We start from the raw sequence: 144,179 nt of genomic DNA, 5'->3' as shown, positions 1-144,179 counted from the left end.
ATCAAAGTGTAAAGCTCAACCCATATAATCATGGTTCTGCCTTCATCCTGATTGCACTTAAATTCATCAGGGTCACACTGAAGAGCTCAGGCTTGTTTAATTCTAAACTCCAATGACAGTCAGAGAAACCCAATTTTAGTTGTGGGTCTGTAAGATTTTTTATTCAAAAGCAATTAAATGGCTTTCTTTGGCCTCCTTAAATTGACAAACTGTAAATAAGGTGTTCTGGAGGGTTGTTTCTCCATAGGAAAGGATACCACCATATTTAAAACATATATAGAATGACTTGTGATTACTGCTACTGTTGCAGTGTGCATTTTGGGTTTTTGAAAGTTCTGTATGTTTTTCTTATCTGTTTACAATGGTTTGTTCCAACACTCCCATCCCCAAACCCCCTGGTAGTCTCTCCCTCATGGTAGACTTGTCAATCACCTTGTAAGATCTGGAAGATTCTGGAGAAAAAGCCCTGGGATTTGGCAAGGTACTGGGGCAACACCTTTCTTCATTGTTTTAAGTTTCCCTGTTCTGGGTCACACCTTCTCTCCTTTTCTATTGGTTCTGGGTTCACCTCTCCTCAGGGACTCCCCTGGGGTACTTAAGGGGAAAGCAGAAGCCCAGAGCCCACTCTTGCACATGGGCAGCTTGCTGGGAAGAATAAAGCCTGGTTAAACCCACATAAGAGTCCACTCTTTCTTCCACGCTGTCAACCACACTCCAGCCTGAGGTTCAGACCCACCAAACCTTCCTTATATAGTGGTCAGAGAGCTAGCTGGCTGGTAAAGCAGCTCAGAAGCCACTATAGCTACTATCTCAGTAGATGATAAACCAATAAATTAATGTAACAGCACATAAAATGAATTCTGGTAGACTTAAGAGTATATAAAATAATTGGAGACTTCACTGCTATTTCCATTTTTAATTGGGTTCTGTGGCACCACATTCTGGCAGCAGGGCTGGAAAGGTAAATTAATCTTTATGCATCATCATCAAACAGTGTAAACATGGCCAAACTTAATTAGGACATAATAGCTTGTTAAGTGTCTGCCCCTCAGAGGTGAGATTGCTCTGGCAAGCAATTACAGACTCTCAGGCAAGGTCTTCTTTTAAAGGCTGGTAGTAGTTTTCTGTGCCTCTGACAACAAACCCCATAGAAAAGCCCTTCCAGAGAGGCATCTTTCCATGGTCCCATGGCCAAGCACAAATCTGCAGTGAAAAATTTATTAAATGTGGCCTGACATTGTACTGCTTTGGCAGTAAAAACTCCTATTTTACTGCAAAAAAACCCCAATGAGAGTCATTGAAATCTCCACCTGGATGGAAGTGCTGGGCCTTCCCAGCTCATCTTCCCACAGCCATGGGCACCCCATCCTGCTGGGCTGAACAATTCATGGAGAGGGGGAACTGGGCTGTAGTAGGTGTATGAAAATAGCAAAAATTTTACTTGACATACTGTCTTTTATACATTTTTGCACATTAAGTAGAGAAATGCAATACAGTCTTTGTTGTGGTTTGAAAGCAAAACGAATGAGAGGCTCCAAGTCAGAGATATGATTTAATAAGAAGAATGGTAAAAAGGTAAAAGTAAAATAAAATAAATGCAATAACATGAAGGATCACTGACAGAGTCAGAATACAACCTGAGCAGGATGGTGGAAGCAGTTCAGGTGAAGTGCTCTTCCTGAAGCAGTGATCCTATAGAAAGGTCTGGCAGCCCTGCTCCTCTGGGAATCCAGTGGGTAAGTGCTCTTGCACTGTCCCACATACCAGCTTATATCCAGGTGAGAATGCTTGGCTCCTCCCCCTGGGCAGAGCATCTCACAATAGCATGAGAAGTGTGAAATGGGTCCTTGATGGCCCATTAACAGAGATAACCCCTGGAGGGAGTTACCTGTGACTCATGGCCCATTAGCAGAAGACACTCCAAAAGTCGTTAGCAGAAGACACCCCAAAGGCGTTAATGGGCCATTAGCAGAAGACACTCCAAAGGCCATTAGCAGAAGAGGCAGGGGGCTTGGGAAAACACTAGCCCACCTGGTTTCAACAGTTCATGAAGATGGTGATAGAATAAATACTTTGTGTACATCCTACACTGCAACTCAGGACAGTCTTGTAGGAATGCATTTCCCACACCAAGCAGGTGTTTCTATATAAGGGAAAATGTTTCAGCTAACCTAAACATATAAGGAAACCAAACTAGAACGTTCTGTGCTCTTTTCATTTGTAGTGGCTCAGTGCCAGCACAGAGGCATTGATCGGGCTTTGGAAGCTGTCCTGGTTTAGGGCAAATTTGGGAGGAAACCTCCGAATGGAGTTCCTCTGGAGAGCAAACTCAAACGGCCCCTCCCCCCCAGCCAGTCCGGGAAAAGAACTTCCTCAGAGAAAAGTGGAAAAAACTGTTTATTTAACAAATAAAATGCCCACAAACATAAAGAATGAATAATATGAAGCAATAAAACCTCTTGCCGCTCCGAAGAGAGATGGCAAAACTGAAAGAAGTCCTTGCCGTGAGTTAGCTCAGCTTTCTCAGTCTCTTATCAGTCCCAGTTCCTTTGGCACTGGAAAATGCCGAGGTCCAGGCCCTGGTGGGCCGCAGGTGAGAGCTCCCCAGTGCTCCTCTGGGTTTTTTCAGTCCAGAGAAGGTTTAAACAGTCCCAAGGAAAAAAAACCCCAACCAACCAAACAAACAAACAAGCAAACAAACAAAAAAACAGTCCAGGAAGATTCTCTGCCTCTGCTAGCTAAACTAACTAAAAGCAAAAAAAAAATTCTCTCTCTGACCGCTGTTCGTACCTCCGGCGAACACAACAGAGTCCAGAGAAAAGAATGTGTAGGACTGAACACTATTTTCTCAAAACAAACTGCACGCTTCTTCTTTCCCTGCTTCGCTCTCAGAACCAGTCTTAAAGGCACAGAACACAACATATAGCACACACAGAACAGACGATTGGGGATACAGGCATCATAACGTCACCCTAGGACAGAAGTGTACCTCAAAGCCTGTTGCCAATTTCATTGGGCAGAGTGCCAAACAGCCCACCTAAACTATTGAGTACTAAAGAAACAGCACAAAGGAACTCAGACTTTTTAGGGTACCTTAGCAAGGTGTCAGAGGCTTCTCAGACACCTGTGCTCGGCTTTTTCTTTTGTTTCTGTAACGTTTATTATTTTTCATTTATTAAACCTTTTACTTTTACAAAACACACCTGAAGAGCAGTCTTGCTATTATTATTAAGCCATTCTGAAAGTGCAGGACACCCTCAGAGACTTGATACATCTTCATGTGTCTCATTCCATTTTGGACACGTGTAAGGCTGTATGACAGTCTATTTTTCGCTTCTATTTCTGATATTTGTTTTTGTTATTAGCAGATTCATTCCTGTATGATTTTCTGAGCCTGTTGTACTGTGACCTCTCTTTCCATGGAAGCAGCTGAACTTACACTTTTATATATAAGTATATATTTATACTTTACTACACATGCTCTTGCTTCTTAAATGGACTAAGTTCACTAATTGAACACAAGGTGATAATTTCTGGTTTAAAACTAGCTGCAAAATGTAGTTCAGAAATCTCAAAAATTTTTGTGAGAAACATTGGCAAACTTATTCTGAAAAGAAAATATGTTTTATTGAACAGTTTCAGTCTGGGTTCAATGTCTGTACAGTGTGGACAGCAGAAAATTCAGGCAAGAAAATATATTGTAGTCTCGGGGGAATATTAGTTGTGTCTGCTTTAAGACTCATTTTGTAGTATGGGTTTGATGTGTCCAGGTCACAATGCACAGTGGCACGAACTGGCCAGATGTGGAGATCTTTTTCACACTGCCAAATGCCAAAAGATGTCTTAATAACTAGAAATCATACTGCAGCATCATCTTGAATGCCTTGATTACTCCAAGGCTCCTTTTGGAGTTCAACATTCTTGATTTTATTTCCTGATAATTGTGTTAAGGGTTTTCTGCTGCTCAATTGCCTCAGAAAGTAGGATACGGTTTTGAGAGCTGGGGAAGGACTGCCCTGCTAGCACAACTCTCCAGGGCAGATAACATTTCTTATTATGGAAATTATCATAGATATTGTATGAAAAGGGGAAAAAATAATTTCAAATCTGTATGAAAGGTCTACTGCAGACCACCACACTGGACCCATCTTGTTAATCAGGATAAAACAGCAGAGAAGACAAAAATGTTGAGTTCCCAGCTTTATTTGGTCACTAACATCCTTGCAGAGCAGTTTTATGTGCTATAATTTCTATTTTAAGTCTTTAATTCACTTTTTAATTCCGTCTTTGCTAATTTATTATGTTTTGCTCTTTGTTTGCACCACCTAAAACTAAACCAGTTTAATCCACGTATTTCTCAGGGTCAAACTGTGCCCCTGCATTTGCTTTTGCATTTCCACTCTTTGGTAATAGCTTTTACAAGCAGACCAGTTTAAATTCTTAATTTTGTCTTATTCCTCTAAATGCACAATGATTCTTCAACTGGAAAGGAAAGAGAGTAGCTCAGAATTATCCATATGTTGAAGTACTGTATTTTCATCATTTAAATGATAAACTTCCCATCAAATATCCACAAATGTACATTCATGACTCCCATCCAATGATCTATTGGCCAGAGGCACATATATTGTTTTCATTTATTTTGGAGTAAAGGTGCTTTCCTGCAGAGTTTGGATAAGCTTGCTGTGCACCAAGCAGATGTTCAATAAAAGAGACTTTACTGAATATGACAGAGAATCTCAGCAAAAGCGGATGAAGGAAGGAAAATTACAGGATGTATGGATTCCTGGTTCATTAAACAATGGGCCATGCTTTTAATCAGAGCTCTTTTAGGGATGGAATAGTAATGAAACAGAAGGACAGGGGATGTCTTGGAAGAAGGTGATGCTAATGTGTTGCTCGTGGTGGAATTAACTTTGGCAAACCCACTGCAAGAGCACACAAAGTCTCCCCATCCTCTGATGGGTTCAGTTCCTCTCATCATGGGAAAAAATTCCTGCAAAAATTCAGTTGCAGGATCTGGGAGAATTACAAGGTCTGGAGGTGGGCATGTGAGGGTTCTTTCCCACCATGTGAAACACCCAATTTTGCTCTCAGAAGGGAAAAGTGATTCTTAAAACACCCAAGCCTTACATCTGTTCAGGCTTTTCCTATTTGGAGAAAGGTGCTATTTAAGGAGGAGTTGAGGAGCACAAAGCCGGCTTGATTCATCGGGAGATCAAAGAGGGAATGCTGCCTTTGAGATAAAGATGGCTCTGCTTTGAAAGGTTTCTCCTTTGTTCAGGGATGTCCACCCAGCACATGGGACAGCTCCTCCTGAGAGACATGCACAAGGAGAAAAGCACCTCCTCTGCCTGCTCCCAGGGAGCTTAACCTCCAATTTTTGGATGTCTCCATCAAAGAGAGAGTTCATGCCTGACCTTCTCCAGCCCCGCCCTGCCTTTGAGCCCAGCGGGGATGGGCCTCCATGTTGCGACAGAGAATTGACTCCATGATGCAATTTTTAAACCTGGAAAAATTTAACACCCCACTGGAAACTTTCTTATTTGCAAGACGTGAATCCCAGTGTTGATTTGCCAAGGAAGAGGAATTGACATTTTCCACCCAGCAATCTGCTCTGCTTGTCCAAGGACAGTTCATAACAAGCTTTCCTCATTCTACCTTCTACTATGGATGTGTCAACATGGTGAAAACTTGAAATATTTAAATATTTTTGTGGGCATTTTAGTAAAGTCTGATGGAATAAAAGGTGGAACAGCTTCTGCAGGTGCACCTCTTCCATCAATGCTCTTCATCCAGATTATTTGATGTTTTCAAAATCATTCCTAATAGTAGTGCAAATGCCTTGGAATGTGGTGTAGGACAATCAGCATGTGACCTGATTTGGCTGCTGAGGCTTTCTCTTGGTGTAATGGAATGGACAGAAAAGGTAAGAAGAGGTTTCTGGAAAAGGGACATTTATCACCGAATTTCATAAACTTTTATTCAGGAAATTCTCAGCTTGGCTTAACTCTCCTACATTCACTTCTTTAGAAGGAATTTCCTTTCTACAACCTCCAAAATGTGTATTTTCATGTAGACATGAGATAATAAAAGGAAAATGAGTAGGATATACGGGGAAAGACAGCAAAAAAATGGCAAAAGAGGATCCGAAGGAAATAAAAGGTCTAAGTGGTAACTGGCATCAGACCTATCTACTTATTAAGAAGTTGTTGAGATGCTGACCTGGATATTTACCAAGCTCTTCCTGGACAGAATTTGCTGGTTACCAGCAAGTTGAGATGAGAAAGTAACTCAGCTGTGAGATTGTGATGGGCTTCTCCAAAATACACATTGAGATTTGTTAATTTGCAACAGGAAAGCAACACTATCACTTTAATAATAAATTGTTTCATAACGTATTATTAAAACCACCAGCCATTCAGAACCAAGGGTCAATAAACAGGAGTTTGCAACATGAAGTAGGATCCTGTGTAGACTTAGTGAGCCATTATTACATGTGAGTATCTGTTACCCCTGCCCTTAGAGGGGCAACACGTTGCGACGTGGGAGCGGACCTTCACAGAGGACGGCAGGCAGCAGCTTGGTGAAACATGGAATGCTCTTTTTATTATCTGACTCCAATAGCTTATATACATTTTGCACAGAGGGCCAAGATTGGCCCAAAGAGGTTACAACCTCCTGACTCCATTGGTCAATATGACCATCAGTCAGGTTCTCTCTCAGAGAACAAGAATGCAAAACATACAGATAAATTCTAAGAATACAATATTGTTTACATGAAGCAGCGTGAGAAGCTGCTGCAAAGACTCAAACACTCGAAAGCAAGAAATGCAGGGACGACATCTCACCCTTTTTACCTTAAAGAAAAAAGGAAAAAAGAAAATGAACTACAGTTCAATTTCTGTTCCCATGGGAGGACCAGTGGTTCCTCCTCTGTTGACCTTCATTTGGTCACGGTTTCTTGCTTTTCACATTGCAGGGTTAGTGAAATTCTGTGGCACCTGTAAGGTGCTGCATGGCATGCAAAGCCTTTGCCAATTGAATTTGCGGGGTTTCACCCTGCATTCCCCGTTTTTGTTTTGAAGAACCAGGCCTCTGTGGCACAACAAAAGGTTCTTCAGCAAATGGAACAAACAACATTGCTAACTCCCTTTACATTGAACAACTCATCTGTGTGCCATGTCGACCACAGAAATTAAATCCGTGACTAAATGAAAAGGCTTCTGGGAAAACTGTGGAAATGCCATGACAGCAGCCCCAATACAACCAAATGGGCTGCCCATCCTCAGGGGCTTCCAAAACTTTGCCCTCAAAATCATCCTTCCAAGCAATACTGGCCTACCTTGTCCTCCCAAATCGTCTGTAAAGACAGTGGGGCCTTGCACTAAATTTCTGAATATCTTTGGGCCGCAAAAAAGAAATCCAAAGGATTCTTGCCACTCGCAACAGCTCATGGCTCCAGAGCATTTGGCAGAAAAACACTGCTTGCAAAGCTCCAATCAAATTCCTCCCATAATACTGAGAGTATGAATTTTACAAAAATCTGCATCCATCAAATTCGCAAGCATTGTTGCCTGCATTTATCAATCGAGCAATGAGCTCATACAAAAATGATTGATTGCCATTTTTGCGGCTGAAATCGAGCAATAATTAGCTCAAACAAAAAAAAATATTTTGATTGTTTGTTTTTTCAAACAATATTTTTGCCGCCTTGTGGCAGATGGGGCAAAAATGACCCATTCCAGAACGTGCAAGGAATTGGACATTCATCAGCCAGGGATACCTGCAGGATACAAATGAATCACAGAAAACAACCATTCAGATTCACAATCGAGGATTGGCTTTTTTGGAGGACTTATAAAAAACCTCCAGTCCCCAGAGTTCTGTTTCGATGCAGAACACAGGAACTTCCCAGGACTGGTTGAAATTTCCAGATGATCCTGGTCCAACAGCTCCCAAACCAAGTCACGAAGGGCGACGAATGGATCTTGAAAGACAGTCCATTCCAGCTGCCAAACAGAAAAGGAGAAAATCGCAATGTCCATTCCACATTGTTCCAGGACAGTCTCTGATCAGAGCAACAGTCCAGTGAAATCCAGGCAGCTCAGTAATTTCAGAGCAACTGCCTTCTCACGACCAACTCTTTGTCCTGTGAACAGAAAACTCAAACACAAATTAAACAATTTTGGTCCCTTCAGGGACACTGACAGGGAGAGGTGGGTGTGGGACCAAACCTTCCCAACAAACCTCCATCGGCTGTGGGGACTGGGAAGACTCTTCTGTCCGAGCACACTTCCTCTTTGCCCCTCACTGCCCTTTTGACAGAGGTTGGCCTTTCACATGGCTTGCCTTGCAAACATCTGCCATGTGATTTGGCCATCCACACCTTCCACAAAGAAACAAAGGAGTGATTCCTCTTTTTTGCACTCTCTTTCTTTGTTTCTTGTTGGCCTTAGCATTAGTCTTGCCGGCCTGAGCATTAGATGAGGCATCATCCACCTCTGATTCCTGTCCCGTGTGTTTCACAGAGACAGGGGTGAGAGCTTTTCTCACCACACCTGCAGAACGAGGGAATCCATCCCTGCCCTGCAGGGGGCGCCGTACTGACCCACGGCCGCCCACAGCATCAGCCTCGGTTGGGACATGATCCGAGACTGAGGGAGATCCGGGACCCCGGGACCCCTTGCAGCGGGGGAACACCCGCTTGTGATTGCGCTGTCCCTTTAAAACTGACAGATCGGCCGCAGCTGCCTCCGCCGCGCTGCTCCTGCTCGGCGCGGGGGGAGATCGCAGCGCTGAGAGGGGCGTGTCCCTCGGTGCTGCTTTCGGACCGGCAGCCACTGCCCACTCCGTGCGGCCCTGACCCGGCACGGGGGGAGACCGCAGCGCTGCAGGAGGTGCGTCCTTCTTGCCAAGCGCTGCCCCCATGGGCGCGGGGGGAGTGCCACGATCGGCATGGGGAGGAGCGGGGGGGCTGGGAGGGTGTCCTGGCCCTGCATTCCCAAGCGGAGCCGCGGCTGCGGCTCCAATGCCGGACGGCTTCGCTGCCGCTTGGCGCGGGGCTGGCCCGCCCTTTCTCATTGGCGGGACTGGCCCCTGCGGGGGGTTCTTTGCCACTCCCCCCCGCGGGGGCTGGGCAGGCTGCATTGCCTGCCCTGGGCCGGCCCCGCCGCTTCTCAGAGCCGTCCCTCCCCTCTCGGGCTGGGCAGGCCCCCACCCCCGCTCCGGCAGGGCACTTGGCTTGTCGCCAAACTGCACGGACCTGTGTGTGCCCTGCAAGTCCCCACCGCGGGGGCACAGGGCCGCCCTGCCCAGCGCCCTGGGACGGCGCAGCCTTGCGCCATCCTGCTGCACGGAATATTTTATGGAAAATCCACAATGCGGGCAGGCCGCAAAAAACACCCCGCCCCCCTGATCCAAGAGCGCTCCCGGCGCTTCCAAGGCCAGGAAAGCACGGGGGGGGAGGGAAGTGGGGGAGGTGATCATTCGCCTCCGCCGCCGTTTTTTCAGCACGGAACTCGGGAGCGCTGATCTCTCCGGTCCCGCGGGGCTTTCACAAGCCCCGAGGTTTTCCACACTCCAGCGCCGATAAGGCATGGGTGCAGAAGGGGTCTGCTCTGCAGAAGACCCCGTGCCCGCCTCAGCTGATGCGCTGAGTGCATGCAGGCTTCCCGCCATGCTGCTGCGAGGAAGGGGGGTCAGCTGTCCCGCCCGTCTCCACGGGGCAGGAACAGGAGGAATGACTCCACCGTCTTCTCTGGCACCCAGCCCAATGAGGCTGGAGCTGTCCTCAGAGCTGGAAAGCTGCAATTTAGGCAGCACCTTCTCCAGCCTGCTCCAGGTGGCTATGAGTTCCAAAAGCTTCACACTGCGATCTGCAAAGAAAATCTGGAGCAGATAGTCGCCCAAAGACTTCCACTCTGCTGTAGAAAAAACTTCTTCAAGGCTGCAAAAAAACCCATGAGTTCTAGCATAATAGAACAATTTCTGGAGAGCATCTCCAGGAAAGGAGATTTCTTCTCTCCTCAGGACCTCAAGTCAAAGGTCCACCATGAGGGTTTCCTCATCTGAGGAGGGTTTAGAGATCATTATCTCTTACCACGATTGCCTCAGGCAGAGCAGGTACAGTCTCTCACTGGGCACAGAGGTCCACAGACTTGCAGTTCTCTCGCAGTCGGAGGTCACCAGTGTGACCTGTTCTCCCACGTCAGGAGTCCGTTCAGACACGGACAGTGTCCAGATGTGCCGTTCAGACACAAAGGGTCAGCAGATGTGACCCAGCTGCAGTCCAGACACGGAGGGGTCACCACTTGTTACCCCTGCCCTTAGAGGGGCAACACGTTGCGACGTTGGAGCGGACCTTCACAGAGGACGGCAGGCAGCAGCTTGGTGAAACATGGAATGCTCTTTTTATTATCTGACTCCAATAGCTTATATACATTTTGTACAGAGGGCCAAGATTGGCCCAAAGAGGTTACAACCTCCTGACTCCATTGGTCAATATGACCATCAGTCAAGTTCTCTCTCAGAGAACAAGAATGCAAAACATAGAGATAAATTCTAAGAATACAATATTGTTTACATGAAGCAGCGTGAGAAGCTGCTGCAAAGACTCAAACACTCGAAAGCAAGAAATGCAGGGACGACAAGTATCTACAACCAAGAGCACCAAGTCCCCACTGATGCTAATAAATTCCCACGTGATGCTGAAGTTTCAAAACACTGAACCCTGGGCAATAGTTTTCACAAGATGGATTGGTATTTTCAGTAATTGCCAGATCCCAAACACATATGAAACGAGCCCTTGATGAGAAAGGTCTGATTACAAATAATCTGCAGAGAGATGAAAGTTCATTTTTAATATCTGTTTTTTTAATTCTGCCTTCAATTTTCAAGATGCTTCAAAAGAAGGCAAAGACTAGAAAACAGTTTGATTTAATACTGTTAGATGTGTGAAATAAAATGCTGGACAATAAGAGATGTAAAACAAGCAATAAGTGCAAATGACTTAAATTAAAGAGCTAATTGAAAATAATGGAATTAAACCCTTTTTTGGTTGTTTTTATTCATCTGGTTTTCAGCACTGTTTGCAACAGCATTTTTTATTTCAATTTTTTTAATCTTCTTTACTTTGAAGAACAAACTTTCTCTGCCATGAAAGACAATGATTTTAATCAGGCTCTGAAATGTCATTCTCTGAGGATATGGATGTTAAATGCCAGCGAGGAAGAGAAGCACCATCAGCACAAACCAGTGGGGCAACCACGAAGCGAAGCAGCATCAGTGTGTGGAGCTCATACAACATCCTGATACCGAGATCCTTCAGCCCCCATCACAGTGATCCTCACCAACATGACCTTGCTTTCATTCTCTCTATATCTAAAGGAATTCTTTTTTTGTAACAGACACTCACAGCTTCAACTGAGCAGATCTCAGACTCCAGTGAGGAACCACGAGGTATTCGCTGGTAAATCTCTGTTTTCAGAACAGATCAGCCAATATGGAGTGAGCTTTTGTTGGTTTTGTTTAAGCAGCTGAAGGGAAATGGAGTTTACATGAGGGTATTTGAGTGTTTTTCTATTCATTAAATCAAAGGAGGGACCCCTCTGCAGTGGGATTGGTGTGACTGCAAACTTTCCTGTGCTGCAGGGAGCTGCTCATGGGTGTTCCTGGTTCTCCTGGGAGAGGAGGTGTCCCAGGAGGAACATGACTGTCCTTATGGCTCCTCACTGTCCCACTTCTCTTACCCTGCCCAGTGCCCTTACAGTGCCAGGTTGACTTTTTGCTCTCCTCTGCCCACTCCCAAGCCTCATCCTCCAGCTGGGTTTGAACTCCAGGGCAGGGATGGCTCAGCAAAGGTGCATTTGCCCAAAGGGCCTGAAGCCTTCAGCGCTTGGAAAAATCCTGCTGAGTAGAATTGAGGCTTTTAAGGGTCTTATCGAACTTAAATGATGATTCTATGATTGCAGAGCACATCTGCAGGGGGATGTTACCTATGGACCTTGAATGAGGCTTGGCTTTGCAAAGCAAAATTAAACCTGTTAAAAGCATTTTGTACAGAAAATTCCCCCATAAACCCATGTCATCAGTGTTCAGAAAGTTTCTCTCTTTTTTTGACTGGAAGCACACAGAAATAACTTCCTTGTGGAGTTCAGAGCTGGGCAACACAGCAGGCTCAGCTGCTCCTTGGCTTTATGTGTTGGTTTAGCACGGACAGTAAAAACCAATTAGTGACTGACTTTCAAGATGGATGGCCGGATTGGCCAATTAAACATAGGTATATGCCTCTGGGTCACACAAGTATAAAATCAGCCCGGGAAGCCCGAGGAGTTTCTCCTCCTTCCAGTGGGCCACCAGGTAACATCGTGGTAAGCAGGGGGGCCTGGCCCAGGCCCCGCTATCCCCTGGGCGGCCGGGCCTCCGGGAGCCACTGCCCGCGGGGGAGCGGCCCGGGCTGGCTGAGCCCCCTTTTCCCCCCAGCTGCCAGTGAGGGAAAGGGGAGGCTACAGCTCGGCAGTGCTGGCCGCGTGCCCAGGGCCACAGCGGAGGGGGTCAGGCCAAAGCGGGGCCCGGTGGCAGCTGGCAGCGAGGGAGGGGAGCCTGCAGCCTCTGATAGCAGCTCTGAGCTGGGCCATGTCGCAATGGGACACAAAATAAAGATGCTTGACTCCAGTCAGAAGGCAGTAGAAATCAGAAGGCTTTATTTACAATTCATCCAGCCCTTTTATAACATGCTTCGCTAAGAAGGCACATTATTGGTCCATAGGGCTGGCACTTCTCCCATTGGCTAAGTAACAGAAATAGCAAACAACACCTGTTGTTATGGGAAAGGAATATTGTTTACACAAGGTTGTTTTGGGAAAAAGAAAACTGTTGAAAAGTTTCCCTTGGGAGGAGCTCAGGCTCAGAAAATATCAGGTCCACAGGGCCACCCTAGATGAGACCAAGGGGTGGGGGCAGGAGGCATCCACCAGTCAGGCTGCTCTGAGATCTCTCAGCCTGAGCTCTCTTCCCCCATCCCCTCGGCTTTTGAAAATCCTAGAGGTTGCTGCCTGCAGAGATCACGTAACCATCTGCAGGCCCAGGCAAGAATGTTAACTCTTTCCTGACACAGATTGAGACTTTTTAAAACTCTAACCCTTCTCAGAAAGAGAGAAAAGGCCAAATTTAAGATATGTAAAAAGACAATATAAAGATATCAAAGTCAGTAAAAAGAGAGTAACCCCTTAAGTAAAAAGGATGACAAGTCCTTAGTCCTAAGCTGAAAATCTCCTATGAGTTGTATTAACAAACTGCAATATGAATATACTAAAATATTCCTTTAAATCGTAAGCAATATTAATTAGGGGGATGATTTATAAATTTTAAGCAAAGGTATCTGTGATTTACTAAGTGAATATTGAGTTAGAAACTGTGATCTAGCGATCCCATAAGATGTTTGAACAGAAAATCATAAAAAGAAGCCCTCTGCACCAGTGAAGAAGTAAGAAGATCTCTCTGTTCCTTAAAATAAAAAAATCCTTTGCTTTTAGAGTTGTGTATCTTTAAAACATGACACCCCAGTATGTGTATAAGTCCACAGCCCATATGTAGTCATAAAAAAACCTACATAATATAGAAATTCTACAACTGCAGAAGTTCCCAGGCAGGCTGCTTTTGTGAAAGTTAGAAGCCACAAGCAGACTTTCTCTTGTAGAAAGTTACCAGAACAAATCAAGAGAGACTTCTCTCTCTCAAAAACAAAATAAAAGACTATTTTATAAGTAGTACTAACCTGAAGTTCTAAATTTTGCCTCTTTATGTTGTTTGTGAAAAAGTTAACATTTTGTAGTAAAAAGGGGTTGTTTTAGAAGTTTCATTTGTTTTTTTTCTTTTTTCCTCTTTTTTATGTGTGTTAATAAATCATTTTGTTTATCTTTAAGCTTAAACCTGCTTTCCTTCTCCTAATCCTATCTCACAAGGAAAAAAGAAAGTAAACACTAAGACCACTACACTAATTTTAACAAACAAAACCAAAAGTAAATATAAAACCACTACACTTTAGAGTTTATTTTTGCTTTACCCCATCCTTCACAGGAGCAAATCATGATTGGAGCAACCTGATCCAGCGGAAGGTGTCCCTGCCCATGGCAGGGACTGGAATGAGATGATATTTTAGCTCCTTCCAACCCAACCCACTCTAGGATTCTGTGATTAACTTTTCTGCCTTTCTCATGGGCAGCTGAATTTTAAGTTTTGCAGAAGAACAAGGGGAAAACCAACTGAGACAACATGAAGACAATTCCCCTGCATGTGAAAATGTTTGGGTTTTTTAATGAAATTATTTCCCCTGTGTACTGCTACACTGCCTCATCATTAGAGAGACAGGAGAAATGTGTGCTTGTGCAATGCTGAGCTCTCATGGTATGCAGGGGCTGCATTAAAAAAAAAACATTCCTGGTGCTAAAAACCAACCTGACACTGCTCCTTAAGTTTGGTGAAATATCCAATCGGTCTCAGTGGGTTTTTCAGGAAAAGGAATAAATAAAATAATAGGAAGAAAAGAAAAATAAAAAAGAAGGGGGGGAATAAAGAAGAGAGAAAACCCACCAACCCTGCTGTGTTCCCATAATAAATGGTCTAAAAATGCCCCACTCATTGATGCAAAATTACAGTTATTTTTTTCCCTCCTTCTACTTCACACAGCTTTATACAATACACACCACGAAAAATACAAGCAAACAACTGACACCTTAGTTGAGAGACCTTCCATTTTACTTTGGCAGTTCACGATAATGGAATTTAATTGTGGAAAAAGCTGAATAATTCTAGCTGAATGTCATTTGGTTCATTCAAATGGGGAATCAGGGACATTTTTAACAAAGGTTTTCAAACTTCTTTTGAAATCAGGAAGCTGCTGTGCACAGATAAGGGGAGAGGTTTGAGGATTCTCTATCAGAAATTTCAAGGTTTTTTCCATCTGCTTTTTCACATTAACTGGTAATTATCCAGAAAGGCACATAATAGTGCAGAAATGACAGAAACTGACAAAGGTTTTCCTAAGATATGTAAATTGTCAGTGATAGGCAAGGTACAACAGAAAGGCTTTCTACAGCACAATTATTTATGCCAGTTTCATTTGCTTTTAGGTAGCACTGATGGTTCTACCCCAGTGCTGCCTTTATCACAGGCACTGCACATTCCCTCACCACCAGCACATAGGGAAGGTGGCAAAAACTGATCTTGGTGGTCTCCTCCAATGCCTCTATTTTCTATTAAATACATGCACAAGGTGCTGCATGTGGAGCTATTTCTGAGTTCGTTATAACCTTCCCATTCATTTCTCATGCTGCAGAAATAAATAAAAAATGTGATCCTTCCCAGTGAAACAGCTCCCACATGGTAGTGGTCTCAGAGCCCACCTTCCTCACAGCAGCTGTTTGAGGGGGGAGGTGTTAGAAGGGACACTCAGCTGTTTGTCTCTGAGGTTCGTTAGCCCTCTGTTAATTGCCTAATTCCAGCAGACAGATTAACTCCTCAGAGATGCTCAGATAAAGCCCCTTCCTCCAGCTCTCTGTGCAGGGCTTCTCTTGATGGGGTTGGAAAGGCAGGTGGTGGGACAACCAGTCCCTCTGCCTTTAAAAATTTGTTCTGGGAATATAGAATCGTGGAATAGTTTGAGTGGGAAGGGTCCTTTTGAAGGTCATCCAGTCCAACTTCCCACAATGAGCAGGGAATGCTGGATTTGGGTACTCTTAGGTTATACTCCTCAAGGGAGGAAAGATCCCCTTTCCCTAATTTGTCCACTCATTCTCAGGAATTATTACCCAGGGCATTACAAATGTGCCATCCCCTTGAGCTGTCCCAGCAGGTCACCAGGCTGGGCTCCAAGTCTTGAACAGGGTTTTACAAGAATATTTTAAGTTTCTGCTGTGCAGGCAGAGGGTTTTGATAAATATCCCTTTGCCAAAGGAAAAGTTGGGCTGGGCTTCTGAGTCCTTCTGGGAACTTAATTATTATTTAAGTAAAGAGTAAGGGGCTGTGCATGGGAGAAATTCCTGCCTGACCTCCCCTGTAGTAATGCACTTCCACACCCAAGCAGGTGATTCTGTTTAAGGAAAAAAGTTTCAGTTTACCTTTGAACATGTAAGGAAGTTAAACTATAATTTTCCATAGCCTTCTCATTGTAATTGGCCCAGAGCCAGCACAAGGGCACTGATTGGACTTTAGAAATGTACCTCAAAGCCTGTTGCCAATTTCATTGGGCAAGGTGCCAAAAAGCCCACCCGGACCATTAAGGAAAAAAGAAACTGCATGGAGGAGCTCAAGGGCTTTTTGGACTGCCTTAGCCAGTGTAAGAGTGTTCTCTGCACTGTGTTTGACTTATATTTCTTGGTTTGATGATGTTTGTTATTTTTGTCATTATTAAAACCTTTTGTTTTACAAAGCATGTCCAGAGAAGTTGTCTTGCTATTATTAAGCCATTTCTCTGCAAGGGCTGGCCCCTCAGAGGTGATGGACCTTCACGGGGTTTATCACATCTGACCCCACGCAAGATTCCATCACTCCCCCTCATTCAGCTCATACCAGAATTGCAGGTTTTAATTAACCTTTCCTGGGAATAGGACTTCTCATTGAAGCATTGATTTAGAAGAATTAAAGACTTTACTTAAAATAAATATTGCTGAGGTAAGGTAGCTAAACTTCCCTTTTGTTAACAGAAGCCAGACTGAAGGAACTAATAAATCATTGAAGGAACTGATAAATCATGGAAGCTGTCAAACTAGGCTTTTGCATCCTGAATAATCAATAGACCCCATGAATACAATACAATCATAAATCAAACAGTCCTGGAAAACAGGATTCAGCTGTCACGTAACACTAAAGGTTAAAAAGTCAAAGAGAGGAAGACCCATCTTCATCATTTTGGGACCCCACCCCGTAAAAAAGACCACCGACCCATTTCAAAGAACAAACTACGCATGCTTAATGGCTTTTTGGGCTAATTACCATACGAAGCGGGGAATGGGATGTACCAGAGTTATGAATATGCATTTGTGTTTTGGGTATTCAATACTCCTGTACATAAAAGACCCCGTGATCATCTATAAATTGCGCGTGTGTATTTGGGAGCTCTCCCGCACGCTGCCCGGCGTCGTAATAAACATACACTTTCTAACTTTAAACTGTTAGAGAGTCTTTGTCTGTCATAGTTGGATATTGGTATTAGATCAATATCCATAGTTTTTTAATAATTCACCATGTAACTTCACGTGTAACAAGAGGTTATAGGATCTTTAATGGATGGAAGGACTTCACCTGCTGTAGTAGCACCAGAGGTGTTATGGTGGGATAATCACTTCCCATCAGCACCTAAGTGATGTTAAAGTACCCTGATGGGAGGAGTTTCCATGTGTTTTATCATTGTTCCCAGAGAGCCCTCCGGCTTGCTCTCGGCTCTGTCATGATATCGTGAAGTTTTAGGCAGGTCCGGGCCCGGGCAGAAGCGTGCTTATATCAGAGAAGGGGCGACTTGCGATCGGTGGTAAAAAGGTGTTTATTCAGGTCAAAAGCCCAGGTGGTTAAAGCTTGAGTGTGTGTCTAAAAGTGAGGGATCAGAGAAAGCTTTTTGGGTCTGTCTTGCTCTTATGAACAGGGGTGGAACTGAATACAAATAAGGGGAGTGACCCAAAAAGAGGGGATGTGACATTACCATTTAGGGTTTGAAGGGGATGGGATGTTACCTGAGGCCTCGGCAGAGCCACCTGGCCTGCCAGAGCCATTAAGTACCAGGGATGTGCACCCAGATAAGATATAATAGATTCTTAACGACTGGAGCCAGGGTTATCAGCATAGATAAGATGCTGGCCTTGGGTATTGATATCTTACAATAGACTGGGCCTGGGCCATCAAAGGGCATACAATGGAAAAGGGGAACCCTTTATGTGACTTAACTACTGTGATCAAGAGAAGCAGGGGATGTGGGGGAGTAGGAATGAAGCCTTACAAAACCTTAATAACAAAATTATACAAAAATTAAAAACCCCAATTCCACACCACTACAGTGTTTGTGGGGGTGTGTTATAAATGCAATGGCAAATATCGGATTAACAAAGAAACAATTTATTAATAACACGATATCAATCACCAATAAAAGAGAAAACCACAAAATAGGAAATTAGCAGCGCCGCGCCGGGTGGATAGGGGTCTGCACGCCAGGGTACAGGACGCCCAAATCCACACCGAACAGTCCTCAGTCCACCGCTTTATAGGATTTTTCTGCCCTTAGGCAGTCCGGGTGTCCAGGGTGGGCCAAATAGTCCAAATTTCTTTTCGATGGCCTTCCCGGATCTTGTCAAGTCCCGTTGATCCATTCCGGGAAGGTCTTTTCTTATGCCAATTGTACCAGTCAGTCTTATGTTGATTTCAGTGTGCATATCGTGCCAGGGAGTTGATGAAATCTGCATCGTCGTCAAGAAGGAATTCTCCTTGCATTGGAGAGGAAGTGATTCTTATCGGGGCTGGCTAGCGTCTTTGTCCAGTCTGATGATCATTGTCCTGTTTCGCAACTGAAGCCGTGCAGGCTGGGGATGCAGATTGCTACCTACTAGACTTTACATTTTATTAACATCATTCTTATTACACATTGGATTATTATTTTATACACGAATTTTTACACCAAATTTATCACCGTCCCCTGCCTAATAATTCATCAAATTAAAAATTTGTATCCTTTATTTATTTTGACCTCAACTCCAATTGAGGTCACATTCTTCCCAGTCCTCTTGTGAGGATTCATCACCTGGTTGAAGTTTTTGTCCCTCTTCAAATCTTCTCAAAGCTGCTGCAGCTCTCCCATTCCCTTTTTCCTCCTCTAGCTTCATTAACTTGGACACTGTTTTCCCTTGTGCGGCTTCTGGGTCTATGGGAAGGGAGGCTATCTGCATCCCTTGGACGACTGAATTAATCAGTCGGATGAAACAGGGGATCAAACATGGGAAGAAAATAATGCCTGCAGTGGAACAGGTTATGAAGAACACTAATTTCTTCCACCATTCCCCTTGCCCGAATAGCTGATCCCACCATGAGTCTTGAAGAATCGAATTCCACTTCTGGACCGGTACATGAGCCACCTTTTTAATTTCTTGGGCTAGTCCTTTGATTGTTTCCCCATAGTCATTGATCTCAATGCAGCATTCTGATTCATTAAATCTGCCGCAAACCCCTCCTTCCTCAGCCAATAGATAATCAAAGGCAAGCCGATTTTGGTATACAAAGGCCCTCATTTGTGAATGTTGTTTGGCCAGGAGTTCTAAGGCATCCGAGGTGTGGTTCGAAACCACCTCTACCACCGCTTGCAGCCGTATCAGCCTATTCAGGAGGTAAATGGGCATCCGATATCCCCAACTACCATCGTTTGCCCAGGTAGCTGGCCCATAATACTTAATGATTCTTTCTGCAGGCCACTCCTCCTCCCCCCACTTTTGGTTGCCTCCAGCTACAGGTAGTTCTCGCCTTATCTCCCTTCTCTTTCGGTTCAGTGTTTCAAAGAGAGGTGCCCCTAACAAATTGCTTTTGGCTCTGGGCAAGGTAAAGAAAAAGGGTCTAATCATGCCTAAGGTGCAGGACCCCTTCCATTTCCTGGGAAGTTCACTGTATGCTTTTTTTCCACAAATCCAATATATTCCATCTGGTGCTTTCCAGCCTACATTTGTTCTACCTGGTTCATCCCAGTATTCTTTCAGGCCTACTAAGGCTTGGAATGGATTAGCCCCGGGACTCTTGTGCCAGCAAAGTTCCATGGTCTCGAACCACTCACAATTCTTTTCTCGAATTTTACTCCAATATCCGGAGAGTGGCTCAGGTCGCCAGATCCTTGATTTATCATTTACCGTTAGAGTGTTTATACATGGAGTATAACCTACCAGATCGGTAAACTCCTTCCCTTCTCGGCTAATACATATAGTGCCGACTATTCTTTTTTCTAGAATCCATCCCTCCGGCCTTTTTATAATTTTTGATATTTTTGAACCTTCCCATTTTAGGAGTTGTTCCGGGGCTAGTCCTTCTCCTTTCCAAGGCCACCTTTCAGCTGCCTTCAATCCCCCACAGATCCAACAATTCGTTAGTTCTAGTTCAGTGGCTATTTCCTGCATTAATTCTATAAAGAGGTTTTGGTTAGGAGCTGGAAATCCCCCATCACCATATTGTTTCTCCAATTGCTCATACTGCTCACTGAGTGATTTCAATCTTTCTTGTTCAATCCTCCTCTTTCTGGCCTCAGCTTCCTGTCTCCTTAGTTCCAAAGTTACCTGCTTCATTTTACTCTCAGGGTCCATCCCCTCCTCGTCCCTTGAAAAACAAAAGATCTGATCAAACTGCAAACACACGCGATTATCACCCTGGGGCAATAGGTCGAAAACAATGGGTTCGGTATTAAAGGAAACTACCTCCTCGTGTTTGAAGTTCTTTCCTTCCCAATGCAATTTTCCGCCCATGTTACATATTTTTAGTTTCGCTTTGTTGTAACACAGGGAATTCACTTTGAAATAGGCGAGGAAGGTAGATTGTCTTTTTCCTCCCACCCAAACAGTTTTGTTACATTGGCCACATGTTTGTACCGGATGCGGAATCTCGAGTTCACGCCTCTGTCTAATGAGTGAGTGAGCAGGGTCCCTGAACTGTCCGTCCTTAGGACTTGCCCCTGAGTGTTGGCACCGGACCCTTCCTTCCAATTTACAAAGATGAAATCGAGTGCCATTGGCCCAACAATCACCTAGCTGGCTTTCCAGGGGACAATCCATTATCGGTCCGGTTTCTGGGGCTGTTAAGCACCATTCACACTTTGCGGGAGGATTCTCCCCCAGGAGCGCCCCCGGAAGGGCCCCCTTGGTCCAGCACACGGCTAGACTCAGGACTATCAGGATTCCCCACCGATATACCCCTCTGCCTTGCCCTTTGCCCGTATGTGAACATACGGCGGGGTAAACCATCTTCTCGGCAGCAAGGGTGTGCTTCAGGGGCCCGTGTAGTCCTGATGGCAAACCTTCTTTTGTAGGTTGCCCACCGGGATAATTTAATTGTGTCCCCTCGGCAAGGTACCTTGATGGTCCTCCGGCACTCAATTGCCAAAGCCTCTGCTTTAGCGTCCAATTTTCCCCTTATTCCCTTTTTGTAAATTTGGTACCACTCAGGAGAATCTAACTCCAAAAGTCCGGCCCGAGTGGCAAGTATTAAGAGACGGCTTGTGTTCTCCTGCTCCTCAGTCAAACAGTTAGTACACAGACCCCTAGGTCGATTCCCTCCCCAACAATGGGTGACCCAAACTTGCTTACAGTACACGCATTCAAAATGAATAAAAGGGAAACATTCGCAGTCTGGGGTGATACAACTTATCTGACTGGTCATTTAGGTTGACGCCGAAGCTTGAGCTTTAGTTCTCCTGGAGGAGTGGTGACCTTCCAATCCGAGGTTTTTGGATCCTCGATCTTTTTCACCCTTGACGAGTGAGTCCAACCCTTTTCTGCAGTTCGGACTGTGGTGTCAGTGGTGAGCAGTACTAGGAATGGTCCTTCCCAATGCGGGGCGAGAGGAAGTTCCTTCCAAGTTCTGATCAGCACTTTGTCTCCCGGCTGAATCTGATGGATTGCAAATCCGAGAGGGGCACTTTGGGGAATGAGTCCACACCTTCGAAGCTCCTGTAAATTTTTGTTTATAGTAATAAGATAAGGTTGTAATTGCACATCCTCGACTCGGGAATGTCCTACCGGCATTCCGTGCTTGTATGGCATCCCATACAACATTTCAAAGGGGGACAGCCCTGTATCGGAGTGCGGCATGGTTCTTACATTCAGCAGAGCAAGGGGGAGGCATTTTACCCAACACATTTTTGTTTCCAGCATGAGTTTTGCCAGTTGCGATTTCAGGGTTTGATTCATTCTCTCCACTTGTCCCGAACTTTGAGGATGCCAGGGGGTGTGATATTGCCATCTGATTCCCAAAGCCTCTGATAATTGTTTTATAATTTTTGAGGTGAAGTGAGTCCCCTGGTCCGAATCTATGCAATCCACGATTCCATATCTAGTGACTATTTCCTCCAATAATACTTTGGAAACCATTTGGGCCGTAGCTTTTGCCCTTGGGTATGCCTCTACCCAATGCGTTAATTTGTCCACTATTACTAATAGGTATTTATATCTCCCGACTTTTGGTAAATCAGTGAAATCCACCTAGATCCTTTCAAACGGCCTATATGAAAGAGGACGGCCTCCCCAGGCCGTTTGTCTGGATCTGGATCAGTTCACCTTCTGGCAAATTGCACACCCCTGTACCTCCTGTTTAGCCAATTCAAAAATCCCCTTGCACTCGATAAACTTCAAGAACTGGTCAGCCAATGCCCGTGTTCCCCAGTGAGTTTGTTCATGCAAGTGTCTCAGGATTCCTCTGGCTGCACTTTTCGGAACCAATTCCCTCCCATTGGGTAATTTCCATTTTCCCATTTCCAAGACCCCTCCTATTTCTTTGAATCCTTCAATGTCCTTCTCTGAGGGGCATATTTGGATCTCAGGGTCCTCTTCCCCGATCACCTCGGGGACGCTCACCGTGAGCAATGCTGCCCTTTTTGCCTCCTGATCAGCCAGGTTATTACCACGGGTTTGGAATTGCAGTCCGGTCTGATGCCCTTTCACATGGACTACTACAATCTCTTTGGGTTCCCTGATTGCCTCCAAGATTTGCCGAATTATTTCCCCATGGATCAGACCTTTTCCCTTCGTATTTATCAAACCTCTTTCTTCCCAAATTTTTCCAAACGTGTGAACCACCCCAAACGCATAACGGGAATCTGTGAACACGGTCCCCCTTTTCCCTTTCAACCTTTTGAGAGCCCTTAGGAGAGCATAAAGCTCGCAAGCCTGGGCCGACCATTCGGGTCTCAGGGGGCCTGATTCCACCACTTTTCCCGTTCCACCATCCACCACTGCATAGCCCGACTTTCTCTTTCCTTCCACTACTCTTGCTGACCCATCCACAAACCATTTCTCTCCCCCCTCCAATTCCTGGTCCTCCAAATTGGGTCTTACTTTTGTCTGGAGTTCCACGATCTCAGCACAATCATGCAACAGTTTCTCGGAGGGGTCTCCAAACATGAACTGAGCAGGGTTCTGTGCAGAGGTGGTTTTTAACTCCAATCCGGGGGAGCTGATCAGAACGGCTTCATATTTCAGGAGCCGAGAGTCAGTCAACCACTTTTCTGCCTTTTGTTGTAGAATATTTCTCACATCGTGAGGGGTGTAAACTACCAAAGAGGCCCCGAAGGTGATTTTCCTCGCCTCCTCTACCAGGAGCGCCACCGCTACTATGGCCTGTAAGCACGTAGGCCATCCCCGACTCACAGGATCTAGGATTTTTGATAGAAAACCTATGGGTTTTCTTTTTCCTGCCCATTCTTGAGTTAGGACTCCCTGTGCTGTTTGCTCACTAACATCTACAAACAACTGGAATTCTTTATTTACGTCTGGGAGGGTTAGTACTGGGGCAGTCATGAGAACCTCTTTCAATTTTTGGAAGTCCAATTCATCCTGATCAGTCCACTTCACTCTATCGGTGTTTAACCTTTCATAAAGAAATTTCACCTTCTCACTGAAACCTTCAATCCATTGCCTGCAGTATCCCAGGAGCCCTAATACTTGGCGTATCTGCCTTTTAGTTTTTGGAGCGGGCAATGCTATGATTCCCGCAACCCTCTCAGGGTCTAATTTCTTTTTCCCCTGAGATAGCCAATGACCCAAATATTTCACCTCAGGCTCAGTGAACTGCAATTTGGTTTTAGAAACTTTCAAACCCTTATCTCCAATGAAATTCAGCAATACCACAGTACATTCCCTCACGCTTTCCTCAGTAGTTCCAGCTATTAGCAGATCGTCTACGTACTGTAACAGTTTTGTCCCTTCCTTCGGGGTGAATTGAGTCAAGAGGTGTTCCAGAGCCTGTCCAAACAGATTAGGGGATTCCACAAATCCTTGGGGAAGCACTGTCCATCTTAATTGTTGTTTTCTGTTGGTATCGGGGTCCTCCCACTGAAAAGCAAAGTAATCTCTGCTTTTCTCATCCAAGGGGCAAGTCCAAAATGCATCCTTCAGGTCAATCACACTATACCACACATCCTCGGGTGTGAGCCGATTCAATAAAGTATACGGATTGGCCACCACCGGAAATCTAGTCCTGGTTCGAGCGTTCACCGCCCTTAAATCCTGAACTAGCCGATAACTTCCATCTGCCTTTTTCACAGCCAGTATAGGGGTGTTATGGGGGGACATGCATGGCTCTCTTGTTCCTCCTTTCAAGAGGTCATCGATTACCTGTTTCAGCCCCTTTCTCCCTTCCAGGGGAATGAGATACTGTTTGACCCATTTGGGTCCTCGGGGTTCTCGATTATGATGTGAATGGGATCTATTTCTAGTTTCCCCACCTCTCCTTTAGAGTGCCATACCTCCGGATTGATGTCTGCCTCGTCCTTCTCAGTGAGCTTAAACATTTTCACCACCAGATCGGAACTTTTTACAACTATGCTAATTCCAAGGGCGATAATCATATCTCTCCCTAGCAAGTTGTAATCAGCTTCCTCCACCAACAACAAGTTTCCCAAACAGACTTTGTTTTCCGACTCAATCTCCACATTCTCTATCACTGGCACTCTAAAAGGGTCCCCTTTTGCACCCACCACCATAACTCTCTCTTCACTGGCTGTACACCCCTTTGATAAATGCTGTAACGTGCTCCTTTCTGCCCCGGTATCCACCAGAAAAACGGTCTCTTGTCGCTGGGGACCTACTTTCAATTTTACCAGGGGCTCATTAGATGTCCTGGTCCCCAAGGTGAAGAGCCCCTGACACCCCTAATCCTCCTGAAAGATCTTTTCATCTCTTATCCTTTTCTTGCAATCCCTCCGAAGGTGTCCTGCCTTCTTGCAATCGTAACATTCCGGCAGTTCCCTTCTTGTGACTGGAGCCGTCTTGCGGGGACCTTGAGGCTTTTGGGGTAAGGTTTTATACTTACCCGATGCCTGCTCCTGTCTTTGGACCTCCTTTACAGCTGCTACCAAAACCTTAGCCTGTACTTTCTGTTTTTCGTCCTCCCTCCTCATGTACACCTTCTGTGCTTCCCTTAGCAACTCTTGCAAGCTCTTATCTTGCCAGCCATCTATCTTTTCCAGCTTTCTCTGGATATCCTCCCAAGATTTTGCCACAAATTGTACACTTCCCCTACAGGGGAATTAGGATCCGTCCCAGAATATCTCTGCAGACTTTGCCTCAATCGCTCAGTCCATTCAGTGGGGGACTCCTCTTTCCCTTGACATTCATTAAAGGCTTTACTGATATTCTGGCCCCTTGGGACGGCATCCCGAATACCTTGGATTATGATATTCCTTAGGTCTATCATGCTCCTTCTCCCGTCCTCTGTCTGAGCATTCCAGCTCGGACTAGAGCTGGGCCATTTTTGATCACCGGGTGTCCCCTGTGGGTCGCACCTGTCCCAGTCTCTAATACCCGCCTGCTTTATCATTTCTCTCTCCTCGTTGTTAAACAGAGACCTTAGGATTGCCATCAGATCCTCATAGGTATAGATACTACTTCCTAAGAACTCATCCAACCTGTCTGCCACACCAAAAGGATCATACAACAATCGTCCCATTTCCTTTTTAAAAGCTCTTACATCTCCTGTGTTGAGGGGAACTTTTACAAACTCGATAACCCCGGGGGCCGTCGGAACTTCCCTTAATGGAAGTAAACTGTGTCCTTCATTTTCGCTCTCTCCCCGTTCATCACCCATCATCCTTGCTTTCAAGCGGGTCCTGCTAGCAGGGGGAGAACTGGTGGCTGTGGGTTGTCTCCCTTTTCCGGGCTGCGGGGGTTGAACCGCCGTCTGTGCGGCAGAGGGGATTCTCTCCTCCGCTCGGACCAACCCTGGTTGCGGCGGAAAGAGTGAGCGAGAGTGCTCCCATGTTTGCGCAGACGGGATCTCAGAGGGGGTTCCCGCAGTCATGGCATCTATCGACGGGGGTGCCGCCGACGGACCCAGGCCGGATGGAAGAGGTAGGAGAGGGGGTGGCAGCAGAGGGACTGCCAGCGGGGACAAGGGATGGGAAGCCTGGCTCCCTACTTGGGATGCTTGTGCCCCCATAAGCTGGTTTTGGGGGTCCAAGGGAGCCGTGGGCACCACTTGATCCGGAGAAGGTGGTGAGTTCGGCCCATTGTAAGGAGGTGGGAGATGGTCTAAAGGGTCCCAGGGCTCGGTCCCAGTTCCGGGCCGCCCTTTCTGTTTCATCGGGAACAATCCTGCTTGGGTGTTCAGCCAGAGCCGAGCGTATTCCCTCTCCTCAGGGTCTGAGGGGTTCTTGTTTTCCACATAGCGATTCAGTTCACTGCATGTCCAACTTTCAAATTATCCTAACACTGGCCACGTAAGGTGGCTCCTCAATTCTTCACCACCCCACACATCCATGCAATAGTACACCATCTTTTCTTTGGACTTCCCTTTTCTCTGAGGGCAATCTCCCCAATGTTCTAACATCCAACCCAGGGGACTATTTCGGGGGATTTTCATAGTTCCCTTTCCCTTACCAGAGGGGAGTTTTTCTGCAGTCTTTTTCTGGGGTTTGCTCTTTCTCTGTCCCATGTTTCACAAGTCTTTCTTACCAAGTCTGCAAATTCTCTCCGAGTTGACTTTCTGCCTGTGCGTTGTGTTTCTGGTTTTTCTCAGGGGACTGGGGCTTTTCCGATTACTCACCCCTCCAGTGAGCTGTGCCGAGGGGTCCCTGATTGGTACTCAATCCTTTCCTGGATTCTATTTGGACCCTTACCTTGGTCCGCTGGCAAAAAGGGTTTACCAATTCCTGAGCTCTACAGGACGTATCCTTCCCCTTTTCGCCCACTCCGTGATCGGTCCCTGTGACTTTCCTAGTCCCAGTTTTGATGAGCGATATGAGAGAGTTTTCACATGAAATCGCTTCCTTTGTGGCCAACCGTTCCCCTCGCGGGAAGACGGAAATGCGACCTTGAAGTCCACACTTGCTTCGTGATCAGATCACGTCTCACACACTCGCCCGATCACCCGCTCAACCAGCAGCACTTACAGCTCCTTTTCCTGCATGGATGTCTTCGTGCACTTAGACGTTTTACGAGCAATGTCAGCCGCGGTTTTTTGAAGGCCCTTTGCCTTCTCGAGCTCTTTTTGCCCCCAGATCCGTCCTCTCCCCTGTCCTTTTTGTGGTTTTCTCGTCCTAAATTTGGTTCGGAGGTTCGGGTGGAGCCGCGGGGTCTCCTCACTCACCAGGCCGCCAAAATCAGCGGGGGTACCCTCCTGGATCATAGGTCCCCGCAGCCTCCTCCAAATCCGAGTCACGGCACCAAATCTGTTATAAATGCAATGGCAAATATCGGATTAACAAAGAAACAATTTATTAATAACACGATATCAATCACCAATAAAAGAGAAAACCACAAAATAGGAAATTAGCAGCGCCGTGCCGGGTGGATAGGGGTCTGCACGCCAGGGTACAGGACGCCCAAATCCACACCGAACAGTCCTCAGTCCACCGCTTTATAGGATTTTTCTGCCCTGAGGCAGTCCGGGTGTCCAGGGTGGGCCAAATAGTCCAAATTTCTTTTCGATGGCCTTCCCGGATCTTGTCAAGTCCCGTTGATCCATTCCGGGAAGGTCTTTTCTTATGCCAATTGTACCAGTCAGTCTTATGTTGATTCCAGTATGCATATTGTGCCAGGGCGTTGATGAAATCTGCATCATCGTCAAGAAGGAATTCTCCTTGCATTGGAGAGGAAGTGATTCTTATCGGGGCTGGCTATCGTCTTTGTCCAGTCTGATGATCATTGTCCTGTTTCGCAACTGAAGCCGTGCAGGCTGGGGAGACGATTTGCTACCTACTAGACTTTACATTTTATTAACATCATTCTTATTATACATTGGATTATTATTTTATACACGAATTTTTACACCAAATTTATCACAGGTGGAATTAATTTCCTTTATGGTAATATTCCCTGAAGTTAATAGGTGCTGATAGAAAGGAAACAAGATGCAACACAACAGATTTGTATAAAAAACCCCAACAAGACTGTATTTGAAAGTCAATGTGCTTTGTTATTAACTCTAAGGACCTTCTCTCGTATCTGACACTTTGTTTTCCCAAATCAGGGAGGTCAGACTCGTGTGAAAGGCTTTGGGAGGGATGGAGAGCAAGGATTTCACCCACTAGAGCCATTGGGCTGCAGCTGGTGCCAGAGGAGTCTGTCCCTGCACAAACCAGCCTGGGGTTACTTGTTTTCCATATTTTATTTGATTTTTTAAAGACAGATTTTCTTCCAGGGGCTTTTATGCCATAAAGATTCAAGAAAAACTTCCAAGAGCTTCTTGGTCAGTGCTGAACCCCAACAGGATGTGCTGGCTCTGGGGGTTTGGATGAAACATCCCAGCAGCTGATTTTTGGGGCCTGCAGCCCCAAAATAGCTCATGTGCTCATGCCCCCTTTTGTCCCCATTCCTGTTAATTCCCAGGACTCCTTCCTTTTCTTGTGCAACCCCTGTTGATGCTGGAGGGGTAAAACCAGCAGCTCTAGCTGCTGACACTGGCCTGTAGCTCCTCTGAATGCTGTGAAAGCCAAAAATGGCATCAAACATGCCTGGGTTTTAGCAGAAGTTGATAAATTATTAATTGCAAGAGGAAACCCCAGCTCATGCTCAGGGAAGACCCCAGGAAAAGATGAGGTAATGGACCAGATCCCAGGCCCAACTGGAAATGGATTTTGGGAATATGCAGGTGAATTAAATGAGGTGTGTGGGCCAGCAGCGTCCTGCTGATATTCACACAGAGCATTTATGATATAAAAAAATTGCCTGAGTGGTAATTACGTCCTTAAACTTTCTGGATTTCCTCTGGTTTTACTTTTTTAGGTTTATTTTTAAAAATAAAGTTTAAATTAGATAAAAAACACCAGGCCTGTGAAGATGGTCCTGGGTGGTTTGTGCACAGCAGAGCTGAGGACTTTGGAGTTGTCATGCACAGACATCAGGTGAGAGCTGGCAAAAGCACTTTGAAAAGACACAAAGGCACTTAAGGACAGAAAGCCTGAGGATGCTCAATAAACAATCACAAGAATGGTGCTGTGAATGTGACTTTGCCATTGTTACACATTTCTGCTCTTGTTTGTAATGACATTTTGGCCACTGTCTAAATACACAGAAATGGCCTGAATGCATCATCTGGGTCATCTGATATTAGTTTGAGGTTTTGGAGTTTTTTTCTGCAGCCTCTTGGTAGACTTTGAAAGAAGAAAAGGAAAAAAAAATTAAACCTATTTCAGAGTAATTGAACTGTGTTTGCATAAACTTATACTAAAGTTATTTTAAATTAAATGAACTTCCTCTGTTTGTAGCTGGAAGGTACTTGTGTGAGATAAAAACTCCATTCTAATAATGCTGAGACTCACAGCGCTTAATTAGCATCACAACTCAAGGCAGAGGGAACAGGAAGGGGGGCAGGGAGTTGGGTCTGTGCTGCTGGGTGGGATTTTGGGAAGGGATGCTCAACTCTCATCCCAGAGCCCACCCAGCACTGCGAGGAATGCCGGGAGGGAAAATCAGTCACACCTAGGAATTGACATAGTTTGTGGCAAAAGCAATTATAATTAACATTATATTAAATATTAAGTCAAGATCATAAAATGTTGATTGGTACTGATTAGCTGCATAATCCATGATTAGAAATCACTGCACCCTTCAAAAGGTGCTGTAGTGCTTTGCCTGTGGTTTCACCGCTAAATTAAGCAAGAGTGATTCAGCTTTTGCCCTGAATTTTGCTCCTACATTTCATTTAGGGCAGAAGCACATTCAGGTAAAGAAAGGCACAGGATCTGTTTCCACTCAGGTTGCTTCCAAACTCCCCATCCTAAGGGCTGCTCCCCACCCCTTCCATGCCCATGGAGAAGTGATGGCTAAATTGCCCTTGACCATCCTCAGCTCTGCTTTGGTTGTGTCTAAAAGATGTAGGGAGAAACTTTGGAACAGCCTGGGGAAGTGCTGGAGTCCCCATCCCTGGAGAGTTTCAAAATCCATGTAGATGTGGCTTTTGGGGACATGGGGTAGTGGTGACCTTGGCAGTGATGGGGGATGGTTGGTCACAATGATCTTAGAAGGTTTTCCCAACCTAAATGATTCCATGACTGTATGGAGTTCTGTATTCTCTGAAAATTCCTTCTGTATTTCCTTACCCCAAACCAGTGACTGTAGAAGGTCGAGCTGAGGCTGTGCCCTCCTGGCTCAAGCCAAGATGAAGCATTAGGCAGCTCCAAGATAATGAGTTATTTTTGGCCCAAACTCAGAATACACTTCAGGACACCTCAGCAAGGAGGGAGCAAAAGGAAATTCTTTATTCTGATTTGATTTTAGAAGACCAAACCCATCTGTGCCTCACTTGTTAATGGGGTGGAAACATGGACCCTTTGGGGAGGTTGGTGGCTCTGGGCTGAGGAGCTGCTGCAAGAGGGTGAATTATTTGCAGTGTCATCAAGACTTGCTGCAGCAGCCCTGCTTTCCCCTAATTTTATGGGTCCATTTATCCTGGATATCCATTTGTAATGGATAATGTCATCATCACACACTGGGAAACGCTCAAGTTTTGTTAAAAGTAAAGAACAAAGTCTCCTAAACCATGAGGTTTTATGTCTTTACTGCAAATTTCAGTCACTGCCTTGGCTGAAGACCCAGCTGTGATTTTCCACAGCAGAGCTGGATAAAAATAATAAAATTTGGTGGATAAAATCCCAAACCCATGGCAACCTCCTTGCAGCCGAGCTGATCCAGAGAAACCCTTGGAGGCTGCGCTGGGCACCCGCTGGCAAACCCAGGGCAACAGAAAGAAAACACGTTGTCATAATTTCCTCTTTTCCGAAGGCACTTTGGAGTCCTAGGGAAGAAATTTTTTCGTTCCCTCTACTGTTATCTTTTGCTCTGATTAGCATTGCCTGGGAATGGAGCTGACGTTCTGGGCAGAGCCCGGCACTCTCAATCAATTAAATCAATGCGGCCGTGACGCTCCAGTGATTTTCCCTAACCAAGGGCTGAGCCTAAAAGGAGGGCACAGAGAATCACAGCGAATGTGATGCTGGGCAGGTGGGGAAAAGCAGGAAAGCTGGGCTGAAATCCCTGTTTCCCTGTGCTGGATATCATGCAATGCAGCCCTGGACTGGGTCAGGGAGGTACTTGCACTCACACACTCGTTCCCACAATATCCTAATTATTCTCCTTATTGTATTAATGACTATATTTTTATTTAAATGAATACATTATATATATATATATATGCATATATATATATATGAGATACATTTTTATTTTAAATTAATGAGATGGCATAGATCATCTTCATCTTTTAAGAGGTACTTTTGGCTAGTCCAGGGAATCCTGTCCTGCCTGAGCTCCTCGAGCAGCCATGTATCCTAAGGAGATCTTTGTCCCACTGCAAAGCATCCAAATCCTAATCACATTCTTGCAACAACCTGAAAACAACAGCAAGCACCAGAAAATGCTCCCAAACCTGGTGTGTTCTTTGGTGAAGTATTGAGAGTGTAGGGGTTACCTCTGAGTGAGCTAAATAAATTCAAAAATTTAAGAAAATTCCCATGCCATGACTATCAAAACCAAGGTATTTCAACTCTTTCAGCATTTCCATTTGAAAAAAAAAAAAAAAAAAAAAAAAAAGGGTAAAAAAATGAAAGCAGAATGTCCTTTCTGTCACCCTTCCCTGGGCAGGAGTGCAGGAGGTGCTGGGCACAGGATGCTGCACTCCCAGTATAAAACTGGATTTGCATCTCCTGCCTGGGATGTGCAGCAAATCCCTCCATCCAGCAGACAGCCTTTTGTCTTCTGGAATACTAAAAACATCTCTTTTTTTGCCTCCAGAACCAATGCATTAACTCTGAGAAGGGGCAGCAGAAGGAAAGCCTGGAGCTGCTGCTCGCCCTGGAGCTGGAACATCCTTTGAGCAACAGCAAAGCAAGAGAAAGCAAAAACACCCCTCTAAGATCGCTGCAAACAGAAGGTCTCTGCAGTCCCTCCTTAAACGCCAAAGATATTTTCATTTAAAAAAATCTACTTAAAGGCACGTTTAATCTTAAAATGGCATTTTCCACTTTAAAAATAAAACACGTGCACACAAAAAAATTTCCACCTTCAAAAACGTCTTGAGTTATTTCTCCTTCAATTTTTTCCAATTAAATTAATTTAAACAGAGTGAAAAATGCTTTATGCCCTAAGAGCCTGAAAACTCTGGTGTCAGCTGAAATGGGCACTTGGACTTTTAGCTTCAGCCCTCGCTGCAGGCACCTCTGCTTTGAAGTGTTTGTGGCACAGGAAGTCTCTCCTCAGAGAACACCAGTATCGGCAATTGAAGGAGAGACGGGGAGACCGACCATGATCAGAATCCAATTTTACTCAGGTTTTCCAAGAACTTATATACCATTTCAGTAAGATTAATAATTTCTACTACAATAATTAGGTTAAAAAGATCATACAAACAACTCATACATTTTTCAACATATCCATGTAGGGGGTTGATTGAATCTTCTTCTCTTGAGCAGATTTCTAATCCCATCTTCTCATGAGCTCAAAGTTCTGTTTGTTCTTTCCAGGGCATCCTAGTCACCAGACTAGATATGCTAATTAAGTCTGTCTTACTCTCGTGAATCCCCACACACCAGTTATTTTACAGATATTTAATGTGTGAAGTGCGCGTGCCTGTGTTTGAATTCAGATAATGGGGGTTTCACAAGGCAGGTAGGAAAACAGGGACAGGATCTTGACTTGCAGAGCAAAACTTAAGGAAAAACCACCTTGAGAGCATCTCTTAAGATGCTTCCAGCCTTCATCATCACCATCCCGAAAATGCAGATGAAATTATCTGACCTTCAGAGGAACCAAAATATATATTTTAGTGCCTTTAGAATTCATTCACTCTCCCAGCACCAGGATTCCCTTTAGAGGAAATAATGCCACCAAAAAAGCCTGGGAACACCAGGAGCAAGAGGCTGAGGATGCTCATCCCCATAGGGCAGCTGGTACAACCCCCTGAGCTTATTTTGGGGACATGATGCAAAAGCCTTGCAATAAATTTGATTAATGGCTGGATTTTGGAGCTAATTATTTAACTCATGTAATGATCTTGCTTGTGATTTGAGAGGCAAAACCTCTGCCTGCATTTCAGGGGGGTTGATACAAAATCTCCACCTCAACACCCAGCAGGACCAATCTTGAGGCTGATTTGTTTAAATTGTTACATTTCCCTTCTTTTTTGGGGGGCAGGAATGCTTAAAGGTTGATGCCTCTGTTTCAGAACAAGCCACATTTATTCGCCGTGCACTGCAATTATTCCAGCTTGTAACCAGTGAGGTTTAATTAATATTAAAATCTTAAATCAGCCAGTTCAGCCAATGTTATTTGAGCACTGATGGTTTGCTGAACATCTTCTCCCATAGACTGTTATATAAATAGAAGAAAATGCAAAAAAAAAAAAAAAAATTCTTACATCTGAAATGGAAAAGCAATTATGTTCTGTGACTTCCCAGAGTTATTTTTGAGAACATGTCATATATCTTTGCAGAATCCCTGTTCTAGGAGAGGCTCTTTCTTCTCGGTGTATGTTGCTTCTCTTAATGTAAACACAAGGAAATATTGGGTAATGGATATGTGGAAAAAATAGATAAGGAATATAGAATAAACCCTCTGGTTTTCAAACAATTGCCCTTCATGCTACTTTATTTTTAATTTTTCTAGATTTCCTGGAGCCATCCTTGACTCAGCCAAGGCCAGGTGAGACTTTTTCCTTCTTTTCAGATCCTGAAGTTTATAAAGCTTTGATCTACTTTTCCATAACAAAATGTTTAGTACCTGCAGGATTATTTTTTTCTTTGGTATTTCTTTTTAACAGTAGTCCCACTTTTTAACCCACTGATTCTTTTCAGTTGAGCCAAGAGTTCATCTGATCCACCTGGAAATATCAGGTTCCAGGAGATAAGAGCATCACCTGCCCTCCTGACAATTCCCAAACTCAATGCAACACAGAATCTTGGCTATATCTCAATAATAGCTGATTTTTTTATTTTTTTTTTTTAATTTTAAGAGGAGGAGAGAATACTTGCAGGAAAAAGAGAAAGATGAAAAGGAAGAGAGAAGATCAGTGAATGTTCAGCACTGGTTTAGAAACAGGCTCTGCCAAGCAGGGGGAATAGAAGCCTTTTCCAATCCATTCTGTTTATGGTTATTAGTATTGATATTGTATCTCTTTTGGCTCCCAAAAGGAAAAGTGGGGAATGAATTAGGAAAATAATACATTTCTGTAAATAATTTTTTTCCAATTCAGATGATTTTTAGGAAATGAGGGGTGAAAAAAAAATCTGCTTCTCAAATGTCAAGGACTTGAAAGACTAAAAATACATCACCGGAATAAATAAATTAACCCAGAAGACAGGACTGATGCTCTGCAGGCATCAGGGATTAAATAAATTCACTAAATTCAAAGTGATACTGCAGATAAGAGCTCTTTGTGCTGCAGCATGTACAGCTTATTGATTCTGGGATTGAGGTGCTGAGCACTCTTGTAAAGGGGGATCTGCCTGATATGGCTTAATTCTACCATAATGCACAGCCCCATGCTCTGAGTGTGGACCCCGCTCCCCTCTCCCCATTTATTTAATTTGTGCCTTCATTTGCTGCACCACCCAGCCTTTCCCCAGCACTGTCTGAGGGACAAGGCGCACTTCAGGAGGTGCAGAGCCAAAGGGGCCGTGAGCATCTTCCACAGGGATGAAATGCCCCAGCACTTCCCTTTTCCATTGGGTTTTGGGGGCGCTGCGAGGACAAGGGATCACCAGCAATGCCTGGATCATGCAGGGACCTTAGGGGAGCAGCTCCAGTGGGGATCCTGCTTCTGCACACTCACATTTTGTTATGGGAGCCACCAAGGAATGTCTCTGACCAAGGTCAAAACATGACCTGGACAGATAAGATGAATTTTTCTGGACAAAAAAAGAAAAAGTGAAAACGTAATAAATCCCAGAGGGGCTGTTCCACACCCAGCTGGAATGAAGTTGGGCAAGTTCCAATTTACCTGTTTTCCATGGCAGAGGGTGTTTTCACCCCCCTGGTCAGATGCTGAACTGTCAAAGTCACATCACACTAATGCAGAAGGACATTTAATTCCTCCTTTGGAAGCTCTCCTGGTGCTCAGCTCAGGTTTCCTCCACAGGTTGCTCCAAAGGGCCAGCAGAGCTCTCCAAACACAGAACTTCATCATTTCCCAAGAAAGAGAAAAACCTCCAGGCCTCTGGAGATGTGAGGATGCATCTGGGCAGGGCAGTGATGCTCTCAGGGTGTGCTGGTCCCCTGGGCTATCCCTCCTTGGATGAGGTGGACCCAAGCACCAGCACTTTCCCAGCCTCAGAGCATCCTTGGGTGTTGACTTTCAGAATCACTGCAGAAAGAGCTCGTCTGGCCAAGGGGAAAGACTTTTATTATTAATTGTTATCTCTTAGGTATGAGGAAAGAGCTCCATGGCATGAAAAAAAGTTGCTGCAGGGACTTTTGGGCAACCTCCCCAAATCCCTGTATCTCCCTCAGGTTTGGCAGATCTCCCAATATCTTTCACCAAAACCAAGCTCTTAATCTCAAGGCACCTTTCCTACTTAAGGCTGCCTCCCGAGCATGATCCACAGGGCCTGTGTTTCAACACCCAGGATTCATTAATATTTCCTGCAGTGCTCAGTAAGTAGCAAATAAAGCCGGAAGTGTCTCAGATGTTGGAAAGAAAAAATGGAATTATTCATTTCTTACTAACATCAAATGCTATTGTGAGAAAAGCATCCTTGAAAAAATCCTTGACTAAAATTCATCAGTGATGTGAAATCGCTGTTTTAATTATGCATTTTGAATGTGTTTATTAGTCCCAGTTCTGATCTGACTTACAGATGTTTAGCAGTGATAAGGGTCTGCTGCAGCCTTTGGAATTACTCATGATTTATAATGACAAAACTTGGATCAGAATTAGGTCCTTGTCACTACTCTATAATATCCTTTCATCAAACTTCACATTCAACAGATGAAAGTGACCATGGTTTCTGCAATTTCCAACTCTACCACTGAGCCAATGAGTTCCTTTTTTTGAAATTTCTCCTACAGAAATGATGACTCACAGCAAATTTTGTCTGTTTGAGTTATACTTGCCACAAGAAACTTGAGAGCAAAGGAATTGGACTCTTTAATCCACCAAAATTATGTGTTTGGCCTTGCGCTATCAATAAACATGGAATTTTAATGAAGAAGTTAATTGTTTTAATTATGCAACTCTACAATCTCATTCTTTCTTATTGTTGTGACTATTAGATATATATCTAATATTGAGAGATTTTCCAGACCCCTAGGAGATCCAGGGATTTGATGAGGTTACCCAAAACTCAATACCAGACAACAACTGGATGTGCTCAATACTGGATATTTAAAATAAAACATCCTTTGTTCAAGAATGATTCAAAGCCATGTGGTTTCTTTCCAAAGAATGATGGAATTTTAAACTATTGCTTGTTCTAGAGCTGATCCAGAAAGATCAAGTCTCCAGGGATGCTTTACTCCCTAAGGCATGAATACATGATTAAGCTAAATGTATTCCATAAATGCCTTGATGACATTAAACTAATTTTTTTAAAGAACAAATGGAGAAAGTTAATAACTATTTCATTCTATAATATAAAATTCACTTCTATATTCACAACTTCAGGGATCCTCAGCTTCACAGAGATCAATAGATCTGATGGATTTCTTGCTGCATTCTCATTCTTCTGCCCTGGTGTCTCTTATGGGATCATAATTTCTGCATGCTTGGATTGTTTTATGGGATCAGTGAAAGGCAAGTGACTGTAAATCTTGACCTCTTCTGCTCCTGTATTATATACTTTTATTCTTTGTGACCATAAGTGTTTATCTCCACATTGAATAGATAATTAAATGACAAAAATTATTCAAAGGGAATTTATAGTGAGAAATTATCCCTTGTAGAACTGATGGGGAACGGGCATAACCCAAGGAGAATCAGGAAAAAAAAATAGTGTAGAATGGCCAAATAAAACACTAACAATTCTGTGTATTTGGGAATGTCATGTATCATCCATTCACTGGGAAAAAACTGTGATTTTTACCTGCACATCCCAATTCTATTTAAACAATATTTCTAATTGTCCTGGGTTGCAGTGTAGGATGTACACAAAGTATTTATTCTATCACCATCTTCATGAACTGTTGAAACCAGGTGGGCTAGTGTTTTCCCAAGCCCCCATCCTTTTCTGCTAATGGCCCATTAACGCCTTTGGGGTGTTTTCTGCTAATGACTTTTGGGGTGTCTCCTGCTAATGGGCCATGAGTCACAGGTAACTCCCTCCAGAGGTTATCTCTGTTAATGGGCCATCAAGGACCCATTTCACACTTCTCATGCTATTGTGAGATGCTCTGCCCAGGGGGAGGAGCCAAGCATTCCCACCTGGATATAAGCTGGGATTTGGGACAGTGCAAGTAGCACTTATCCACTGGATTCCCAGAGGACCAGAGCTACCAGACCTTTCTACAGGATCACTGCTTCAGGAAGAGCACCCCACCTGGACTGCTTCCACCATCCTGCTCAGGTTGTATTCTGACTCTGTCAGTGATCCTTTGTGTTATTGCATTTATTCTATTTTACTTTTACCTTTTTACCTTTCTTCTTATTAAATTATATCTCTGACTTGGAGCCTCACATTCATTTTGCTTTCAAACCACAACACTAATAAGGGAAAACAGTGTGGGTATTGCTTAAGAACTGTAGCCCAAGCCTGTTATTCATGTGGAAGAACTAATCTTTACATGGGGGAATTACAATTTCTCACTCTGTGTATGCCATGAATCTTGTAAAAGAATAATTAGAACTTGTTCCGAAAAGAAAGAAGCACCAGACTTAAATAATATTTTAGGAAGAGCATTAACAAACATTTTTACACTGCCAACAATCTTCAGCGTTTCCTAGCAGAGATTTATATTCCATTATAAATTAACTGCACTGAGTCAGTAATGTGACATAAAGCTCAGGAGATGTGAGTTGAGCACAAACTCTGACATCCATGAGAACGGTGCATTTTGAGAAGTTTGATTTTAAATCTATGCAAATGAGCTCAGCAAGCAAGGACCCAAGAAACTACTTCAAAGCACCACACTCCGGCCAAAAAAGCACAACAAGATCAAATCTTTGTCATTTCTCAAGTGTCTTTACAAACCTCTGCATATTCAGGACAAATTATTTCACCCCCAGTACCTGGATAGTTTGGTGGAGAATCAGGAGGTGATTGCTCTTCATAGGGTCACTGCCACATTAGCCAATCACCTGAGTAACTGCAAGAATTTAAATGTATTTAAATGTTATATAATTTGTCTTTTTGAATCTCACTCTTGTAAGGTGTCCATAGAATACAACAATGTCCCAGCTGAGCTGCCTGACAGGGCCGACCAAAACAAAGCTCAAAAAAATACCAATATTATTGTCCCCACTCCCATTCCTCCAGCTCCCACCATCACTCAGTTTTTGGGTTGAGAAACTTCCCCAAACTGTGTCCAGGGAAAATATTCAATTCATAGTAATTCAGATATTCAGTTCAGAGTAAATTGTTCAAAACAAATTTATAGTGAGAATTTTCCACTTGAAGAACTGATGGGGCACAGACGCAACCAAAAGTGATATTACAATATCATGCTATTGTCCCTCCTCCTTTTCCCTCAACCGGGATCACCTTTCAGTTTCTGGGTTGAGAATCCCCATGTTGGGGCTTAGGTTTGTTCCTTTTTTACTTTAAAGAATTTTTTCCCCATAAGTTACCAAGTAGACTAAGTGTTGGATACTTAAAGAATACTTGACCAAAACAAAGAGAGGGCCAAAAGCTCGGTTGAGGAGATTTTTCTTTACCTGTTGTAACTCCAGAAGGGAAGGGGTAACTGCCTTCTCTGATAACAAGCCAGCTGTTAAAAACCGGGTGGGGTATTGTTTCTGATCTCTGTTCAGTCTTCCACTACCCCCATGGGAATATCTTCTGTTAATGGACCATTAAAGCTCACCAATGGCATGATACATTTCATCATCCTATTGTGAGATGCTCCACCCAGGGAGAAGGAGCCAAACCATTTCCACCTAGATAAAAAGGAGCCACAAGTGTCCCCAGGCACTCCGGTGTTCCCATGGGTTTCCCAAAGGAAGACCGGACCCACCTTGGGACCCTTGGCTCCACAGAATCATCTCTGCTTCCAACAGGACCACATCTGCCACTCCGGGAGGGCTCAATTTTGGACTGTTTTCCAACACCCTGACCAACAGGGTATCAGGTTGTATTTTTGACTGTCAGGGTTTTCTAGGATTTCTTGTTTGTTTGTTTGCTTATTCTTTTGTATTACAACATTTGTATTTTTAATATCCCTAGTAAAGAACTGCTATACCTATTTCCAAAATCTTTGCCTGACAGCCTTTTAATTGTTACCCTTGCCTTTTAGAGGGGCAACACGTTGTGACGTGGGAGCGGACCCTCACAGAGGACAGCAGGCAGCAGCTTGGTGAAACATGGAAAGCTCTTTATTATTTGACTCTAAAGGCTTATATACATTTTGCACAGAGGGCCAAGATTGGCCCAAAGAGGTTACAACCTCCTGACTCCATTGGTCAATATGACCATCAGTCAAGTTCTCTCTCAGAGAACAAGAATGCAAAACATAGAGATAAATTCTAAGAATACTTATTGTTTACATGAAGCAGCGTGAGAAGCTGCTGCAAAGACTCAAACACTTGAAGGCAAGAAATTCAGGGACGACATTTAATTGCAAATTTATAATAATTTGAAAGAGGGAGGGGGGGGCTTACATTCCAAGGGAGACTCCAATCTTCCTTGGCAGATACCTGTCTATCCAAACGAAGACACCTATGGTCCTTCTGAGCTTGACTGTCCGGCTAGCTTTGCTCTTTGGATACCATACAAACGAGTTAATCCTTTGGGTCCAGATTTCAGACAGAGACGTGATCTTGCTTGGAAGAATGGAGCAGACTCACACTTGGTGTTACTTCGGAAGGGGTTTATTCAGGGTGAAGGCCCAGGTGGTCAAAGCGTGAGTGGTTGCGAAAGTTCTGGCTTGCCCTTTATCAACATGGGTGTTACAGATGGAAATTAGGGGGGAGGGGTTTAGGTACAGGGGGGCTGGACTTCGACATGTAGGGGAAAAAGGGGTGTGGATGATACCCGAGGCCTGGCAGAGCCACCTGGTTTGTAGAGCCATCAAGTACCAGGGAGTGTCCACAGATAACATACAATAGGTCTACAATGGCCTAGGTCAAGCTATCAGAGACATACAATAGGGATGGCCCGGGCCTATTATGTGAGTTGATGACAGCCATTAAGGGAAGCAGGGTGGGGGTGGATGAACACTTACAGAAACTTAATACCAAAAATTACAAACATTTTAGAAAACCCAAAATGCACACTGCAACAGACACCTCACAAAACTGCATCCAGGGAAAATATTAAATGCAGAGTAAAGCATTGCTGTAAAGAAATACTAATTAATTCATGCTATGTTTCAAGCCACAGAAATTGGTTTATTCCCTGTTATGGGGATGTCTGTAAAAAATAATTCATGCTAAAAATAAAGTAATATAAAAATGAGAATACAGAAGCCAATTCCGGGAAAGCTGATTTGCATCCGTGAGGGGTGTTGCCCTGAATTTTCTTGCTTTCGAGTCTTTGAATCTTCGCAGCAATATTCTCACGGAGCTTGATGTAAACTATATGTATTTTTAGAATTTATCAATGTGTTTGCATAGTTCTCCTCTGGGAGGAGAACTTGATTGATGGTAACAGTGACCAATGAGGTCCATGAGGTTGCAACTTTTTTGGCCAATCCTTGGCCTTTTGTTAAAAGTGTATATAAGTTGATGGAGTCAAAAAATAAAGAAGCTTTCCATGTCTGACCTGCTGCTACCTGCTGTCCTCTGTGTGGGTGCGAAATAGCACCCACAGAGGGGACGGGCGGCTCCAGCAGAGAGAAAAGAAATCAGCAACAGAAAGGGGAATCGCAACCACAGAGATGGGCCATCAATGGTGATTAATCAAGGATTTGCCAAATCAGATATGCCTTAATGACTGGGCGCACCTGCTCATCAAGACTGATTGAACCAATATTGCCTTCTCAGAAATCTCATCAGTTCTTCAACGTTGCCTGGAAACTTATTCAGGAGGACTGGAGTCTCAAAAGAGGACACATGAATATACAATCTGAGCAAAGGGATGTTACACGAAAATTAAATTCTATTTTTTATTTTTCAAATCCAGCTGTCTCATTTATAACAGATTGGTGACCCCGACCTAATACAATTTTGGGGTTCACGGGCACCCCGCATTGCTCAGGAGATGCCCCGATGATTTCCAGTGGCCTGAAAGTGTGGGAAACCCCGTGGAACTGATTGTATTATGAAAAAATTTAGGCCACAGCCACGAAAAAAGGGACTCGAGTTCGGAACTCAAGTTGAGAACTCAAAGGGAACCCAGGAGAAGGGTCTCCCTGAACTGCAATTAATTTTTTCCACTTGTAACATTCTACATGCACAAAGAGCCCACGCAAGAAAAGGAACTGTAAGTATTGCGTGGTTGAGTGAGTGCGACTGAGCGTGTGTCTGAGATGTGATATTATCACAAAGTGAGAGCAGTCCTCGAGGTCGCAGTTCCACTCTCCTGCGAGGGAAGTGGTCAACCAAAAAGGAAGCGAACGTAACGGATAAAATACTCCTTTCATGTGTTAACCCCAAAACTGGGGAAGGTTCTTGGGGATTGGTCATGAGAAAACTAAAAGGGAAGGACACGTCCTCTGAGTTAGAGAATTGGTAAATCTTTTAGTTCAGGGCTTGGTAAACCCAAGGAACACAGACCAGGCGATCAGGGTACCTCTCCAATCGAAAGCCTGCAGAGCAGTTCACTGCAGGGTGAGTAGTTTGAGGAAACTGATCAACAGGTAAGTGTATTTTGGTGTTGAATAAAGCAATAAAAAGGGTTTTTTGTGTGAAATTGACTTCGAACTATTCAGAAGGATCATTGGTAAGTAAGAATTATAGTTTGAGAGAAATGGGAGAGGAAAATAGTTAGACCCTTAGACCCAGGAAAAGACCCCGGAGAAACAAAAATCAGAAAAAGAGAATGGTGCTCTCGAAATCCCAAGGGAGAGCCCTTTAGGTTGGCTGTTGGAAAATTGGGGAGACTGTCCCAGGAGAAGGAAGCTGCCTAAGGAAAAGATGATATATTAATGTGTGGAAGTGTGGGGAGGTAAGGAAATAAGGGAACATCTGATTTGGCCCACGTTCAGAACATTCGAAATGTGGGCCTGCCGAGCACTGAATAAATTTGTGGATAATAAAAGGCCTGAGGATTGGGAGGAAAGGCAGTATGCAAGAATCTGGGAAGAACCTCGGATAGGGTTATTCCCGGTGAAAACCAAAAAGGGAGTCAATGTCCAGAGTGAAAAATGGGAACCCCTAGACAACCTCCTGCCCCCATACTTGGTATCTGTGCCTGCCCAAGCCCAGGCTCCCCCACCCGCTCCCCCAGACCTTATGTTGCAGCCTGTGCAGGCCCAGGCCCCCCCCCTTGGAGGCTTTGGGACCTTTGCCAGCACAAGTGGCTGCAGCACTTCCACCGCTGGCTATGTCAGAGGTCCCATTGTTGCCATCTCCTCCATCACCACCTCTCATAGACCTCCAGCCCCTTCCAGCGTCTGCCTCACAGCCGCCGCAGGTTCTAGGACCTCCTTACCGCCAGGTAAGTTTCCCAGCCCATCGAAACCCCGCCCCTGCTGGCACCGACCCCAGCACCCCAGTCCACACTGTCTGGAGCACAGCCTCAGTCCACTCATGCTCCCTGTCCTAGGGTGACTATGATGCTTGTATCCCAAATCGTCTGTTCTGTGTGTTCCGTACCTTTAAGACTGGTTCTGGAAGTGAGCAGAGAAAGAAGAAGCATGCAGTTTGTTTTGGAAAACTATTCACTCCTCTGCACTTCTTCGTCCTTGGACTGTGTTCATTTTGGGGACCAGGACACCTAAGGAGCCCTTGATAACATTAAAGATAGGTCCCCAAAAGAAACAAGTTTCATTTTTGGTTGATACCGGTGCAGAGAAATCCACATTGCAGAGGTTACCACCTGAATGCCTTAAAAGTAAGGAAACTATGTTAGTAATCGGCGCAAAAGGTCAGCCATTTAAAGTGCCAGTGATAAAAGATGTGGAAATTGAGTCAGAGACTAAAATTTGCTTGAGAGACATGTTGCTGGTAGAAGAAGCAGACTATAACCTCTTGGGAAGGGATCTGATTGTGGCTCTTGGGATAAACTTGATAGTAAAAGAATCCCAGTTGGTGGTGAGCTTATATAAGTTAACCACCGAAGACGAAGGTAAGATAGATTCTATGGTATGATATGCCCCAGGGGAAGCAGGAAGGTTGGAAATAGAGCCTATACACATTGAAATAGAAAAAAACGGAGGAACCAATTAGAATTAAGCAATATCCTATCTCGATGGAAGGGAGGAGGGGTTTGAAGCCTGTGATAGACGATTTGGTGAAAAGAGGGACTTTGGAACCTTGTATGTCTAGACATAACACCCTTATCCTAGCCATAAGAAAGACAGACAGGAACTACAGTTTGGTGCAGGACCTTCACACTGTGAACGAAAGGACTAGGACCAAATTTCCTGTCGTGGTGAACCCCTATACCCTCCTAAATCGAGTTTCCCCCAAGGACACCTGGTATAGTGTGATAGATTTAAAATATGCCTTTTGGACCTGCCCCCTACCTAAGGAAAGCCGAGATTATTTTGCTTTCCAATTGGAAGACCCTGACATAAACAGAAAACAACAATTTAGGTGGATGCCTCTACCTCAGGGTTTTGTGGACTCACCAAATCTGTTTGGGCAAGCCTTGGAACAAATGTTAAGTCAATTTGTGCCTGTAGAAGGAACTAAATTGTTACAATATGTGGATGATTTGCTAGTGGCAGGTCCAAAGGAGGAAGATGTGAGGACAAGTACAATTGCTTTACTAAATTTCTTGGGAAATGACTAAAAGTCTCAAAATCTAAACTACAGTTCACAGAGCCAGAGGTAAGATATCTGGGACATTGGATAACAAAAGGTAAAAAGAAATTGGACCCTGAAAGGGTGGCGGGTATTATTACATTGCCATCCCCACGGACAAAAAGGGAAATCAGACAATTATTGGGGCTTTTGGGATATTGCAGAATATGGATTGAAGGATATAGTGAAAAGGTAAAATTTCTTTATGAAAAACCTACTATAGATAGGTTGAAATGGACTGAGCAGAATGAAGAATGATTCAAGGAACTTAAAGAGACTTTAATAGCAGCACCAGTGCTAAGTCTCCCAGATGCGAAAAGGCAATTCCAGTTGTTTGTGGATGTCAGTAATCATACTGCTCATGGAGTCCTAAGCCAGGACTGGGCAGGGACTAGGAAGCCTGTGGGATATGTATCAAAGCCTTTGGATCCGGTAAGCAGAGGGTGGCCGACTTGCTTGCAAGCGGTTGTGGCAGTTGCTTTGTTGGTGGAGGAGGCAAAGAAGGCGACCTTCGAAGCTCCATTGATAGTATATACTCCTCACAATGTGAGGGGTATCTTGCAGCAGAAGGCAGATAAGTGGCTTACAGATGCTAGACTTCTTAAATATGAGGCTATACTGATATGCTCACAGGAGTTGGAGTTACGGACAACTTCAGCTCAGAATCTGGCCCAGTTTTTATTTGGTGAAGCACTGGAAGGAATTACTCATAATTGTGCAAAGGTGATGGAATTGCAAACAAAAATAAGGCCTGATTTGGAGGAAGAAGAGCTAGAGGAAGGAGAAAAATGGTTTGTGGATGGCTCAGCAAGGGTGGTGGAAGGGAAAAGAAAATCTAGATATGCAATAGTGAATGGTAAAACAAAAAAGGTAGTGGAATCTGGACCTCTTAGTGCTAGCCAGTCTGCTCAGATGTGTGAGTTGTATGCAATTCTGCGGGCACTCAAGGGACTGAAAGGAAAGAAAGGGACAATTTTTACTGATTCTAAGTATGCTTTTGGTGTGGTTCACACTTTTGGGAAAATTTGGGAAGAGAGGGGCTTGGTTAGTACCCGTGGGAGAGGATTGGTACATGGAGAAATCATAAAACAGATTTTGGAAGCTATCAGGGAACCAGAGGCCATTTCAATTGTGCATGTCAGGAGTCATCAGATCGGGATGCAGTTCAGAACTCGGGGAAATAATCTGGCAGACCAAGAAGCCAAAAATACTGCTTTAATGGTGATAAGTACTCTGGAAATAGAGAGGGGTGAGGTTCAGGAATATCCTCCTCGACCCTCCCCCAAAGAAATAGAAGGGTACGAGAAAATAGGTGGAAAATTAGAGGAAGGCAGATGGAAACTGCCAGATGGGAGACAGTTGTTGTCTAAAGAATACACTCGGAAAATTCTGAAGAGACTCCATCAGCAGAGTCATTGGAGTGTACAGGTTCTCGCGGAACAATTTTTAAGGTTTTTTTGGATGTAAAAGAATTTATGAACTAGCCAAACAAGAAGCACAGGGATGTTTGACTTGCCAAAAGGTGAACTGAGCCAGATCAAGACAAGCACTTTTGGGGGGACGACCATTAGCATATTTTCCATTTGAAAGAGTTCAGATTGATTTCACTGAATTGCTTAAAATAGGGAGATACAAATATTTGTAGGTTTTGGTGGATTGTTACCCCTTCACTTAGAGGGGTAACACGTTGCGACATGGGTGTGGACCCTTACAGAGGACAAGCAGGCAAGAACCAGGGTCAAACATGGAAGGCTTTTTATTTTACTGACTCCATTCTTATATACACTTTTTACAGAGGGCCAGGATTGGCCCAAGATTGGCCCAAGAAGGTTACAACCTCCTGACTCCATTGGTCACTATGACCATCAGTCAAATTCTCTCTCAGAAAACAACTATGCAAAACACATAGATAAATTCTAAAAATACATATTGTTTACATCAAGCAGCTGAGAATGGTGCTGCAAAGGTTCAAACACTTGAAAGCAAGAAAATCAGGGGCGACATTTCACCCTTTTACCATTAAAAAAAAGAAAAAAAGAAAATGAACATAGTTCAATTTCTGTTCCCATGGGAGGACCATCAGAGTGATCACCCGTGTCATTGACATCAGAGTGATCTCTCAGTGGTTCCTCCACTGTTGACCTTCATTCGGTCATGGTTTCTTGCTTTTCACATATTAGGGTTAATAAAATTCTGTGGCACCTGTAAGGTGCTAGATGGCATGCAAAGCCTTTGCCAATTAAATTTGCGGGGTTTCACCCTGCATTCTCCGTTTCTGTTTTTGAAGAACCAGGCGTCTGTGGCACAACACAGGTTCTTCAGCCAATGGAACAAAACAACATTGCTGACTCCCTTCAAAATTGAACAACCCATCTGTGTGCCATGTCAGCCACAGCAACGAAATCCATGACTAAATGAAAAGGTTTCTGGGAAAACTGTGGAAATGCCATGACAGCAGCCCCAATACAACCTAAATGGGTTGCCCATTCTCAGGGGCTTCCAAAACTTGCCCCTCAAAACCATCCTTCCAAGCAACAATGGCCTACCTTGTCCTCCCCAAATTGTCTGTAAAGACAGTGGGTTCTTGCACTAAATTTGAACTATTTTTGGGCGGAAAAAAAAAAAATCCAAAGGATTTTTGCCACTCGCAACAGCTCATGGCTCCAGAGCATTTGGCAGAAAAAACACTGCTTGCAAAGCTCCAATCAAATTCCTCACACAATACTGAGAGTATGAATTTACAAAAATCTGCACCCATCAAATTTGCAAGCATTGTTGCCTGCATTTATCAATTGAGCAATGAGCTCATACAAAATGATTGCCATCTTTTGCGGCTGAAATCGAGCAATTAGCTCAAACAAAAAAAAATTTTTGATTCTTTGTTTTTTCAAACAACATTTTTGCCGCCATGGGGCAGTAATGACCCATTCCAGAACGTGCAAGGAATTGGACATTCATCAGCCAGTGATACCTGCAGGATACAAATGAATCACAGAAAACAACCATTCAGATTCACAATTGAGGATTGGCTTTTTGGAGGACTTATAAAAACCTCCAGTCCCCAGAGTTCTGTTTTGATGCAGAACACAGGAACTTCCCAGGACTGGTTGAAGATTCCAGATGATCCTGGTCCAACAGCTCCCAAACCCAGTCACGAAGGGCGACGAATGGATCTTGAAAGACAGTCCATTCCAGCTGCCAAACAGAAAAGGAGAAAATCGCAATGTCCGTTCCAAATTGTTCCACGACAGTGTCTGATCAGAGCAACAGTCCAGTGAAATCGAGGCAGCTCAGTGACTTCAGAGCAACTGCCTTCTCACCACCGACTCTTTGTCCTGTGGACAGAAACTCAAACACAAATTAAACAATTCTGGTCCCTTCAGGGACTCTGACAGGAAGAGGTGGGTGTGGGACTAAACTTTCCCAACAGACCTCCATTGGCTGTGGGGATTCGGAAGACCCTTGTGTCCGAGCACGCTTCCTCTTTGCACCCCACTGCCCGTTTGACAGAGGCTGGCCTTTCACATGGATTGCCTTACAAACATTCACCATGTGATTTGGCCGTCCACACCTTCCACAAAGAAACAAAGGAGTGATTCCTCTTTTTTACACTCTCTTTCTTTGTTTCTTGCTGGCCTGAGCATTAGTCATTCTGGCCTCTGATTCCTGTCCCGTGTGTTTCATGGAGACAGGGGCGAGAGCTTTTCTAATCGCACCTGCAGAGCTGGAGGACCCATCCCTGCCCTGCAGGGGGCGCCGTGCTGACCCACGGCCGCCCACAGCATCAGCCTCAGTTGGGACATGATCCGAGACTGAGGGGAACCCGGCAGCCCGGGATCCTCTGCAGCAGGGGAACACCTGCTTGTGGCCGGCTGCGCCACACTGTTCCTTTAAAATTAACAGATGGGCAGCAGCTGCCTCCGCCGCGCTGCTTCTGCTTGGTGCGGGGGGGAATCGCAGCACTGGGGGGGGCGTGTTCCTCTTGCCAAGTGCTGCCCCCACAGGCACGGGCGATTCGGAGGGAGTGCCACGATCGGCACCGGGAGGAGGAGGGCTGGGAGGCTGTCCTGGCTCCACATTCCTCAGTGGAGCCATGGCTGCGGGGGCTCCAATGCCGGCAGGTTTCGCTGCCCGGCATGGGGCCGCCCCGCCCCTTCTTGCAGGCGGGACCGGCCGCTGTGGGGGGATCCCTCTTGGTCTGGGGCTGCGCCCCCCCACGCGAACTGGGCAGGGCCCCCCGGCCGCTTTGGAGGGGCACTTGGCTTTTGGCCAAACTGTACGGACCTGTGCATCTCGTGCAAGTTCCCGCCGCGGGGATCCGGGGCTGCCCCACCCGGCGCCCCAGAACGGCGCAGCCTCGCACCGTCCTGCTGCACGGAATATCTTATCGAAATTCCACAGTGCGGACAATCCGCGAAAACCACCCCGCCCCCCCGATCCAAGAGTGCTCTTGGCACTTCCAAGGCCAGGAAAGCACAAGGCGGGGGGGGAAGTGGGGGAGGTGATCTTTCGCCTCCGCTGCCGCTTCTTCTGCGTCTTGGGACTCGGAGGGGCCGAACCCGTGGGGCTTTTACAAGCCCCGAATTTCTGCCGCCGCTTTTGCAGCACAGGACTCGGGGGCCCTGATAGCGCTGGTCCCGTGGGGCTCTGGCTGGCCCCGCATTTTCCCACACTCCATCGCTGATGAGGCGTGGGTGGGGAAGGGGACTGCTCTGCGGAAGAACCCGTGCCCACCTCAGCTGGTGCACTGAGGATGGGCAGGCTTCCCGCCATGCTGCTGCGTTTCCGAGGAAGGAGGGTTGGCTGTCCTGCCCGTCTCCGAGGGGCAGGAACAGGAGGAATGACTCCACCATCTCCCCTGGCACCCAGCCCAATGAGGCTGGAGCCATCCTCAGAGCTGGAAGGCTGCAATTTAGGCAAAACCTTCTCCAGCCTTCTCCAGGTCGCTATCAATTCCAATAGCTTCACACTGCGATCTGCAAAGGAAACCTGGAGCAGATAGTCGCCCAAAGACTTCCACTCTGCTGTAGAAAAATCTTTTTGAAGGCTGCAAAAAAAAACATGAGTTCTAGCATAATAGAACAATTTCTGGAGAGCATCTCCAGGAAAGGAGACTTCTCTCCGGAGGACCTCAAGCCAAAGGTCCACCATGAGGGCCTCATGATCTGAGGAGGGTTTAGAGATCATTATCTCTTACCACAATACCTCAGGCAGAGCAGCTGCAGTCTCTCACTGGGCACAGAGGTCCACCGACGTGCAGTCTCTCACGCTGTCGGAGGTCACCAGTGTGACCTGTTCTCCCACGTCAGGCATCTGTTCAGACACGGACAGTGTCCAGATGTGCCGTTCAGACATGAAGGGTCACCAGATGTGATCCAGACACAAAGGGGTCACCATTTGTTACAGGGGACCCTGTTCTCACATGTTCGGGGTCACCATTTGTTACCCCTGCCCTTAGAGGGGCAACACGTTGCGATGTGGGTGTGGACCCTCACAGAGGACAGCAGGCAGCAGCAGGGTCAAACATGGAAGGCTCTTTATTATCTGACTCAAATTCTATTTATATACATTTTGTATAAAGGGCCAAGATTGGCCCAAGGAGGTTACAACCTCCTGACTCCATTGGTCACTATGACCATCAGTCAAATTCTCCTCTCAGAGAACAACTATGCAAAACATACAGATAAATTCTAAGAATACAATATTGTTTATGTGAAGCAGCGTGAGAAAGCTTCTGCAAAGGTTCAAACACTCAAAAGCAAGAAAGTCAGGGGCGACAGATGGGGCATCCATAGCTTCTTTGGGCAACCTGTTCCAGTACTGCACTTCTAAGTTTGGTCTCTAAAATGCCCAATGGAAAAGAAAACAGTGGAGCACAAGGTAGGAAAAATGAAGGACCACGAGCAAAGTTGTCTCAGCAACTCAAAGAGCTTCCAGAAGCTGCAGCACAGAGCTCACCCAGCCCTCTTGGTGACATTGTAGTGACAATTAACCAACCTCTGACTACTGAAACAAAGGGACAATCAGGCACCAGGCAGGATTTGCCACCCCTTGGGTGTGCTGAAGCTTATTCTGAGATGGCAAATGCTGGGAGGAAAGCAGCACGCTGGCTCTTGGCTCATGTATTCCAGGTGCTTTGGGGAGAAGGCTGGCAGGGAAAACTGCTCAGCTGGGGCTGTGGATGTGCAAAAGCAGCACCAGCAAATGTCAGATGGGCTCCAGCTCTTTCCAGAGTCACCCAGTGGAGGAAGTCCAGAGAAATGGCTCCAATGCTTTGGAAGGGCTCTCAGAAACACCTCCCAGAGTAGTCCATTGGTTATGAGAGCTGGCACAGTCAGATTTGCCCTCTGGAATGTTCAGTAAATAAAAAGCATCTCAGAGGGAAATCCAAAGGGATCCAGTTGAGCCATAACAATCCTCATCCTTTGGTGATGGATTGCCCCAGAGACAGATGGACACACAACCCTCCTCAGGACCATGTCAGAGTGGTCATCCATAAATGTCTGGGAATGCATTTGCACCAGTAGTGTCTCTAGATCCTTTTGGTGGAAAAAGTGGCATCATTTTGCAATGAATAACCACGACTTCTCCCAAAAGTAGGGAGTAGTTGGGCAGAACAAAGCTGCTAGTGAAGTGTTCCCTGCAAGGCCAGGACATCCTACAGTCCTGGTGCTCCGTCTCCCATTCTAACTGCCAGACCACATTCCCACTCTGCAGATTGCCAGCTTTTTCACACTTCTTCAAGGAGAGATCCTTTCTGTAAGGGAGATTAATTAACACTGACCCACAGGCCATGATTAGAAGACAAGAGGCACTTTCTCCTGCATCATCCCTGCACATCCCAATATCCCAAGGAAAGGGATGGCTGGGGACCTAAGGCTGTGTTAAATCCATTGTTCCTACTGCTTAGTGCAATTATGCAAAATATTTTTAGAAGGGATAATGAGAAAATAACCATGGAGGGATGCAACCCAAATCCATCCAGAAGCCAGGGCCAAGCAGGATCCAGAGGTCTGAGATCAGGATAAGCCTCCCCTGAATAAAAGGATCAGTTGAAACACTAAGGAAACTTTGCTGAAAAATACATTGAATCCTTCTGTTATCATTCGAATGGAAAATATAGTAGGAAGTGTCTTCCAGCTGAACTTATTTCCCCGAATGACTGTTAATAACAATGATTGCTGTTCAGATTGAAGCCGTATTAATACAAGCTTCAATTTTAACAGCAGCATCTTTGTCTAATGCCAAGAGGTTTATGTGATGCATAATCAGCTCTTCTAAAAAGTGTCACATTTGAAGCCCCAGCCTTTTAATCAAGTAGTCAAATAAAGTGGAAAAACAATTAAAAAAAAAAAAAGGAAGATAGTTGAGTATTACTTGGCATCCTTTTCTGTGATATTTCTGCCCAATGTGCAGGCTGGACACACTCCTCAGGGACATCTGCTGCCTCCTGGGAGCCTGGACTACAGATGGGAAGAGAAAGCTTCCTGCCCCAGTACAGCCCTTGGATTGTATCCATTATGGGATCACAACAACCCCATGGAAAACTACAGGCTTGGGGCAGTGTGGCTGGGAATCTGTGGAAAAGGCCCAGGGGGTGCTGGTGCCAGCAGCTGGACATGAACCCAAGGGCTCCCAGGTGGGCGAGAGGCCAATGGCACCTGGCTTGGATCAGGAATGGTGTCCAGTGGGATCAGGGCAGTGCTGTCCCCTGTGCTGGCACTGCTGGGGCACCTCCAGTGCTGGGAGCAGCTCTGGGACCCTCGTGACAAGAGGGACATTGAGGGGCTGGAGCAAGTCCAGGGCAGGGAATGGAGCTGAAGTAGGGGCTGGAGCACCAGGAGAGGCTGAGGGAGCTGGGAAAGGGGCTCAGCCTGGAGAAAAGGAGGCTCAGGGGGAACCTTCTGGGTCTGCACAACTCCCTGACAGGAGGGGACAGCTGGGCAGGGCTCAGGCTCTGCTCCCAGGGAGAAGGGACAGGATGAGAGGGAACAGCCTCAAGCTGTGCCAGGATGGGTTCAGGTTAGACATCAGCAGGAATTTCTTCATGGAAAGCATTGTCCATCTGTCACAGGCTGCCCAGGGCAGGGGTAGAATGACCATCTTTGGAAGAATTTAAAAGTTGTGTAGATGTGGCAGCTGGGGACATGGGTCAATGTCAGGACCTTTCTTGTTCAATATTTTCATCAATGTTTTCAGACCCCCAAATTTGGGCTCACTTAAACCATAAACTGAGAGCAAAGACAGTGTCTCATGTGATTTATGCCAGATATGAGGAAGCAGGAGCTGGTGAAGGATCTGCAATTAAACAGTGGTTTTTCAAAGAAAGGTCTGATTTCATTACAAAGTTTTTCACTTGGCACAGCTCAACTGAGCTCCAGCCTGTGGCTGCTTGAGTCATAAAAGAGCTTTTTTCTGAGTTTGAGTCACTGGTATAAATCAAGTATTTCTACTACTGAAGCCAGTTATTCCTCTCAAATACAGAAAATGAAAAAGCCCGAGTGATAATTCAGTGGAATCATTGGTAATAGTAGTGGGGGAAATTAATAAATGACTATTTTAAATTCATTTTCCTGCAGTGCCATCATTTCATCTTTTCAGGTCTCCTTAAGCCAGCCCTCCCATTTTGGATCATGGGGTTTGCCTTTCATCACTCCGTGGGTTTCCAGCTCTATCAAAGCTAACAGCAGAGGCAGGAGCAGCCCAAATGCAAAGCCTGACTGGGGAACTGAGTGGGGCTGATGCTGCTCAGGCTTAACACACCTGCAGGCTTTACTGAAATAAAAGGGTTGCATAGAGGAATAGTAAAAACTGATTTTCAAAAATCTCAGCCTTGCTAGGACTAAGGACTATCTTGCTAAAGCCTGGCTGAGCACAGAATCATGGAATCACAGAATGGTTTGTGTTGGAAGGGGCCTTAAAGACCATAAAGGCCACAGACAGGGACACTTTCCACTGGACCAGGTTGCTCAGAGCTCCCAGGGGTTTAATTCCAGTTGGGAAGAGGGAAATCATTTGCTGCTCCCATCAGAGCCCCATCTCCTGCGGCAGTACTTCATCCCCATCTGCCTCCATTCCAAAGCCACCCTGCCCCAGACATTTCCCCTCACCTGAGAGCAGCAGGAATCCTCCACCAATTTTGTAGGAGCAGGGGCTGGAGAAGGGGACCCCACACACCAGCAGGAGCCCCCCCACAAGCCCGGCGGCCACGGCCAGCAGGATGAACGCCGTCCAAAAACCTCTGTACACTGCAACAGGAGCAAAGTCAGTGAAAGGAGGGGGAAAGAGACTTTCTTCAACCTCAGAAATCTTTTTCTTAATGATGCCATGTTTAACTCCTGCTTTAGCAACAGTAAAAACAACAACCTGTGACACTGCTGTGTCAGGCAGCCAGGGCTTTGCCAGGGTGCCTGGAACAGCCATGGGTTCAGGGGGAATGTCATGCCCTACAGAATGGGACTGGAATGAGGCCAAAGGGTTTGGAAGGTTTGCCAGGGAAGCACACCAAAAAAAGGGGTGGGAGGAAAGGACACCACTCTTAGCTGTGTCGGGGGAGGTTGGAAAACCTTGGCAAGAAAGGAAAGAAAATAGCAAAATTTGGAGAAGTGGGTTCAGACCATAGCTTTGTTCCACTTTAATTAACACTTTGGGAAGGTGCCAGGCTCCCGGTTTAAAATAAAAGCAGTGTTTGCTAGCAGGACTGGAGGGAAAACAGAAGCTCATGAGTTCCCCCATTAATGGCCTTGTTTGACTGCGGGAAAGAGAATGGGGCAGGAGAGCAGCTGCCTCTCCATCCAAGGAATTTGCAGGTTTGGCTATGACTTCATACAACCACCCCAGGCAGAGCTGAGCAAGTTTAGTCCATCACATCCCACCAGATGGAACAGGATGGGATGTAGCCCACTAATTTAAGTCTCCCAGTAGCCAAGTGTCTTGCAAACACTGCCATAAACCTTATCCAAAGGTAGTGGTCTTCCAGCAGAGACCCTCTGATATCCTGCTCCCCACCCTGATTTATCCGATCCCTTGGACCACCACATCTCGCCCTGCCAGTTGCTTTCCAGAAGCTCCAGTTCGATTTAAGCTGAGCACGAGCAAGTGGGTAGTGCTGAAATGATTCACACTTGATAGAAAAATGATACAGAGAAGATGCGTTTTCCTCATTTGAAACCATTTTGTCAGGAGAGCCACTTAGGGAGAGATAAGTATCTTGAACTCTCCAAAACCACAGAACTCATTTTCATGTTTAACCTCCCGTCACCCGTTTCTCTCAGGGAGCCTAAGAGGATGCAGATAAGGCAGAATTATCTCTGGAGTAGGTAATAGCTGGAGGACTCCTCTCCTTGGACAGCCTCCTGTTTTGTCAGCGTTTGCAAATGAGGACAGACTGGTTAGAAAGAAAAGGGTGCTAACGACAGAAGTGGCTGCTCCCTCCGAGGGCTTTGCAGAGGATTGGGACGGGGAGGAGCCCGGTGCTCCCCCTGCCCAAAATATGGGGGTTGAGCCACCCCCACGTCCCCAGAGGTGACGGGGGCAGGCAGAGCTCGCAGCGCCCCGGGGTGCATCCCCCCCTTCCCGGCACCTTCACAGACCCATTAAGGTCGGAAAAGACCTCTGAGAATATCGAGATGGTCCCGGGACTGTCCCAGGAGACACATCTGGCAGGCAGCTGGGGAGGGTTTCACAGCCGGGTGCTGACAGGCAGGAACAGATGTCTCCAGAGCCCTTTATTTAGGATGGAAAAAATAGTGTGTGTATTCATCAGCAGGATCATTCAGGACCTGGACTCTGTGCCCGTCTCTCCGAAGCAGAAACAATCCCACTGCTTATCCCGCGTGTTTACTGCACATCCTGCACCAGCTCCTCCTCCTCCCTCCACAGGTCCCTCGTATTCATTTGACACCACAGAGCATTCCCCGGGGCAGGAATTCTGCACAGCACAGCCAAAGAAACGAGCTGCTTCTCCTCACATGCTCCTACTGACAATTTTTTTTTAATTAATTTCTCATAGAAAAAAAATTAAAACTATAAAAAGGTACTACTAAATGCTAAGGAAAAGGTCAAGATGTTTGTTTGTGCAGAACGTCTGCCCTGCATCCCCAGAGGCAAGGCAGACTGATGCACACTTTAAATAAATCAATTCATTTCACAAAAGATCATTGAATTAATTCTAACTGTTGCCACCAATTTAGCAAATTAAAATTCCTAACAGCAGCTGATTCATTACAGAACTTGGAAAATATAGAGGAACACAAATAAAAAGGGACCCAATTGAAAGGGAGCTCTCCAACTGTGCAGTGTTCAGTGCTTTAAAAATAAGCCAGTCATTTCTGTGGATTTTCTAACAATTTGGTCTTTAACCGATTTTCCAGAGCTTGTTTATTTTGTCTTGCAACAAATCAACACCTGAGCTATCCTGGGAAACCAGATTTTGGGAGAAAGTCAGCACTCAGGCTGAGTTTGGGTCATCTGGCTCCAGCTCTTCCCAATGAGTGAGGAGATGGGAGAGAATGGATTTATCCTCCTGCCTTGCTCATAGGAGTAGGTGCTGAGCACCCCGTGGGAGGGAGCACAGCCCATCCCAGTACGGCCAGGCTAAAGGAGAGAAAATGTGGTAGAACCTCTCAATGTGTGCTTGGGGCAGCAAACCAAGCAGGACTGATTTGTGAAGGAGCTTTCCAAAGGTGTTGGCCATGCTTGACCATGTGAATTTACAACAGGAGAACCACAGCACTGACACACATCCCAGATCTCTGCCTGATCCCTTGGGAAAGGAGCTGCTGGGGGAGAAGGAAAAAAAACTCACCTGTAGTTGTGTCATAGGAGGGATGGGGGAAAGGTCCCACAGCAATGGGGATGGGGAAGAGGTAGCCATGCATGCAGAACTTGGGGTGTGCTTGGCTGGCTGAAAAAGATGAAGAAAAATAATTTAATCCCTGTTTGCTTTTATTTCCTGCAGAATCAGTTACAGTACTGAGATGGTGATGTGCTGTTGTGTAAAACCTGCTGTTGTGGTTTGAAAGCAAAATGAGTGAGAGGCTCCAAGTCAGAGATACAATTTAATAAGAAGAAAGGTAAAAAGGTAAAAAATAAAATAAAAGCAATAATACAAAAGACCACTGACAGAGTCAGAATACAACCTGAGCAGGATGGTGGAAGTAGTCCAGATGAGGTGGTCTTCCTGAAGCAGTGACCCTGTAGAAAGGTCTGGTAGCTCTGGTCCTCTGGGAATCCAGTAGGTAAGGGCTGCTTGCCCTGTCCCAAATCCCTGATTATATCCAGGTGAGAATGCTTGGCTCTCCCCCTGGGTGGAGCATCTCACAATGGGATGATGAGTGTGAAGTGGGTCCTTGATGGCCCATTAAACAGAGATAACTCCTGGAGGGCGTTACCTGTGAGTCATGGGCAAGGCGTTGATGGGCCATTAGCAGAAGACAGCCCTACACTAGAGCACTGCCCCACTTGGTTTCAACAGTTCATGAAGATGGTGATAGAATAAATACTTTGTGTACATCCCACACTACAATCCAGGACACCTGCAAAACCCTCAGGGAAATCAGAAGGCTGAGGAGGAAAAAAAGATAATAAATCTTGGTTAGAGAGAAAAATAAAAATAGAAATAAGAATTGTGAAAGAGGGGAGATATCAAAGGATCTGAGATTGCTTCTTTCACATCTCATCTTCATAACCTGAGTCTGAGGTGGACAAAAATCACAAAAGATGGAACAACTGAAGTCAGTGTCAATATTCTCATTGCTGTTTTTCTCCAGAGAATGTGCCTGACCACCTGGAAGACTCAAAATGTTTGGGTACCAGAACAAGGTACTTCCAAGACCTCCAGCTAGTGAGAAGGAAAACCACAATTAGAATGGAAGTGCCTCATCAATATTAATACCACTGAGGCTTATCATGATTAACAGTCATAGAATTAATGTTAAATGAATTAATTAATGGTTGGCCATTTATTTAAATATGTTCCCCAGCTCAAAAGAGCACTTTATAATAGGTGGACATTAGTTCATGCTAAATTGACTATGGAATACCTATTGAATTAATTATTACATCCACAAGAGCAGTAAATTACTTTGCCATGATCAATCCTATTATAATAAATACATAAAGAAGTAGCAAAAAAATTGCTAGTTATCAGAGTGACTCATTTTACTTGAGGTAAAATTATATTATGTACTTCCATATAATGTAATTCAGTAGCAAATTCCCTGTCTCAAACTTGTCCTTTTTTATCACAACTTTTCCATGTGAAAAACCTCCCATTGTTCAGTTGAACTGTGGTGGGAAGTATTCCTGCAAGATTTTACAGGAAGCAGGTCAGGGGCTGGGGGACAGTGAAGTCATTTGAAATTTTAATCACTGCAGAGTAAATTTAGTGTGGGAACCTGCATTATTTGCAGAGAAGTGCCCTCTGGTGATAATGCTGCTCCACAACCACAGGAACATCTTCCATCATGGCCTTAGTGGGCACAGGGCCAAGGTTTTTGTGGTGTTTAAAGCCTTTGCAGAACCAATTAAAAATCGGGGGGGGGGGGGGAGGGGGGTATCTCAAATCCTACTGTAGAGTTGTGGCCCCCCGCAGGGCTGGTGCCAGGCATCTCCTGGTGTGGTCTCACTCCTTTCCTGTTCCTGGTGGGAGGACCTGGTTCACTGGGCCAACCCTTCACTGCACGAGTGCCACCAGGTTGGCACCAACCAGTGTCACAGAACAGGTTTCACCCTTTCCTTCAATTTGTTTTTGAAGAGTTGAATGTGTTCTCCAAAAAATAAAGGATTTTGCATCCCTCTCTGTTTATTCTGAAGTGTAATTTCGATTATCTTAAAAAGTAAAAGAGGCAAGATCTTTAAATAAAATGGCTTTCCATCGTGCACCACTGGTCCTGAGCACCCAGGGACACCACGAACGTGCAGTTCCAGCCTTCCCAGTGCTGAAATCAGTGGGAGCTGGGAATGCTGAGCACCTGGAAGGCAGAAAACGGGCAGAAGAGCAATGCCAGGAAGGGCATGGGCTCACATTTACAGAACTTTGCTGAACACAAACATCAAGAGGTATTGGAAGGGAGGGGGAGAAAGGAAGGGTTCTCCTTGCTGGTGGAAGCCACCACTTCACATAACTTTGTAGGTGATAAATGAAATAGCCTCAAGAGGTTGCAACATTTCTGTGAACAGCCCTCTGAGAGCAAAATCCAAGTCAAAAAATGAGCACAGAAAGGGCACAAAAAGAGTGAGACAGGTTCACTTTTGACAGAAGATGAGAATGACAAAAATGAAATAAAAACTGCCTCTGCATCCCTGGGAGCACTTCCTGTGAGTGGTGGCATTGTACTCACTGTACCAGAAGGCCCAAATGGTCTCAGGGTGGCCCTTGCCAAAGAACCAGCACCGCCAGAAGAAACCCTCGTGGTGGAAAGTGAGGATCTCCTTCCCAGCCTCTGTTGGAGTTTCAGCCTGGGAAGGAATGAAAGTCCAGGCTGAAAACAGGGAAGATCATGGTACAAAGAGTGTATGCTTTGCTTAGTCAGACATTGATTTAATTTTTATGGGGTTTTCATTTGCTTTTGAGTCAGTTTTGGAGGGATTGGGAAACACAGAGGAGCTGCTGTCCTTGACTTTCTGCTGTGTCACAGCTACAAAATGTTCTGATAACAAATTGTCCTGCAGACCTGCACAAACCATTTTCCGCCTTCTCTGTTGTCCTTAAGCCCCTGCTGGCCAGAGCTGGATGGGAATTTCAGGGAGCTGGGCCTTCTGAGTGTGTTCTACTCCTCAAACACCTTCTTCCAACCCCCAAAACAGACCTGTGAGCACAAGGCTTTGGTCTTTCCAGAAGGGACAACATTGCAAAGTTTAGTCATGGAAGATTTACCAAAGGATTTATTAAAATTATCTCAAAACCAATTTTATCTTCCTCACACAAAGTTTGGCAAAGGAGACAGGACTGTGACAAGATTAGGTTTTATGATGGATGGGGAATGTCCATAGAGGAATCTGCCCTGTGAACCAGAGAAAGGAGATGGGACTCAACAGTGAGGTGCTAGAGGTGCTTATCCTGTCACAGATTAATAGGTTTGGGTGGGAAGGGACCTTAAAGACCATCCAGTGCCACCCCCTGCCATGGGCAGGGACACCTTCCACTAGCCCAGGTTGCTCCAAGCCCTGTCCAACATGGCCTTGGACACTTCCAGGGATCCAGGGGCAGTCACAGCTTCTCTGGGCAACCTGTGCCAGGGCCTCACAGGGAAGAATTTCTCCCCAGTATCCCTCTAGCAGTGGAAAGCCATTGCCCCTCATCTTGTCCCTCCATCCCTTGTCCCAAGTCCCTCTCCAGCTCTCCTGGAGCCCCTTTAGGCACTGGAAGGGGCTCTGAGGTCTCCCCAAAGATCTTCTGCTTCCCTCGCCTCAATGTTTTTATGCATCACATTATAGCAGCTTCCAGAGCTCTGACCTGATTCTCCTTTTACTTTCAGGATAAAATCCTGACTATGACAAGGGGAACATTCAGCCCTGAAACTTCCTCAGCTGGTGGCTCTGATTTGGTGCATCCACAGCACATTTCACTGAGTTTGCCAGATACTCAGCCCATCCTTATCTGTAAGGGACAGTATTTGACAGTTTAAGAAAGGACAGAGAAGGTAAAAACAGAGCCTGTTTTCCACAACCAGTAAGAGAAATAGAAATAATAGAAACGGTGTCTAAAATAGAAATAGAATAGCTCCGAGGGAAGAGTAAGAGCAGTTCCTATTTCTGCCTGGTGCTTTTGAAGTCACTGCCTCAGCATCTTTTAATGGCAAATATCAGGAGATATCTTTTGTCTTTAGAGGGAAATGCTGTCAACAACTAAAACTCTTACATTTTTGCCTTTCTTTCTCTAATGTTCATATCTGCCAGATTACAGAGGTGCCATCTTAATGTTTCCTAGACACAATTTACCCCAGTCAAAATGCTCAATATTATGGAAAAGCTAGGTTGGATTTTAAAGAATTTAAAGTTTTATCTCAGGCTAACATTTTACCTCAGGCTGACCTTTTACATTAACAGGTCACTTTCACTGAGCATAAATATTATCACAGATTTCAAAATTTTAGATCGGAAATTATTTTGATAAGTTCTTTCAAAGCACAAGATTTCAGAGCTCACCTCCCTGGTGCTCAGAGTTCTGTTCCCATGCTTGAAGACCCCACAGGTGTCCATGGCCAGGAGCCAATAATTCGTCCCAAAGGTGATGAGGAAGAGCAACACCCCAGTGCCTCCGAGGATTCCAGCTGCCAGAGCAGCTGCTCCGGCCTTCATGAGGCAGCAGGGGCGAAACCAGCACAACTGGAAAACAGAAAAGGAGGAAAATCCCCAAGTTTCCCTGGTCTCTGGAAGAGTGGGGCCAGAGAAATGCTATTTTTGGATGTGGATAATGATCTCCCTCCCGGCTGGTGTGAGTTTCAGTGGGTGGTGGGGCAGGACTAATAAAAGCAGATGACCTGGCATAAGCAAGCAGCTGTGGCATTAAGGATCATGACAAACAGCTATTGAGGCAGAGCAGGGAGCCATCCAAGGAGACACATGGCTTCTGCTGCCAGAGGAGCAGAGCTGGGAGCCCTCAGGACATGGCTCTGGGTCACGAGTGCAGAATTCCTGGGACACCAGGGAGTTATTCCCATCCCGCCCTGCACACATGAGCAGAGGTGGACTCAAAGGTCTTCCCCACACCGTGGACCCCATGGTGTCCTCAGCCACTGTGGTGACACCTCTCACTGTGTCCCCACAAATGACACTTCTGGAATTTGCATCTCCTTCTTCCTCTGAGCAAAACTCTGATGTGGCTTTTACAGAAAGTAACCCCAGGGATGCAAGAAAAACATTAAAACACTGGGAGATCTTAAATATCCCAGTCCTCTTGGAAGGGTTGCAATCAACACCTTTGCACCAGGCAGGTCCACATGGAGCTGGACAAGGAGCATCCAACCAGGTGCACACACGGACACACCAGTGATGTCCTGCAGTTGTAAATTATGTCCTCCCTCCTGCCATGGAAAAGTGTATTATATGGATCCATACCCTTCCCACTCACTCAGCCTGCTGTGGGAGAAGTGTCTCCCGGGAGCAAGGACCCTCCTGCATGGAATTTCATTGCCATTTGCTTGCTAATGTTTTTGGCTTCTGCTGGAGCATCTGCTGTCGATCACTGCCAGGAATGGGATGCCAGACTAGGAAAATTATAATTTCTGTAGGGCAGTAACTATATTCCTGTGACATGCCAGGAGGCTGGGAGGAGAAATTTAAATTACAGTAAAAAATCAGGTTCTGATTTTCTAACCTTAGCCTTAGTCATGACCTGCTCTAAACAGGGAAGGGTGGGGAGTGGGGGGGGTGATGATGTTGACTTCCCTATCCTATGGGAATTTGTGTTGCAAAATTATTTTCCAAATCAATTTAATATTTAAAGTTACCTGTGAACATATGGGTATCTCAAAGCAACTGCACACTGGTTGGGGAACCTGGAGAGGGTTGGGAAAAATTTTGACAACACTTCTTATTGAGGCATACAGAGTGATGAATGTTCTCAATCTTCCATTGTGCTTCTACAAGCACAACAGAATTTAAATTATAATAATTTATTTTATCCTCTGCATTGTCTTTCTTAAATATTGCAGGGGTAGCTGCTAAATAACACATTAGACCTCTCTCCCTCACTATCCCAGGGGCAGAGTTGCTCCTGGTTTAATCTGACTGTGAGCATGTGAGGAATTCCACAGGATCCAGGATCAAGAGCAATCCCTTCACTGACACAGGGAGAAAGGAGAGCTGGGACAGGGTGCAGACTTACCATCATGCAGGGTCAAAACTCAGCCACAGAGCTGGGATTCTTCAGGAATAAGCACACCCTGTCCATCCCATTGTCCTGCCATTCCACTGGAAACAGTCCCAGCTACTGTGAGGGATTTCCATGTAGGTTCTTGTGAGCAACCCTCCCTAAACCTCCACTCATCCCATTTCTACACAAATTACTCTTTCCCACTTCATCCTAGCATATTCACTTTTTCGATAGTTTTGAACAGCAATAACACACCCATCTCCCAGTCACTGGTGCTTCACTGCTGCTCTTTGTAGTGAACACAAAAAGGTTGATGAAATACAAAGTACAACTTAACTATCATCTAAATAATCAATTAGTGCAATTCCAATCAACCATTTAACTACCACACAATCCTGGCTAAACCTGTCTGAAGTGACAATGACAACTGGTTGCCATGTCTTCTTGTGATCACCTCCTCAAAGCTGGACACGACTGAACAGAGCTTTGGCAATGCTCAGAGGAGCTGGGTGAAAACAAGGATTTGCACACCAGGAGTGAGGATTTTTTTGTAGCTCATACTTCAATTACATAAAATTAAAATGCAAAGTGGGCACTTGTATATTTTTGTTTTAAAAAAAGGATTAATGCACACTGATATTTCTGGGTGTGTTTTGAGCCAGCTGTATTTGGTGTTGCTGTTTTTGTGCTACTGCACATCCCAAGTTAGTGATGTTTGCCATTTGGAAATGTCCCCAAGAATTCTGGGTCCTACTGGCAGAAAAACTCTGTGTGGCTGAGGCAAAATATTGCTGGTGCCCAGTCTTGGCACTTCACAGAATGCCATGTGCCCAGTCAAACATCCTCCAAATTCCGAGGCTGTGGAATAGGAATTGAGTTCTCAAGGTTCAAATGTCTTTCCCTGCACTGAAATCCCACTCCTGACAGGTGTTTCTTTTCAAAGGCAGGTTGGACAGAGATTGGAGCAACCTGGTCCAGTGGAAGGTGTCCTTGCCTGTGGGGATACAGCTAGAGAGCCATGCTGGGAGCACTGCTCAGCTCATGACAGAAATGGACATGTTAGCATTGGTAGGCCGCAAACCTTGGCAACTGAAAGCGTAAGTTTGGGAAAGGAATGTAAGAGACAGCAATGTGCTTGGTACGATACATGCTTAGCACGCAGAACTGAGATAAGACAGTACATATCTGTGTTAGTTAGTACGAGGCATGTATTAAGCAATGCACTTGGCATTATTACTTGTTATATAATGGAAAGGTATATAAACTCAGCTAGGGATATCAATAAACTGGCTTCATGCATGCAACCTACGAACTCCACATCTCTCTGTCAATCATTGTCACTTGCCCATGGCAGGGTTTGGAACTGGATCATCTTTAAGGTCCCTTTCAACCCAAACCATCCTGTGATTCCAGGATGATTCCTTGTCACAACTCCAAGCATCACCTTCAGTATCCAAAAAAATTCCTGGGCAATGAGACCATGTGCTCTCTCCCACAGCCTGCAGAAAGTGGTAATGATGATGTTTTGTCCTTTGCAGCCCGTGTTGGGATCTCTGGAATGCTACACCAAAGCTGGGTGGTGAATTACCCACCCAGCACCACATTCCATGCAAAGGCAGACACAAATACCATTTAACTCCCAAGGAAAACAGCCCTTCCTTTCTTCCCTTGCCTCTCCTGGTGCCAGCAGGGACCTGCCCTCAGCATCCTCTTATCCACAGAGGTCAAATGATAATGCCACCATGGGCAACTCCAGGACTTCAGTGGATGGAAAGGAAACTTGTATCCCGAGCATTTTATTGATTCCTAATTGACCCTGAGGATTTTTTTTTTGTTTGTTTTCCCTTAAGCTTTTAAACCAAAATTGTGACTCTCCATAACATACATATTCTGGCAAGGAGCTGGGACAAGTCAGCTCAGATTTTTCACAGAACTGGGTGTTTTACCTTTTAATTGGTCAAAGACTCCATCAGCACAGTCTGTGTTGTTATTTCCTGTAGTTTGATCCATGCTCACAGAAAATTTTACATTTTACATAGATAGATCAACATATTTTCACTCTTTCATGCGGAAAGCAAAAGATTTCTTGGAATTTAATAAAGAGATGAGTTTCCAGGGCTGCCTTTGGAGATTTCACTGAATCCCTTTGGAGATCTGCAGACCTTTCTTCATTGGAGCTTGGCCTGATGATCTTGAGTGGTGAAATTCTGGAATAGGCTGTTCAGGGCAGGGGTGGAGTCCCAATCCCTGGAGGGATTTAAAAGTTCTATGAATGTAGCACTTGGGAATACAGGTCAGTGGTGGCCTTGGCAGTTCTGGGGGGCTCCATGGTTTTAAAAGGCTTTTCCAAACCAAATTATTCCATGCTTCTATGATTTGCCCTGCTCCAAAAGATGTCCCACGTGGTGTTTCCTTAGGTAGGTGAGTGAATCTCTCTCAAGTCTCTTCTTTTACTCTTTCCTCCCAAAACCTCAGAACAAGAAGACACTAAGGACAGCAAAGCCAACCAGACCACGACAAGAGCACCCCAGCATTGCCAATTTTACCTTGGAAAAGCCACCAAAGTCCCCAACGGTTTCACAAAGAGCAACTCCCCAGTCTGAGCTGTGCTGGAAGGGAGAGCAATAGATATCCATGTTGACATCTTCCCCTTTAATTCTGCATTAAAATGATAATCTCCAGTTCATCTCCATCATGTGCTCCTTTTTCATCTCTCCACGTCTCTTGGAAGAAGCACATAAGCCTGGATGTTGAAAGACCCTTAATGGTTCTGAGGCTGAATCCCCTCCAGGGCTTGATGTGAGGAGAGAAAAAAGCTCAAATTGGCCTCACCTGCTTCTCAAGTGCTGCCATCCCTTTCCAGCATTAAGTCATCATAATATCCTTAAGCAGTCATGAAATAAAATGAACACAAGTGTGATTTTCTGCTCAAAATAAAAATACTAAAGTTCACATGAGGAAATGCTTTTGGAGTTGTGAGCACAGGGGAGATTTTGCCTGATTTTCAAATGCAGCTGACTGATGTCTTTGCAAAGAGTTTTCTGATGTGATTTTTGGGCTTTCGCTTTGCCATCGAGCTACTCCCCCCCTATTAACAACGTTTGCCCATTTTAACCTGAACTTTCCACAGACTCCTGTAAACTTACAGAGGAAGCACAGAGCAAAAACTCTCTGAACTCCTAAAGGAATCAAACTGATGCAATTTATTTCCACAGAACCATGCAATATTCAATGATACACTGAATCCATGTTTTTAACACTTTTTAAAGGACTAAAACCCTGGAAAGAATTAATTAGGCATGCTCTGAAGCCTGAGCACTTAACAGTTTTCCACTCGGTTATAAAATTTTAAGACCACCAACACTGGATACTGGCAAAGATTATGAAAGGTATTCTGGGCTGAAATACAAACTAGTCAGAGGGCTTGGCCACTAAGTGACTGGAAAGTACTTCACAAAAGCTTTAGCTGGGCTATTATATTTTGTAAAGAAATTTTAAGAAAAAATCCACAATATCCAGAAGGTTAAATTTAGGGCAGAGTGACTCATTGGGAAAAAATGTCCTGCTGGGAATATTTTCTCCTCTGCAGATCAAGCAAATTGTTCATGCAGCAGAGAGGTAGTGATGGACCCAACACTCGAAGTGGGGATGGAAGGGAATGATGGGCTGGGATCCATGAAGGATCCCATGCCTGAGCATGGGAATGTGGAGCTGGGCTGGAACAGCCTCTGCAACCACTGCACACCTGGAGCCAGCAACCTCTGGAACTGCCAGAAACTGAGAGACCCTGGCATGGAAACGTCCCTTGTACTGAATTGAGATGAAAATGTACAATTTAAAAAAAATGCAAGGAATTTTTTTTTAACCTTTTTTTCCACATCAGATAAAAATTCCATTCCATTTTCTGGCATCCTTCCAACCACTTCTGTTGCCTACAACAGTATTACAGAGAAATCTACACCCGCCAAAACAGCCACCATTTAATAAGGTCCTTGATAACCCATAATGATATTGCAGAGAACTGATGGGAATCTCAGTTGGAAAAAGCTCCTTAAGTGTCAGATCCCCAGAAAAATGATGGATGCTGTACAAAGATGACAAGGATGGATGCAAGACAAAGATGGTATAGACACCCAGGTATTTTGGACAAAAAAATAACACAGTTCAGATGCAAAAGCATAAAACCAAAATAAAAGAGCAAAAAAACCCAAACCAAACCCAAGCAAGAATTAGCCAATCACAGTTTCTATCCTTGATTAAAAACTCCTTGACAAGCAAATTTATTTTATTTCCTTTTTGCTCTCCCACTATAGAATAAAAATGACTCACCTTAGTAAATCCTCCTATGACTATTTACTGTGCAGAATTTAAGGAGAAATTTTAAACACTGAGGACATAAAACTGCAGGTGAACAGGGACATTCCAACCCCAGAGAGCTGAGGACCTTAAGGTTCAGTATTTTTTTCTCTCCCTTGTCTTAGGGTTTTAATCTGGTTGTTTCCTCACCCGAGATTCAAAGGCTGGTGGTTCATGTGGGCACGAAGGGAGTGATTTTTCCTCTTGACCTCTGAAGGATTTAGGGTCTGTTGTCTGACTCTATGTCTCTGTGTTCTGTGCTGAGTTCAGTGCTCGGTGTTCGGCGCGAGAAGGATGAGGAGTCTCAAGGTCTTGGTTTTCTTGGTTTCTCGAGTTATTTATTAGTTCTTATCTTACAATTCTCTGTGTCCAGCCAAGATGTTCACAGCAGCCTGGACACAATGTGACTCCCCTCCTGTGTCCGGCCAAGATGTTCACAGCAGCTCGGACATGAGGTGACTCCCCCTGTGATGGGAGGTCGCTACCTCTTATACAGATAACTACGTACCCATTGTTTACAATTCTATGCCAATGTCTATCACCTATACTAACAGGGTCATTTCTACTCTGATCCAATCCACTGAAGCTACTTTGTGCCCACGTCACTACAGAAGATGGATGCCAAGGGAGAAGAAGAAGAACCCAGGGCACCGCCCTAAAATCACCATCTTGTCCCTTTGCATCTACATTCTAAAAATCCAAAACTACAAAATCTTCTGCACAGTGATAAACTACACTACTCTCTGTAACACCTTTGTGACTTGCAATTCTTCTCTCTGTTAGATGTTTTTCTCATGGACCAAAATCAAAGACTGTGTCTTCCTGGGCTCTGTGCCAGGCAAACCCCCCTGCACAGACCCCAGACCCTTTTATCGGGTCCCAGGCCTCTCTACCGAGGTCTGTGACTTCCCAGGGCGCCCAGAGGGATGCCCTGGACTCCAACACCTTGTATGCAATGGCTTTCACCAATGAACAACAACACAAATTTTATTTCCTCGTTACAATCACTTTCCTCACTTGTGATCTTGGGATCACTGGCCAAGAATTGAAGGAGCTGCTGTTCCAAGAGGATCTGCCTGGAATGACACCCAGAAACACCACTGAGTGTCCCCAGCTCCTGATGATGTCACCAGCAGCATGTTGAAGATGCAAGGAGAGAATAACTCAGAGATGATCCCATAACACAGCGAGTTTAATTGAAATAGAAACGTAGAACACTTCAACATATTCACAAATGTCTTAGATTGTATCATATATTACAACATACTTGGAGATGGGCTGTTTTCTAAACCAAGTACAGCCAAACTCACATGGCTCCCATGCACGTGGATTAAACTAGGAAACAAACCAAAACTGTAATAAATTAACTGAAGATGACAATAAGTCTATATTAAAATCAATACATATGTACATACATGCATATACACATGCAAAATACACATCTATTGCTAAAAGCTCCAATTTTCCTTTGCAATGAAGTGAATTTCAAGTGATAGAGTGACCCTAAAGTCAACATGAACCACCTCAGCTTCTGCCAAGACACCATAAAGGGTTTTTTTCAGAAGAAAATGAGACCTTGTATCATTGCAAAGCAAATACGCACAAATTTGTGCCTTTAATTTAAAATGAAAGCCCCAATGGACCATGCAGGGGTCTGCTAAGGAAGTATTTCTGCACTCAGGAGGCTGGTTCTGCGAGCCCAAAAATGTCATGGAGGGGAGTCTGTGAACTCCTACAGTTTCTTTTAATGCTGCTTCAGAAAGAGACACTTGTTCAGATTAAACACTCTTGGATCAGAGGAAGGAGAAGAGAAAGAAAAGTGTCAACGCAAAACTAAAACTTGTCCTGTCAGGTTCATTAAGGACAAGAATTCAAAGGCTTGAACTTACCTGCAGTTTCAAAGAATATTACCCAAATCTGGGGCTGTCTTCCTCAGGTCCTATCTCTGGAGTTTACCTGCATCTGCTGTGCAAAGGGCTCACACCTTTCCTGGGAGAAGCAGCCAGGGTTTGGGTCACCCTCTTGGCACTTTCAAACCCCTCTAAACCCACAGCTCCCAGCTGTGGCAGCACAAATCATCCCAAAATATCTTTACAGGATTAATGCAACCAAGCAACCACATCAGAAACCTTTCCCATCTATTTAAGGGCTGTCACCCTAATCTCCTGGTATCACCACTGGGTTTAGAACTTCCTCATTTTAACTTTGAGGTGAATCATTCCTTACATAATTTTTTTAAAAACCGGTAAGAACATATTTGTCCCTTTTAACTCAGCTACAATAATTTTTTATTAGCAAAACTGTGGCTATGGGTGTGGGACAATCCCTCAGGTAAGACACAACCCCTTACTTAACTATGTCATTTAACTTTCGGCTTCATGAGATTAATGTTCATAGCCAGGATCCATCAGTTCCTGAGGAGCAGAAGAAATCTATTGCTGTTTCTGCTCTTTCCTCCATCCCCTAATAAAACCTTCTTTGAGATTATCAAGTTTTTCCCAACCTATAATCCAAATACTCCCTGCTGTTTAGCCTATCCCTAAAAACTAATGAGAAGATCCCATCTCACCTTATTAAAACATCCTTCCTTGCAGTTGTAGGCAGTTTCAGCAATTTTCCCAGACTGAACAGGCTAATTTTTCCTAGAAATTCCTTAGAAATGCACCCTCAGCCATTCCTTGGCACTGCTGATGCTCTGCTGAGCATCTTTTCCCTCAGTTCCCACTAAAAATCCAGCAGTGGGAAATAAGAGCGACTTTCCATGCAAACCACTCTGGATATTTGACCATATCCACGCTGTCCTGTCCAACATGCATCTTATTTATGTTACCTACATGTCGAGCAGCCCTCCCTGAAGGAGCCAGACACCTCATGGGGAGCCAGGGTATCCCTTGTGTTTCTACATCTCCAGACTCAGCTCTTTCCTTACACCCCAGGTCGCACCGCTGGGCTGGGGTGGTGAGATGGCACACGTGGACTTAGATCAGCTCTCCTTCACCTCCCGAACCTTCTCCGTGTTCCCCACTGTGGGAAGAAAAACAGCATGAGAAACACCATGAGAAACACCCTTCTTTGTGGTTCAGCAGGAATGAAGAAACAACGAGGTGGCCATGTGCTCTTTGGGGATGAGCTGTTCCACTCCAGGGATCACTTCCCAGTCATAAAATAGGAGACAAAGATCACTGTTTCCATGGAAGAAAAAGCCAAAAAAGCTAATTTAAACCTGGGTTTACACTTTGAAATACATAAAGTATTTGGATCAACATCATCATTCTTTTGTCAGTCCCCACCTGTAACTTTGCAGAGCAAAAATTCACATTGGTGACTACCTTAAACCAGCTCTGGAAAACTCAGGTGCCCTGCTGGAGCATCTGGAATGTCATGTTGTCACATTATGGGATTTTTTGATGGGGATGAACATGCAACCACAACAGAAGGGTAACAATCTCCTTCTGCTCTGTCACCACTGTGTGTCAGGGGCCATGGTGCTCATGTTTTCCTTGGGGTGGAAAAAAACCCCTAGAAACAATGGGTTTTATCGCTTTTCTGTGCTTACAGTCATGGTTTTCTTCAGGAAGAATACAACTGAAGTATTCCTAGTAAACTGTGGATTAAAACAGCTACATCCCAGGTTGGATGAGGCAACCTGACCTAGTTGGTGATGTCCCTGTTTGTGGCAGAGGGTTTGGATTGGATGGCTTTGAAAGGGTCTGTCATGGTTTGAAAGGAAAACGAGTGAGAGGCTCCAAGTCAGAAATACAATTTAATAAGAAGAAAGGTTAAAAGGTAAAAAATAAAATAAAAGCAATAATACAAAAGACCACTGACAGAGTCAGAATACAACCTGAGCAGGATGGTGGAAGTAGTCCAGATGAGGTGGTCTTCCTGAAGCAGTGACCCTGTAGAAAGGTCTGGTAGCTCTGGTCCTCTGGGAATCCAGTAGGTAAGGGCTGCTTGTACTGTCCCAAATCCCAGATTAAATCCAGGTGGGAATGCTTGGCTCCTCCCCCTGGGTGGAGCATCTCACAATGGGATGATGAGTCGTGAAGTGGGTCCTTGATGGCCCATTAAACAGAGATAACTCCTGGAGGGCGTTACCTATGAGTCATGTGGCAAGGCATTGATGGGCCATTAGCAGAAGACAGCCCAAAGGCAGGGGGCCTGGGAAGAACATTGCCCCACCTGGTTTCAACAGTTCATGAAGATGGTGATAGAATAAATACTTTGTGTACATCCTACACTACAACCTAGGACAAGGCCCAAACCATTCACACCAACCTCAGGTTGGGCTGAGAGGGAGCACCAGGGCTATGAAGGATTTTGACTCTCCTTGCTCACCCATGAGGCTCATTTAAGTATGTCCCACATCCTCCCTGTCACCTGCTGGGCCATTCCACGGGGATGAGGGTGAGCAGGGGAGGGCAGGAAATGACCCCCAGCTCCCTTACTTACCAGCGAAGGAGTAGCAGAGCTTGGCCTCACCCTGCACTGAGCACAAGTCTTTCTGGGACTGAGGGAGAGAAGGATTTTATAAGAAATGGCAGGAAGTATTTGCAGATGCTGATTTGCTACAACATAGAATCATGAGATTGGAAGGGACCTTAAAGATCATCCCATTCCAAACCCTCTGCTGTGGGTAGGGACGCCTCTCACAGGACCAAGTTGCTCCACCCAAACTGGCCTAAAACCCGTCCAGGGATGGGGCATGCATGGCTTCCCTGAACAAAACTGGAAGCTCTTTATGGACTGTCAAGAATTTTGAAACAAAACTGAGCCAGTGTCAGAAGCTTAAAGAATAAAAATTGCACAATACAGTGTCGCCCCTGACTTTCTTGCTTTCAAGTGTTTGAACCTTTACAGCCTGATTCTCACACTGCTTCATGTAAACAATGTGTATTCTTAGAATTTATCTGTATGTTTTGCATAGTTGTTCTCTGAGAGAGAATTTGACTGATGGTCATAGTGACCAATGGAGTCAGGAGGTTGTAACCTCCTTGGGCCAATTTGAGCCCTCTGTAAAAAGTGTATATAAGTAGATTTGAGTCAGATAATAAAGAGCCTTCCATGTTTGACCCTGCTGCTGCCTGCTGTCCTCTGTGAGGGTCCACACCCACGTCGCAAATTGTTACCCCTCAGAGTGCAGGGGTAACATCTGGAGACCACGACTGTCTGAGAACGGGATCCTCCATCATAATGGTGACCCCTTCGTGTCTGGATCACATTTGGTGACCCCTCCGTGTCTGAACGGACCCCTGACGTGGGAGAACAGGTCACACTGGTGACCTCCGACTGAGTGAGAAACTACATGGCGAGTTGACCTCTGTGCCCAGTGAGCGACTGCAGCTGCTCTGCCTGAGGTATCGTGGTAAGAGATAATGATCTCTAAACCCTCCTCAGATCATGAGGCCCTCATGGTGGACCTTTGGCTTGAAGTCCTCTGGAGAGAAGAAGTCTCCTTTCCTGGAGATGCTCTCCAGAAATTGTTCTATTATGCTAGAACACATGGGGTTTTTTGCAGCCTTCAAAAAGATTTTTCTACAGCAGAGTGAGAGTCTCTGGGTGACCATTTGATCCAGGTTTTCTTTGCAGATCGCCGTGTGAAGCTATTGGAACTCATAGCGACCTGGAACAGGCTGGAGAAGGTGCTGCCTAAATTGCAGCCTTCCAGCTCTGAGGATGGCTCCAGCCTCATCGGGCTGGGTGCCAGGGGAGATGGTGGAGTCATTCCTCCTGTTCCTGTCCCGTGGAGATGGGTAGAAAAAACCGACCCCCCTTCCTCGGAAATGCAGCAGCATGGCAGGAAGCCTGCCCATCCTCAGTGCACCTGCTGAGGTGGGCACGGGATCTGCCAAGCAGACCCCTTCTCCACCCACGCCTCATCGGCGATGGAGTGTGGGAGAAATTCAGGGCCATCCAGAGCCCCACTGGACCAGCAGGATTGTCCCCCTCGAGTCCCACGCCACAGAAGCAGCGGTGGAAATTCGGGGCTTGCAAAAGCCCCACAGGACCGGCTCCCCCGAGTCCTGTGCCACAGAAGTGGCGGCGGAGGCAAAAGATCACCTCCCCCACTTCATCCCCTCCGTGCTTTCCTAGCCTTAGAAACGCCAAGAGTGCTCTTGATTCAGGGGGGCGGAGTGGTTTTCGTGGACTGTCCGCATTGTGGAATTTCGATAAGATATTCTGTTCAGCAGGTCCTCGCGGCAGGGACCAGCAACGGACGTGCAGTTCCGTGCATTTTGGTGAGAAGCGAAGTGCCTCACGGAAACTGCGGGGAGCGTGGCCCTGGAGTGAGAAGGATCCCCCCCACACCGGCCGGTCCTGCCCGCGAGAAGGGGCGGGGCGGCCCCGCACCAGGCGGCACGGCTGGCTGGTGCTGGAGTCGCAGCCACGGCTCCGCTGAGGAATGCAGGGCCAGGGCACCCTCCCAGCCCCCCTTCTCCCTGTGCTGATTGTGGCACTTCCCCCTTGATCTTAGCTCCCCCCAAATTGCCCGCACCTGTGGGGGCAGCGCTTGGCAAGCAGGACATGCCTCCTGCAGCACTGCGATTTCCCCCCCCCCCCATGCCAGGTCGGGGTGGCGCGCAGCGGGCAGTGGCTGCCGGTCCGAAAGTGGCCCCGAGGGACACGCCTCCCGCAGTGCTGCGATCTCGGAGCACGGCGGGTGCAGCTGCCACAGATCTGAAGGCGGCTGCCAGCTCTGCGCTGTTCATTTTAAAGGGACGGCACGGCGCAGCCGGTCACAAGCGGGTGTTCCCCCACTGCAAAGGGTCCCGGAGTGCCGGGTCTACTTCAGTCTCGGATGATGTCCCAACCAAGGCAAATGCTGTGGGCGGCCGTGGGTCAGCACGGCGCCCCCTGCAGAGTAGCAGTGGATTCCCCAGCTCTGAAGGTGTGGTGAGACAAGTTCTCACCCCAGTCCCTGTGGAGCAAACGGGACAGGAATCAGAAGTCGATGATGCCTCATCTAATGCTCAGGCCAGCAAGACTAATGCTCAGGGCAGCAAGAAACAAATAAAGAGAGCGCAAAAAAAGGAATCACTCCCTTGTTTCTTTGTGGAAGGTGTGGACGGCCGGGTCACATGGTGAATGTTTGTAAGGCAATCCATGTGAATGGCCAGCCTCTGTCAAACAGGCAGTGGGGTGCCAAGAGGAAGTGTGCTTGGACAGAAGGGTCTTCCCAGTCCCCACAGCCAATGGAGGTGTGTTGGGAAAGTTTAGTCCCACACCCACCTCTTCCTGTCAGAGTCCCTGAAGGAACCAGAATTGTTTAATTTGTGTTTGAGTTTCTATTCACAGGACAAAGAGTCGGTGGTGAGAAGGCAGTTGCTCTGAAGTCACTGAGCTGCCTCAATTTCACTGGATTGTTGGTCTGAAAAAGAGACTGTCCTGGAACGATTTGGAATGGACATTGTGATTTTCTATTTTGCTGTTTGGTGGCTGGAATGGACTGTCTTTCAAGACGCATTCGTCCTCCTTCGTGACTGGGTTTGGGAGCTGTTGGACCAGGATCATCTGGAATCTTCAACCAGTCCTGGGAAGTTCTTGTGTTCTGCATCGAAACAGAACTCTGGGGACTGGAGGTTTTTATAAGTCCTCCAAAAAGCCAATCCTCAATTGTGAATCCGAATGGTTGTTTTCTGTGATTCATTTGTATCCTGCAGGTATCACTGGCTGATGAATGTCCAATTCCTTTCATGTTCTGGAATGGTTCATTTTGCCCCATCTGCCACAAGGTGGGAAAAATATTGTTTGAAAAAACAAAGAATCAATCAAAAAAAACCTTTTTTTTTGTTTGAGCTAATTGCTTGATTTCAGCCGCAAAAGATGGCAATCAATCATTTTTGTATGAGCTCATTGCTCGATTGATAAATGCAGGCAACAATGCTTGCGAATTTGATGGGTGCAGATTTTTGTAAAATTCATACTCTCAGTATTATGGGAGGAATTTGTTTGGAGCTTTGCAAGCAGTGTTTTTCTGCCAAATGCTCTGGAGCCATGAGCTATTGCGAGTGGCAAAAATCCTTTGGATTTTTTTTTTTTTTTTTTTTTTTTTTTTTTTTTGCAGCTCAAAAAATAGTCAGAACTTAGTGCAAGAACCCACTGTCTTTACAGACAATTTGGGGAGGACAAGGTAGGCCATTGTTGCTTGGAAGGATGGTTTTGAGGGGCAAAGTTTTGGAAGCCCCTGAGGATGGGCAGCCCATTTGGGTTGAAAATTGGGGCTGCTGTCATGGCATTTCCACAGTTTTCCCAGAAACCTTTTCATTTAGTCACGGACTTAATTTCTGTGGCCGACATGGCACACAGATGGGTTGTTCAATTTTGAAGGGAGTCAGCAATGTTGTTTGTTCCATTGGCTGAAGAACCTGGGTTGTGCCACAGAGGCCTGGTTCTTCAAAACAAAAACAGAGAATGCGGGGTGAAACCCCGCAAATTTAATTGGCAAAGGCTTTGCATGCCATCTAGCACCTTACAGGTGCCACAGAATTTCACTAACCCTGCAATGTGAACAGCAAGAAACCGTGACCGAATGAAAGTCAGCAGTGGAGGAACCACTGAGAGATCACTCTGATGTTGATGACACTGAGTGTCACTCTGATGGTCCTCCCATGGGAACAGAAATTGAACTATGTTCATTTTCTTTTTTCCTTTTTTCTTTTTTTTAATGATAAAAGGGTGAGATGTCGCCCCTGACTTTCTTGCTTTCGAGTGTTTGAACCTTTGCAGCACCATTCTCACGCTGCTTCATGTAAACAATGTGTATTCTTAGAATTTATCTGTATGTTTTGCATAGTTGTTCTCTGAGAGAGAATTTGACTGATGGTCATAGTGACCAATGGAGTCAGGAGGTTGTAACCTCCTTGGGCCAATCTGGGCCCTCTGTAAAAAGTGTATATAAGTAGATTTGAGTCAGATAATAAAGAGCCTTCCATGTTTGACCATGCTGCTTGCTGTGAGGGTCCACACCCATGTCGCAACGTGTTGCCCCTCTAAGTGCAGGGGTAACAATGCAGCAATTATATTTTGAGTCCTGGAAGAGGTCTGAGCTCCCCAGGAATGGTTCAACCGAGAGGATGGGAAGGAGCAGCCCTGGAGCTGGGAGAATGGGTCAGGGAGTGCAGAAGGCAAAGCTGTCCCCAGGATAAGGATGTTTCTCACCTTGGCTGTTCCCCACATTGGCTGCAGTCCAAGGAGGCAGGTAATGAGCTGGCACTAATGAGCTCCCTGTCCTTTCACTCCAGTGCTAATCTCCACCCTCTAGGACAAAAAAAATAGGAACGAAAAAAATAAAAATCAGGTAGCACAATGCCGCCTGGATTGTTGTGTGCCTCTGTAAACTGGGAATAAGTCTCTCACGCAGCTGTGATTTGGCACCTTGGTCCAGGAACCCAGACTGCCAAAATAGCTCTGGACACATCCCAGCCTCCCAGCTTGGTTTTCTATTTTGTTTCGGTTCGTTCTCCTCCCTCCCCTAACGAGGACTGCTGCCCTCCAACCCTTGTTCTCACTTTTATTGACCATTTTAATAAGAACGCCTTCCCAGCTCCGGCAGCAGTGCCTGGCTCCCTGGAAAGCCATTCCCAGGAGCATTTAACAATTCTCAGAGCATGCTCCATGAAAGGGCTCCGACATAATTACCAAAGGCACTGTGTCATTTACGCACATAGCTCACAGGCAGCTTCAAATAAGCTCCTTCTGGGGGAGTGCGTTCATGTTTTGGCAGGAGAAAAGAGGACCAAGTTGCCTGGTTACAGGTGCAAGGATTTTCTGGGTGCTCTGTGGAAAATAAAAGCTGTCCTGGGTCTCAGAACTCACCCTGCCAGCTCAGGCTTGGCTGGATCCCTGCCCAAAATAAGGCAAGCCCCAAATGCGGCCGGCACTCGGAGCCAGCAATGATGCACAGCTCCAGGAAGCAGCAGCCTTCGGCAGGAATTTTGTCCTTAGGCAGAGGAAGGCAAACTTTCTGCTGGAAATAGAGTCTTGGAGTTAATCCTCTGGGCTGTGGTTCAGAGCTGAAGTCACCTCGATCTCCTGCCAAGGTCCTTCTGCCTGGTGTAAATCATTTAACCTGCTCTGGAGGGAGGAAGATTGTTCTTTTCTTGCTGCTTCTCACAGCTTTTTCCCCGTTTGCTCTTCAAACTCTCCTTAGAGGAGGCTCCAAGAGCCCCCTCTCCATGCTGTAAAAGCACCTGAAGTGCAGGAGACCCCGAAGGAACCTAAAGCCACCCAGGAGAGGTGACTCAGAGTCACAGAATGGTCTGGGGTGGAAGGGACTTCAAAGATCACCCTGCTCCAATCCCAACCCCTCCTGGTTGAAGCCTGGTGTTGTCGTCAGAGCTGTGTCCATCCTGGTGAGTGCACTGCTTTCTCATGTGGAAAGAGATTGATTGTCCAGCAGCCAAGATGAACTTGGCTCCTCCCCAGCCTGATGAAGGCACCAACACGAGGATGTTCTCCCACACATCCCTGATTTTGTTTGGGGGGAAAAGATCAACCAGCCACTAATAAAATATGAGTTTAAATAAGCTACAACAGCTTCATATTTAACAGCAAAGCTCTCAGCAGCTTCACTAAAAAAGAAAAACAGACACTCGCCAAACAGAAAAAAACAGGGTTTCCACTGAACCAAAGGAATTTTTTAATTATTCCCTCAGCTCCTAATACTCAAGGTATCACCAAAGCTTTTTTCCAAGACTGGCAACAGAATTGCAGGAGTTTCACCAGCACCACAGGGGTTTTAGTGGCCCTTTGCTGGAAGTTTGTTTCCCTCCCTGGATATCCAGTTGGGTTTGCAAACACAGTTGTAATGCTTCCATCTCGTGGTGAGATGTAGAATAGAAAAACGTGGGGAGCAACAGCATCCAAGTTTTTCTTGCTGATTCAAAACCTGGAAGGCCAAGCCCTTCCCTATGGGACTACAAAACATGGAATATCTGACAATCGGAAAAATCTCTAACACTACTGACATTTTTCTTTAATAGCTTTTTTTAATCAGGAAAATACCATTTTCTTTTAAATTTGGCATAGAAGAAACATGAGTAGCTGCTTTTTTTCCCAAGAAACTGGTAAGTATTGAGCTGCTTATAATTGGCTAAAATTTACTTTTTAGCGCAGTGTTCCTTCTTTCTGCCGATAAATTCTGCAATCTGTCCTCCTACAGCATGAAGTAACAGCATTCACTCACCCTCCTTAATATTATATAATATTATATATATATAATTAATATGGTGTTAATACTTCAGGGCTCTGTTAGAGCATTATCCCAACACTTTGGGGCATCATTCTATTTCTATTCACAGTAAATTAGGCAGCTATTATTAAAAATTAGCAGAAAAGCTGCTGGTGACACAAAACAGGCCTGGCTTGTCCTTATGGGCACTGAGCATGGTTCTTGGGTTAGAGCCACCCTTACAGGTGTCACTGGGATCAGCTCCCAGTATTTACTATCATTTCCCAGGCTGGACAGGACATCCTGATCTAGTGGAAGGTGTCTCTGCCCATGGCAGGGGGTTGAAACTGGATGATCTTTAAGGTTCCTTCCAACCCAAACTATTCTGGGATTTACATCTGCTTCCCTTTGCCTGGCACAAACCCAAGGTGGTTGCAGTGAAGGGGTGTGAGCAGCACCAAGTAGCTCCAATGACACAACAGTCAGTATTCGGCATCAAATTGGCATTTTTCATAATCCACAGGGCATTTCCCACCCTCAGAGGGCATTTTCCATCATTCCTGAGTCAGTAGAGACATAGAGTGAATCCTACTGCTTTTGCAATTCCCAAAAAACTATTCTGTTCCCCCAAAGCCCAGCTGAAAATACTCAAAGGAACAGGAGAAACAGCTTTCCCAAAACTCCTGAATTTCCCAACAAATGCAGCAGAGAAGGGGAAAGCAGGAGCACAAGGGTTTAACAATCAAATATCCTTAAAGTAGGGAATGTCGTGCTCAAAATCAGCCAGAGTTTGATGTTGCTCTTTTGAAGTTTAATTATACAAAATGTTCTACAGGAACATGCCATGTTCTTGCCTATCTATTCTGAATTGTAAGAACCAATCAGCATGTAAATGATCAAATTAAATGTTTTAAGTTGTTTGCAAGAGCCAGAACACCTTTCTGGGAAGGAAGGGCTGAGCACTAGCAGTGTTTGGTGTGGTGCCGCCATTCTTGGTGGGCTCCTCCATGATTGGCACTTCCACAAGGAAATTGGAGTGGAAAAAAGTCCAGGGCACTCCTGAATTCTTATGCTGTCATGGAAAATTACTATCTAAATAGGGAAGGGTAATTTATTTATTTCTAAAAGGTCATTTTGTTCTCAGTGATGGAGCTTGGCTGCTCAGTTTAGAGATCACAGCTCACACTTGGACAGTGCTCCAGCTCAAGCCATCAAAACCTAAAATTCAGAGAAGTGAGTGAAATTTAGGGATGGCTCAGCAATTACTGCAAGCACCAACCCTGCCAGAGCTCAGAGAGTGTTTGGACAACACTTTCAGGCACAGGGTGGGATTCTTGGGGCTGTTCTGTGCAAGGCAAGGAGTTGGCTCAATAGTCCTCATGGATCCCTTCCAACTCTGGATGTTCTGTGATTCTGCATTGCTGCTGACCTGGGCATTTGGGAGCAAAATAGGACAAGAGTTAAATGTTTTTCCTCTAAAGAGTTACAGAGGATAGGAGGAACTGAAAAGACCAAGCCTGCTCCTCATGCATCATTCCTGGAAACCGTTTGTTTTTTTTTTTTTTCATAGCTAAATGCTGACCCAGCTTCTCTCACCAATTTCCAAAGAGCAAAAGTCTTCCCCAGGCACAGACTTTGTATTAACCCTGTTTCTCCTCTGATTCAGAACATAAACCAACACAGAGCTATGCCAGTAGTAAACTGGAAAAAATTTTGTTTCTCACAGGAATTTGGTAAGCAAAACTTCCCTCTGTTTTACTTCTTTTAAGCCTGCCCAGAACTGTAGATGTGTTTAAAAACAAAAATCTCACCTCGATAATGAATAAGAAAGATCACAAAAATGTCTCTGTCCTTTCAAAAGAGTTGGGGGCAAAAAAACCACTGAGCAATTTCAAATATTTACAGTCCCTCTGGACCACTGACAATGGGGGAGACAAATTCCTGTCTTTGATGAAATCTCCCAGAAAAGAAAACACGGGAAAAACAGACCTCAGAATCTACAGAGTGAAGCCCCGTCAGTAACATTTGTTCAGTAGAGAACTTTCCCAGCACAGGTGGAAGTCTGTGTTCACAAAGCACTGAACAGGGCTGTGCTTGGGATGGCTCCTTGGTTTGCCAGGAGCTGGGTTGGGGAGTTTTTCCCTTGGTATTTTTCCTATTCGTTGGAATGAGATTTGAGATAGAGAAACTTTTTTAATTTGAAGTTAAAGTAACAAGATTTGTCTTTCGAAGGAAACAAACCATCAGCAACAACCAGGCTGTGGGGAAAGCAGCCTATGCGTGGTCCTGCTTGCCTGTGTTCCCTCTTACCTCCTTCCTGGTGCTGCAGGTGCCACTCCCACTCACTTCCACCAGCAGGCTCTTGTGCCGCAGGATCAGGATCTCCTTGGCCTGCTCCATGGGCTCGCTGTCCCCAGGCAGGGTGTGCCTGTTGTACACCGGGCCCTGCAGGGGACACACAGAGGCTGCTGGACACGGGAGCATCCCTGCTCTCCCTCCAGGATCCTCCTGCAGCCATCCCACCCAGCTATGGGCATACACTGATTTAGGAGAGGTGGGGATGGAAAGAGCCACAGAAGGGAGATGGGACTCCAAAGTCTGTTTTTTTATGTGAAGTCACTCAAGAAATCACTGAATAACAATACTGAGTTACACCTGGTAGTGCAGGTGACAGAACGAGTATAATGACTCTGCTCGAAGTGCCTTCACAGCTTCAGCCCCCAATGTTTTGTATTAACCCCACCTTCCCATATAAATCATGCAAACAATGGGAACCATAAATTCTTCTTCAAAAGCCACCACCCAGCCAAGTTGAAATCTCCTGCTAACACCAGTGGGAGCTGGGATAATGCTGTCACTACAAGGCGTTAGGCTGGATTAATGCAGGACTAAGCACAAACTGGAGCTGTGCCTTCATCTTCATCCCTTCACCATGTCCATAGGTTTCTTCCCAGTCTTATCCCATTGCTTCCCTCAGCTCAGCAAAGGGACAGGAGGGGGAGGCTGATCCCTCTGTGCTGAGCTGCCCACACTAGCCCCACTCCTAAGGACTCCGTATTTTGTGTAATCCATAAAACAAAGGCTTAGGTGGATTTTAAGGCTGTCTCCCTACGAACAGTAATTCCAATGCACAGCCCTAGGTGCTGTGTGAAACCCCAGACACAATCCATGATTCTGTAAACAGCAAGTGGGGTTTATGCCCTTTAACCACTGGTACCAGTTCCATGGCAAAAACTGCTGGGTGGATTAAAAAACTCTGCAGATTAATTCCCACTCACACTTCTCTTCTACGGGGAAAAATGTACCATGAGGATAACCCCATCCCTGCTCTGCCCTAGGAGCTGCTGCTGGATCTGCTAACCCAGTGCTTGAAGTTCCACGTGCTCCTCCTTTCTCCTTTTCACTGCAGGGTATCGATGCTGAAAATATTCCATGAAATTATAGGCTGACTGGGTGATCCTTTCAAAAGCTGTCAGGCAGCAAACAGAAATGTGCCACTGACTTGGAAACTGGATCTGGCTCCACACAGTCAACTATTCTCTGCTCACAGAGACATCCTGAGTAATTATGGAAATATTCATAACATCTACTCAGGCTGTTCGGATAACCAAGGGAATTTGTGTTATTGGACACTTAAAATATGGATTGAGGGAAAAGTTATACCGTCCTCCTGATCCGGTACAGGTTTCTTGCCCATATTTCTTGCATATTGTCCAGGACATCAGGATTTGGAGTGTCCTCCAATTTTTGGTCTGTTATGACAGTTCTGTCGCTGCTTCTGCAAAGGAAAGCAGAACATCTTTTTTTAGAAGATGCACAAGAAGTGCATCCTCAAATCTCAGTGTCCCTTTGGGATCCCACCACAGCCAACATGGCCAACAGCTCATCCATGCAGATGGAGCTCACGGCAAAGCAGGAATTTTGCATTTGCATCAGAGCTGGGCTGTCCATATGCTCCCTGATGGATAAAAGAGCCATGGGGAGCTGTGGCAGAGCAGAACCATCTGTGAGGTCTGAAGTGGCCATTCAGAACATTTAACAGAGCAAATCCATCCAAAATTGGGCAGGAGCCTCTTCCTCAGAGCACCATTTCCCTGTAACTCATGGGGATACAGGTGACCCTCCATGTGCCACCATCAGTGCCAGGTGATGCTCATCCAGCCCATCATTTTTAGCCCTCAGCTGCTGAGTTTGAGCTGGTGTTTGCTTACAGGAAGGAGGGGTGGGCTGGGCCATGGCCTAGCTGCCCAGCCTAGGCCAGCTCGATGGCGTGTTTGTGCTCCAGCTTCTCGTAGAGCAGCACAATGCTGGACTTGGACTGGTTGTACTCCCTGAGCAGGATCTTCTGCAGGTATTTGCTGTTGAAATATTCCAGTCTGTTGGAGAACAAAATGAGATGGGTTTAGCCTCTTCCCTGGCTCCCCAGCATGAACAGACCTGAGCAAGGCAGCAGGGTCATAACCCACAACTGCCCCATATTCCATTAAATTCCATTATATCCCATTAAGTCCTCCTCAGAAATCGATGGTCCAAAAGATCAGTCCCTAATTATTTATGCATTACAATACATGAGTCAAAATATTAAAACTTCACTAAATACAATAAAAATTCCCCAAAAGTGCTGGATATATCATGAACTTTTCTAGAAAAGTTCTACAAGCACATGCAGCAGCCACAAATTTAAACACTTTCAGATTCCCTCTTGAGCCATTTCCTCTTCTTTTCTGTTCAAATCATTGAATAATTTAGATTGGAAAAGACCTCTGAGATCATCAATCTCATCAATCTCTCCAAGATCTGCTCACAAGGAACCAGAATGCTTCTCAGCAGCAGTCACTCCCATACCCTCTAGTGGCACTTCCAAGCATGGGCATTCCTGAAAAATCTCTGCCAGCTGCATCTGTCTGGACCACCAAGGAATTAAACCTGGTAGATAGTCTTTTTAGTATATTTTATGGTATTTGTAATTTTTTTTAAAATCCCGATGCATTTTTTAAATTTTAAAATGTACAAACTCACAGAATTTAATGAAAATTGAACACTTTGCTACAAAAATCTGTAGAGATCCTCTGTAATTTCAATCCACAACAAGCAGTGCTGCAAACTCAGCTCTTTAATGTTAACTGTGCACAGCCTGGGACAGGCTGCGTGTCACGGCCATGGCACTTCCAGCAGATTTCTTTGCGCAAGAAGGGAGAAACACAACAGGAGAGGAGAAAGAATCTTTTTAAGGTGATGCACAAGAGGTGTCTGCAAGCAGGGAAGTGCCCTGAAAACCTGGTGTCCCCTTGGACAAGGAAAAACCACCCCTCTGTCACCTCCCTCCTGCCACGAGGATGAACAAGGCCCAGCTGCCCACAGCAGAAACTTTGGGAATAGAAACCAACTTCCTTTTTTTCCTACATGTGTACACAGTTGTATTTTGGCAAATCCTTACTTGTCTTTCCAGTAATATTGTCCCCAGTGTCCAGATATATCTTCAATGCCAGCCAGCAAATGATCCAAGAACTAAAGAGGAGAGAGGATTTCGCTCTACACCGGTTGCATACGTGATGAACCCAGCCAGCAAACAGCAAAAGCCACACACACAACAGGGGATGCTTCCAGCTCAGGATATGGAGCTTAGAAACAAGGAGAGAAGGCACTGGGATAATTCTCCATCCACTCATCCAGTGGTGCTGGAGTACAATGAGTGGTTTGCTTTCAGGTGTGGGCAAGCAGAGAATAAATGCTGAGGGCCATGAATCTGCTCTCTGTGATAGGTACAGGAGGGCTGATGGCTCCCATGTTCTGCCCTCTGGGCCTTGACCTGCAGGAAAGGCTCATTTTGGGGGTTTTGAGGACAATTTGTCTCAGGAAATCAGTATCCTCAGGCTATAAATGTAGGTAACACATAAATGACGCTTTGACTTGAATAATAAATATTGCCTTCTCCCAGACACTTCCCACTAAATGAAATCAGCATATCATACTTTATATAAATACATTATTATTGTTTAAAATTATATTAAAAAATCCCAGCCTGGTTGGGTTTCCCCTCAGAAGTTAAATCCCTGTATTTTCCCAAACTATTTTCCTTCCTAATGGCATCTCTAAACTGGGAGAGGGCTCTGCTCTGCTGCCCTCCACACTCAGGTACTGATGATCCTGGAACTTCCTACACCTCTAAAATTTTAAAACTATCTTTTTGGGGGGTCAAAGATGGAAAAGTTTCAGAGCAGCTGGCTCAGGCCTGCAGCCTGGTGTGGGTTTAATGCCCTCACATAGCTGTTGGCAGCTGTGTGTTCCATAAACACGGCATTGGAAGGAAGCACTGAAAGGTCCTCATCCCTGGGAGTGTCCCAGGCCAGGTTGGATTGGGCTTGGAGCAACTTGGGATAAGGGAAGGTGTCCCTGCCCATGGCAGGGGGTGGAATGAGATGAGTTTTAAGGTCCCTTCCAACCCAAACTACTCTGATTCTCTGGAATTACACTCATACACTCTGATCATCACTCCTGTGAGCAAGAATATCCCAAGTATCCAGATGGCAAAATAAATTTGAGGAAGAAAGCTGCTTCTGCATTCATGATTTCCAACTATCTGCATTTTTACCTTCTCAACTTAATTGGTGCATGGCCGTTTTCAGCTCACATCTCCTAAGAAACACATTTCTGAGATGATTTACCATTCACACCCTAACAAAAGAACAGTCTTCTCTGTTCACAACTGGAAAAAGCTCCTCAGCCTCCTGAGCTGTTGTGTTAACCTCAGACAAAGCCCTGCAGTCCAACCCCATTGTGAGGATGCCAAACAGGTTTTACAAATGTCCTCAGCCCCAATGGCTTTATTGCTTAAGAAGACAATGACAATAATATTCCTGAAGGAGCCATACCCACAGAAACATGGCTGGGATTGAACAATTAGATTCAGAAATATATTAATTTTCCCTTGGATGCAGATGCAAATGCAAAGGCTCAGCTGAGTGGGAGAGCAGCTGATCTCATGGAGCTGAGCCTCTCCCTGAAGTCCTTTATGACTACAAATACCAACATTTGGGTGGTGAGAACAAGGGGAATGAAATCCCACCTTTGGGTTATGGATGTAGAATCACAGAATGCTTTGGGTTGGATGGGACCTTACATCTCATCTCATCTCATTCCAGCCATGGGCAGGGACATCTTCCACTATCCCAGGTGGCTCCAATCCCCATCCAACCTGGCCTTGAATAATTCCAGGGACGGTGCACTTCAGAGGTTCCCTCCAATATAGCATCAACCTTATCCTCCCTTTCCTCATTTTTTTGCAAAAATATCCAAACCAGTGGTGGCGATGGGACTGGAGAACACATGGAATTTCCTAATCCTGAAAGCAACCAAGCTTCTTTCTTTCTTTCTTTTGTTCGTTCGTTCCAGAGACCAGAGAAATTTGAGTTAGGTCAGAGCTTAGTTTTGGGCAAGAAATCATCTTTTTCTCTCATGTTTGTGCACTACCTGATGCTACATCAGCCTGATTGGTGGCTGCTCTTCCAATGCAAAAATAACCCATGGTTAGGAACCTGAATAGGATTTCCAACATGGAAAGGGGCTGACCTACAGAGGATCCGGGTAAAACTGCAGATCTTCAGGGTCCTTGGAGACACACACATTCCAGAAGGTATCAGAAAGCTCTGGCCATGTGTTGATGGATGCTCCACTTACCTGAATGTGGATCTGCTCTCCCATGGTGGGAGCACTCTCCCTTTTCCTCTTGACAGCCAACAGGTCAATGAGGGGACGGATGGTCATTCCCCGCAAAGTGACCACTGACACAAAAAACAGCCTTTCCTCACACCCGATTTTCCTGCACCAGAACAAAAGCCACCAGTGTGGGGCTGAGCCAGAGCGACCTTGTTCTGGTGTTCAAGCAGCCTCTCACCTGCCCTGCTTTCCTGGCAGGATAAAACCTGCAAAGCTTCAACAGGACCAGAAATTGTTCTCCCAGGTGTACCCTAAATGCTTTGTTTGCTCCTGGAAGGAACCTGTCAATGGGAACTCATGGGAAGGCTTCAGGATGGGGGGAGGAAACCTCTACTTGCCTCCTCCAGCCTCTCTGAGACCACAAAAAGTCAACCAATAATTCCAAGGTCAAGCCTGTGGTTTGCTGTTGCTCATGGCCTCCCAGATGGAGAGGAGCTTGAAACAATCCAAGTTCAAATGCCTGAAATGAGCATAATCCTTGAGATTTCTCAGCACAGAGCCTCCGCCAGCAATTGTCTGCTCACTCCTTAAGCAGTGCATCACACACCATTACTCCAGTGATCTTTGATGGCCAACCAGTGCCTAAGTTTCCTAATCAAAGCATCCACCTGGTGGGAAGGGTCAAGGGAAAAGTTTTAATATCCTTTAAGCCTCGTGAGAGAACTAAAATGCTGCTGTGATGTGTTCTTAGTCTGGCTTCTGTATGAAATGACTTTTCTAGGACATGTTTATAGCAAAAATAATGGAGTAGTTGATGTTTATGACTTCTGAATGTCAGAAATGCTGGCACAGAGGAGAGTTGAACACATTGTTAATTGCAGAAACAATTAATGTGTCATTTTAATAGCTAATAGCAATAAAAAATGGGTTGCTATTCAAAATCAATAACACAGAACTCACAAATTCCAAAATAACAGATATTACAAAAATTAAGTAGAGACTGTGCAATTTGGCCTCTTGCCTTCCTGGATAATCAGCTGCAGTTGTTTCCATTTTAAAGCAGCATTTGAGATTGTTATGGGAATCCCATGTGTCATTCCAGGCCACACATCATTTCACAGCACACCTGCATGTCCCCTGTGCTGCTCTTCCACTCACCAGGGATAATTCATCCCAGGGAGTGTCTGATGCTCCATCACAGCTCACACAATGTTTTCCACCTCCAGAAATCCAGTGGGACAGTACAGGCATCAAACAACCTCCCCCCTTCACAATTATTACATTTGCTCAGAATTTCGTGACAGAGGTCAGGGGCCAGTAAGTTGAGCAAGTGAATTTTGAACAGTATTTCATTTTAAAACCACACCAAGAGGCAGAACAATGAGGGGGGTTTGTGACATTCCAGACAAACCCAAAGATCTGAGGCATAGATTTAGAAGAATTAAAGACTGTAGTCAAAATAGATAGTGCTGAGATAATGTAGCTAGGACTTCCCTTTTGCTAACAGAAGCCAGACTGAAAGAACTGATAATCCTTGGAAGGAACCGATCAATCAGAGGAGCTGTCAAACTAGGGCTTCTGCATCCTGAATAATCAATAGACCCCATGAATACAATACAATCATAAATCAAACAGTCCTGGGAAAAACAGGATTTAGCTGTCACAAACACTAAAGGTTAAAAAGTCAGAGCTGAGGAAGACAATCTTACTTCATCATTTTGGGACCCCACCCCATTAAAAAGACCACCGACCCATTTCAAAGAACAAACTACGCATGCTTGGTGGCTTTTTGGGCTAATTACCATACGAAGCGGGGAATGGGAGGTATCAGAGCTATGAATATGCATTTGTAGTTTGTGTATTCAATACTTCTGTAGATAAAAGGCCCTGTGATGATCTGTAAATTGCGCGTGTGTTTCTGGGAGCTATCCCGCACGCTGCCCGGCGTCGTAATAAACATACACTTTCTAACTTTAAACTGTTAGAGAGTCTTTGTCCGTCATAGTTGGATATTGGTATTAGATCAATGTCCATAGTTTTTTAATAAATCATTTTGGCGAGCCAGCCAGGAGAACTGCTCTTTCTGGCCGTGGGGCCGGTGGGGTCTAGGACCCCTCAGGGCGCCCACCCGGAGTTTTCGGGGTGAGGGCTCCTAAGACCTTATCGTCCACCCGGGGAAAGACCGGAACCTCCTGGAACTACGGACAAAAGGTATGTTTAAAAAAATGTATTGAATGAAGGTACCTTTGAATAGAGGCGGCTTATAAGTCATAAGAGACGTCTTATGCAAAGCAGAGGCCTGGGTTTTGGAATCTCCGAGGAGTATTGTTGTTGTGTTGTTGTGTTCCAGGTAGAGCTGGTCACTTGTTGGCTGCATTCCAGGGGAGGAAAGCAGCAGCAGCATAGAGATGCTGTATTGGGGGCGTAGTGGCTCCATGTTTGGTTTGTCCAGGTAAAGCTGGTCACTTGTTGGCTGCATTCCAGGGAGGGAAAGCAGCAGCAGCATAGAGATGCTGGTATTGGGGCGTAGTGGCTCCAATTTTGGTTTGTCCAGGTAAAGCTGGTCACTGTGGGCTGCATTCAAGGGGGAAAGCAGCGGCAGCACAGAGCTATTGATATCGGGAGCGTAGTGGCTCCATCCATGGTTTAAAGGTGCACTTTGGTAAATTCATAATCTGAGAGGCTAGCCTGAATTTTTAAGGTGAACAGGGTCCCGTTTTGAGTTGCGGTCGCGAACGCTGGATGTGTGTGTATTCGTGTCTGTTTGGGTTTTCTTTGTGATTGAGTGACCGTATGTGTGTGAATTGTGAAAGTTTGTGTTGTAAGTGTTTTTGTTTTTAAGTTTGTGTTGTAAGTGTTTTTGTTTTTAAGAGATTTTAAAACCCCCGCCGATCCGCGGAAGGATATCTCTGCTGAAAAGCAGAGGAATTCGGGGGGGGGATGTGCTTGGGCCGTGACTGGAGGGTGTCACAGAGAGCGCTGTAATTTCTGACCGCATAACTGATAGTGTGATTTTAATCAGTGTGCTGTTCAATAGAAAAACATCTGTGGGTGAATAGGCTGTTTGTTGTTTATAAGAAAAAAAAAAAAAAAAAAAAAAGTTTTGGGTGTTTTTTTGTGACATATCACAGTGATCAGGCAGGAATCTGGGTTGTCCCGGTAACCGGCAGGGAGCCGGGATTTGTCGCCTCCGGCTGTATCTTTGAAATTCTGAAAAGCCTGATGTGTTTGTTTTAACTATTGTTTGTTTGTAGAATACAGTTTTAATTGTAAAAAGAGCCAAAACTGCCTGACCGAGAAACCCCCCCGCTTTTTCCTCAGTGCAAAAATTTGTGGAGTGTTTTTGAACCCATTGTTTTGTGAGCCTAAAAAAATTGCTATCCCATAAACAGGTTTTGGTGAAGGGGGACAGTGTATAAGAAGTTGATTGCAAATTTTCTTCAATTGTTAACTTTTTGTTTTAAGCACAAGAATTGGAAAGCTGGTTCAAAGAGTTCCCCTGCCCAGAGATGGAATTTCAGAAACCCTAAAAATTAATAACCAGTAATTTGAATTATGTGTCTGGGTAATCGCGTGGGTTTTTCTTTTAAATAAAAAAAAAATTTTCCTTTTTTATGTAAACACAAATTCTTTCTTCAACAGCTGGTGCTTCGAGCCTTGTTTTAAAGAATACATATTGCTAACTTTTTGTTTTAAGAATAGAAGGAACAAGAATTGAAAAGCTGGTTCAAAAAGTTCCCCTGCCCAGAAACGGAATTTCAGAAACCCTAAAAATTAATAACCAGTAATTTGGATTAAGTGTCTAGGCAATTGTATGGGGTTTTTCTTTTAAGTACCTCTGATGGAGAGTGATTTAGAGATTTGGGAAAAGGGTTGCTAAGAAAATGAAGTTTGTAATCAAGCAGCATTTACCAGATCCCAATTGTTGCTTGATGCCATAACAGAAAAAAAAAAAAAAGAAATAAAATTCTTGATAAGACACCGGGGCAATAAAACCCTAACACCTGTAACCAGTAACTATGTAATAATAAAAGAAGCGGCTGGCCAACCTAAAAAAGGCTTACATTTACAAACCATTGAAGTTTAAATTGGGGAAACAATAGAGAATCCATCGATTTTTATATGCCTAATGCTCCATCTGCACTTTTGGGCAGAAATCTGCTAAAGCAGCTGGAGGCAAAAGTAATATTTAAAAATAGAAAAATTATTTTGGAGGTAAAGAATGTAAAACTGTTAAGTTTAATGAAAAAAAAAAAGAAAAAAAAGAAAAAAAAATAATAATAATAAAAAAAGAAAATAGATTAGGTGTTTCCTGGAGTGTAGGCTCCTGACATGCTGGCAGGGCAAAGAACTGAAGGAGTGTCAGTTTAATTTCAACACTCCTATCGTGCCAGTAAAGAAGCCTGACAAGTCATAACTTAGCTGTTGACAAGATAACTGAAGGCTTGTATTCAGTAGTTGCTAACCCTTATATCTTAACTCATTTACTGTTTTAGATGTGCAGATGCTTTCTTTTGCCTCCCTCTCCATAAAGCCAGCCAGAAAATCTTTTCATTTGAGTCCTTTGAAGTGGTCCTTGCACAGGAGAACCTCAAAGTGGAAGATATTTGGGGAGCAGCTTGCAAACAATTGCTCCAGTATGCAGAAGACCTCCTAATAGCTACCCAGGTCCAGAGAACATGAGTGGACCGGACGGTAAGCCTCCTAAACTTTTTGGGCTTGCAGATCCCAGAAGAAAGCCCAGCTGATGAGGCAAATAGTCATTTACCTGGGTTAAAAAAGCTCCAGCCCTGGGACTTCCAGACGTGAGTACACGGCTCCTAAAGGATGGCCAGAGTGCCTCAGAATTCACTCTAGGCCAGAAGATGCCTGTGCTAGTGTCCCATACAATGTCTGCAGTCCTTGAAGAAAAGGAGGACATTAGATCTCCCCACAGAGATTCCTAACAAGACGATGTTAAGATTGTGGTAACTAACATTGTGAACCCAGCTTCCTTCCTCAGCGGGAGTATAGGAGAACCAGTGATCCACGACCGCCTGGAGACCATCGAAACCACCTACTCCAGTCACCTGGATCTGAAGGACACTCCGGTTGAGAATGCTGAAACCTGGGTTACTGACAGAAGCAGCTACGTTGTCAATGGAAAGAGGCATGCTGGGTATGCAGTTACCATCAGCAGAGAGGTAATAGAGTCTGGACCATTGCCCACCAACACCTCTGCACAGAAGGCTGGACATTTACTCGAGGTATGCCTTTGAGGTAGTCCTTGCACACGGAGTCATTTGGAAAAAAAAATCCTAAAGCTGCTAGATGTTGTGTAGCTACTTGAGAGGATGGCACGGATCGCATCAAAAAGTGAGCTCTAATTAGAAGAATATGCTGGCGGACAGAGAGGCAAAAGACGCAGCTAAAGGTGAGGTACCCGATGAGACAATTGAGGTAGCACTTATCCCAGATGGAAAAAATTTTCAATTAAAGGTAAGCCAGTATATAATATAAAGGGTAAGAAACTTATTAAAGCAGAAAAAGCAAATTATAATCAGGAAGGGTGGGCCATGACAGAGAAAAAGAAGCTTGTAGTACCATCCTATTTGTTATGGCCATTAGTGTAAAGAGAACATGGGAAAACACACTGGGGAATAGACATCTTGTATAATTATTTGAAAGAAAGAATTGTGGCCAGAAAGTTACAAGGTACAGTGATACAGGTAACCCGTCAGTGTAGTCTTTGCCTCCAAACTAATTCCAAAAATACACCAAAGCCTAAAATGGGACAAATTGGGAAAGGCTGTGGACCTGGGCAACAATAACAAATTGATTTTACAGAGCTGCCCAGGAAGGGGGGATACCGTTACCTATTGGTGTTAACTGATACCTTTTCAGGATGGCCAGAAGCCTTGTCTACTAGAACGGCTAAAGCCTGAGAAGTAACCAAAGCACGGTTGCAAAAGTACTGGGGGTAGAGTTCCAGCCACCATATCCCCAGATAAAGGAAATATGTGGCTGGAGCTCAAAACAAAAATTAGACAACCTAGAAATTAAGTCTTTTGCAGAAAAGTTCTTGGAACCACAGTGAGAAGGAGCATTCCAGATGCTTCTTACTACTTTCACTGCAATCAAGATCAAAGAACAGAAGGCCTGGATCCATCACTCCCGAGTGAAGAAAGCTCCAAAAGGAATCTGGAAGATCACACCAGGCGAAGATGAACTAAAAGACCACCGTGAAACTCACTCGGAACCACAAATAGATGGACTAATAGTTATTATAGACACTATGTGGAAAGTTGTAATTATTGCTGTAATAAGCTTAACCATAACAAGGGTCAATGCAATACTGCATAGGTACAATGTGACTGAGATAAACAGGTGCCAAAGAAAAGCTTATGATGCTTACTCTTGTAAGGCTTTAAATAAGATGCTAAGGGTTATGGGAAGGAAATGTCCTCCATTTAGACTCAAAATAGAGGGGTGTGCAATAAAAGAGTACCTGTAATAGAAAGGCTGTGATCCCCAGGTGTCATCTAGAGATCTCTCACTGGGGTGCTAGAAACAGGGTTAGGAGTATTTCACCTATAATCCTGTGACTAGTACAGTGACAGCCTTTGTTTTAACTATACATGCCAATAGTCCCCTAAAGATTAAATCATGAGGGAACTGTATTGTACCCTTCTGAACACCGAATGTGAGCACAAGAAATTGAAAGAAAATAGCAAACTGTTAATCTAGAGCCCTGTACTGCAAGAAGAAACTTCACTGGTGTATACAGGGCAAGGTTGTGTCTGTCCAAAGACAGCATGCTGCATTACCCAATTCAATTTGTGTGTTTGCAATTTTGTTAGAATTAAGGGATGTAATTTTTCCTATCAGGCTCCTGTAAAATACTGCCTGTACCCATAGGAACATCCCAGATTGAAAGAAAACTGTAACACAGAAATCATCAAAGGAGTATTTAAGAGGCTTGAGGAACATTTATCCCATCATTAGTGAGATGTGCCTTTTGGGTGGTCTCCAACAGCAACTGGTATACTAAATGCCTTAGTCCACCCTATAGTTGTGTTGCTTATTTTGGTTAGTATAAGTTTAGTTTTATCTGTTGCGATGCTTGTTTGGAATTGGAGGATGCTACGACGAATAGCAGCCTTAACCTCATTATCAAAAGCGTATGGCTTGGTCTTAAGAGACACTAGCTGTACAGATTGGATTGATGAGGAAGACACTTTTGAGTAAAAGAATTTACTCACTTTAAAAGGAGAAGTGGGGAAAATGAGGCATAGATTTAGAAGAATTAAAGACTGTAGTCAAAATAGATAGTGCTGAGATAATGTAGCTAGGACTTCCCTTTTGCTAACAGAAGCCAGACTGAAAGAACTGATAATCCTTGGAAGGAACCGATCAATCAGAGGAGCTGTCAAACTAGGGCTTCTGCATCCTGAATAATCAATAGACCCCATGAATACAATACAATCATAAATCAAACAGTCCTGGGAAAAACAGGATTTAGCTGTCACAAACACTAAAGGTTAAAAAGTCAGAGCTGAGGAAGACAATCTTACTTCATCATTTTGGGACCCCACCCCATTAAAAAGACCACCGACCCATTTCAAAGAACAAACTACGCATGCTTGGTGGCTTTTTGGGCTAATTACCATACGAAGCGGGGAATGGGAGGTATCAGAGCTATGAATATGCATTTGTAGTTTGTGTATTCAATACTTCTGTAGATAAAAGGCCCTGTGATGATCTGTAAATTGCGCGTGTGTTTCTGGGAGCTATCCCGCACGCTGCCCGGCGTCGTAATAAACATACACTTTCTAACTTTAAACTGTTAGAGAGTCTTTGTCCGTCATAGTTGGATATTGGTATTAGATCAATGTCCATAGTTTTTTAATAAATCAGATCTCCCTGGAGAACTTCCTGGTCTACATGGAACATATCCAGCCTGCTTGGAAGCACTGAGGGCTTGACAACAGCTCAGTCAACTTCCTCAAAATTATTAACCAGGCTTGTTGTGGGAAGAGCCTTATGTAACCGGGTTAGGAAGGTCAAAAGAGGATTTTCCTGGCTTGTGGAATGCACTGATAGAGCCACGGGCGGCCGAGCCTAACTGCTCACGGGGTTGTCATTCCTCTATGGCACGAGGGTTTCCAGCCAGCAGGGGCAGGATTTCCAAGGGAATCATAGGATATGGAAGGTTTGAGCTCTGACAAGATGATTTGCTGGCCCAAACCAGCTTAAAAGGGCCCAAATCACCTCTGCCTTGGTTTCTGACCTATTTTAACACAGATACTCCCCATCAAGTCTATATTGAGATCACTGTGAATGTAAAGAAAACATTTTGCATAAAACAAGAACAAAAATGTCCACTATGCACAGAAGTTGTTTCACGGCCAATATTTCTCTTGCCCTTTCCACACACAGTGACCATGAAAGACGCTGGGATGGTAAAAATAATCTCTCCCCAATAACACATCCATCGATGTGTCTGGCAGCAGCACCACAAACTTGATTTGTAAACCCAGGTTCTTGAAGGTTGTGTTACATTTACCCACCTTTTCTGTGCTGAGCTCCAGCAATATCTTTCTGCCTCAGGTTTTAAGTATTTTTCCTGTTTTTTTCCTCCCCCTGTTCTCGTGGTGGCCCCGGCTCTGCAGGTCCCTGGAGCCCCAGCACAGCCCCTCTGCAGACACAATGTTCCCGTGAATGGCTGAAGGTCAGGGGGTCTCCCCGGTGACATGGGGACCCTGTTTAACTCTCACCCTTTTGCACGGGGATGACATCACCAGCTGAGCTTTGAGGTTGCACAAAAGCCCTTTTCCCAGCCCCGGGTAGGATTTCCCAAAGCCTGGAGCTGCTGCCTTTAAACAACCTTTGTGTGAGGCTCAAGACCGGCTCTGCGTGAGCAGACGTGCCTGGGGACCGAGGCTTTTCAATTTCTCACCCACATTTGCATCTTAAAACTTGTCAAGCTCCACCTAAGCACATCCCTACCCCCAGCCTGGCCCCTGCTCTCTCCTTTCAGGCTGAAGCTGTGCCCACCCCCACTGCCCTGCAGCTCCCAGCTCCGATCCCATTGGCACAAGACATTCTGATCCCTCCTCCACCACTTTTCCAGCTCAGGACGAGGATTTAGGTGGACGTGGGGAAGCAAAACCAACCCCAACCCTCCACATTGTCCAAGTGCTCAACACCCACCTGAGGGGTTCAGTCAGGAAAAGCAGAAGGAATTTGCTCTGAGGGTGATGCCACCATGAGCCACCATCTCCCAAAGGCCCAGAAACTCCTCTGCTCCCTCTGTCCAAGGGCAAGAGGAGGGTGGCTCCTGGTCAGCAGCTCCACATTGACCTCATGTCCTTGACCAGGAGCTCGCAGGGAGTTTTTCTACGTGAGTCTTTCCCAAACCTCCCCATCCCACTCACTTCAGTCCTGTGGAGACCCACTCTACTTTTTGGGATAAACAGCAGGTGGACATTGGCCTTGCTCACTTCAACACCAGACAACCCCAATTTTTCCACCACATCCTCCTTCAAATGTGGCTGTGTTTGCCAGATGAACTAAAAGCTGTATTTTAGAGAAGCCCTTAGAGACTTGCTGGTGGTCAGAGAAGAGCAGGGAGACATCCAAGACCCTCATCCCACAGAAAGCTGCAGGAATGGTTTTACCACTAGATGTCACAGCAATGCTGAGAGCTGCTGCTCCTCCCGAGCCCTGGAACACCACAATTCCTTAAAACTCTGTGTTAGAGCACTAGAATTTACAGCCCCAGCCGTGAGGGAGAGGAACCCTCTTCATTAGACTCCCGGAGGGGACCTAATCCCAAATCTGTGCCCGATACTGGTTTTACCTGTATGAACACAGTGAAGAGGATGACAACAGTTGTTGCTGCAATGAAGAGTTTTTCCTGCAGAAGTCAGGCATCAAGAAAACCAAAGATAAGCAAATGGCCCCTCAGAGCCCCCCATAGCCAATGATGAACTGGTCCTTACTGGTGATGATGTTCATGTGAAATCTGTTCACAAAGAAAGTCAGCACAAGAACCCCTGAAAAGCAGGAAAGTAGATTGAGGCACATCAATCAAACAGAACAATTAGAGAAAACTCATGATCTTACATTTTCCAGTAAAACATCATGGAATTTGTAAACACAAACTACAAGGAACTAGCCAGGACACAAGGGAGTGTATTCCCAATAGGCCACTGGAGAATTTTTCTTCCAGTCTGATCCAACAGGTTGAAATTTGCTTTGTCTAGATAAAACTTAATCCCCAACATATTTCTAATTTGAGGGACTACAAATATTGTCTGGCTACAGTCCTGAAATATTGATTTATTCTAATTGATGTTAACAAATGACTGAATTGCTGAGTGTCCTGGGTTGTAGTGTAGGATGTATTTATTCTATCACCATCTTTATGAACTGTTAAACCAAGTGAGGCAGTGTTCTAGTGTTCCCAAGCCCCCTGCCTTTGGGCTGTCTTCTGCTAATGGCCCATCAACGCCTGGCCCATGACTCACAGGTAACTCCCTCCAGGAGGTATCTCTGTTTAATGGGCCATCAAGGACCCACTTCACAACTCATCATCTCATTGTGAGATGCTCCGCCCATGGGGAGGAGCCAAGCATTCCCACCTGGATTTAATCTGGGATTTGGGACAGTACAAGCAGCCCTTACCTACTGGATTCCCAGAGGACCAGAGCTACCAGACCTTTCTACAGGATCACTGCTTCAGGAAGACCACCTCATCTGGACTGCTTCCACCATCCTGCTCAGGTTGTATTCTGACTCTGCCAGTGGTCCTTTGTGTTACTGCATTTATTTTTATTTTATTTTTACTTTTTAACCTTTCTTCTTATTAAATTGTATTTCTGACTTGGAGCCTCTCACTCGTTTTGCTTTTAAACCACGACACTGAGGTTACAAATTCTTTTGAGGCAAATCATCAGCAACAACTTAGCCACAAATTGCCCTCCTATTTGCCAAAGTATCCAAGCAGTATCTTGGATAAGTAGCTGCATTCCACCTGTGTTAAGGTTATTTCTTTCCCTCAGATTTATGCTGTACAAATTGAAGGCCATGTGAAGTGACACAGCAATTGCTGTGATTTACAGCCATTTGCAAATGCACAGAGAGATGCAGAAAGGTACAAAAAGTCAGGCCTTATATCAGTCGGCTGTGATTTTAATACCAATGGATGTGATAAACATCCTATTTCCCAAAGATTAACCGCCATTTTGAGAACTGATGACACCACCTGTCACTGACTTTTGTTAGGAATTAGCTGGAACCACAGCACTGTTGCTTTTCTAGAGGGTGTTTGTAAAATAAATAAAACCAGTGCATTTATTATATACATATCAAACATCTTCCCACACACTTCCAGCTAAAAATAGCTGAGCTTTGACTGTACATTGGAGGAGTTTGAAAAAAACAAAAAGCTAGGAATGTTTGGAAATAGGGAACTCAGTTAACTGAACCTTGTGACACCTTCCCCATCTCTGAAGCTCTGCAGAACTGGTGCCCAGACCAGCAGATGGAGAGCACTTAGGTGTCAAGGTTCTTTGCAACTTAAAAAATAAATAAAACAAAACCTCCCTCAGATCACATCCACCCCTACTCTACAGCTCAGGCAGTGCTGGTGATTTAAAGGAACAAAATTTACTTGAGCTGATATCCTGGCCTTTGTCTTAATTTAATCCTTCCTCATAAATTATTATTAGCATTCCCTAAACTAATTCAAGGCTAGTTTGCTCCAAGAGATGACATACAATTAATCATTCTGAGCAGAATGTATTTTCTCCTGCAGATACCTTGGGAAAGAACAGGAGGAAATCTCCCCAGGGCTTGGATATCAGCAGAGCCCCAGTGTCGCAATCAGGACATGAAAGAACGACACTCACCCGTCAGGTTGAGAAGTGAGGAGAGAAAGAAGAAGTTTATTATGATTTGGAGTTTAAATAGGGTTTGGAATTTGATCAAGGATTGGGGGATGAGAGGAACACCCCTCTGACCCCAGTGGTCAACTCAGAAGTCCATCAATTTGTCCTTCCCCCTAGAAAGAATGCATGTTTACCATACATGTCTTTGTTTATTTTACAATTCATGAGAAACTCCAGTAGAAATAGGAAAACAATCAGAAGGCTGAAAAATCAGGGCAACACCCCAGTGCTGCCATGCAAGGGCTCTATTTTCCTTTTTAGATGATCTTCCTCATACCAAAGGAATTCCCCAGATTTCCGCAGAATCATTTCTCTAATATTTAAAGCACTGAGAGTGTTCTATGAAGGACTGGGGTACAGTTTACACACCAATCCCTGCATTGCCCACCTAAAAATCCCCAATTCCTGTGAGGAAATGTGGGGCCACTTCCCTTTTCTGGATCAGTGCCTCAAGCACCTCCAGAATCCTAGAATCCAAGAATTGTAAAGATTGGAAAAGCCCTCCAAGATTATCAAGTCCAACCATTCCTCCAGCACTGCCAAGGCCACCACTAACCCATGTCCCCAAGTGCCACACCCACATGTTTTCTGAACACTTCCAGGGCTGTTGTCTCCCCCACTGCCCTGGGCAGGCCATTCCAATGTTTGGCAACCCATTCCATGAAGAATTTTTTCCTACTATCCAATTATTAATTAACTGTTAAATATTTAATTATTATCTATTAATTATTAATTATTCCAGAGCTGCTGGATGGTTCTGAGTAGGCCAAGGTTTGATCTCAACCACCATCTCCAAGGCAGGAGTTTCCCAGTCTGGCTTGGTGCAGCCCCTTCCCAGTTCTCACCCTCCCAGCTCCCTGACAGCTTCCCAGGAAGGTGCTGCAGGACAGGAACACCCTGTTCAGGACCACTCAGACAATTTCCAGCCCTGGTTTGTGTGTTCTTATTTAATTCCAGGGAGATTTTGACTGGAAAATGGTGGCTGCAGCCTGAGCCCTTCCCTAGTAATGTGCTGCATAATTTACGCTGCTCTCAGAAGGGCTGTGCTTACTGAGGATTTTTGGGATGCTTTTGCAGCATTGTTACATTTTTATGACTTGCAATGAAGAATTTTTGAACTAAAAAAAAAAAAAAACAAACTCACTGAGAACTCCTTTTATCTGAGTAAATAATTTAAGAGAAACCACTTAATGGTAATAAAACACTTGAATATACAAAAAACTGACTAATGAGCACATTTCCAAGTATGGTGCACAGTTATTAAAACAAACTTTGGCATGTCCTAACAGCTAATAAACCCCATTCTGCTCTGCCTTGCTAATCATGGCTTAACCTATTTAAACAATTTCTTGAAGTGTCTGTCAAATTCGAGTTCACTGCTTGACTCACTGGTTTGTAAACATAAATCCTGTTGAATGATTTTAAGCTCTTGGATTCTTTACCAAAAATGCATGCTGTTATTTTCACAAATATTGTTAATATATAAAAATACCCATAACTGAGGCACTCTGCACTCATTAGGTGCCAAACACTGTAAGAGAAATGGAGGTCCAGCCTCTCCCAACATGGAATCAGCACAAGATGCAGCTGAGGAGAATGGAAACACAACACATCTATTACTTCTGGTCATTTTCAATGCATGAAAATGGGATCCAAGGGAATTCTGGAACCAGGACTTAGGTTTTCATGGTAATTGTGGCTAAAGAAACTGCAGAGATCAGTTATAAGGAGAGTGTTTTCCTGCCTTGCTCCTCATTATCACCAAGCCTTGGTCTCTTCATTGTTGTGAGGTTGGTCACACACCCTGACAGGTTTTCCAGGGATGCTGTAGACTCTCCATGCATGGAGATAACCAAAAGCCATCTGGACACAGTCTTGCCTGCCTGACCCTGCTTGGGCAGGGTGTTGGACCAGATGATCTCCACAGGCCCCTGCCAACCTCAGTGATTCCCCAATTCTGCCACTCTCAACCCTGATCTGAAATTCTGGAGTAGGAGCATCCTCGCAGTTTAGGTCCCAAATCTTGTCTATTTAGGACAGCTACTGGAATGTTCTTCCAGTTTCCCAGTGAAGGATGCTGCTGTACACAATCTTGTTATGAATTAAATCCCTTAAACTGCCACAATTCATAATATGGGGTCAGAGGATTTTCATGGATCTCTCACCCCAAGGTATATACCTACAGATTCCCTCCTGTTGGGAGAATACCAAGGGACTAAAAAACACTGAAATGGAAGAGGAGATTGTGACAATGAAGGAGGGTAAAGGAAGATCATGGCAAAAAAGAGACATTGATTAAATAGATCTCATGAAAGATTCTATCCAGCACCAGAGAGTGCACAGAGCAGGGAACTACAGCAAAATGCAAGATTTGGAATTGAGTAAGATGGAGGAGCAGGAAGCATTGACTGGGATGTCCCAGTCTAGTCCTTGCATTCTCATCTGAAATAATTGCACTGCAGAGTGAGCAGGAAAGGATGATGGAGAGGCAGAGCACCCTCTCATCTAATGGAATCTTGTTACTAACTCCCATAAACAATAACATAAATTAAAAGTCAAGATCTACAATTTCCCCTACCAAGTGCCCTCCAAATGAGACAGAAAATAACTGTGAAGCAGATGTAGGGCCAGTTCCACTTGTAGTTTTCCCCGATGGTGGAAGCCCCGAGGAAGATGAAGATGAGAGTGTCACTCACACTGCTCCACATCTTCATGAAGTATTTGACTGTGGTGTGGGACTTGAGGGAGATGTTGGCCTCCACGTAACGCTTCATGCCCATGGCACAGGAAATGATGCTGAGGAAGTGAAAAATAAACAATGGAAAAGAAACAATATGATTTTCTCCTTTGAGACAGAAAATCAACACATCAGTTATGAAAAAAGTGGGTTTCATCAATTCTTGGATGTTTCCAGACATTTCACTGAGGGCTGGTTCACTTCCTACATCAGGCCAAGAGTATCGGGACCACTAGGACAATACAATACTTTATAGGTTGCCCAAACTGTCCAAATCTGGATTTTAACAGATGAACAATTCATCACCTGTTGCATTTTATCAAAGCAGAAAGCAACACCTCCAACTTACACCCAGCTCTTCCCATCCCCACACACCGTTTCCAGTTCTTTAACTTTGCCAAACTCTGACCTTGCAATTGCCTGGCAATTTTTTATGGATAATTGGTTCTTCAAGTTCCAGGGAACATGGCATTAGCATAATTCATCAGCTTTTCAAATCAATACATTTTCAGGCCAGCAATCCTAGGAGGTCAAAACAATGAGCACTCAAAGTGCTGAAGTTCCATTTTTTATATTTTGATCTGGACTAAAACATTTTTGTTCTAAATATTGCAGCAGGAATAGAAAAAGGGCTTTAAATTTCCAAGATCTGACTTCCAGTGCTGTTCGGTAAGGCTATCCATATTTTTATTGCACCAAAAACCACTTCCACAGGGAACATCACGATGTTGGATCACAGAAAAGCCAACAGAAAGCAGATCTTTGGCTTGTCCCTGGAATGACCCTGGAATGGGTGTGACCTGGTCACACCTGCTGTGACCAGGACAGGTAAATGACGCAAACAAAGGTGTTGAGAGAGATGGTGGCTCACCCAGAACTATCAACTAAGTGCTGCTCAGAGAACTGCCAGGCAATTACTGCTTTGCACTGAAAATACCCTGTTTAACCCCAGAATTTCACTAATATTTCATATTATTTTGAAGACACAAACATTTGGGTCTGTTTGAATTTAAAACTGGGCTTTAGGGAGAGGATTTGTGGCAAAAGCAGAGGATAGGGAAGGTCAGAATTGGGAAAGTCACAATGTTTTTGCTGAGGAGTGGGATCCTCTGTTATCCAGCAGCAGGAGACCAAGATTCAAGTTCCTTTCTCACCAAATGTTTGAGTTCACATCTTTCATCTCCTAAGAAAATGCACCAGTACATAAAAATATTCTATATACAGGTCTGGTTTGATTTATCCTTTTTAGGTCTGACTTGCTTTGCCAGAAAGAGCAACAGGGACTGAACCACAGACTGAAAAAAATAATAAATTCTTCAGCTTCTGTGTCTGTCTCAAAAAATAATGGGGAATATAGTTACAGTTGAAAACTAAGAAATCCACGTATTTACGGGCAAGTAACTTCCAGAACTGTGGTTTGGGAATGATTATTGGAGAACGGACATGGGATCATAGCAGGGTCACAGAAAGGGAATAAACTTGTCTTGTCCTGGCTAAAGATGGACATTGCCACCAAGGCAAGGGGCAGGGAAAAAAAAAAGAGCATAAGAAAGGAAAAAATCAAACTAAAACCCATTTGCAGAACAGTTTCACAGACTGAGCTGTATTCAGATATTTTTATATTTTTTGGACTATGTAGAATTGATTTTTTTGGCAATCAAACTATTTTTCAAAGAAACAAACTGCCAAAAGCTGCTTCTTATGATACAGTACTCCCTGGCCACAACAGAATGAATTGTTTGAACTCCAGATGTATAAGAGGGGCATTTATAATTTGGCAATTAGAAGGGCACAATGCAGGAATCAGCTGCCTTTGCCATTGTTTTGCTTTAGAAAAAAATGCATTATTCCAAAGAACAGCAAATGGGTTCCATAATGGGTACAGCAGATTGTGATTGATAGGTGACACCATCAGGATTGAATGTTTTCTGCTCCACAACGATTATGCAGCATATTTATTTCACTGTTCTGTCTTGCACTCCTATAAATAGGCTTTTCCTACCTATTCCCAGAGCTGGAATTGTTTTCAGTAACATTCAAATATTGCTCCTATTAACCAGATGAGGAAACAAAATCTGCAAGATGCAGGAATACTTTATATCCAAAGCAACATCATTAGTTTTAAAATATATCTCCCAGATACTTCTGTGCTGAGCTGGGAGCCCACTTCATTATTTTATTTTCTTTTTATCTTCATTCTCATGAGCTGCACAGTTGTTCATACCACAGCCACTGATGCAGGGTAGGTGCATTTTGATGTCTTTGGGGGAATATTAAATGGTTGTGATCCTCAGCACCATCTGACTCTGGGTAGGAGAACCACACTCAATAGATACCAGCCCACAGAATCCAGGAGGGCTGAATCCCTCTGTTTTTCCTCTCTCTCTGCTTTCCAAGGTGAGATTTTGGTGAACATTGGAGTCTTTCTGGCTATTTTTGTCTCAGCATCTGCTCTGACAGTGAGATGTCTGATGAGGTAAGCACAAAGCTTAATTAGTCTCTTAAATCTGAAGGATCCGGCCCAAAATTACTCATTTTATTGAAAGATCCACCCAGTTAAAAGAAAATTAAACTAACTGAATGATCTCTGACAGCTTTGGCTGAAATTGGCCAGCAGATTCCCAATGTTACTGGAAACAGAGGTGTTGGTTGACACCTGAGGCCAGACATGAGCTGTGTCTGAGCTTCTGGAGCCAAGTCAGAATCTCCAAAGCAGAGGTTTCCACTAGAATCCTCTACTCCCAAATAGCAGGAATATTTCAGGCTTCAGTTCCCATCCCATCACTCGCCACTCTGTCATGCCAAGGGCTGCCAGGCAGGACATGCAGATGGGGAAGGGGATGTGAGAACAGATGTGCTACAAACCAAGACCAAACCCTTCCAAGGAGCTGACTAAATCCTCCTTGTAACTCTTCCCATGTTGGTTTTGACTGGGCCATGTGGAAAATAACAAAATAAGCTAAGAAACTTCTGGCTCTGCAAAACCTACCAGACATCTCACTGTTGGAACATCCAGCCTTTCCAAACAAAAACCATGGACCTCAAACAAACATTCCTCAATAACCTACATAAATCCACCATCAGCCATTGATGTGCAATTTGGGAAACAGAGTGACACTTGGAGAGGACTCTGCTCCTTGCCATACACAGATTTCCAAATTTTAAAATGTTTTTGGGAATTTTTCAGTGGATATAGGCAGGAAGTCTTCCCGGAGAGAGGAGCTGCCGGGCCTCACGCCACAATCCCAGAGAGGTGGAACATCTCTGCAGTGAGGTAGGACAGGTGGCTGTACAGGAACACAAAGAGGGGCTCAGTGACACAGATGTCCTTGGTGAAGCGTGTGGTGAAGGTGGCGGTGAACCCAAAACTCAGCCCCACTAAAACTCCTCCCAGCCCAATCACGAAGAATTTTCCAACTCCAGCAAAAACATCTACGCTTTTGATGGTCGACATCTCACAGAAAGAGCGGAAGAGCTTGTAGAGCACCTTGGGGGGGAAAGGAAAGAGGGAAACAGCTGTTAACTGGATGTTCACCAGACATGGTCACGACACCAAATACACTGCTGGGATTTCTGCCAGTGCAGCATCACGTCCTGCCCAGGAGGTCTGGCTCCCAGCAGGGGACTGCTGTGGTCCTCATGGACATTTCTGTCCCCAGACATGGAATCAAAGAGAAACCTGAAAACTTCTAAGTTCACCTGAATGCTGCCCAGGACCCCAGGCCAGAGAATTGGACCAGGAGCCCTCTGCTAGAAGGGGTTGTTGATGCCTTTTCCCTCAAAAAAAAAAAAAAAAAAAAAAAAAAAAAAAAAAAAAAAAATCACAGAATCATTGAGGTTGGAAAACCATCCCAAAATCATCACGTCCAACTGTTAACCCAGCACTGCCATGTTTACCAGTAAACCATGTCCCCAAGTCCCACATCCACATGTTTTTTAAACACTTCCAGGTGTGGTGACTCCACCACTTCCCTGGGCAGCCTTTTCCATGAAGAAATTTTCCATGATAGCCTATCTAAACCTCCCCTGGTGACACTTGAAACCATTTCCTCTCATCCTGTCACTTGTTCCCTGGGAGTAAAGATCAACTCCCACCTGGCTACAACCTCATTTCAAGGAGCTATAGAGGGAAATAAAGTCTTACCTGAGCTTCCTTTTCTGCAGGCTGAGATCTCCCATCCCATCACTTAGCACCATCCTCTGCATGTTAAATACCCCAGTTCAGGCTGGTCTTTACCACGGTCACGGCATCGTTGAGAGCAATTCCCCAAAAACCGGGATGTGCAGCTTCTCGTTGATGTGGATCTCCTCGAAGATGGCCAGCATGGCTATGGGGTCCAAGGCGGCCATGAGGCTGCTGAGCAGGAGGTTGTGCAGCAGGGACACATCCTGCAGCTGGAAGGCTTTCACCTGGCAGATCCCATACAGGGAAAAGCCAATCCCAAACACGTTCCAGATGGTCCCCACCACCAAATGGAGCAGGATGGTGCCAATGTTCTCAAAAAAGGGGCAGCTGGGCATGAAGTAGCTGGTGTCCAGCACGATGGGGGGCAGGAGGTAGAGGAAAAAGATATCACTGTCCATCATTGGTGGTGACCTATTGATGCCCCTGACTTTCTTGCTTTCGAGTGTTTGAACCTTTGCAGCAGCTTTCTCACGCTGCTTCATGTAAACAATATTGTATTCTTAGAATTTATCTGTATGTTTTGCATAGTTGTTCTCTGAGAGAGAATTTGACTGATGGTCATAATGACCAATGGAGTCAGGAGGTTGTAACCTTCTTGGGCCAATCTGGGCCCTTTGTAAAAAGTGTATATAAGTAGAATTGGAGTCAGATAATAAAGAGCCTTCCATGTTTGACCCTGCTGCTGCCTGCTGTCCTCTGTGAGGGTCCACACCCACATCGCAACTTGTTACCCCTCAGAGTGCAGGGGTAACAACCTATCATTTAATCCATAGATGATTCCCCCTGTGTTGAGTCCCACAAATATCAACAAACAGCTTTCAGGAGCAACAAAAGGCAGCTTGTAGAGATGGAACCCTGGAGGGCACAGAGAGATAAAATTGGTGTTATCTCACCAGCCCAAACCCTCAGAAGGTCCCCACACTCCCACTGTCAGCAGGTTACAACTTGGAGTAGCACAAATAAATTCACACAGTGAGGGTGAAGTTGTTCAGAAATTGGTTAGAAAATCTAAAAATTACTGAAAATACCAAACTTTCTCAAATTACTGTCTGTTCAGACCTCATTTTACCATAGCATAAGGTTAGAGAGATATATTGAGGTAATAAACAAAAAGTAATAATCTGCATAAATAAAACAGTATTTGGAACTATTAATTATGTAATCTAGACAGCAGTCCATCTTCAGCACTAACAGAAATAGCAACTTCTAATTTTAAACACAATACAGATTCTATACATTAAAATAAAATTAAAAAAAATTCACAGAAAGCCTTCCAATTAATTATAAAAAGGTCCACTTTTAATAGTATTTATTCATTAGCATTTAAAGCTAAAAAGCTAAAAAATGTCCAATCAAGCTGGTCTTGTGCAATGCCCAAGACTAGAACAACCACCACAAGTACAAGGTGAATTATTAAAAGAAAAATCATTGAAACAAACCTAATTAGAATAAGAATAGTAATTTTTAAAAATCTCTGATCATTATTATGTCTTCATGCATGTGACTAGAATTAGGGTCTCATTATGTAACATGAAATTAATCAGACAAAAAGACCCTTTTCCATCTGAAAAAATCTGATCAAACCCAATCTTAGAGACTTCTCCATTCTGAGGAAAAGAAATACAAGAAAAAATGCTGTAAAATTACTTTTATAGCAGTAATTTAACAGAATTGAAGACAATTCCTGGAGAAAAATATTTATATATAATTTTCACTTTCCTGTGCCCAGTTTTTCAGAGGAAAATATAAAAAGATCAGATACTTTGTATAACTTAAAACTTTCTTAGATGACCTTGCACAGACCATCAATCACAGAAATTTTATTTTAGGCTGTGCAACACCCTGGACATGGATGGAATTATTCCTTTGGCCAGACACAGGGCACTTTTAGAAGAATAAGGAATCTTAATTTTAAAATTAAGATGTCACTGGACCACCTGCACAGAGTGTGGCTGGCAAGGAAATCAAGATAGACACACACCTTGGTATGTCCTGCAGTTAAATCAAATTCCTCCTCCTGGAAACCCAGTATTTTTCCTCCTAACAGCAACAGCACTCCCAGGTGTGAATTTCTAGATGGAAAACCACCATTTCCAACCTAAAATGCAACTTGTTTTCCACCTCTGCAGTGTCTCTGGCACACAGTGTGCAAATTCCAAGGGTTTGGCATGTTACTTCAGGCTCCAAACCAGAGAGGAGGTTTAGCAAAGGCCATCCCTGCCCACACCACCCCCAGAGATTCCCTGTCCCTCCTCATCCTCTCAGGAGGCCTTACCTATTTTGACCAAGGATGCCAGCATGATCCAGAGCGTGATTTCAAAGGGGACCTGGGCATGCTGATAATCCAGAGAGAAGAACATGTGCTCTGAGGAGTCGTTACCCTGGGCTTCCTCGGCAGCCCAGCTGATGTTCTCCAGGATCGTGCCCTCCAGCAGCAGCTCCTGCAGGACTCCCATCCAGGGGGCTTGGAGGATGCAGGAGAGCCAAGACCCAGCCAGGACAGCTGCAGCTCTGTGTCCCTGGCTCTCCATATCCCTGGAAGCCGCAGCTGCTCTCGCTGCGGTGGGTGAGTGGTTGGAAGCGCTGCTGGAGACACCAGCGCTCATGGGGGTGGCTGCAAAGGGAGTAGCAAATGCTCAACCTCAGGCTGGCTTCTCTCCCTGGCCCATCAGTTTCCAGCTGGGAGATCCCACTGTAGAGTGGTGCTTTTTGGTGCCACGTGCCCAAATAGGAGCTCCTCCTGTGGATGCTTCATTGAGGAAATGCCTCATGTGCCCTCAGACCAATGGTACAACTCACATTTTAGTCCCAACTCTTGATGTGTTTTGGCTCCCAGTTCCTCATAAACCTCTCTTGGAGGGATAAAAAAATAACCTTCACTGCTGTTAGAACAGACAGACTTGACAGAATAGGTCCCATAAAAAAAACCCATCCATAAACAGCTCCATCTCATGGGGGCTTCCCTGGATTTCTGCAGTGCCCACACGAAGAACACAACACAAACATTACAGGAAATCAGTTTTCATTTGGAAAAACAAGCAAATCACTCAGTTTGTTGGGCTAAATACAGAGCTGCAGGAATGGAGGGCACTTATGGGGACAAATAAGGCTCTACAACTGCTTAAAGCTTCCTATAAAAAAGATTAACAGGAAAAGTTCTCTTCATCTATCTTGAAAACATCAAAAACTGAGTTGCTCAGAATAGTTGGAAAATGGAAAAATAAAGGTAGTTGCAGCAGTGTATAAAATTTTAATAAAACAGTGGAAAAAATGTATTGGTGTTGCAGTGTGCATTTTGGGTTTTCTAAAGTTCTGTATGGTTTTTGTTATTAAGTTTCTGTAAATAGTTCATCCCTACCATCCCCCTTTCCCAAATCCCTGTATTTTTCCCTTACAATAGGCCTCTCCCAGTCCATTGTAATTCTTCCCTGATAAGACCCATTGACACACCCTAGTGCTTGAGTGCTCTGGCAAAAGCTGGTGACTCAGCCAGGCTTCAGGTTTTCCCACTCCCCTTTCACCCCTAAATGGCCATGCCAATGCCCCCTGTTCCTAAGTCACTCCTCTTCATTTCCAAAGGTAACGCCCCCTGTATTTAAGGGCAGGTAAGCCCTAGAAATCTATACTTGCACCTTGGCCTCGGCCTGAATAAAACCTTCCTGGTCCCCAAGTGTAAGTCCACTCCTTCTTCTAGCTGGGAACGCGTCTCTGTCTGGGATCTGGACTCACAGATAAAACTCGTTTATATGGTTATCTGAAGAGCAGGCTGGCCGGAGAACAGCTCGGAAGAAACCATATATTGGGTCAATTTCCTCCATTGTGAAGCTTCATTTAGGTTGATGACATTTCAAGAAGCACAAATTTAGCCCAAAGAACACTGGTAATTAAAATCTGGGCCCCGGGGCTGTTGCCAGACAGATCAATGGCCTATTTGTTCCCTTCAGCCACCTAAGTGACACCAAAATCGAGTGCCAGTGACAGACTGGTGACCCACTTCTGAGCTGTGGGGGCCCAGGACACAGATCCTGGGCCTCAGCACCATGTGAGCTTCCTGTTCCTCATCCCATTTGTAAAGCAAGAGGAGGATACATTTTGGAAGACAGGAGGGATGTAGTGATACTCTCAAGGAGAGACTTCTTTCTGCTTTACCAGGGTTCATTTGAATTTCATAGAATCAGACAATGGTTTGGGCTGGAAGGGACCTTAAAGCTCATCTCATTCCAACCCCCTATCCATGGAACACCTCCCACTATCCCAGGTTGCTCCAAGCTCCATCCTTTGGACACTTCCAGGGCAGCCACAGCTTCTCTGGAAAACCTGGTCCAGGGCCACACCACCCTCACAGGGAGGAATTTCTTCCTAACATCAAACAAGAAATCACTCATTACTCTGAAGAAGGGAGAACAGTGCTCTTAACAGCAATTAAGAAGTAATTAAGAAATAATTATTTAGCCAGAGGAAGACCAATGGAAGCAGCTCTGAGCCTGGGCTCACATCCCAAGCCATATTTTCCTCTTTCTTTTGAAATATTGGGTGTTAAAGTTATGGGTTTGAGGACTTGTTCCATTTGGCAGCATGGAAAAGGAGTTCTGCCAACCTCCCATTCCCCTCCATTCCCAAATGATCCATTTTGTCTTTTGTTATTCTCGTGGAAAAAAAGCAAAAAAGTTAATGCTCACCTACACTTCCCTTAGGCCAAAAATTTAACATTTGCATCTTGGAGGGGGAAAAAGCCTTTAATTGGGAGTTCAACAGCATCCTGGAAACTGTTTTTGTGTGTAGAATCTATAGTTATTTAATAATGGAACCAGAAAAACGAAAAGAGCTGGGACAGAATTTGAGGAAGGTCAACGGGGAGGATAATTTTAAAATATGCTCAGTTTTTCAAAGAAAGCTAGCTTATAAAATCATTAAGGTTGGAAAAGACCTCTAAGACCACCACGTTCATTATATATTATCTATGAATAAGCCAAAAGCCAAAGACAAAATGTTTTTCCAAAGTTCTATGATGACAGAATTCATGCTGTTATAAATGATTAGAAGCCAATCCAAAATAAAAGAATTTATTTAGCAATCTTCCAAGATCAATTTAAAGTGCCACAATAAAATCAGACAACATTGATCGAATGCCGAGTGGACAGGGTAACAGCAGCAAAGGTGCCATCCAACCTTGCCCATGAATGCTGGGTCTTGGCATACAGCTTTTATACAGTTTTTCTGTCTGGAGGCTAAGTCTATTGAAAGTCCGAATATTCATGTATTTCTTTATTCCCAAGTAAGGTTTTGAAAGGGTTTCCCTGTCAGTATGAAAGACATCCCAAGAATCTTCCCGGACCCTTCCTTTGGGGTGATAATTTGATCATCCTCCGGATCCTCCACCAAGATTGATATCAGGTCTTGAGAAGCTGTGAAGTGGAAGTCCATCCTTGATGAATGGGCCATCTCCAGTCCAGTCCTGTCATTTCTGTTGCAAATTTTGTGGTTTCACAGCTGCACAATGGGTTTTGGAATCTCGGAGACGCCCTCGAGTAGCTTTTAATAGTCCAAGCTTTTAATACAATATTTTATACACGAATTTATACACTACAGCTATCACAATGCTGTTCCTCTGGTAATGGCTACTGATATTATTGATCCACTTTTTCACGTGAGCACCATTTGATCCGATGTTTATGGACAGGCTTTCATTTTTTCCCTAATGTAATGCTCTTTCCTACCTTTTTCATTCTCCAGGCTGGATTTTGATCCCCATAATTGTGCTGATGGGCATCTTGCTCCTGGTGGAATGAGGAAGACTGGGAGAAGAACAGTTATTGTGGGATATGATACCAGTGACCAAAATTCAGGCTCCTGCAATAAAAACATGACATTTCTTCAGGTTTTTCCCTGGGGAACATCTACCTCCTGACCATGACCCCACAAGTACCATGGTGGATTATCCCTGAGGGAGCTCTTGGCTTTCCCTAGGGAAAGCCTTCAGTGCTCTATGCTGATCTCTGGGACAGAGATTTGGGAGCACCCAGGAGATGTATTAGTGGTAGTACCTTTTTTTGTTGTTTTTTGGCCCTTTTTAGAAGTAAACCTTTTTTTTTTTCTTTTTTTTTTCAGTTTACCTTAAAAAGCTCCAAGCCACTCATCCCACTTCCCCTTCTGGGAAGGATTCCACCCGCAGCTATTGTGGGCAGCAGGAACAGGAAACCCTGGAATACTCCAAGCCACCATGTGGGGTCTGTCAGCACATCACAGGCCACAGGGACACTGAAAAGTAACTTGGTGCTGCAGGTTGATTTAATTTTTTTATGGGGTTTTCATTTGCTTTTGAGTCAGTTTTGGAGGGATTGGGAAACACAGAGGAGCTGCTGTCCTTGACTTTCTGCTGTGTCACAGCTACAAAATGTTCTGATAACAAATTGTCCTGCAGACCTGCACAAACCATTTTCCGCCTTCTCTGTTGTCCTTAAGCCCCTGCTGGCCAGAGCTGGATGGGAATTTCAGGGAGCTGGGCCTTCTGAGTGTGTTCTACTCCTCAAACACCTTCTTCCAACCCCCAAAACAGACCTGCGAGCACAAGGCTTTGGTCTTTCCAGAAGGGACAACATTGCAAAGTTTAGTCATGGAAGATTTACTAAAGGATTTATTAAAATTATCTCAAAACCAATTTTATCTTCCTCACACAAAGTTTGGCAAAGGAGACAGGACTGTGACAAGATTAGGTTTTATGATGGATGGGGAATGTCCATAGAGGAATCTGCCCTGTGAACCAGAGAAAGGAGATGGGACTCAACAGTGAGGTGCTAGAGGTGCTTATCCTGTCACAGGTTAATAGGTTTGGGTGGGAAGGGACCTTAAAGACCATCCAGTGCCACCCCCTGCCATGGGCAGGGACACCTTCCACTAGCCCAGGTTGCTCCAAGCCCTGTCCAACATGGCCTTGGACACTTCCAGGGATCCAGGGGCAGTCACAGCTTCTCTGGGCAACCTGTGCCAGGGCCTCCCCACCCTCAGAGCCTGGAATTCCTTCCCAATATCCCATCTCACTCTGCCCTCTAGCATGGGAACCCATTCCCCCTTGTTCTGTCACTCTGGGCCCTCGTCCTTGTCCGTCTCCAGCTCTCTTGGAGTCCCTTCAGGCACTGGAAGGGGCTCTAAGCTCTCTCTGGAGCCTTTTCCAGAACCCCCCCACCTCTCCCAGCCTGGCTCCGTAAGTGTTGATATTCCCAGAGAGTTCCACGGAGCCCAGAGCCCATATTTCAGCTTTACCCAACCAGAGCTACATTTAGGAAAGATGCTGTTCCCACTTACCCTCAAGGAGGAGCAGCAGTGGTGGGCCACAGAAAACCCTTGCGAGTCTCAGCTCTTCTTCTGGGGCTGGTTTTAGTTCCAGGTTCTCAGGGTCCTGCAGTTTCCCTTCTCCAGGGGAAGCTCCTCGCTCACCTTTCTTTCAGAAACACCACCAAATAAAGCCCCAGGAAAAGTGGTGAGATGCCACATTGTTCCCATGGCATTGCAGTTTAAAAGGTTGTAAAAATAGCAACAAACTTTCTCCTCCAAAGAGAGCCCCAAACAAGCATCCTGAGGAAAACAAAGCCTTGATGGACATCGACCACACAAGATTCCCAACACATTTTGTGCAAGTGTTGGGGGTTAGGTTTGCTCCTTTTTTACTCTAAAGAATTTTTTCCCCATAAGTTACTAAGGAGACTGTGTTGAGTACTTAAGGGTACTTGACCAAAACAAAGAGGTGGCCAAAGCTCGGAGGGGGAGATAACGCAAGTTTGGGGGCAGGTAAAGGACAGAGCTGGAGGCAGCTTCAGTCGCTGTTTTTTTCGGCGTTCAGGACAGAGAACGGCTTGAGCTGCTGCTTGCTTCGGGAAGAGTTCACTGTGCCGGAGGGGTCCAGTCCTGGGAGGTCTGCCATCATCTTCTCGCCTGCCCTGGAATTCTGAGTTTCTCCGCCTGCCCTGCTGGAGCTGGGCCAGCCCTGCCCCGCCATCGCGGCTTCTTCGGCGCTGCTCTTTTTGCTACAGTGTGACCCTGCACCCCTCTGCCCTGCCAGGACACCCTGCCATTCCAGTCACCAGCCTGGGACTTTCCACCATTCCAGCTTGGTGCTCTGAGGGTCCTGCAGGGGCACCGAGACCAAACTGCCCTGGGTTTTGTGAAGCAAAGCCCCCAAGGTCCTTGGTACTGTTTTGTTATTAATGCTGTAGTTGTTGTTTTTGTTTGCTTTGTTATACATACGAGTAAAGAACTGCTATTCCTATCCCCAAATCTTTGCCTGAAAGCCTCTAACTGCAAATTTATAATTGGAAAAAAAAAAAAAAAAAAGGGGGGAGGGATGGTTTACATTCTCCATTCCAAGGGAAACTCCAGCTTTCCCTGGCAGATACCTGTCTTCCCAAACCAAGACAGCAAGTTTCGATAATTCAGCTCTGCAAACAAATTTCCCCCCACTTTGCTCCAGTGCATCAAATATTCCTCCAGATTTTTTGCCTTTCCCAAGAGCACAGCCCACAAGTGATATCCACAACTCCTACATGGAACAGGATGGAAAAGGGAAGGTCTTCAACCTCCTGGCATTCACAGCTCCATACTAAAACACTTTAATTTCCCCTCAGAAGGGAGCCAGGATGGTGGATGTGGGAGTGGAAGGTTCATTAGCACCTGGGGACTCATTTACCAAATGACCACTGACCCTCACAAGTGATTTATATTCCCAACAGAGAGAAATTTATATTCCTACAGAGAGAAATTAATTTTGAGAAGTTACTTAAATTGTGGATTAAACCAGTTTAACAAATGTTGGGGGGGAAAGCACATGGACAATATTTTTCCATGGGCAAAACTACATAAAATCAATAACAAAATACAATGTGCCTTACATTAACAATGTGCATTTACCTGCACCTCCATTTGTGCTGTGAAAACACATGTCATTGGGGTGGTCCAAATTACCTATTTTCCTCAAAACACTGTTGTTGTGCTTTTGTTTTCATTCCAGCTAAAATTGTCCACATATTTAATAAAATTAATTTAAAAATTTACTCTGAAACCAGTCCTGAGAAGGAATGGGATGAACACAACTTCCCAGTAACCTCAGGTTTTGCCAAACTCTCATTATTTATGTGTTTTCTCCTCTGCCACTCCATTTCTGTCCCAGGGATGGAGCAGCAGATCCATTAGGGATTCTCCCACTGCAGCAGCTGCTGCTGATCCGTTGACTTTAATCCCTGGGGCTGGGGCTGAGGTGAGCAGCAGAGCGGAGAGGCTCCTCCAATGCATTCCTCTGCACTGGGGAGGACAGAAAACTACTGTAGTCTGGAGCTCAGGTTTAACCTCCAACTTCCTCATTTCCTGAGTAAGAACCTCGTGCAATTAACTTCTTTCCAGACTTTGGCATGAACTATAAATAGATCCCAGGGGGAAGCAAGGGCTGGGGTACGGCAGTACAAATGTCACGGAGCACTTCTTGACACGGATAATTGCAAACCCTTTGGCTACTGCTGCCCACTGGAATTTTTCCCCTCTCACGCTCAGTTAAATTGTTCTCTGCACCTCCACCAAGCAAATCTGGAGACCTTTGCCCACCCTGGACTTCTCTGGAATTTAATGAAGTCATTTGGTCTCTTCCAAAGGACTCCTGGCTTGATTTTGAATGCTGAGCAGGAGATTAATGAGACACACATGGAATTAGGGCAATGCATAGGGAAGCAAATCATCCTTTTCCTCATGCTCCTAGAAAGGAAGGATGAGATTCAGTATTGTTTATATTCCTTGCACCAAGGTCAGTGGGAATTTTGGATGAGGCAATGACCAGTTAGCTCTTGGATGTGTATGAGTCTGATTTTATTAATTTATTTCCTTATCAGAAATTATTGTTCCCTGTCATTTTCATCAGGAGAGAGAAGTCCTTACATTGCCCACTCAGATCACTTTTCCCTCAGGAGCAGCTTCTTCTCAGTCCTGCTGAGATTAAAACAAACAAACAAACAAAAAACCAACCACAAGCAAAAACACCCAACAAAAGACTTTATTAGAAAAAAAATTCTGCAGAGCAGGTAACAGTCCAATTAATCTGTCATTTTACAGTGGTGACATAATGAATAATTTCCAGCTGAAATATTTGCTGAGAAGCAAGAGCAAGGGGAAAAAATGTGTTTGAGAGCTAATCAACAGTATTTCCATACAAAAATCTGTATTTAAATTTCCGAATGAAGATGCAGGAATCTTGTAGTATTTTTTCAAGAATGCTGCAGTCATCTTTGCTTGCTGATTTTGCAGAAAATTAATGTTTTTATGTGTGGATGTGGCACTTGAGGACATGATTTAGTGGTGCTAGGTTGATGGTTGGACTTGATCTTAGTGATCATTTCCAACTTTAACAGTTCTATGATTCTATATATATTATAAAAACATGATTAACCAGTATTTTAGAGAGAAACTGATTTCAAATTCTCCATTAGAAAACAGAAAACAGTGACCTTTACTTCCCCTGCTACCAAAGGGGTTTAAGACTTAAAATATTAATTAGAACAAGTGTAGTGTGCAAATGTTTCCATTTCCCAACCTAATCCTTAGAGTGAGACATTCATACCTGAAACCCATCCCTCTCCTGAGCTTAGCAGCTCAGTCAGGATGTGAATTCCATCCTGCAGCTCCATTTTGCACCCACTGCATTGGAGATTTGGAGGTTTGGGGTGCTGAACTCGGAGCTGTTCCTGCTGGGAGCGTTGCGGGAGCTGAACAAAGCCAACGAGTGCAAAAGGGCTCCTCTGGCTTTGGAGGTTTCTATGTTCTGCTCCTGGGAGATCTGAACACTTATCTGGTCCAGGCTGTTCCTTATCCAGCTGCAGGTGAGGAGGTTTGTTATGGAACCACACCTGGCCAGACTTTCTTCAAAAAACTGTTTGTAGAGCTCTGCCACTTTAGCTTCCATGTATTTGTTGAGTGTGGAGTTGGAAAGGGGCTCCTCACTGAGCACAAGGCTCCTTTCTCCAGCTTCATCTCCAGGCAGAGACATCCCACTGGACTTTTTGGGATGCTCACACAGAGGGGACTGACCCAGGGGAATATCTATGGAGAGCAGGACAGGGCCATCGGGAAGTTCATCACACACATGGTCCAGGACACAGCCCAAGTCACACGCGTGGTCCCCCACATGGTCCCCCCCGATCTGCAGGTCAGGATAGTTCTGGTAAATGCTGTTGCACGGCCAGGATCTGTACAGATCCACCTGGTCTAGGCTTCCTCCTCTCTTGAGGATATGTAAAGCTGGGGATGCAGTTCCTTTAATCAGCATTTCCTGATCTTTTGCAGGCTCCTTTTCTATGGATCCCCATTGGGGGCTGCTCCCAGCTTCCACTTTGCTGCTTCTGGCAGACAGCTCCTCCTGCTTCTCACATCCATCAGCAAAGCCTTTAATTTTTGGGATGTCTACAAGTTTCTGTCTCCAGATTCCCTCTTTAGCCTTTTGGGATGCAGGAGATTTGCAAGGCTTATCTTGATGACAGCTTTCTTTATAGATGAGCTTCGTTAGGATGCCTTCTGCCAGCATGGTGACATGTGTGAGCAGCAGGGATCACCAGAGTTCTATGGAGCCCTGGGACTGAAAGGCAGGCACAATACAACAACTATTATAGAATAATAATAATTATTGTTGTTGTTGTTGTTATTATTACTAATGAACAGTGCACTTCTCACAAAGACAGCGATTTTTCTTTCTCTCTCCAACATATATATTTTAGCAAACATTAAAGTGCATGCTTTTCCTCTTTACCATGTCCACAAAAATAATTCTGAAGATACAGGAAGGGCTTTAATCAGCTGCTTCATCTGTAATATCCCTTCTGCTCCCAGGTCTCTTCTGCATCATGGCTACTTGAGACAGATTCTACGTTATAAGCTGTAAAACTCAGCAAAATCATTTTACTTGTCTGTATCAATACCATCAGTAATCAATCAATGTTTTCCACTACAACACAACAATTTCCAAGAGCTAAAGAGGTGACATAGAAAGGAAATAAAGACTATATTCACATTTAGAGGTATTTCTGACTTGAGCACTCCTGTGAGTTGCCAAGGAGCTTCAAAAGAAACTGAGAGTTCTGCAAACATGATAAAACTGTATTCAAAATGCAGATTGAATGTGTTTAGAGTCCCTCTTAATGATGAACTTAAAAGATATAAACAGTTAATTTGCCTTCCCCAATAGTGGTAATAGTGAAGAGATAACTGTCTCAAAATAATTTACTACACTTAATGATTCCTTATCATCCCTTTCCAATTTACCTACTGTTAAATTCAATGGGAATCTTCACATTAAGAGTCTGACCTGAACCACTGCTCTTATGGAGGAATGGGAAACATGAACATAAAAAATAATTCAGTTTTTCAAATATTGTTTAAATCTCTGCATAATTGAAGTATCCACACACCCAATGTGTACTTGTGCTCAACACTTTTCACCATACCTCTACACCCTGGTATATTTGAAACTTGCTACACTGGGTCACTTTTCAATCTCAGTGCTCCTTCCAGGAGATATTCTAAAACCAGTTATTTGAGAGATGGAAATTTTCACCTTTCCACCAAAATTTACACACTGGCACAGCACAACTGTTCAGTTTATTATTTTTATGGAGTTCTTTATTTTTGTGACACAATTCCCTCCCTGAAGCTGAAAAGAACACTGGCAGGAGACCTGGTTATCTACAGAGTCATTTACATATGCAAAAGGCAGGGCAACACTTAAGGGCTTGATAAACAAATTTCCAAAAAAAGAAGAATCGACAGTCTAAGTCTTGCAAAAGATCCATGAAATTTGGAATGCTCTATACCTTGTAGGACATGGGTAACCAGGTCCTTACCCTGCTCTGTAGGACCTCAGGGTACCCAGCTCCTTACCTGCTGATAATTTTTGGTTTATTGCTTTGAAAGTGTTCATGAAGAGCTAAAATATGGTAATCTTTGAAAAACTGGTCTTCTCCAAATAAATTAAGTGCTTCCTGTGTTCTGGAACAAAGCATAAGGAAAAGAAAAAGGCACAAAAAGCCCAACTTACCAAGCCCAGTCAGGTCTGAGGAGGATTTCCCTGAGCCCAGAGCTCTCCTGCTACAGCTGCTGGGAGGGGGCAGATGGTTACACACTTTCCTCACTGCTGTCTGTGCAGAAAAAGTCTGACGCACTCATGATGCAGTTCCCCGGGGTTTTTAACTCATAAAACAGAAGTGATCCCACTGGGAGACGGCATGGTTTTTGAACACAAAGAGAGGGCTACATCTAAAAGAGGATGTTTGAAAATGAATTGAGATGTTTCTGACCACAGTATGATGCCGAGGAGCTGCTGACAGCCAGAACAGGGCAAGAGGAAGGAGCAGAGGGTCAGGGCTGCACTGGGCAGAGTGAAATCGGAACCGAATTCCACTACACTTCCACAGGCAGGAGCTCGATGCTGCTCATCTGACTTGTGGACTTACATCACTTCCCCTTTGGAAACATGCAGCTAAATTTAGAGTTTTGCGATGTGCCACTGATGGGAAAGAAGTTGGCAACTTCCTTTCACCCGGAGTTTGATGAAATACCCTGTGTCTATGACATGCAAACAGGACAATGTGCCAATCTGAAAGCAGCAGCCAATGGACAGCTCTGCATAATCATGTTGCTCATTGACCAAACTCGCTCTTTAGGGGTTCAAAAATTACCTCTGGCATTTCTAAATTTCCTATTTCTCAGAAGATAAAACCCCCCAATGAAGCAGAAGCTGAATTTCATCTAAGTACAAGACAAAAGACACTATTTAATGACAGGAGAAAGACACAAATTATCATCCAGTGCCACCCCCTGCCATGGGCAGGACACCTTCTACTATCCTAGGTTGCTCCAAGCCTGGTCCAACCTGGCCTTGGACACTTCCAGGGATGGGGAAGCCACAGCTTCCCTGGGCAACCTGTGCCAGGGCATCCCCACCCTCGCAGGGAAGAATTTTTTCCTAATATCCAATCTAACCCTGCCCCACCAGTGGGTAATCATGTTGTGCCTTAGAAATTAGTTTTGGAGTAATTCTGGCCATATAAGTTCAATGAAGTCTGTAAAATTACCTCTTTCCCTCCTTTTCTCCTGTATTTCATGAAAAACTTCAGATTTTATGGAGGCAAAAAGAAAGCTATTTTTACTCCCACCAAATTTATATAAAACTCATTTAATATTTAAATCTGTTCAAAATTACCTGATTTTTTAATCACTTTAGGTGAGCAATTTCTGCACAGAAGGTGTGGCTGGGACTCCAGTAGAGTCACTGCCCACAGTCTTGGTGGGCAGGAACTAGGGAGGATCAAATTCCAAGTAGTTTTAAACCTTGCCAAGCTTGCAGTTAGTGCCAGCTGCATCTGGAATTTTTGTGCAGCTGTTTCAACAAAACCCAGAAGTAACAGAGACAGGAAGAAATCAAGTCAGGTAATTTGTGTGGAGTGATAAAAGCAAATCAACTTCTGTTTCATACCTGTTATAAACGATGTAGCCAAATTAATAATTAATAGTGGGTTTTATTGCGATATAAAAATAGGTTTCAGAAAGCCACAATCAAAAGAGACAGCATCAATCCCGGGATCAGTGCTGGGTGAACCTAGATTCGAACTCTATCGCTCTGAACCCCCTCTGTTCACAAATTCTGCTTCTGCAGGGTTCCTTTTATACAGTTTTTTGACAAAGGCAGGGTTTTTTTCATTCTTTCTGTCTTGCGCGCTTAGCATATTCATGTAGCTTCTTTTCTTTCTGCTGGTTTGGCGAAACAGTTTTCTGGGAAGGGATGAATGCTTGATTCATTTTATGAGAATCTGGTACTGGGATGCACGCCCTTGACGATGCAGATTGTCTTATCGTAGATATATATCAGGTGCTCATCACCGGAGGTTGTTAGGCCCATCCCTGGAGAAGGCCCATCTCGAATCAAGCCACCCTTTTCTATTGCAAATAGGATTCTTCTTCGTCCCCGCCTGTGTTTTTACAATTACAAATCACTCTCCTCCCTGTCGCTGCTCATGGTTTTACAATTTTTGGAATCTTTAATGCTTAAGCACGAATTATTTTATACGGTATATCACAATACCCATAACCTGATCTATGGAAGGTGCCCTGCCCATGGTGGGGGTGGAATGAAATGAGCATCCCTTCCAACCCAAACCAGTCTGGGATTCAGGTCTTAAATGCTTCAATAACCAAGGAAATCAATGTATTCTCTCAATTAGATCTCACCAAAACAAAATTCTCTTTTATTCTCTTTTATTTACCAAAATAAAGTCAGAGCTAGATAGAACCACAGTTATTTCAGAAGCTGAGCACAGATTGCAGTTAGGATAAACAGCAAGGCAAGGATGTCAAAATTTAAAGGTGAATATATATTGAAAAAGAATAAAAAATTACTCTTATAATATCATTCATATATGGAAAAAATAAATACTACCACAGTAAATGATAATATATGAAATATGGCTACATGTAAACAAAGTCCCTTCTATCAGCACAGGCTGTTTACTTTGCATGCACATAAACATGGCATAGATATCGACTGGTTTCAAAGGTTTTATGTTGGAGATTTATTCTTAAGCACAGCTGTTGCAGGCCCTGTATTTTCCATTCCGAATGGAATTTCACTTAAACTCCCCAATGCCACCCCTTCTTCAGAGGAATCCCTCACACACAGCACCCTCAGCCAGTGCAGCTTAAGTAGAAAAGGGGCAGGGCTTAGTGTTGACTGACACCTGAATTGACAAAAAGGAACGCAACACGGGCCCACCTCAGCCGCTGAGTGTCCGGTGGTTGCTGCAGCAACAGCGCGCGGCTGTGGCGCTGCTGGGCCTGGACGCCATTGTGGCCCCTCAGAGTGGGGCGGGCGGGACTTGGGCAGTTCCTGGCTATGAAATGTGTGCCTGATGCACTTCACTTCGTGTAAACGCACAATACCCCGCTCTGCGTGCTTCTGTAGTGGATAAGTTGTTAGAAAGTTGATACAAAGTTATAAGCTAATGAGGGTGGTGGGTTCTTTGGGTGAGTTGTTGTGTAAACTCCCTTGTTCTGTAAATACCTGTCGGGTATGCCCCCCCCCCCCCCCCCCCACTGCTCCATCCCCTCCGAGCCTCCCGAAACAGCGAATCACCTGAGACCATGAGGAGGAGGATGACATCACCTAGTATTCAAATGTCAGATTCCCATGGGACTTAGGGGAGAGGGAATTCAGTCTACTGGAGACCCCTAAAGACAACGACCCACAACCCCCGTGCAAGTAAAGAGCTGAAGTAACATTTCTAACCAGAAGGGACATCAGATGACATCAAGGCTCTAGTCAGGACCCCTTACCTTTGTCACCCTAACCAAAGTGAATCAGAAGTGACATGGGGACCCTGAACCTGAAACCAGTAGGCGTCTTTGTGTGGACTCCCGTGAGGAAGGAAAGCCCAGATCTGCTGGATGACAGAGCTGATATCAGTTGTTACCCCTGCCCTTAGAGGGGCAACACGTTGCGACACGAGTGTGGACCCTCACAGAGGACAGCAGGCAGCAGCAGGGTCAAACATGGAAGGCTCTTTATTATCTGACTCCAATTCTACTTATATACATTTTGTACAGAGGGCCGAGATTGGCCCAAGGAGGTTACAACCTCCTGACTCCATTGGTCACTATGACCATCAGTCAAATTCTCCTCTCAGAGAACAACTATGCAAAACATAGAGATAAGTTCTAAGAATACAATATTGTTTACATGAAGCAGCGTGAGAAAGCTGCTGAAAAGGTTCAAACACTTTAAGGCAAGAAAGTCAGGGGCGACATCTCACCCTTTTACCTTTAAAAAAAGAAAAAAGGAAAAAAGAAAATGAACATAGTTCAATTTTGGTTCCCAAACTTCCTTCAGTCAGGGTTTCTTGCTTTTCACATGGCAGGGTAGTGAAATTCTGGCACCTGTAAGGTGCTCAATGGCATGCAAAGCCTTTGCCAATTAAATTTGAGGGGTTTCACCCTGCGTTCCCTGTTTTTGTTTTGAAGAACCAGGCCTCTGTGGCTCAACACAGGTTCTTCAGCCAATGGAACAAACAACATTGCTGACTCCCTTCAAATTTGAACAACCCATCTGTGTGCCATGTCGGCCACAGAAATTAAGTCTGTGACTAAATGAAAAGGTTTCTGGGAAAACTGTTGAAATGCCATGACAGCAGCCCCAATACAACCAAATGGGCTGCCCATCCTCCGGGGCTTCCAAAACTTTGCCCCTCAAAACCATCCTTCCAAGTAACAATGGCCTACCTCGTCCTCCCAAATCGTCTGTAAAGACAGTGGGGCCTTGCACTAAATTTGAACTATTTTTGGGCCGCAAAAAGAATCCAAATGATCTTGCCACTCGCAGCAGCTTATGGCTCCAGAGCATTTGGCAGAAAAAACACTGCTTGCAAAGCTCCAAACAAATTCCTCCCATAATACTGAGAGTATGAATTTTACAAAAATCTGCACCCATCAAATTCGCAAGCATTGTTGCCTGCATTTATCAATCGAGCAATGAGCTCATACAAAAATGATTGATTGCCATCTTTTGCGGCTGAAATCAAGCAATTAGCTCAAACAAAAAAAATTTGATTGTTTGTTTATTTTTTCAAACAATATTTTGCTGCCTTGTGGCAGATGGGGCAAAACGAACCATTCCAGAACGTGCAAGGAATTGAACATTCATCAGCCAGTGATACCTGCAGGATACAAATGAATCACAGAAAACAACCATTCGGATTCACAATTGAGGATTGGCTTTTTGGAGGACTTATAAAAACCTCCAGTCCCCAGAGTTCTGTTTCGATGCAGAACACAGGAACTTCCCAGGACTGGTTGAAATTTCCAGATGATCCTGGCCCAACAGCTCCCAAACCCAGTCACGAAGGGCGACAAATGGATCTTGAAAGACAGTCCATTCCAGCTGCCAAAATGCAAAGGAGAAAATCGCAATGTCTGTTCCAAATTGTTCCACGACAGTCTCTGATCAGAGCAACAATCCAGTGAAATTGAGGCAGCTCAGTGACTTCAGAGCAACTGCCTTCTCACCACCAACTCTTTGTCCTGTGAACAGAAACTCAAACACAAATGAAACAATTCTGGTTCCTTCAGGGACTCTGGCAGGGAGAGGTGGGTGTCGGACTGAACGTTCCCAACAGACCTCCATCGGCTTTAGGGACAGGGACGACCCTTCTGTCTGAGCACACTTCCTCTTTGCACCCCACTGCTCATTTGACAGAGGCTGGCCATTCACATGGATTGCCTTACAAACATTCACCATGTGATTTGGCCGTCCACGCCTTCTACAAAGAAACAAAGGAGTGATTCCTCTTTTTTGCACTCTTTCTTTGCTTCTTGTTGGTCTGAGCATTAGTCATTCTGGCCTCTAAATCCTGTCCCATGTGTTTCACAGAGACAGGGGCGAGAGCTTTTCTCACCGCACCTGCAGAGCTGGGGAATCCATCCTTGCCCTGCAGGGGGCACTGTGCTGACCGATGGCCGCCCACAGCATCAGCCTCGGTTGGGACATGATCCGAGACTGAGGGGAACCCGGCAGCCCGGGATCCTCTGCAGCAGGGGAACACCCGCTTGTGGCCGGCTGCGCCACACTGTTCCTTTAAAATGAACAGATCAGCGGCAGCTGCCCTCGCTGCGCTGCTTCTGCTTGGCATGGGGGGGAATCGCAGCACTGGGAGGGGTGTGTCCTGCTTGCCAAGCGCTGCCCCCACAGGCACGGGCAATTCAGAGGGAGTGCCACAATCAGCACAGGGAGGAGGAGGGCTGGGAGGCTGTCCTGGCTCCGCATTTCTCAGTGGAGCCATGGCTGCGGGGGCTCCAATGCCGGCAAGTTTCGCTGCCCGGCGCGGGGCCGCCCCGCTCCTTCTTGCGGGTGGGACCGGCCGCTGCAGGGGGGAGTCTTCTCACTCCGGGGCCATGCGTACTGGCCCCGGGCTGGCCCCTTCACTCCTTGGGGCTGCCCTGCCCTGCACGGGTGGGATCAGCCAGTGCAGAGGGGAATCCTTCTGTCTCCGGGGCTGCGCCCCCCTGCACGGACTGAGCAGGGCCCCCCGGCCGCTTTGGCTGGGCACTTGGCTTCTGGCCAAACTGCACGGACCTGTGCATCCCGTGCAAGTCCCCGCCCCGGGGATCCGGGGCTGCCCCGTAATGGTGCAGCCTCGCGCCGTCCTGCTGCACGGAATAGCTTATCGACATTCCACAGTGCGGACAGTCCGCGAAAACCACCCCACCCCCCCCAATCCAAGAGCGCTCTTGGCGCTTCCAAGGCCAGGAAAGCACGGGGGGGGGGGGGGGGGGGGAAGTGGGGGAGGTGATCTTTTGCCTCTGCCGCCGCTTCTTCTGTGGCTCAGGCCTCGGAGGGGGGTGTCCCTCCTGTCCTGCGGGGCTTTTGCAAGCCCCGAATTTCTGCTGCCGCTTTTGCGGCACGGGACTCGGGGCCGCTGATGGCGCTGGTCCTGCGGGGCTCTGGCTGGCCCCGCATTTTCCCACACTCCATCGCTGATGAGGCATGGGTGGGGGAGGGGTCTGCTCTGCGAAAGACCCCGTGCCCGGCTCTGCTGGTGCACTGAGTGCAGGCAGGCTTCCCAAGCTGCTGCGTTTCCGAGGAAGGGAGGTCGGCTGTCCTGCCCGTCTCCGAGGGGCAGGAACAGGAGGAATGACTCCACCGTCTTCCCTGGCACCCAGCCCGATGGGGCTGGAGCCATCCTCAGAGCTGGAAGGCTGCAATTTAGGCAAAACCTTCTCCAGCCTGTTCCAGGTCGCTATGAGTTCCAATAGCTTCACACTGCGATCTGCAAAGAAAACCTGGAGCAGATAGTCGCCCAAAGACTTCCACTCTGCTATAGAAAAAACTTTTTGAAGGCTGCAAAAAACCCCATGAGTTCTAGCATAATAGAACAATTTCTGGAGAGCATCTCCAGGAAAGGAGACTTCTTCTCTCTGGAGGACCTCAAGGCAAAGGTCCACCATGAGGGCCTCATGATCTGAGGAGGGTTTAGAGATCATTATCTCTTACCACGATACCTCAGGCAGAGCAGCTGCAGTCGCTCACAGGGCACGGAGGTCTCTCACACAGTCAGAGGTCATCAGTGTGACCTGTTCTCCCACGTCAGGCGTCCGTTCTCCAATGTTCAGGGTCACGAATTGTTACAGGGGGCCCCGTTCTCCACAGTCGGGTTCACCAGATGTGATCCAGACACAAAGGGGTCACCATTTGTTACAGGGGACCCTGTTCTCCCACGTTCGGGGTCACCAATTGTTACCCCTGCCCTTAGAGGGGCAACACGTTGCGACATGGGTGTGGACCCTCACAGAGGACAGCAGGCAGCAGCAGGGTCAAACATGGAAGGCTCTTTATTATCTGACTCCAATTCTACTTATATACATTTTGTACAGAGGGCTGAGATTGGCCCAAGGAGGTTACAACCTCCTGACTCCATTGGTCACTATGACCATCAGTCAAATTCTCCTCTTAGAGAACAACTATGCAAAACATAGAGATAAGTTCTAAGAATACAATATTGTTTACATGAAGCAGCGTGAGAAAGCTGCTGAAAAGGTTCAAACACTTTAAGGCAAGAAAGTCAGGGGCGACAGACATCCTCCTCCTCCACGCTGTATCAGGAGCAGCGGGAGTGTGCGCACACCTTACTGGCCCCCTTTCCCAGACTGTTTCCAATAAAGCTGAAATCACTAAGGAGCTGATCTCCTAGCATTCATAACAGTCTTGAGGAATCGTCTGCTATAGGCCACACCTGAAGAGGACCAAGGACAGGATGGCTGCCTGCCCTAATGGACCTCCAGGACAGCTGGCCCTATCTGGACTGGACAGGAACAGCCTGGGACCAGACAGCGTGGAAGAGCATCGGTGAATAAAACCGGTGGCAGGAGTGGGAGGTGAGCAAAAGGTGTGTGTGTGAGATGGGGGCCGGCGGCTTGGACCCCCGGAGCAAGTGAGGACTTCCTAGTACCACATTTCTAAACTCCTGTGAGGGGGCCAGCCAGGAATGAGGGGAAGTGAGAGAAGCCTGAGTAAGTGAGGTGCCTCCCGAGAGATAAAATAGCCCCCTCCAGGCATGCGGAGAGTGGTAGACAGTTACTAGGCCCCAGTGAGGCATAGTGAAGTAGTCCTAGAGCGGGGGACACGAGTCCCTACTAGGGTTTAGGGTGCCCCAAGTACACCAGCAGCACCAAATATAGCCAAAAGGGCCCCAGTCCCCAGGGTTGGATGGTGGTGTTGGGGGTTTAGTGTGCCACGGTCCAAGTAAGGGCCGTTAACTCACTAGAGTCCACAGTCCAAAGAGAGGCTGTGGTCTAAGGCTAAGGGGTACTAGGGTGGGCAGTCCAGGCTGGGAAAGGCAACGAATCCCAAAACTACTCTTTCGCTGAGACCATTCCCACGGAGGGGAGTGACCAAGCCAAGTCCAGGTGGAAGGCAGAAGTGGGGGCCTATTTGGGTCACTCTTTAGCAATAGGGGGTGCACTACGAATAGGTCCTGGCAGAGAGTTTTAAGTGACCTCTTTACTCTGTAAACAAAGAGGGATACAGTTCCAGAGCTGAGGCAGTCGGGCCAAGGGAGAGTCAGACAGGGGAGGCTTCGAGTCTCTGGCACTAAGGGCTCCTCAACGTCAAAAGTGTACCCAGGTAGTCTCAAGGAGGCGAGGCGCAGGAGCCGGGTGGGAGTCTAGCCAGGTTAAAGGGCTAGACCCAAAGGTTCAACCGAGGAGTGATTGCATCTAAGGCTAGAGCAGAGAAAAGGGGTCTCTTGCATAGGCTAGCAGGAGTGAATGGGGTGAAAGTTCTGGGCCTAGAAAAAGTGTAGTGTAAGAGTGTTTTCCCATTCTGTTCTCAATAAAGATTATCCCTTGTTGTGACCCTATCCCTTCCCTTGAGAGCAAGAGTGTGAAAGTTGTGAGTATGAAAGATTAAGTTAAACAAGAAAAAGGAATTATTTGAACAGTTTAAGCTTAAAGTAGATATTAAGAGTAGGAGATAAGTTGAAAGGGCTGAATAAGCTTGAGTTGTTCAATTATTGTGTTGCCTGTCTGTATTCTTCCATTTGGGTAGAGGCACTTCAGAGTTTCTTTGAAGGCCCTCTAAGGAAGTATGGGGAAGTGTTATAGTAAAACAGTAAATTCCCCAAGAAAGAGTAAGGAAAAAATCAAGAATATCCCTCTCAATAGTCCCTTGGGAAAACAACTAGGACAGTTGGGAAGTAATGAAGGAATTAGATCAAATAAAGATGATCCACTATTGCACAAAAGTATGGCCAAAGATAAATTTACAAGGAGAGTGGCCGTGGTATGGTATGCAAGACAAGTGGCTGTGTACCCAATTACATCAATATTTGAATACTCAAAAGGACCCAGATATAGAACAGATACAGTATGTCACCTGTTGGCTAAAGTATGCCTCTGAGGAGGAAAATGCAAGGGTTTATAAACTAAAAGAGGGAAAGCGAGCTGGTGAAGTAAAAGAGGAGGAAGAAGCAAAAGAATAAAAACTGGGACCCCCTTGACCACTTACCTCCTCTCCCAGCTGTCATCCCTTTACCACCCCCTAACTCAGTTATACCTCCACCACCTCCCCCTGAGCTCCCTCCTTACCCTTCACCTGCTGTTCACTTTCCTCTATCATCTCATGCACCCCTTATTCACCAGCAAGTTCCGGCTCTCCCTCCTCCACAGCAAACGAGTAGCTTAACAACTCAAAACCTCATGCCCAAGTGCGAAGTTAACCAGCCAGTCCCCACAGCTGATGACAGACCACACTGTAACACCCAGTCCAAAGCAGCTAAAGTAGAAAACTTGTTCCCCCTCAGAGAAGTTCCCATGGGTGGAGTGCCCAGTGAAATTGGTTTTGTAAATGCTCCCTTAACTGCATCTGAAGTTTGGAACTTCAAGAAAGAATTAGGAAATTTGGTAGAAGACCCAGTAGGGATAGCAAACCAAATTGATCAATTTTTAGGCTCTAATATCTATACATGGGGAGAATTGAACTCCATCTTTAACATCTTATTTTCCCCAGAAGACACTTGATTAATAAGGACTGCAGGAATGAGAATCTAGGAATGGGAGAACTGACCCAGGCCCCCAGGTGACCAAAAGATGCCCTTGGTAGAGCCCAATTGGAACCCTAATCAGGAGGAGGGGAGAAGGAATATGAGGGATTACAGGTCCCTGATGGCCAGAGGGATAAAAGAATCAGTCCCTAGAAAAAGTAATACCAGGCTGGCTTTTGATGGCACCCAGGAAAAAGATGAGACCCCAGCAGCATGGCTTAATAGACTAAAGCAAAATTTCCAGCTTTACTCTAACGTTGACCCAGATAGCCAAGAAGGCCAAATCCTCCTCAAAGTACAGTTTGTAACCAAATCCTGGCCAGATATTAGAAAAAAGTTAGAAAGAATAGAGGACTGGCAAGAAAAAAGTACCAATGAACTGCTGAGAGAAGCCTTAAGAGTGTACCTGAGGAGGGAGGAAGAAAAGGCAAAAGCAAAAGCTAAAATTATGGTAGCTGTAGCCAAAGAAAGTGTAGAGGCCTATAAGGATGTGCCAGTAGGACCACTTAAAAGGGGCAGAGCTTTTGTTACGCCGAAAGAGGTTGGGGCTCTATCCAGTGACCAATGTTGTTATTAATGCGGGGAGAAAGGACACCTAAAGAAAAATTGTAAAAAACTTCAATTAGATGAAGCCATAGCCCAGGAGCAAGATACTCTAGAGAGTATCTTAAGAGGAGACGACGAGGGGTGTCAAGGGCTCTATACTCTGGGGAATCTAATGAACCATCTAGAAGAGCCCTTGGTAAATTTTGAGATTGGTCCGCAGTGTGATGAGTTTGAATTCCTGGTTTACACTGGAGCAGACAAGTCGTGTGTAAATGAATTACCAGCAGGGACCACAGTTAGTAAAATATCTGTAAAGTATGAAGGGCTGAAGGAAAACCATTTGCGGCCCAAGTTATAGAAGATGTAGAAATTAGAGGAAATTCGAGAGGGTGTCGGGCTGACTTCATTTATATCCCCAGATTAGGTTGCAATTTATTAGGGTGTGATTTACAAATCAAATTAGGAGTTGGAACGATTCCAAAAGAAGGAAAAACAGTAGTGCAACTAATGGTCTTAAAAAAGGAGATATGGATAAAATTAACCCAAACATGTGGGCAGAAGGAAGACTTGGTTGTTTAAATATTCCACCAATAAAAGTAGAAATGCAGAAAGACACCTCCCCCATTCAGGTAAGACAGTATCCGATTTCCCAAGAGGGACAGAGGGGACTAGCCCCAGTGATTGACCAACTATTAAAAGAAGGCATTTTAGAACCATGTATGTCTCCACATAATACTCCCATACTAGCAGTAAAAAAAGCTGATGGCAGGTATTGGCTAGTACAGGATTTAAGAGAAGTTAATAAAACAGTTGCAAGGCACCCGGTAGTACAGAACCCATACACCTTCTTAAGCCAGGTACCTAAAGAGCATGCATGGTTCTCTGTTATCGATTTAAAAGATGACTTCTGGGCGTGTCCCCTAGCTGAGGAGTGTCGGAACTGGTTTGCTTCTGAATGGGAAGATGTTGAGACGAGAAGAAAACAGCAGCTAAGATGGACACGTCTTCCCCAGGGGTTTACAGAATCCTGGAATCTCTTTGGGCAAGCTCTGGAAGAGCTGCTAGAACAGTTTACACCTGAAAACGAAGTACAAATTTTACAATATGTTGATGATTTGCTGGTACGAGGAGAACAACAGGATAAAGTTAGAAGTTCCAGCATTCAGCTCCTAAATTTCTTAGGGGAAAGAGGTTTAAAATATCTCAAAAGAAACTGCAATTCATAGAATCAGAAGTAACATATTTAGGGCATAAAATTGGCCAAGGGTACAAAAAGTTAAGCCCTGAAAGAGTTTCAGGAATTCTGTCCATCCCTGCCCCAAAGACCAAAAGAGATATTAGGAAATTATTAGGCTTGTTTGGATATTGTAAATTATGGCTCGATCAGTATACAAAAAGTGTTAAATTTCTATGTGACAAATTAGTAGACTCAGAACCTATAACCTGGACCCCAAATGACGAAGAACAACTCCTGTGGGGGCATCCGTGGAGAGCAGGGAGAGGGAACTGCAGACCTGAGACACTTTTGAGAGAACACGTGGTTTTATTGCAAAGCTCATGGGTAAAAAGGGCCTTGCCTCCAGCCACCAGTCTCGGCTGAAGGGAAACCCCAAAGAGAGAGGGAAAGAAAGAGAGAGAGCGAAAGAGGTAAAAGAGATAAGTGAGGTGGCAGGGGTAAGGGAGGTGAGCAAAGTAAGAGAGGTAAGAGAAGTGGGCCAGGTAAGAGAGGTAAGGTAAGAGAGTGAGGACCTTGTTACAATACATTGTATCTCCTTTTGTGTTGAATACTCTAATTTACAGTGACCAACCGGTGCCAGATACAAAACCTAAAAACTTTGCATACAGTCTATGAGAACTACTATATTACCATACCATCCTATATTCTAAACTCTAAAGACTACTTTTCTTATCTACCTTTTCCCTGATACCTTGGCAGGGTGGAGAGGGGCTACACCCTTGGGTCCCTTAGTGTCCCTTTGTTTGTTATCACTCCACCCATCTTCTAGCTAATCACTGTCTTCTTGCCTGCCATGCCTACATCTCAAAGCTAGCTTTCATTTCTGTTTCACTCACAGGTTTTATATTTTTAGTATTTCTTGCCAGGCAATCATATTTGTAAGCTTTTCCTGCCTCATCTTCCCCAACAAACTCCAAGATTTAAAAACTAAATTATCCTCTGCCCCCGTACTAAGCCTACCAGTGCTGCCCGTTCCCGAGAGAAAACACAAACCAACAGAGTGTCAGTTTATGCGGTGCTTTATTTGAGGCCCCGGGGACCTGAGGACTAATGTCTCAAAGTCAGGGTCCCGAGTTGGTTACAAAAGATGCTCATCTTTTATACCTTTGTTACAAGTCTGTCCTGGGTTGACAGTGCTCTCTATCCCATAATCCCATCCCCTAATAGCCCCATCTGGCCGGTGCGGAAATCTGATGGAGAATGGAGATTGACTGTGGATTATCGTGCCTTGAATGAAGTGACCCCACCTCTGAGTGCAGCCGTACCAGACATGCTGGAACTGCAGTACGAGCTGGAGTCCAAGGCAGCGAAGTGGTACGCCACTATCGATATTGCAAACGCGTTTTTCTCTATTCCTCTGGCAGCCGAATGCCGGCCTCAGTTCGCCTTCACATGGAGGGGAGTGCAGTACACCTGGAACAGACTGCCCCAGGGGTGGAAACACAGCCCCACCATCTGCCATGGGCTGATCCAGGCCACACTAGAAAAGGATAAGGCCCCAGAACATCTACAATATATTGATGATATCATTGTGTGGGGAGACACAGCAACAGAGGTGTTCGAAAAGGGAGAGAAAATCATCCAAATTCTCCTGGAAGCCGGCTTTGCTGTTAAGAAAAGTAAAGTTAAGGGACCTGCTCGAGAGATCCAGTTCCTAGGAGTGAAGTGGCAAGATGGACGGCGTCAGATTCCTACGGATGTTATTAACAAAATTACAGCTATGTCCCCTCCAATGGATAAGAAGGAAACACAAGCTTTCTTAGGTGCTATAGGTTTCTGGAGGATGCACATTCCGGAATACAGTCAGATTGTGAGGCCCCTTCATCTGGTTACCCGCAAGAAGAATGATTTCTATTGGGGTCCTGAGCAGCAGCAAGCTTTCACCCAGATCAAGCAGGAGATTGCTCATGCTGTAGCCCTCGGCCCAGTCAGAACGGGACCAGATGTGAAGAATGTGCTCTACTCTGCAGCTGGGAGTCATGGTCTGTCCTGGAGCCTTTGGCAAAAGGTACCTGGTGAGACCTGAGGCCGACCACTGGGATTTTGGAGTCGGAGCTACAGGGGGTCTGAAGATAACTACACCCCAACGGAAAAGGAAATCTTGGCCGCCTATGAGGGAATCCAAGCTGCTTCAGAGGTGATCGGTACGGAAGCACCACTCCTCCTGGCACCCCGACTACCAGTGCTAGGGTGGATGTTTAGAGGAAAGGTTCCCTCCACCCACCATGCCACCAGTGCTACCTGGAGCAAGTGGATTGCCCTCATTACACAACGCGCCCGAGTTGGGAAACTGAATCGCCCTGGAATTTTGGAAGTAATCACGAACTGGCCCGAAGGTGAAAGTTTCAGCGTCGCAGATGAAGAACAAGAACCAGTGACTCGGGTTGAGGAAGCTCCGCCATACAACCAGCTGCCGGCAGAGGAAGCATGTTATGCTTTATTCACCGATGGTTCCTGCCGCGTCATAGGGATGAGTCGGAGGTGGAAAGCAGCTGTCTGGAGCCCCACACGACTGGTCGCAGAGGCCACTGAAGGAGAGGGTGGATCCAGTCAATTTGCTGAACTCAAAGCCATTCAACTGGCCCTAGATATTGCAGAAAGAGAGAAATGGCCAAGGCTCTATCTGTATACTGATTCTTGGATGGTAGCCAACGCTCTGTGGGGATGGCTGAAGAAATGGAAAGAGGCCAACTGGCAGCGTAGAGGAAAACCCATTTGGGCTGCTGAAGAGTGGAAAGATATTGCTGCCCGGTTAGAGAAACTACCGGTGAAGATTCGCCATGTAGATGCCCATGTCCCCAGAAGTAAAGCTAATGAGGAGCAGCAAAACAATCAGCGGGTAGATCAAGCTGCAAAAATAGGAGAGTTGAAGATAGACCTAGACTGGGAGCACAAGGGAGAGTTGTTCCTAGCACGATGGGCCCATGATGCCTCAGGTCACCAAGGTAGGGATGCCACCTATAAGTGGGCACGAGACCGAGGGGTGGATCTAACCATGGACAGCATTTCTCAGGTTATCCATGACTGTGAGACGTGCGCTGCCATTAAACAAGCCAAGCGGATGAAGCCCCTCTGGTATGGAGGGCGATGGTCTAAGTACAAGTATGGGGAGGCCTGGCAGATTGATTATATCACACTGCCTCAAACCCGCCAAGGCAAGCGCCATGTGCTGACCATGGTAGAAGCCACCACGGGATGGTTGGAAACCTACCCTGTGTCTCATGCTACAGCCCGCAATACTATTCTGGGCCTTGAAAAGCAGGTCCTTTGGAGGCACGGTACTCCCGAGAGAATTGAGTCAGACAACGGGACTCATTTTAAAAATAATCTTATTAAAACCTGGGCGAGGGAACATGGCATTGAATGGGTGTACCATATCCCCTACCATGCACCAGCTGCAGGTAAAGTGGAAAGATACAATGGGTTGTTAAAAACCACCCTGAAAGCATTGGGTGGGGGGTCCTTAAAAAACTGGGAACAGCATTTAGCGAAGGCCACCTGGCTAGTTAACACCCGAGGTTCTACCAACCGAGCGGGTCCTGCTCAGTCCCAGCTCCTTGATATAGTAGATGGAGACAAAGCTCCAGTGGCCCATGTTAGAGGTTTGTTGGGAAAGACAGTATGGATCAACCCTGCCTCGAGTACAGACAAACCCATCCGTGGAATTGTCTCTGCTCAAGGACCAGGTTATACGTGGTGGATAATGCAGAAAGATGGAACAACACGATGTGTACCTCAGGGAGATCTGAATGTGGGGTGAAACAGAAGGAAACGTGTAAGTGTCAAAGGTTTGAGCAAGTAAGATGAATGGAAATGTGTAAGTGTCAAGGGTCTGAGTAAGTGAGATGGAAGTTTTTTATTGTGTGTCCACGATATGGGATAAGGGGTGGAATGTCCTGGGTTGACAGTGCTCTCTATCCCATAATCCCATATCGTGGACTCCCTTGTTATGTCTAAGAAGGTGTTCCGTCCCCTTTAGGGGGGGCGGACACTGGCCTGCGGGCTGGCTCCGCTGTTGCTTTGGCTGCTTCTGCTTCTAGGCGCTTGCTGTCTCGCAATCTTCCTGCTAGTTTCTTGCCCTTTCGTTCTTTTGTTTTTTTCCTTCCTTTCTTTCTGCCGCCTCTGTGCTCTGTTTGTTTTTTTTTCCCTTTTCCTCTTCTCCCTTTTCCCCCCCCCCCCTTTTAAGATTTAGGACCGGCACGCAGAGCTGATCTGGCTGGAGGAGTCCGAGGAGGATCGCCGGGGCTTGTAAAGGAAGCTGCGCGCCCTCCCCCTCACAGTAACCTGAGCTTTTTCTATTCTTTTTTTTCCCTTGTGTCGGGGGGTGTTTATTCATTTGTTAATAAACCGGTTTTTTCCACTTTGTGTTCAAGAGATTCCTTCCCAAACCCAGGGTTGGGGGGAGGGGTGGTAGAGGTTTTGTTATTAGGGGATTCCTTGAAGGTTTTCCCCTAATTCAACCCAAACCAGAACAAAGTCTTACTTCATCAGCCTACGTGCAGTCTCCTATGTACATTCACATTCATCTTACAGGTAACCTTTCTAAAGGCTATAAATTTTGCACGCTTGCTCTAGCTAAAATAAAGGTTAATTCTCTAAGCTTAACTCCCACCATAGAAAACATTTTATTGGTAACCATGTAATCATATTTCACAAGTAATTTGTATACCTATATGTACTACATGCTCTACTAAGTCTTTTAAACGTTGTTCCTTGCATCAGCAGATTCTCAGGCCTCATTTCTCAGGTTTGGTTCCCATGGGCCTGCACAGGAACCAACTCCTTAGCCTAACTACTGCTAACGGAGGCCTTATGGCAACAACTTCCCCCTTTTGAGCATTCTTCAACCAGTTGCAAGGATGCTCAATTCTCTTCTTCATGCAGCAGTCTCTATATAAGATGGTGGTGGAGTAATTCTTGTCATGACTTCATTTCGGGTCATGGCCTTCATGACTCTTCTCATATGCATCCTTTCCCTAAAAATCATTCCTAAGAAACAACGATATGCTACAAAAATAATCACAACCAAGATTATAATCATTATTACATATTGAATTACAGAGGATATCCAACCAGAAACCTGGATCCCTAAAGAACTAAATATTGCTCCAATCCAATTGTGTTCAACATCTTCTTTGGTTTCCTGTATCTTAGACTCTATATCATCCAATTGACTTATGTCTTTTTCTACTTCCTTTGTAACGTTTGGGATATGGATACAGCAATGATCTGTTCTATCATGTAAGTACCCGCAGACACCATGTTCCTTTAATAACAACATATCCAATGCCATTCGATTCTGTATAGCCATCCTACTAGTTGCTTGTAGCTGCAAATTCAAATCCTTAAACCCCTTTTTAGTGGCTGATGCTAATCTCTCAGTTTGTCCCAAAAGCCGGTAGAGCATTTCCCTATTTCTATAGGTCGATATGGGAGCAAATAATGATTCTAACATCCAATCCAATTTGACCCCTCCTGATGGTTCATGGCACTTATCTTCTGGATTTATTCCTTCCATGACCTCTCTTTTATTCCTATGTCCAAATCTGTCAATCTTGATTGTTTCCAGAATGGGCATAATGTGGGCACTCCCAACGTTATTTGGGTTACCAATCCATCTATAGGTATATGTGTGGTCCACATTCCATGTCCCATGACCCATACTAAATTCCCTGGACTCCTTATGGTAGTAGTTTTGCAATTCACCTGCTTTTGTCCTTTTAATTCTCCTTTTATAGAGTGGTTGTATCCTCTACATTCACATCCCCATTTCAGCAAAATCTTCACTGGTACCAGCCCTACCTGCTCTCCTGGTGTATCACACGTAATTACCCTTGTGCAATTCCATGACTCTACTTTCTCTGTCATTTTCCTATGACTTGTTTCTGCTGTCAGGACATGGGCATGTGTCTGGTTCTTTCCACCAGTCCATTGTATACACCATCCAATTTTCCCTAGATAACTATATGTTTCCAGCAAGCTTGGCCCCCAGATTGCTTGCCATGTAGTCCACTCTTCCTTGCCATCCTGGCAAACCACTTCATAGTAATATTTTGTAGTGGGCATTTTATGCGATTGTACCTCATCATATTCACACCATCCTACATTTTTGAATCGTCCAATCGTGATGAATTTGGAATTGGGTAAGGCTTCACAATCCCCTCTACTTCCAGGTGATGACCACTGTTTGCGGAGAGTTGTTGTTTTAACTGTCCACTCAGTACGGTTATGCAACTCTTTCCTACATTCCTTTGTCCCATTTCTGGTGATCGGAGGCATTTCAGTGATAGGAATAATTCCCCAGGGTATGGGATCCCCTGCTGCATGGGGTAAAGGTAGACAAGCAGTTATGGATGACACATTCTGGGTTTTTCCAAAGTCTCGTATCAGTCCTACTACCAGATTTTCCTGTTTAGAGTTTCTTGGTAACCCTACCTCATTATCTACCTGCCGAGTCACTCTCATCTCATCTAGGTACATCATCGTTCTTGCATGTGCCCACCAATCCTCCTGTGCTATCCAACACCAGTAAATGCCTTCATCTTTTCCTGGCTGCACATTCCTTACTATCAGGATAATTGATTCTCCTAATCTTCTTTCTATCTGATACTTCCCTCCAGATGTTAAATTTTTCCCAAACCACCATCCATACTCGGAAAAATGCTGGCCTTCTTTAACTTCACAAGTAAAAATCACATCCTTCCCTTTGGTTACTTGATATTCTCCATGTTGGGCCTTAATTTCAGAGCCTAAGTGGGCCCTTGCCTCCACCTTTCGTAACCCAAAATTCCCTTTCCATCCACAAGACACTATGCACAAATATATACCTTCTGTCTCTCCTATCTTCGGATCAGTATAATTCAGCCACCCCTTCCCATAAGTTCCCAGAGTCCACCAACTTATATTCCCCAGCTGTCTTTCTCATTGCTGATGTTTATTCTGTTTCCACCACTTGACTTGGATATCCTGATAACATTTCTTTTCCAATTTGAAGGTACAATTTATTCTCAAAGGAGGTCCGTCCCACATATCCACCTGAGTTGAGACTGGAGTTACATTTACAGCTACAGTTTTTTTCACTTATTTTCCCAGTATCCCATGGTAAAACCTTCAATTTGAAATTCCCATAATCAAAGCTTTCTCTTATCCAGACCACGCAACGATAAACGTCGCTGTCATTTATCATGACATTGGATAGTTGCAGGGTGGTATTTCCTTTTTGCTCATCCTTATCCCAAACCATAGTTATACCTGTATGAATTTGTTCTGCCCCGTCTCCTCCACTTTATATTGATTTCTTCAGATCTAACTTTCTGGTTGTCCGTGAACAGACAGGTCATAGACACATTCATTCCTTCCATCATCACTATCTTGGGTTCGAGTTCTGTAATAACTAAAAATTCATTGGTTAAAGGTAATAAACAGATCAGCAAGAACCCAACTGTCAGAATCCGACCTTGGGCCGGAACACCATTCGAGTGGGGGTTAACGGTTGAACTTCCCAACGGGTCGGCACCTTCTTGACTCGGGTGTAATGTATCCAGTTGTCGATCCCCTCCACTTTTACTGCGGTGAAGGTGGTCATGATCACTTGTCGCGGGCCTTCCCATGTTTCTTTCAAGGGGTCTGTGTTCCAATTCTTCACATAGACCTGGTCTCCCGGCTGGATGTCATGGACAGGATTTTCCAGCGGCAGGGGTCTGTTCCATTGCAGGGCTCCTTTTAGGGCAGTAAGTACCTTATTCAGCGACAACACATAATTAAAAAGCACATCATTTCCTACTACATGAGGGTCTCCCTTTAATACTGTAGCATGATATGGTCTGCCATACAGTATCTTGTATGGACTTACTCCTATCCTCTCCCGGGGTTTAATCCTAATTCTTAACAAGGCTAATGACAGGGCCTGAAACCACTGGATTTTGGCCTCCTGACAGATTTTCTTAATCTGTCCTTTCAGGGTTTGATTCATCCTCTCTACTTGCCCGCTGGATTGAGGCCTCTATGGGGTATGCAAATTCCAGGTAACATCTAACAGTCGGGCGACTGTCTGTACCACTCCTGCCACAAAATGAGGTCCCCTGTCAGAAGAGATCCCTAATGGAACCCCAAATCTCGGAATGATTTCTCTCATTAATGTTTTCACTACTTCTTTGGCCTGATTAGTTCTGCAAGGGAAAGCCTCTGGCCATCCCGAAAACGTGCAGACATACACCAGCAGATACTTGTATCCTTGTGATCGGGGCAATTTGGAAAAATCTATCTGCCAATAATCTCCTGGCTCTGCTCCTACCTGTAATTTCCCTAGTTGTATCTGCTTCCTCACTATTGGATTATTTTTAAGGCACACTGGGCACATGGCATTCACTCGTTTAGCCATTGTTAACATCTGGTTAGAGATAATTTCCCTCTTCAGAAATTTTACCAATACCTCTGCTCCCCAGTGGCATTTATTATGCTCAGTTTCTAAAATCACCTTCATCAATTTGGTAGGGACCACTACTTGGCCAGTCCCAGTCACATACCATCCCATTGCATTCTTCTGGGCCTGGACCAGCTGTGCCAATTTCTCATCCTCAGCGGAATAACTGGGTTTTTGTCCCATATAAGGTTGTACCAGTCCTACCTTCGTTGGAATCAGCGCCATTTCAGTCCAGACCTTTCTAGCAGCTTTTCGTGCGATTAAATCAGCCAGCCGATTCCCTCGAAAAATCTTTCCCTCATCTTTCTGGTGTCCTTTCACATGCATCACAGCCACTTCCACTGGCTTATACACAGCTTCCAGTAGCAGCAGGATCTCATTCCGATGTCGAATGGATGTCCCCTGTGAACTTAACAGTCCTCTCCCTTTCCATAAAGCCCCATGTACGTGCAGAACTCCAAATGCATATTTTGAATCTGTCCATATATTTACCTTTTTCCCACTGCTCAGGACCAGGGCTCTGGTTAATGCTATAATTTCAGCCTTCTGTGCAGATGTTCCTGGAGTGAGGGCCCTAGCTTCCACCACCTGCGTGAGGGTCACCACCGCATACCTGGCATACCTGGTTCCATTCTCTACGAAGCCGGATCCATCGGTATACAGTTCCCAGTCTGGCACCTCCAGGGGCACATCTCTCAGGTCCGGTCGGCTAGCGTATACCTGTTCGATGGTTTCCATACAGTCATGTGTTAATTCGCCCTCATTCTGCTCACTGCGGAGGAACTCTGCTGGATTGATGCAATTAGTCACTTTGAGCTCAACATCATCCTGTTCTCTGAGCAATGCATGGTATTGTAACAATCTGCTAGAGGACATCCAATGCCCCCCTTTTTGTTCCAAAACTGCCAGTACCATATGGGGCACAAACACCTCCATCTTTCTCCCCAGAGTCAATTTTCGGGCCTCCTGGATCAGTATCACTGTGGCTGACACTGCCCGCAAGCATGCCGGCCATCCTGCGCTCACAGTGTCCAGTTGTTTAGAGAAATACCCAACAGGCCTCTTCCATGATCCGAGGGTTTGGGTTAGTACGCCCAGGGCTAGTCGCTGCCTCTCATTGACATATAGCTGAAAGTCTTTATTTAAATCTGGTAGGCCGAGTGCAGGTGCCTCTTTCAAGGCCCGTTTCAGATCTAGGAAGGCCTTCTCCTGTGGTTTGTTCCACTGCAGTTGAGACTCCTTTAAAGCTTCATAAAGGGGTTTAGCCATTAGCCCAAAGTTTGGTATCCAGAGTCTACACCAACCCACCATTCCTAAAAATGATCTTAGTTCTTGGTGGTTTCGGGGTGTGGGTATTGCACAGATAGCTTCAACTCTATTGATTCCCAATTTCCTTACCCCCTTTGAGATTTCACAGCCTAGGTATATCACACTCTCTTGGACTAATTGGGCTTTTTCCTTCGAAACCCGATATCCTCCTTGTCCCAACATATTCAACAGTTCTACGGTTAGGGTTAAACAGACCTCCCATTGTTCTGTAGCCAGAAAGATGTCGTCCACATACTGGAGGAGAACGTAAGAGAAGGGTGATTCTCTTACCTGAGTCGTCTTCCATTCCTCCAGCTCTTTGGCTAACTGATTTCCAAAAATTGTAGGAGAATTCTTAAATCCTTGGGGAAGTCATGTCCAAGTGAGCTGCCTTTTTCGTCCTGTATCCGGATTTTCCCATTCGAAGGCAAAATATTTCCTACTTTCTAATGCCAGTGGGATGCAGAAGAAGGCATCTTTTAAATCAATAACTGTAAACCATTGGAATTTCTCTGACACAGATGTTAACAAAGTATATGGATTGGCCACCACCGGGTGAATGTCTTTGACAATGTTATTTATTGCCTTTAAATCCTGCACTAGTCTATACTTACCATTTGTATATTTCTTTCACTGATGCTAGCAATGTATAAGGATTAGCAACTACTAAATGAATGTCTTTTTAGTTATCTCATTTATGCCCCTTAAATCTTGTACAAGTCTATACTCACCATTAAATTTTTTTACTGGGAATATTGCAGTATTGTATTTTAATTCACATTCTTCTAGAATTTGGTACTTTAGGAATTTATCAATGGTCTTTACTATTCCCTATCGTGCTTCTGCCTTGATAGGATATTGTTTAATTTGCATGGCACTTGACTTGCCCTTCCTTCAATTCTACCTGTACTGGCTGTGCCAATTTAGATTTCCTTAGTATATCCGTTTTCCACACAGAGGGAATCACTACTTCTTCTACCTTTTTAGGAATATTGGAGTTGGTTTCTCTTTTACTGTTAAAATCTTTCCCGGTTTAGACTCGGGTATCCTCATTACAAGTTCACCATTCTCAAAGGTAATCATTGCCTTTAGAGCTGCCAGAAAATCACATCCTAAAAGCAGAGCTGAACACCCAGGCATGTATAAAAATTTATGTGTTAAAGTTTTATTTCCAAAGCTCAGATCTAGGGGTTGCAGGAATGGCCAGATCTCCTCTTTCCTTGTGGCTCCAATAATTACAGTCAATTTTTTTTTTTTTTTTCCCCCAATCTGCCCTTCTACATAATTTAATATGAAATATTTACAAGAAAAGTGACATCTTTCCCTTCTAAGCGCAGAGTGACCATCTGTTCCTTTGATCCTGGCTTCCCCTCACAGATCCATGACTCTGGCTATGCTATTCAACTGAGGCTGAACATACTGACTAAACCAGTTTGGGCACTCTCGCTTTCAATGTCCTTCTAATTTATTTATTCTTAATACTCCACAGCCTCTGCCAAAACCACTTCTATTACTGTCCCGACCGGTTCTGCCACTACGTCCTCGCCACCTCTAAAAGCTTGTCCAAACTTCTTAACTTTCCGCTTTCCAGTTCCTGTAACTTTTCCTAATGTCCTCCCGTGACGGGTCTAGAAAAATAAAGGCGAGCTGAATCCCCGCTCGCCCACCATCCACCTAAAGACCAGTATACCTCCTGGCCGCATCCGAGCCATCCCCTCCACCACCACTGCTCTCCGCCCTGTCCCTTCTGCATCTCCCTTCCCTTCATCCCCGCCCCACAGTCAAATCCCGATAGCTGCCAGGGATAGAAGCAATGGGCAACTCCGGCAGAGGAGGACTGGGGATAGGGGACAGGAGCCGATGACATAGGCGTAGGTGGGAGAGGAAGGTCGGTAGAGGGATAAATCTTTGAGCAAGTGTCAGCAGAGAAGGGGGATAGCCAGGAGAAGCATTTTGGATAGTCGCAAGCAGGGGAAAGGAAACAGAATCAGGTGGGGTGAGAGTAAGTGGAGTAAAATTTAATGCTGAGGGAACGTTGGTAGGGGCAGTGGGTCCTACAAAAAATCAGCTTCCAAATCATCTCCTCCCTTTTTTTTTTTTTTTTTTTTTTTTTTTTTTCCAAAACCAGGTGTTCTACACAACACTTATCTTGGACGCAGGCCAAACAATGATTATTTTCTAAGACCAGTGCTTGTATTCCACATTCCACCAACCATGCCGGTTTCTCTTTTAAATAAAAGAAAAGATCTATGTATGGCAATTCATCAAGTTTCGATTCTCGTTTACAATGTGGCATCAGTTGTGATATAAGTTCTGATTGTAAAGACCCATTTTCCGGCCATCTCTGGTTTGTTTTTGAGAGCATAAAACAAATCAAGATAAGGTATTTCATCCCATTTCTCATTATTCTGTAAAAAGCACATCAAGGAGGTTATAACATCAGGGTTAACAGATCCATTCAAAGGCCATTCTGGGCCACCAGTTTCATATAGTGGCCATCGATGATTACAATAATCAATCATTTTACTTTTATGTAACTCTTGGTGGAATCCTTCCTTTTTCCACCTTCCCAGTAAACATCCCAAGGGGGAATTCCCTGGGACCTTATCATTAGATTGTACCAAAGCCTTAAAGGTTTTAAACGGCATCATCTTTTTTTTTTTTTTTTTTCTTTTTTTTTTTTTCACCTTAAGTTGCTCACACACACACACACCAATACTAATACTAATACCAATACCAATACCAATACCAATACCAATACCAGTACCAATACCAATACCAATCTTGCCACTTCTCGTCGCCGCGAGGGGCAAGTGCCGATCCTGCAAGGCTTTCGCCTCGTCTGACGGTCGGTGCCTAGGCTTCCCAGATCATAGACGTCTTTAGCCCAACCCTGCGGGAATCGCCGTCCCGTCTTATTAGGCAGGCACCCAAACCTAAAGAATAAAGCACCTTTGGGCTTACCTTCTCACAGTTGTCCGTCAGGCGCGGGGTCGGGCGCGGGTCGATGACTCCCCAGAAATCACCTGGTGCCGGCGTGGAGTTGATCAGCTCGCGAACCGCCCCAGCCACCTCCGGAGTCCTGCCGCGGTCGCCAGAAAACTGCTGCCCGTCCCCGAGAGAAAACACAAACCAACAGAGTGTCAGTTTATGCGGTGCTTTATTTGAGGCCCCGGGGACCTGAGGACTAATGTCTCAAAGTCAGGGTCCCGAGTTGGTTACAAAAGATGCTCATCTTTTATACCTTTGTTACAAGTCTTACTTCATCAGCCTACGTGCAGTCTCCTACGTACATTCACATTCATCTTACAGGTAACCTTTCTAAAGGCTATAAATTTTGCACGCTTGCTCTAGCTAAAATAAAGGTTAATTCTCTAAGCTTAACTCCCACCATAGAAAACATTTTATTGGTAACCATGTAATCATATTTCACAAGTAATTTGTATACCTATATGTACTACATGCTCTACTAAGTCTTTTAAACGTTGTTCCTTGCATCAGCAGATTCTCAGGCCTCATTTCTCAGGTTTGGTTCCCATGGGCCTGCACAGGGACCAACTCCTTAGCCTAACTACTGCTAACGGAGGCCTTATGGCAACACCAGACCTTAAAAAAGGTTTTGATTTATTTGTGAATGCGGAAGTGGGGATAGCTTATGGAGTCCTTACACACAACTGGGGAGGATGCAGGAAGCCAGTTGCATACCTCTCCAAGTTGTAATAAATATGGGTGGAGATAATATTAATCTCCTTAAAATGCCTTTATTAATCAGCTCTCACAATGGTTGCTCGAGGGGTGTGGCAGCCCAATGCGCCGTAGAGGAGGAGGGTCCTTGTCAGCTCTGCTACAGGAAGTTCAACAGAGCTGGAGAACTCTTCCCTCATCGGGAGTAATCCCAAAGTTCTGAATTTCCTTTGTTTTCCTTGGGGTCTCACTTCTGGCTTGGTACTTTCAATTCACAGCGAGTTACAAAAACTGGAAAAATCAGTTCCCCTAATACTTTAGGGTTTACACGGCTTAGTATTGGTTTTTGTGTGTTTTAATTTTACTTAGTTTTATTTTTATAAGGGGTTTTTGGTGTTAAAAGAGTCCCGAGATGCACCTCGGATTTCTAATTTGCATGTACAGGGTCGCCCTCGGGCAGCAGGGGCTGCGGGCTCCTATGGCAGTTTCGCAACCAGATATGGCATCTTGGAAGTTTTGATGGTGGGCAGCACCGGGGCTGTGAGTTCGGGATGGAACGTGGTGGGCGTGGGTTCCCTTTTTTTTTGGAGCGGGGCGGCGGTCTGGGCTCGGGGACGCGGCAAGGGAGCTCGTGGACGCGCCATCCAGCAGCGGAGGCTGGCCGCCCGGCGGCCGCGCCACGTGGTGGTTTTGGGGGCTTTGGGGTTTTCCGCGCCGGGGCTCGGGCCGGGCGGCCGGCTGCTCGGCGGCTGGAGCCGCGCCGGGGGTCACCGTGCCGGGGCGGGCGGCTCGGCGGGGACCGCGGGGACACCGGGAGCCAGCCCCGCGGCAGCGGGAGTCGGGGCCGGGCAGCCCTGTTCACTTTTCGGCTTTTTCGGCGGCGCCCGGCTGCCCCGCGGTCACTCGGGGACAGGAGCCGCGCCGGGGCGGGCGGCTCGGCAGCCTCGTCGGTTTGCGGCGGCTGCTGGCTGCCTGGTGGCCGCTCGGGATCAATTTGGGAGCCGGGAGCCCGCGGTGGCGGGCTTCTTTGAATGGAGCTCTCGAGGTCTGTTTTTAAGGTGGTCTGGGGGGGGGGGTGCCACAGAGGTGGCTTTTTACTGTTACATTACAAGATAAACATTCTAAATTTCATTTTTATCAAAGTTACTAGATCCAGTGGCCAGAGGGTGGCCACCCTGTGTACAGGTGATAGAGGCAACAGCCACCCTAATAGAAGACACACAGAAACTTACCTTGAGGGAAGGGATCTGGATTCATACCCCACACAATGTAAAAACAGTATTACGTCAGAAGGCCCCACAGTGGGTAACCGATTCCCAAATACTGAAATGCAAAGTGATCCTAATAAGTACTGAGGGCCTCGAATTTGTCACCTCAAAATGTTTAAATCCAGCTCAGTTCCTCATAGGAGAGCCGCTAACAGATTTAGAGCATGACTGCTTAGAAGTGATTGAGATGCAGATGAAGGTGAGAGAAGATTTAGAGGACGAGCCCCTCCCATATGGAAGAATCTTATTCACAGATGGGTCATCAAGAGTGGTAGCTGGTAAACGAGCCTCAGGGTATGCGATCATAGATGGGCAAAACATGCAAGTTGAGGAAAAGGGGAAGCTATCCTCAAATTGGTCTGCCCAGTGCTGTGAGATCTATGCACTAAAGAGAGGGTTAGATTTACTAGAAAAAGACAAAGGAACCATTTATACCGACTCCCAGTACGCATTTGGGATTGCCCATACATTTGGAAAAATATGGGAAGAACGGGGGTACCTGAACTCTAAGGGCAAGAACTTAATACATGAGGAGCTAA

The 144,179-nt window shown here is 45.2% G+C and overlaps 2 protein-coding genes and 1 pseudogene across 3 annotated transcripts; all 3 read right to left on the bottom strand.

The window, feature by feature from the left end:
• Positions 1–53,241: 53,241 nt before the first annotated feature.
• On the bottom strand, positions 53,242–60,590 carry LOC310922236 (transmembrane protein 182-like; the record flags this gene model as incomplete). Its single annotated transcript, XM_083882694.1, has 4 exons — positions 60,364–60,590; positions 58,557–58,674; positions 56,021–56,119; positions 53,242–53,462 (listed from the first exon to the last, which is right to left on the bottom strand). Exons 1-4 carry the CDS (start codon positions 60,514–60,516, stop codon positions 53,242–53,244), a joined length of 591 nt encoding a protein of 196 aa, XP_083738820.1. The 5' UTR covers positions 60,517–60,590.
• Positions 60,591–69,371: 8,781 nt separating this feature from the next.
• Positions 69,372–106,601, bottom strand: LOC310922235 (sodium/hydrogen exchanger 2-like; annotated as a pseudogene). Its single transcript has 13 exons — positions 106,346–106,601; positions 104,826–104,925; positions 104,122–104,481; positions 103,121–103,371; positions 99,726–99,943; positions 95,056–95,251; positions 85,236–85,325; positions 82,996–83,066; positions 81,770–81,934; positions 81,222–81,336; positions 79,869–80,003; positions 70,841–70,898; positions 69,372–69,412 (listed from the first exon to the last, which is right to left on the bottom strand). The product of its transcript is annotated as a sodium/hydrogen exchanger 2-like (transcript).
• An 8,099-nt stretch (positions 106,602–114,700) lies between these two features.
• LOC310922040 (TLR adapter interacting with SLC15A4 on the lysosome-like) lies at positions 114,701–115,624 on the bottom strand (the record flags this gene model as incomplete). Its single annotated transcript, XM_083882336.1, has 1 exon — positions 114,701–115,624. One exon carries the CDS (start codon positions 115,622–115,624, stop codon positions 114,701–114,703), a length of 924 nt encoding a protein of 307 aa, XP_083738462.1.
• Positions 115,625–144,179: the final 28,555 nt, after the last annotated feature.

The sequence above is a fragment of the Zosterops lateralis genome (assembly GCF_965231275.1).
Source record: "Zosterops lateralis genome assembly, chromosome: W".
NCBI lineage: Eukaryota > Metazoa > Chordata > Aves > Passeriformes > Zosteropidae > Zosterops > Zosterops lateralis.
This window is presented reverse-complemented; position numbering and strand designations above follow the sequence as displayed.